Raw genomic sequence first — 137329 nt, 5'->3', positions numbered from 1 at the left:
TTAATAATGGGGCAAGTTAAGCACCTTAGGTGGGGTGGTTGGGAAGGCCTCCCCGAAAAGAGAAGACGTTAAACTTTTAATTATAGTAAACAAGAGAGAACAGGATAGTAATCCCCCATGAGCTCATCATGCAGTTTTAGCAAATCCAGCTTCATGAACTCATGGTCAACCTTATTTCATTTATATCTGCACGAGATTATCTAGAATTCCAAATATTGTTCTTTTCATCCATAAAAGTATTTCATAATGTATCGCCAAAACACACTTACAGAAATCAAGAATTATTCCTTAATACCTTCAAATATCTAATTAATGCTCAAAATTTTTATTGTTTTATAAATTTATGTTGTAGTTTGTTTGAATCAAGATCCAAGCAGGGCTTAATGTATTTGGAATTAGATAATATATCTCTACAATATCTTCTAATCTACAGGTGTGCTTTCTCTCTCTTCCTGTGGCCCTCCTCCCTCCCTTCCCACTTCTCCCCTATTTTCATTGCAGTTTGTTGTACCTGAATTGTTTGTCCTATACATTGCCCATATGATGGACTTTACTAATTGCATTCCTGTAATGTTTCATATGTGGAGCTGTTTTTTATTTTATTTTTTGTAAATTGATATTAAGATCTAGAGGTGTTATCAGATTCAGATGATTCGTGTCTCTATTGAAAACTTCAGGAGTCACATGAGGTCTGGTTGTCTCTATTACTGACAGCCTTCCCCCGACCTTGGTACTGAGGGTTGAACCCAGGAGCTGTGCCACTGAGCTATGTCCCCAGCCCCTTTTTTATTTTTTTATTTTTTGGCAGGAGGTGGGGAGGGTGGGCAGTACCAGGGATTGAACTCAGGCATACTAGACCACTGAGCCACATCCCCAGCCCTATTTTGTATTTTGTTTAGAGACAGAGTCTTACTGAGCTGCTTAGCACCTCCCCATTGCTGGCTGGCTTTGAACTCGCAATCCTTCTGTCTCAGCCTCCTGAGCCACTGGGACTATAGGCGTGCACCACCACGCCCAGCCCCTTTTATTTTTTATTTTGAGACAGAATCTTGCTAAATTTCTAAGGCTGGCCTCCAATTTATGATCTTCCTGCTTCAGCCTCCTAAATCACTAGGATTACAGGCATGTACTACCATGCCCAGCAACAGCCATTTGTTGATCATTGCTCATATTCATCTTCAGTAGGGATTACAAAATAGTGATACTCTGATTGGCTAGCCAATTCTCTAAAGAAATTTCCTTCAGCAACCATTTGGGTAACTTGAGGAAAGCCAGGGTAAAAACTTGATTCTTCATTTACCAGTTTCCAAAATAATAAGTAGTTTCCCTAGAAACCTCCAAAAATGACAACCAAGTATGTTTTTGTTTTTAAGTACTACAAACTCTTGGATTTAAACCTATTTGGTGGCCGGGTGTAGTGGTGCGTGCCTATAGTTATTCCCATCAGCTTGGGAGGCTCAGGCAGAAGGATCCCAAGTTCAAAACCAGCCTTAGGAACTTAGCGAGACCCGGTCTGCTTTTTTTTTTTTTTAATACCGGAGTAAACCCAGATGGGATTAACCACAAGCCACATTCCCAGTGGAAGGAAGGAAGGAAGGAAGGGAGAGAGGGAGGAAGGAAACTCAGTTTTTCAGGCTATTAAGATTATTATCCTCAAGGCTGAAATTGTCCAATTTCTGGCCAGTAGAATCCTCTCATAGAATTAATCTTGAATTATTAATACAATCCCAGTAGGCTTTGATAGCCTTCTTGCTTTCTTGTATAGCAAATTGTTCCAAGCTCCTCTGGTACCTTTCCTGCCCCAGTCCTTAATCAACCATTTCCCTAAATAGCTAAGGTGACTTTTAACCAGGGACCTTGTCAGGCTTTCTTTATCTACCTCCTCTCTGCCCATGAACTGTGGTTCATTCAATTTCTGATTATTTTCTGCAGTTCCAAAGCAAGTTTCAGCAGCCACCTTGATAGGAATGCAGACATCCTGGCCTCCCATTTATTATGTTGCCTCAAATAGGGACTCAGACTAATGCTTAATTCCCATATCACAAATGAGAACTGCCATAATTTTTAACATTTCTTTACTGAAAGCCAAAATGGTGGGGGGAAATTACATTACCTGCAAACTAACAACCACCATTAATTCTGGCTGCTTTTAGGACCACAGAGCTTCCCGTTATCCAGGCCTTCTCTGTGGCTAAGGCCAGCTCATCCCAACATGCCGGGACACCCTTGATCACCAATGAGCACCCTAAAGAGTTCTTTCTTAAAATTCATTCTCTTCCCTGTGTTAGAAAGTCATACTTTTGGGCTGGGGATGTGGCTCAAGCGGTAGCGCGCTCGCCTGGCATGCGTGCGGCCCGGGTTTGATCCTCAGCACCACATGCAAACAAAGATGTTGTGTCCGCCGAAAACTAAAGAATAAATATTAAAAATAAAAAAATTCTCTCTCTCTCTTTAAAAAAAAAAAGAAAGAAAGTCATACTTTTCTGTAAGCATTGGCATAAAGTTGTCCTATCTCATTTTTATTCTTACATCCACTAACTGAGACTTCTCTTTCTCTTGATTATTAGTATTGCTAGAGATTATTTTGTTATTCTTTTTGTAAAAACAAACTTTTGACTTTGTTATTGCTTTCTACTATTGTTTGGATCTTGAATGTTCAAGGGCCAATGTGTTAGAGGCTTGGTCCCCAGAGTGGTCTATTAAGTGGGGGATGGAACTGTTGAGATATGGGACCAGATGGGAGGTCATTAGGTCATTGGGTGCATTTTCTTTCTTTCTTTCTCTTTCTTTCTTTCTTTCTTTCTTTCTTTCTTTCTTTCTTTCTTTCTATTTACTTATTATTATTTTTTTTTGGTACGAGGCATTGAACTCAGGGGTACTCGAACACTGAGCCACATCCCCAGCCCTATTTTGTATTTTTAGAGACCGGGTCTCACTGGGTTGCTTAGTGCCTCATTTTTGCTTAGGCTGGCTTTGAATTTTCAATCCTCCTGTGTCAGCCTCCTGAGCCACTGACCTTTTATTTTGCTTTTGACCAAGAAGTAAACAGTTTTTTACTCCACCACACACTCCCCACCATGATGTGCTGTATCACCACGGGCTCAAAGCAATGGGGTGATGAATCATGAACTGAATCCTCTAAAACTGTGGGCCAAAATAAACCTTTTTGTGTGTGTGGTGCTGGGGGATTGAACCCAGGGCCTTGTGCATGCAAGGCAAGCACTCTACCAACTGAGCTATATCCCCAGTCTCAAAGTAAACCTTTTCTCTATAAGTTAATTCTCTTGGGTATTTTTATTATAGTAATGGAAAACTGACCAACATAATGCCAATGGTGTCTGTTTTTTTTAAATATTTATTTTTTAGTTATAGGTAGACACAATATATTTATGTGATGCTGAGGATTGAATCCAGTGGCCTCACGAATGGTAGGCGAGTGCTCTGAGCCACAATCCCAACCCTGAGTTTGTTTTCTATTGTACTAATTTTGGCTTTTATCTTCCTTCCTTCTACTTTCTTTGAATTATTCTGCTGGAATTGCCTGTTGTTGAGGCACAGACTCCGGGATTTTGAGTTTCATGTGTAGAATACTTCATTTGCCCCTCTGGATGTACTCTCCATACTTTCAACTCTGTTCTTTGTCTGTCAAAGATAAATTATTCTCTGCTCTTTTAGTCCTGTATGAACTACATCACTGGCTTCATTTGCTTCCTGGCTTCCAGTTGGGTCTGGTCCCTGAGGCTTCCAGACAGGCTATTGGAGTGAGTAAAGTCAAGGAATGTATTCCCTGGCTCCCTTCTTGAAGAGTTGTTGCAGTCATCTCTTAACTGAAGGTCTCTGTTTCTCTCACGGTATCAACTCTTTCTTTTCAGTGATGGTTAATTTTATGTGTCAACTTGGCTGGGCCATGGGGTATCTAGATATTTGTCCAACCATTATTTCAAGTGTTTCTGTGAGGGTATTTTTGAATGAAATTAACATTTCAATTGGTAAAGCAGATTGCCCAGCATAATAAAATGGGTTAGTTAATCAGTTAAAACTTGAATAAAAATATCAACCTTTCCTCACATAAGAGGGATTCTCCAGCAGACTACATGGATTACATATACCATCAATTCTTTCTGGTTTTGAGCCTGCTAGCCCATAATACTGATATGAGTTTGCCAATCTCCATAACTGTGTAAGTCGATTCCTAATAAATCCCTTTTCTCTGTGTTTATATGTATGTGTGCATATATATATTACATATTAATAATGTATAAGTTATATAAGTTTATAATATAATTAATTTAACATAATACCTAATTTGTTTATGTTATATATTATGTATTTTACATGTATGTGTACCTCCTGTTCTGTTTTGTAACTCTGACTAATACAGTAATATTTCCACTTCCTCATTCCCTTCAGGCTAGGGATTGTAATGTAATGACTGTGCTATTACTAGTCCAAGATTATTATATTATCCCTGCAGTTCTTCAATACTCTTAGTCTCTTTACTAAACCCTTTCTCTAATTTTTCTAATTTTAATGAGCCATCACTTTCCTGTCTGGTGCCTAGTTAATATACCTAGAAACCATTATAACCGATATAATTCCTTAATTTAAAATCCAAAGTTGATCACATATGTTAATTAGTTCAGTTTGCCCATTTCACAATTTATACATATTTCAAAAAATGCTGTAAAAAATACAAATTTTGCCAAATTAAGAATGATAAAAAATAGTTAATATATTTATTTTTAAAAAATATTTTTTAGTTGTCAATGGACCTTTATTTTATTTATTTATATGTGGTGCTGAGACTGGAACCTAGTGCCTCACACATGCTAGGCAAGTGCTCTACCACTGAGCCACAACCCCAGCCCCAAGTCAATACTTTTATACTTCTCTCAAATAATAGAAAAACTCTAGATCAGAAAAGTGGCAGTTAAGATCAATATATGAAATCAGTTGTACTTGCAATGAACAATCCAAAATGAAATCAAGAAAATAATTCTACTTACAATAGCATAAAAAAGAATAAATTACTTAAAAGTAAATCTAACAAACTAAGTGACAGAATTGTATATTTTGAAAAAATATTGAAATTTTAACAGGCCTAAATAAATGGAAGAATATTTCCATGTTCATAGGTTGGAATACATAATAGTGTTAAGATGACATTACCACCCAAATTGATCTACAGATTCAATGCAATCTCTTTCAAAGTTCCATCTGCCTGTTTTAGAGAAATTGAAAAGTTGATCTTAAAATTCAGATGGAAATTCAAGGGATCCCAAATAGCCAAAATAATCATGAAAAGGTACAAAACTCGAGCATTTACACTTTGTAATTTCCAAATTTACTACAAAATTACTATAATCAAGACATTGGTACTAGCATAGAGATAAACATATAAATTAATGGTCTACAATTGAGAGTTCAGAAATGAACCCTTATATTTATGGTTAATTAATTTTTTATTTTTAAAATTTTATTATTATTAATTTTTTGGTGCTGGGGATTGAACCCAGGGGAGCTTAACCACTGAACCACATCCCCATCCTGTTTTATATTTTATTTAGAGACAGGGTCTAGCTAAGTTGCTTAGAGCCTCACTAAGTTGCTGAGGCTGGCTTTGAACTCTCAATCCTCCTGCCTCAGCCTCCCAAGCTGCTGGGATTATAGGCATGTGCCACAGTGCCCAGTCTGATTTCTTTTTTTTAAGTCTCAAAATGATCCACCATTACTATTTTTAAAAAATTTTATTTATTTAATTTTTATTCCAATTTGTTATATATGACAGCAGAATGAATTACAATTCATATTACACATATAGAGCACAATTTTTCATATCGCTGGTTGTATACAAAGTATATTCACACTATTCGTGTCTTCATACATGTACTTAGGGTAATGATGTCCATCTCATTCCACCTTTGTTTCTACCCCCATGCCCCCTCCCTCCCCACCCCCACCCCTTTGCCCTATCTAGATTTTGTCTCCCATGCTCCCCCTCCCAACCCCACTCTGAATCAGCTTCCTTGTATCAGAGAAAACATTCAGCATTTGGTTTTTTGGGATTGGCTATCTTCACTTAGCATTATATTCTCCAACTCCATCCATATACCTGCAAATGCCATGATTTTATTCTCTTTAATTGCTGAGTAACATTCCAGTGTGTGTGTGTGTGTGTGTGTAACATTTTTTTTTTATCCATTCATCTTCTGAAAGGCCTCTAGGTTGGTTCCACAGTTTAGCTACTGTGAGTTGTGCTGCTATAAACATTGATGTGGCTGTGTCCCTATAGTATGCTGTTTTTAAGTCCTTTGGGTATAGACTGAGAAGTGGGATAGCATATGCAACAAAATGAAATCTCTCACCATGCACAAAACTCAACTCAAAGTGGATTAAGGACCAAGGAATCAAGACAGAGACCCTGCATCTAACAGAAGAAAGAGTAGGTCCAAATCTCCATCATGTTGGATTAAGCCCTGACTTCCTTACTAAGATTCCTATAGCACAAGAATTAAAATCAAGAATCAATAAATGGGATGAATTCAAACTGCAAAGCTTCTTCTCAGAAAAAGAAACAATCAATGAATAGAGAGCGTACATCTTGGGAGCAAATTTTTACCACTTGCACATCAGATAGAGCACTAATCTCTAGGGTATATAAAGAACCCAAAAAGCTAAACACACACACACAAAAAACCCCACAGATAATCCAATCAATAAATGGGCTAAGGAACCGAACAGACACTTCTCAGAAGATAATACAAAATCAGTCAACAAATATATGAAAAAAATGTTCAAAATCTCTAGCAATTAGAGAAATGCAAATCAAAACTACTCTAAGATTTCATCTCACCATCAATATTTTAAACAAATGTTCCTGAGACGACTGTAAATCTACTGCAAAAGAGTTCAGATCCCAAGCTCACACTTACATAAAAATGGACTCATTCTATATTAAAGACAGAGGAACTAAAACTATAAAATTCTTAAGAAAAAAACATGGAAAACAAGAATCTTTGAGACCTTTTAGGTGATGATTCTTAGATATGACACTAAAAACACAGATAAACAACAAATAGGTAAGTTGGACTTCCTCAAAATTAAACTTTTATGCTTTGTGCTTTGAAGGACACTATCAAAAGTAAACCTATAGGAGAAAATAATTGCAAATCATATATCTGTCAAAAGTCTAGTATCTAGAATATATAAAAACTTTGGAAACTAATGACAATTCAGTCAAAATTGGGCAAACAAGCTGGATAGACATTTCTCAAAAGAAAAACAGATGACAATAAGCATATGAAAGAGGCTCAGCATCATTAGTCATTAAAGACATGGTAATCAAAACCACAACAGGATGACATTTCACACAGGCAAGGAATGGTTTTAATAAAAAAGGAAGCACAAATGAATGTAAGTTGTCGAGGTCCTGCCCCAGCAGAATCCAGGGAATCCTGAAGGATGAGTGGTGTCTGTGGCGGCGGAAGGGATGAGACAAGGAGTCGTTCCATTGGAGCAATCGCCAGAGAGAGAGCTGCCCGCTGCTTTCTCTGTCTCCTTTTATTTTACCTTTTCTAATCATAATGGTACAGAATCATTAATAAAATGTGTCATCAATTTACAATTTCCAGATTTTCCTAGAATGTGACATTTCCTTATTTAACAGACGCCAAACTATGTAACCAGACTCTATATCTCCTAACCTGTCATTAACCTCTAAATTTAAAGCACACCTGTACTTAAGATCCCATCTGAAAGTCCCCTTATAATGATCTTGTAATATATTCTAAAAACATCTAAAAACGCCTACATTTATTCTCATAAAACTGGTTGAGCTGCTTTCTCAGAGAGTTTCCTTTTTCCTTAGTCAGAGTACACCAGTTCTTTACTAATCTTTAACTAAAGGGCAGGCTCTGCATGTCAATCCCCCTGCCGCTAACATTAACTATGCTTACCATAAATCCCTATGTAAAGTAAAGGAGAGTCTATTAGAAGGAAAATATATCTGTACTAACCTTTTCTCCCCTGGATGAATACCATAACCTATCCTTAATCAAATAGGCTACATATGGTGGGCTTCGTGCAATAGGCATGATAATTATCTACTTAGGCTTGAAAGACTGAAGATATGAACTTGGATTCTTAGTTGATATAATCAATTGTGGTGCCAAGAGTTCCTGTAACATTTCCCAGAATGATTGTTGATATTTTTCTGTTTTGTTCTCAATGTCCTGAGAGATAGTAAAACAGCCTTTAAGTCATGAACCACCTATTATATTTTTGGCCATCTAAAGAATTTAAAGTCTACTCATGGCCTTTTGTTAGGCTGAGTATAAAATAAAAAGTCCCAATTACATAAAAAAGGGTCTCATGGTTTTGGTTTCCCACAAGTGCAGCCTTGCCAAACACTTGTCATCCTCACTATGACTTTGTCAAGACAGTGGGAGGTGGAACGCACTCACTAGTTAGTGAGGATGCACAGAATTTGGAATCCTCAGACATTGGAGCACCTGGTTTGGATACTCAGCATGGTGGCACTACCTGTGATGCCAGGTTCTAGGGAGGCTGAAGAGGGACTGCAAGTTTAAGATCAGTCTGGGCATTAGTGAGAGACTCTGTCTTAAAATTTAAAAGGCTGGGGATAGCTGGGCGTGGTGGTGCATGCCTGTAATCCTAGCAGTTTGGGAGGCTGAGGCAGGAGGATTGAGAGTTCAAAGCCGCCTCAACAACTTATGCCCTAAGCAACTCATCAAGACCCTGTCTCTAAATAAAATATAAAAAAGGGTTGGAGATGTGGCTCAATGCTTAAGTGTCCCTGAGTTCAATTCCTGGTACCAAAAAATGGGGTGAGGGCTGTGGACATAGCACAGTGGTAGAGCACTTCTATAGCATGGGCAAGGCCCTGGGTTTAATCTCCAGTACCATGAAATAAATAAATAAATAAACAGAGCTGTGTGGGGCAGAGATATCTCAGTGATAGAGTGTTTTCCTAGCATGCCAAAGGCCCTGGGTTTGATACTCCAAACTGGAAAAATAAAATTAAAAGTTAAATGTCCAATTACTATGTGACCCAGCAACTCCACTCCCATGTATAGATTAAAGAGAAGTAAAAATATATTCCACAAAAAAACCTATATACCAATGTTCATAGCAGTATTATTCCCAGTATCCAAAAATGGAAATAATCCTAATGTCCATCAACTGACAAGTGGATAAACAAAATGTGGTATACCCATACAATGGAATATTATTCAGTCACAGAATGAAATGAAGTACGGATAAATGCTACAACATGGATATACCTTGAAAATGTATGCTAAAACCAAGAAAGCAGACTCAAAAAGCTATACAGTGTATGATTCCAGTATTATTAATTATCCAGAACAGAAACATTGAGAAGAAAGTGGTTGCCAGGGATCAAGGGGAGAGGAAATGGTAATTTATTCCTAATGGATATGGGATATTTTTGTGGGTAGGTTAAAATGTTCTGGAATTAGATAGTGATGATAGTTACACAATTTATGAGTATACTAAAAACCACTGAATTGTACTTTTTTTTTTTTTTTTTTTGGTACTGGGGCTTGAACCCAGGGGTGCTTAACCACTGAGCCTCATCCCAAGCCCATTTTTATATTTTATTTAGAGACAGGGTCTCTTTTTTTTGACACGGGACAGGGGGGTGGGGGTAACCAGGGATAGAACTCAGGGGCACTCAACCACTGAGCCACATCCCCCTAGCCCTATTTTATACTTTTATTTAGAGAGAGGATTTCATTGAGTTGCTTAGGGCCTCGCTAAGTTACTGAGGCTGGCTTTGAACTTACAATCCACCTGCCTCAGCCTCCCAAACCGCTGGGATTACAGATGTGTGCCAGCGAATTGTTCATTTTTAAAAAATATTTATTTTTAGTTTTAGGTGGGCACCGTATCTTTATTTTATTTTTATGTGGTGCTGAGGATTGAACCCAGTACCTCATGCATGCTAGGCGAGCACTCTACACTGAGCCACAACCCCAGCTTGAATTGTACATTTTAATACGGTGATTTTTACTGTATATGAATTACATCTCAATATTTAATTTATTTGTTAATTTTTGGCACAAAGGATTGAACCCAGGGTTGCTATACCACTGAGATATATATATATATATATATATCTTAATCCTTCTTTTTTTATTTTTTATTTGAAATAGGTTCTCATTATGTTGCTGAGGCTGACCTTGAACTTGGGATCCTCCTGCCTTAGCCTCCGGAGTCACTGGGATCTGACATACTTTAACATTTTAAAAAATGGAGAAAAAAGAAAAAAAAAAAACCTCTCTCTCTCTCACACACACACACACACACCATCTCTTAGGAGCAGTTGTCAGCACAGTGTGGTTTACATCTGGACTGGGAAAATAAAGTTATCAAAGGAAATATTCAATACATATATAGGTAAGCTATTCTGTTTATATATATTCTGTTTATATATTACAAATTTTATTGCTACAGTAACAGTTTAGTGCCTTAGAGTAGTGCTTTTGAGACTTTGCTTATAATCCTTTTCTTTTATATCTTTATTTATTTATTTATGTGGTGCTCACATGTGCTAGACAAGCTCTCTACCACTGAGCCTCAATTCCAGCCCTGCTTATAATATTTTAAAGGGTCAAGAAATAAATTTAATGTGTCCCACCAAATTTTTTAAAAAAATATTTTTCTTAGCTGTAGATGGATACAATACCTTTATTTTATTTATTGATTTTTATGTGGTGTTGAGGATTAAACCCAGTGCCTCATACATGCTAGGCAAGCATTCTACCACTGAGCTACAGTCCCAACCCCCCACTAACTTTTTTTTTTAAGAGAGAGAGAGAGAGAGAACTTTTTAAACTTTTTAATATATATATATATATATATATATTTTAGTTTTCGGTGGACACAACATCTTTATTTTATTTTATGTGTGCTGAGGATCGAACCCAGCGCCCTGCGCATCCATTACTGCTTGAGCCACATCCCCAGCCCCCACCCCCACTAACTTTTAAAATAATGAAATAGTATGGATTAGAAACTATTAAAGCACATTATGTGGCTCCTTGGGAAGAAGCGAGAACATTGGCATAATTCAAAGGCTAACTGTGCATGTTTTAGGAGACACAGAAGAGAGGTTGTGAAAGACACACACGCAGGCTAAAAGCTAAAAGCAGATTGTCTTATTTAGCACACTGGTACCTTATTTGGTTTTCTGGCATATGAATGTTTTTATGACCATCGTGTTATAATAGGGGAATAGAGTATTACTTAACTTTATAGCAACACAATTTGTAGTTAGTTGAATTAAAGCTTTTTTCAGTTGAGTTTTGGTCAGGAATTTGCAGGGTAGTTTTTCAGAACATGCAAAAGTGGATATGGAAATTTCAAATACGTGATTATTGTAGCATTTTGATTGAACTAATTTAGTCTGTCCTCATGTTGATTATTTTAATGCTAAAAAAAGACAAGAATGATCAAGGAAAATAGGGAAGTAAATATGTCTGAAACATAACAAAGTTTTTAAAAAATTATTAGTAGTATCTAAAAATATTGCCATTTGGAATATCTATCATGTGTTGTAAATCTTTGGAGAACAAAGAGATCCTGCTGAAATTCAGTTATATATTGGAGAAAACCCAGTAAAAGCCAGTTTCCTGAAATTGTATTTTCAGGGATTAGAGTTGACCATACTGTATTAAAGTTAGTTGGTTGTTTTTAAAGCAGGTTATAAAAGCACAAGAATGAAATTAATATTTTTCCAGCTGAAAAGCAATCTCATTTGGAAAATATTTCCAAAATTGTTTTTTGAGTAAAAATGTTGGCCTATCTAACTGATTTTTTTTTCTTTTTTTTTTTTTTTTTAACATTCTTAGAGAATTAAACTATAAACTTCTGGGAAAACTGTCCTAACATGTCAAGCCTGTCCAGTCATTCTAAGTGTCATTATCACTATGGTAACCAGGATTTCAACATATATGCCTATGGATTAGTGGTTCTCAAACGTGGTCCATGATCTGGCAAAATCAGCATCACCAGGGAACCTATGACAAATAAAACACTTGGCTCCCTGCCCCCAGACCCCCAGGCATTCTGAGTCTGATTCTGGGGGTAGAACAAGCAATCTGGTCTAATCAGTCCTACAGGTGATTCTAATACAAGGTGAAGACTGAGAACAAGGGTATTAGATGTCCTCAACATTGCTGCAACAAATTCATGAGAATTTATTAGTGAAAGCAATTTGATTAGAATGAAAGGAAAGCACTCTATCACTGGAGCTACAACTCCAGCCCAGTAGTAGCATAGTTCTTGGGCTGGGGTTGTGGCTCAGTGGCAGAGTGCTTGCCTGAATGTGTGAGGCACTGGGTTCGATCCTCAGCATCACGTTAAAATAAATAAATATAATAAAGACATTATATCCATGTATAACTAAAAATTTTTTTTTAAATAATAGTATAGTTCTTAATTTCCAAATATGGGGATTTTTTAGTTATCTTTTTCTTAACAGATTTTAGGTTAATCGCGCTGTGGTCAGAGAACTTAGTCTGTATCTCAGTTCATTTAAGTGTGTTGCCATTTGCTCTGTGGCCTAACAACTGGTCATTTTGTAAATGTTCTTTGGTGTAAAGAATGTGTAGAGAAAAATCGACAGACCCTTAGCCATGCTAGCGAAGAGAAGAAGAGAGAGAACTCAAATTACTAGCATACGGGATGAAAAAAGCAATATCACAACAGACACTTCAGATATACAGAAGATAATCAAAAATTATTTTGAATCCTTATACGCCAATAAATTAGAAGATAGTGAAGGCATCGATAAATTTCTTAAGTCATATGATCTGCCCAGATTGAGTCAGGAGGATATAGACAACCTAAACAGACCAATATCAATTGAGGAAATAGAAGAAACCATCAAAAGACTACCAACTAAGAAAAGCCCAGGACCGGATGGGTATACAGCAGAGTTTTACAAAACCTTTAAAGAGGAACTAATACCAATTCTTTTCAAGCTACTTCAGGAAATAGAAAAAGAGGGAGAACTTCCAAATTCATTCTACGAGGCCAACATCACCCTGATACCTAAACCAGACAAAGACACTTCAAAGAAAGAAAACTACAGACCAATATCTCTAATGAACCTAGATGCAAAAATCCTCAATAAAATTCTGGCCACTCGGATACAAAAACTTATCAAAAAAATTGTGCACCATGATCAAGTAGGATTCATCCCTGTGATGCAAGGCTGGTTCAGTATACGGAAATCAATAAATGTTATTCACCACATCAATAGACTTAAAAATAAGAACCATATGATCATCTCGATAGATGCGGAAAAAGCATTTGACAAAGTACAGCATCCCTTTATGTTCAAAACTCTAGAAAAACTAGGGATAACAGGAACATACCTCAATATTGTAAAAGCAATCTATGCTAAGCCTCAGGCTAGCATCATTCTGAATGGAGAAAAATTGAAGGCATTCCCTCTAAAATCTGGAACAAGACAGGGATGTCCTCTCTCACCACTTCTGTTCAACACAGTTCTCGAAACACTGGCCAGAGCAATTAGACAGACGAAAGAAATTAAAGGCATCAAAATAGGAAAAGAAGAACTTAAATTATCACTATTTGCTGATGACATGATTCTATACCTAGCAGACCCAAAAGGGTCTACAAAGAAATTATTAGAGCTAATAAATGAATTCAGCAAAGTGGCAGGATATAAAATCAACACGCATAAATCAAAGGCATTCCTGTATATCAGCGACAAATCCTCTGAAATGGAAATGAGGACAACCACTCCATTCACAATATCTTCAAAAAAAATAAAATACTTGGGAATCAACCTAACAAAAGAGGTGAAAGACTTATACAATGAAAACTACAGAACCCTAAAGAGAGAAATAGAAGAAGATCTTAGAAGATGGAAAAATATACCCTGTTCATGGATAGGCAGAACTAACATCATCTAAATGGCGGTATTACCAAAAGTTCTCTATAGGTTTAATGCAATGAGAATCAAAATCCCAACGGCATTTCTTGTAGAAATAGAGAAAGCAATCATGAAATTCATATGGAAAAATAAACGACCCAGAATAGCAAAAACAATGCTAAGCAGGAAGTGTGAATCAGGCGGTATAGCGATACCAGACTTCAAACTATACTACAGAGCAATAGTAACAAAAACAGCATGGTACTGGTACCAAAACAGGCGGGTGGACCAATGGTACAGAATAGAGGACACAGAAACCAATCCACAAAACTACAACTATCTTATATTTGATAAAGGGGCTAAAAGCATGCAATGGAGGAAGGATAGCATCTTCAACAAATGGTGCTGGGAAAACTGGAAATCCATATGCAACAAAATGAAACTGAATCCCTTTCTCTCGCCATGCACAAAAGTTAATTCAAAATGGATCAAGGAGCTTGATATCAAATCAGAGACACGCCGTCTGATAGAAGAAAAAGTTGGCTACGATCTACATACTGTGGGGTCGGGCTCCAAATTCCTCAATAGGACACCCATAGCACAAAAGTTAATAACTAGAATCAACAAATGGGACTTACTCAAACTAAAAAGTTTTTTCTCAGCAAAAGAAACAATAAGAGAGGTAAATAGAGAGCCTACATCCTGGGAACAAATCTTTACTCCTCACACTTCAGATAGAGCCCTAATATCCAGAGTATACAAAGAACTCCAAAAATTAGACAATAAGAGAACAAACAACCCAATCAACAAATGGGCCAAGGACCTGAACAGACACTTCTCAGAGGAGGACATACAATCAATCAACAAGTACATGAAAAAATGCTCACCATCTCTAGCAGTCAGAGAAATGCAAATCAAAACCACCCTAAGATACCATCTCACTCCAGTAAGATTGGCAGCCATTATGAAGTCAAACAACAACAAGTGCTGGCGAGGATGTGGGGAAAAGGGTACACTTGTACATTGCTGGTGGGACTGCAAATTGGTGCAGCCAATTTGGAAAGCAGTATGGAGATTTCTTGGAAAGCTGGGAATGGAGCCACCATTTGACCCAGCTATTCCCCTTCTCGGTCTATTCCCTAAAGACCTAAAAAGAGCATGCTACAGGGACACTGCTACATCGATGTTCCTAGCAGCACAATTCACAATAGCAAGACTGTGGAACCAGCCTAGATGCCCTTCAATAGATGAATGGATAAAAAAATGTGGCATTTATACACAATGGAGTATTACTCTGCATTAAAAAATGACAAAATCATAGAATTTGCAGGGAAATGGATGGCATTAGAGCAGATTCTGCTAAGTGAAGCTAGCCAATCCCTAAAAAACAAATGCCAAATGTCTTCTTTGATATAAGGAGAGTAACTAAGAACAGAGTAGGGTCGAAGAGCATGAGAAGAAGATTAACATTAAACAGGGATGAGAGGTGGGAGGGAAAGGGAGAGAGAAGGGAAATTGCATGGAAATGGAAGGAGACCCTCAGAGTTATACAAAAGTACATACAAGAGGAAGTGAGGGGAAAGGGAAAAATAATACAAGGGGGACAAATGAATGTCAGTAGAGGGGGCAGAGAGAGGAGGGGAGGGGAGGGGAGGGGAGGGGGGATAGTAGAGGATAGGAAAGGCAGCAGAACACAACAGACACTAGTATGGCAATATGTAAATCAGTGGATGTGTAACTGATGTGATTCTGCAATCTGTATATGGGGTAAAAATGGGAGCTCATAACCCACTTGAATCAAAGTGTGAAATATGATATATCAAGAACTATGTAATGTTTTGAACAACCAACAATAAAAAATTAAAAAAAATAAATAAATAAAATTCTGGTGAAAAAAAAAATTGGCAGTTGGGGCTGGGGATGTGGCTCAAACGGTAGTGCGCTCGCCTGGCATATGAGGGGCGCTGGGTTTGATCCTCAGCACCACATAAAAATAAAGATGTTGTTTCCACTGAAAACTAAAAATAAATATTTTTAAAAATTGGCAGTTGTTTGGGACTGGAACTTTCTTTATGGTAAGGTATTAAATTATAGATGAAATTTCTTTAATATAGTCATGTGTTACATAGCAATAGTCAATGACAGATTACATATACAAAGGTGGTTCCTTAAGTTATAAATGGAGTTGAAAATTCCTTTTGGTAGCTGTGATAATGTGTAGCACAAGTCCCATGGGTTTGTTGTAAACAAACCTACTGTGCTATCAGTTATATAAAAGTATAGCACATACAATTATGTACAGTAAATAATACTTGAATATGATAGTAAATGACTATTTATTTATTAACCCAGGGACACTTAACCATGTTGAGTGATTGAGCTATGCCATCTAGGTTTGTGTGGCACTCTGTGATCTTCACACAAGGACGAAACCACCTCACAATGAACTTCTTAGAAGGCATCATATCGTTAAGTGACATATGACCCATGGCTTGTAGTTACAGGATGATTCCAACTTTCTAATACCTCTTACATTCATTTAGGTAAGTGCATTTTTTTTTCTAGAAAAAATGCTCCATCAAAAATTTCAAGTGTATAAACATTAAATTGTTCATCATATCCTCTTATGTTTTTTTTCTCTTCCTTCTCGTCCTTCTTTTCTTTTTCTGTGGTGCTGAGAATTGAACCCAGGAGCACTTTACCACTGAGCCACATCCCCAGCTCCTTTTGCTTTTTATTTTATGACAGGAGACAGGGTCTTTCTAAATTGCCCAGGCTGGCCTTGAATTTGCAATCCTCCTGCCTCAGCCTCCTGAGTGACCAGGATTACAGGCATGTTCCACTGTGCCCAATTTATAATCTTAGTAATACTGGAGATTCTGCAATGGTGTTCCCTTTTTAAATTTCTGACCTTAATTCCTGGTTGAGATCTCTTTTATTTTACTTCATGGGGTCTGTTCTAACTTGATTGTTTTCTAGGATTGCAGAACAAAGTCAATCTGGGATTCTTTTTCTTCTATCAGCAGCTTTTTTAGAAAGCAGGAAACTAATGGTTATGTAAGATGTTAATATTAGGGGTATTGATGAAACCTTGGTCCCTGTCCCCGAGGCCAATCCAATAAATAAGACATGGTTTTGAGAAAAAGGAAAAAGAAGGTTTATTGCTTTGCTAGTAAAAGAGAAACATAGGGGACTCCTGTCATAAAAGGCTGTGATTTTGCTCATCAGCAGGAACAGGGGTGATGCAAAGGCAACATTCCAACAAGAGTGTTCTCTGTTGGAGTTGTAATTTCACTTGTTAATTTGGGAGATAATCATTTCTGAGACCTTTTGGTACCATCCCTAAAGTCTGGATTGCTTCATTTCTATGGTGGATGTGTACTCAAGGACAGATGGAGAAGAAAGGTAATTCTGTTTCCCCTGAGATTAGGAAGGAGAAGAGTTTAGTGGGGAGCAGGGAGGGAGGAAGAGAAAGAAACATGTCCATTTTAAAAATAAATTGCTGTGGCAGAGCAGCAAGGGCTATATTCAAAGCATAATGTGGACCACTGTTACCTTTCCCCACTGTCAATTTCTACATCCCCTTTCTATGGAAAAAAAAATGGGTGCTGACTTCTCCAAACTGCTTCCTGCTGAAAGTGGGCAAAGTTGGGGGAAGTAGCCCAAAGTCTTTGTTCTCTATCATGTAGGGTGTGGACAGTTAAGGGCATTCAGCATCAGCGCAGTCCAGAGGTTCACCGTGGCAGATGGCAGGTGATTGGACAAGGCATACATAGGGTAGGGATCATGCTAAGACAACAATAAAGACAGCAAAGCATTACTTTTTTTTTTGTAGTAAATAATTAGCACAAAACATTTAATATTTCAGCTAGTCTCTGAAAACCATGAGGACAGTAACTCATAATCTTAACAGTGAAAAACAGACCAAGTTCATCAATGTAGGAGGTTAGGAAGGTTTGTAGGTCTATGAAATCAGACTCAAATTAACTCAGGAAAGATTTTTCGACTCTTGTGATCATTATTATTAGGCACTCTCACACAAGAACACTTCCTTTATAGCCTCCAGCTTCACTTATTTTTGGTAGGACACAGTGTACATCTTAAGTTACATTTAAAAAAAAAAAACACCTTGTTTTTCCTTTTAAATGTCCACATAGGACTGTGCTTTTAGGCTATACTCTCCTACCAGGTATTTAGAACCAAGTTGGTCAAAACTGACCTTGTTCCTCTCTAGTCTTAAGAGTTAGCTGAGATTCCTCAGAGACATGTGTGAAGCCTCCGGCTCCTTCAGCTTTCCTCTACCAGTGATGCCCCTTTCCAGGATAGGTTGGGGTTTGGCTGACCATATGTGGCTTCTCTTGAAGACATCCGGAACATTTTTGTCTTCAATGACTCTCCTCTTGGCAGAAGTGCACTGGTTGGCTTCCTGTTCTTTAGGGTCCTCTCAATCTCCCTGATCATCAGATCAGGTGACTCACCAGAGTTTCAGGGCACAGAGAGGGGGTTCTGTTGTTCTCTGGGTCCTGGCTGACCATAAAGGGCAAGGACCAAAATGTTGGTTGCATTTTCCTTGGCCTTTTTACTTCCTTGACTTTGATTTTCAACTTTTTGGTTTTAAACATCCAGCAAACCAGTGATCCTCCTGCCTCAGCTTCCCAAAGAGCCACTGGGATTACAGGCGTGTGCCACTGCACCTGGCAGAAATTTAGTCTTAAAGGAAATATGGAGTCTGCCAGAGTTGGGATAATCTTAATAGTAAATGGCCCCTGTAAACTTTCAGGGATCAAACTCAAGGCTTTGGGAGAAAATAACAGTACCGACTTCAATAGATTATTCTGAGTTGCCTTTTGCAAAAGGTACTTAACACCATCCTGGGACAAAGTAAACACTGAAGAATGTCAAGTATTTTTATTACTATTATTACATTACTTATACTGTATAAGTTTTCTGTTCAACATATGTAACATTCAAAGGCCTTCAACTAGTAATATTTTTTTTCTTCTTTTGGAGAAAGGGTCTCACTATGTTGCCCAGGCTGGTCCCTGGAACTCCTGGACTCAGAAATCCTCCCACTTTATTTTCTCCATTTATAGATAAGCATTGAGGCTTCACAAAGTTATGTGATATTTCATGGTTACAATACTTGTGTGGGACTGGAGGTGTCGCTCAGTGGTAAAACATGTGCTTAGCATACCCAAAGCCTTGGGTTTGATCTCTGAAAGTCTTACAGGGGCCATTTACTATTAAGATCATCCCAGAAAATGTCAAAAGGACAAAGGAACTGGTTTCAAAGATGAAATTCAGGATAATAGAAGCATCAAAAAGAATAACAGAAGGGAAACGAAAACATACATCTCAAAAACTCGTATAAGAATATGCAAAGTAGCTTTATTCATAATAACTCCAAATTTAAAAATAACTGAAATATCCACAATCAGGAAAAAAAAAAAATAAAACAATCATTATAGTCATACAATGAATACTTCCCAACAGTGAACAACAGAAAAACAAACAACATGAATTAAAACATTGTGCTGAGTGAAAACAAAGGAGACATAAAAGGTTACATAAAAATAAAATGCTATATAAATGGTTCCATTTATATGGCTTTCTAGAACCATCAAAACTAATCCGTGAGAGCTGGGGTTGTAGCTCTGTGGTAGAGCACCTGCCTAGATGTGTGAGGCATTGGGTTCCATCCTCAGCATCATATAAAAATAAATAAATAAAACAAAGGTATGGTGTTCATCCACAATCAAACAAACAAACAAATCTGATCTGTGATGATAAAACTAAAATGGGAGTCTGGGGTTGTAACTCAGCAGTAGAGCGCTTGCCTGGCACATGTGAGGCACTGGGTTCAATTCTCAGCACTACATATAAATAAATAAAAATAAAGGTCCATCAACAACTGAAAAAATATTTAAAAAACAAACAAAAACTAAAACAGGGTTGGCTTGGAGGAGGCAGCAATTGATTGGGGAGAGGCATGAGGAACCTCTGGAGGGGTGAAAATGTTCTATAATCATCGAGGTATTGGTTAATTGGGTATTGGCTACACCGATATACACATATGTCAAAATTTATCAAATTATATACACTGAAGATATATGCATTTCACAGTATGTAACTTTACCCTAATAAAATTAAAGAAAAATAGAATAATGATAGTAACGGTATTGGCATCAGATTCACCATTTTAGGCCAGCAGTCTAGAGTTTCCAGAGTTCTGATTCTGAGGCAAAGCTGTTTAACTTCCTGTAAGAACATGTGCCTGCTATCAACCCCACCCCAGCTTGAACTCCTAAACTGCTAATGAGATTCCTTATGGGATTCCTCTTTCGGGCTATAAAGCTTCACAGCCTTGTTGGTATGCCTCCTGTAACTGACAATAAATCTCTTGAGTGACGTTCTGGTGTGTGGCGTGGTCCTTGGATTTGGCGTGGCTTCTATGTGTGTCCTTTCAAACGGATCATAGCACATTGCACAGAAAAGAATCCATGAGTCCATGTTAATATCCCAGATAAAAGGCGGGACGCCAGGCATGGTGGTGCTCGCCTGTAATCCCAGCTTTTTGGAAGGCTGAGACAGGAGGATTGTGGGTTCAAAGCCAGCCTCAGCAACAGCGAGGTGGTAAGCAATTCAGTGAGACCCTGTGTCTAAATAAAATACAAAATAGGGCTGGGGATGTGGCTCAGTGACCAAGTGCCCCTGAGTTCAATCAATGGTACCCCACCCCAAAAAAGGTGAGGGAAGAGCACTATCTAATAAAGAGGCAGAGATGATAGAATTAGAAAATTATAGCAACCAACATAATAAGGAAGGAATCATGAAGGCATGTTAAAAACTATGTAGAGAAGAGTTGTGGCTCAGTGGTAGAGCACTTGCCTCACGTGTGAGGCACTGGGTTCGATTCTCAGCACCACATATGAATAACATAAAGGTCTGTCAACAACAACAACAAAAAGACTCATTGGTTTTAAAAAAAAAAACTAAAAAAAAAAAAAATAGAAAGGGGTTTAGGGAACAATATATTCTCATAGCCTTGAAGGCCACAGATTATTAATTACAAAGGGGAAAGTGTACCTTTTTAATAAAGGCGCCATATTAGCCAAGAGATCAAACAGCATCATCAATAATAGAATAAATTTATATTTTTTCCTGATGTGAAGCATTGGGAAAGACACATCATCACCTATGTAGCATTCTTGTCAAAAAACTTTTAATTTGCCTATAATGCATGCCTATAATCCCAGCAGTTTGGGAGGCTGAGACAGGAGAAATTCAAAGCCAGCCTCAGCGAAAGCGAGGTGCTAAGCAACTCAGTGAGACCCTGTCTCTAAATAAAATGCAAAATAGGGCTGGGGATGTGGCTCAGTGGTTGACTTTTCCCGAGTTTAATCCCTGGTACACCCCCCCACCCCCTGCACACATAAATTAATCCTAATCATATCATGAAAAAACAAGCAGATCCAGATGTTAGGGCATGCAATACATGTGGCCTCAACTCTTTTTTTGTTTGTTTTTGGCGGGGGAGAGAGGGGTACCAGGGATTGAACTCAGGGGCACTCAGTCACTGAGTCACATCCCCAGCCCTATTTTGTATTTTATTTAGAGACAGAGTCTCACTGAGTTGCTAACCACCTCGCTGTTGCTGAGGCTGGCTTTGAACCGCAATACTCCTGTCTCAGCCTCCTGAGCCGCTGGGACTACAGGCATTTACTACTGTGCCCAGATGGACCTCTTAATTGTCAGTATCACAAAAGGCAGCAAAGATGAGGGACTCTTCTAGATTAAAGAGACAGCATTCAAATGTGATGTATGATCCTTGATTGAATCCTGGATTGGGAAAAAGTTATTCTAGGGACATTTGAGGGACAACTGCAGATATTTTAATGTACATCCCAAGATAATATATCAACATTAAAATTTCTTGGGTGTGATGATATCATGGTTATTAGGAGAATGTCCTTGTTCTTAGGAGACACACACTGAAAATATTGAGGTGAATTGTCATAGCAGCTATAATTTGCTTTCAAATGGTTTAGCAAAAAGTGACTTAGCAAGGAAAAAACCCTCTCTATATTAAAATGTATCTCTATATCTATACGTGAGATTATATGAAGACATATGTAATGTATTTCTCTATATGAGAATATATATATTAGCGAGAGAAGGATAAAACACAATTGGTGAGTCTCAGCAAAGAATATATGTGTTTACATTTTTTTTCAATATTTATGTAGATTTGAAAAAATTTCCCCAAAAAACTAAGAATAAGACAGTGTATGAATTGCGAGGCACATGGTATAGTGCTTAGTAAAGTGTGGGTGGTACCCAAGAGTATATGCTTCATGGGGAGCAGGGACTTTGCTTTTTTTACTTAGCATTGGTTCTCTTCTACCTATAATAGTGCCTGGCACTATGGTAATACTCAACAAATATTAAAACTCAAATAATTGGGCTGGGACTATACCTCAGTGGTAGAGAGCTTACCTAGCATATATGAGGCACAAGGTTTGATCATCAGCATCACATAAAAATAAATAAATAAAATAAAGGTCCATCAACAACTAAAAAAATAAAATAAAATAAAAGAATTGTGTCCATCTACAACTTTAAAAAAAATCAAATAATTAAGAAGTTGTACATTAGAAATGTAATGTGAAAAAATAGTGTCCAAAATGACACCACAGGATGATGCATAGTTACATGGGACAACTTCCTGTGACCTGAAGGTAATTGTGCAAGTTGCTTGATTAAAATGACTTCATGATTAAAAAAACATGAATCAAAAAATTGCCCAAGAAAGTCTGTCTGCCTAACTAAGTTTGGCAAGACATTTTACAAGAGGTAGTAATAGTCTATGAATAACATCATCATATTTGGTCACGCCATTTGGAATTACCATTTAAAAAAAAAAAAAAACTAGCCATTTTGGTAGCTTGTTTTTTCTAGTGCTGACCCCAATCCACCATCAATGGCCCTCTTGTGGGAGGAATAGTATGCCCTCTGGTGGTGAAAGGCCCTCAGCTGGTTTCCAGGGAAAAGGCCAACAGGAGGGAGAGAAAGTAGACAGATTTTACACAGAGGTTTCTGCAAACCTGTCTCCTCATTTCCTAGTCACATAGTGTCCTTAAGGAATCAGTTTGAGGTGATCATTTTTGACTCACGAATATGGAGCTTTGGGGACTGCCTGGGCTCTGTTGGACTAAGAAAGCTACCAATAGGAATGCAAAGTGACATTTGCAGTTGGGTAAAAGCTGAGGTTGGAAGACTTGTTCCTAACATGATGAATGCCAAGGCAAACCTGGAAGGCTGTTTGAACTGTGAAATTTGTCAAGATCCTGTCTTCTCGCTGTGACAAGGATGAGATTATAACACCGCCATATGCTTCAGGAAGAGCTCTGGGCAGAACCCAAAGGCGGTAGATTGTTGGCTGCTGCCCAGACCACTCTCCAATGCCGGCTTTGCATCCCTAGAAACATCTTTCTTTTTAAAATTAATTTCAAACATTGAAAGACATTTTTGTCTTGAATGTAAAAATGATACATGGCTTGTGCAAAAAAATTATGAAAAATATTAATAAAATAAAAACCACCCGATATCTGTCTACATTGGTGATAACCATAGCTGACACTTTTGGTGACATTTCTTTCAGGTAATTATATGTGTATTAGCAGATAAAATAGGAATGTTTAATTGTGCATCAAAGGGATCATAATTAAACCTATTCCTTTGCAATTTGCTTTATTTTGTGTAACAGATCTCTAGAACTTTTTTCTCTTGCAAAATTGAAATAATATCACTTTTGAACAATTTCCCCATCATTTTCCCCTCTACCCCTCAGAACCTGGTAACCTGGTTTCTTTGAATTTGACTATCTTGGGACCTTATATAAGTAGAATCATATAATATTTGTCTTTTTTGTGTGTGTGATTGGCTTATTTCCCTTAGCATAATACCCCAAAGATTATCATGTTGTAGCATATATCAGGTTTTCTTTTGGGGGGGGGCATTATTGGGAATTGAACCCGGAGTCACTGGACCACTGAGCCTCATCCCCAGCCCTATTTTGCATTTTATTTAGAGACAGGGTCTCACTGGGTTGCTTAGCACCTCACTTTTGCGGAGGCTGGCTTTGAACTCGCAATCCTCCTGCCTCAGCCTCCTGAGCTGCTGGGATTATAGGTGTGTGCCACCATGCCCAGCATGTCAGGTTTTCCTTCTTTTTTTAAGACTAAATATTATTCCATTGTATGTCTATTCACATTTTCCTTGTCTATTCATCTGCCAAAGGACACTTGGGTTACTTCTACCTGTTAACTATTGTGAATGATCCTGCCACAAACATGTTTTCATGTATCTTTAAGATCATGTTTTAAGGGGCTGGGGTTGTAGCTCAGTGCTAGAGCACTTGCCTTGTATGCGTGAGGTCCTGGGTTTGATCCTCAGCACCACATAAAAATAAATAAATAAAAATAAAGATATTGTGCCCATCTCCAACTAAAAAAATATTTTAAAAAGATCATGTTTTAAATTTTTTTGGATATATACTATTATGGTTGGATATGGATTTAATGTGTCCTCTAAGGTTTTACGTGTTGGAAGCTTAGTCCTCAGGTGGCAGTATTGGGAGGTAGCATGACACTTTTAAGAAATGGGGCCTACTTAGAAGTTCTTAGGTCAACTGAGGGTGCTGCCCTCAAAAAGGAGTTAGGTAGATCTCTAAGGTACATCTCATGTGAACTCTTTGGGAGTTCTTAAGAGAAGATGTATAAAAACCTGAGCCTGGCCCCATCCAGCTCTCTGGCATCCTGTTTTGAGATGTGATCTCTCCCTCTCAAGCCATTTTGCTATCCTGCCACGATGTAACACAGTCAAGAGAGTCCTCACCAGAACTGAGTCAATGTAAATACCATGTCTGTGAACCTTCAAAAATGTAGGGTAAATAACCTCTTTTATTAATAAAGTTAGCTTGCCTCAATTTTCCATTATAGCAGTGAAAAACTGACTAATACATGTGCCCAGATATAGGTTTGCAGGATCATATGGTAATAACAATTTTATTTTTTTTGAGAAAACACCATATTGTTTTTGTACCAACTCATTATAGTTTTGATTTCCATTTCTCTAATGCTTAGTGAAATTGAGCACCTTTGCATATGCTTGTTGGTTATTATGTACCTTCTTTGGAAAAATATCTATTTAAGTCCTTGCCCTTTTTTTTTTTTTTTTTAGAAAAGAAGATTTATTGCTTTGTTAGCAAAGGAGAAATACAAGGGATTCCTATCCCTAAGGCTGTGATTCTGCCCATGAGCAGGAACAGGGTGCTTTTTAAAGAGATGACTCAAAGGCTGCATTCCACATATTCTTCATCTGGAGTTGTAATTCACTTGTTAATTTGGGAGACAGTCATTTCTGAGATCTTCTGGTACCATCCTCAAAGTCTGAATTACTTCATTCCTCTGGTGGGTATGTACTCAGGGACAGATAACACTGCCTGGGATAGAGAAGAAAAGTAATCCTGTTTCCCCTGAGATTAGGGAGGGAGAGAGATTAGGGAGGAGCAGGGAGAGGAAGAGAAAGAAACATCCATTTTAAAAATAAATTGCATTGGCAGGGTACGGTGGTACATGCCTGAAATCCCTGCAGTTTGGGAGGCTGAGGCAGGAGGATGGCAATGAGGCCCTAAGCAACTCAGTGAGACCTTGTCTCTAAATAAAATACAAAGCAGGGCTGAGGATGTGGCTTGGTTTTCGAGCACCCCTAAGTTCCATCCCTGGAACCAAATAATAATAATAATAATTATTATTATTATTAAAAATAAGTTGCATTGGCATAGCAGCAAGAGCTATAGTCAAAGCATAAAGTGCACCACTGTTACATTTCCTTACTGTCAGTTTCTACATTCCATTTCTGTGGGAAAAATGGGCAAAGACATCTCCAAACTGTTTCCTGCTGAAAGGGGGAGAAATTGGGGGAAGTAACCTGCTGAGAACCATAGCCAAGTAGGAATGACACATGGCATTTTTGGTTGAAAGGTGATGCCAGCAAGCCATTGAGATGATAATGGTTATGTTAAGATGTGTATTCAATTGGATATTAGATCCCTGCTGCCCGCCTCAGCCTGCTACTTTGGAGCTCTCACAGGGATTCCTGGAGAGTCCAAAGTGTTTTAAAATAACTAAGGAACAAGCCAGACATATAATAAAACAATGTCAAAATTGTGTGACTTTTTTACTACAAATTAATCTTGGAGTCAATCCTAGAGGACTGATACCTAACCATATTTGGCAGATGGACGTCACACACTTGCCACAATTTGGAAAATTAAAATATTTGCATGTTACAGTTGATACTTCTTCTGGATTTTTGATGGGCTCCCTTCATGCCGGAGAAAAAACTAAAGATATTATAGCTCATTGCTTACAAAATTTTGCCACCGTGGGCGTTCCAAAACAGTTAAAAACAGATAATGGTCCTGGTTATACTTCTACCTCTTTTAAACAATTTTGCTCATCATTTGGCATTACTCATATAACAGGAATCCTATACATACACAGGGACAAGGCATAGTTGAAAGAGCTCATCAAACTATTAAAATGTACTTATTAAAGCAAAAAGAGGGAATTGGGAAGGGGTATATATCCCCCAAAGATAAACTTAAAATAACCCTTTTTACTCTAAACTTTTAAAATTTGGATTCATCAGGGCTTAGTACTGCAGAAAGGCATATGTGTCCAAAAAATGTACATAAGCCTAAGGTACTTTGGAAGGATATTCTAACAGGACAATGGAAAGGTCCTGACCCAGTGATTGTCTGGAGTCAGGGTTCTGTTTATGTGTTTCCACAGGGAGAACAGCAGCTGATTTGGATTCCAGAGAGACTAACCAAAGCGATTTCTACAGACCAAAAAGAAGATGATTTGACTCAAATCCATAACAGCTGATATCCAGAGCTCCAGCTTGGCTATTCTTGATCTGCAACAGTGATTCTCTCACACCTGGAGGCTAATGAATAATGAACACCATTAAAGCCTATTTCAAATGTGAAAAACCTTGAGGCTTGCTTGTGGGAATACCTTCAGACCCATTATGCAAGTTATAGGAAAAAGGATGGGATATCCAAAAAAGAGTCAAACCCAGGTGGTAACCAGGATGTCTTTTTCAATATCTATTTTATTATTGCATTTTCCCACATCATAAAGTTCTATTTTATTTTTTTAGCTCATTCAGACCTAGGTTAATGTTTTTCTGATCAGTTTTATTTTTTGACTGTGGAGTTTTTAAACATTGCAATGGAGATTTCACCTGTGTAAAGCTACAAGACCTTTACTATGGTCTTATGTGTTGTATGTTATGTGTGCACACTTGTGTTTTGTGTTGTATGTCTATATGTGCGTATGTCCATAGATCATATATGAGGAGCGCTCATGAAAAAATGGATCCAAATATTTTTATTATTCACGTGATTTAAATGGTTTAATTTAAATTGGGTAAACAGCTGTTGAGGGTTGTTTTAAATGTAAACAAATAAGGAGGTTAACAGATCTATTTGTTTACTTTCACCTTTCCTTTTTATTATATTTAATAATTCTGTTCAGGATAATGTAAATTTTTCAGAAAATTGTTTTCTTAGTACCTTTTGGAATGTTACATATTTTTTTTTAGCCATCATTGCCAGAATTCCTATCTTCATCCCAGTGCCGGTAAAGACAAAGATAAAACCAAACTACAGCTTCTTCGATAGCTATCACAGTAAACTGTATAAACTGATGCATCAATGAATAATAACTCAACAAGTAATGCTCAATCAAGGAGTCGATTTACTTTGGGAGGAAATGGACATATTGATAGATTCCTCCGCTTTGAACTGCTTACAGAACTTGCCTGGACTATGTATCACTTGTATACATTGTGAACTATCTGTTGGTGCAGTGAATTGTGGTAATGCTGGAGTATCTTTGCTGATGGTGTCACCGGTGGTACAATTTTTCAAAGGAGCAGTCAATTGGCTTAGTGTCGTGACATTTCTGTATCCTCCTCCCTTCTGCTAATGATGGTCTAAAATTTGGGGGCCAACAGAGGTGAGGCAAAGAACCTCACCCCCCCACTGGCACCAAGGCCAAATTTGGGGGCCAACAGAGGTGAGGCAAAGAACCTCACCCCCCCACTGGTGCATAGGCCTATCCACAAGTATGGCTGTATGCTGGACCGGTAGTCAGTGACGGGTAAGATCCAATTGCAGTGGTACCAACCTAAGACAGGAGGCTGACGCCTTGAGGTCAGCTCATCTGATGACAGGTAAGAGCCATATGTAGTATCGGACAGCTTAACAGGCACGGTCCCTAAGCCACATGCTTGGTGCTTAATTAAACAGAAGGGGGGAGATGCTGAGAGCCATAGCCAAGTAGGAATGACGCATGGCATTTTTGATTGAAAGGTGACATCAGCAAGCCATTGAGATGATAATGGTTATGTTAAGATGTGTATTCAATTGGATATTAGACCCCTGCTGTCCGCCTTGGCCTGCTACTTTGGAGCTCTCCCAGGAATTCTCGGAGAGTTCCCATTGGTTGGGGAAGTGCAGGAGGAGGGATTTCTGGAGGAGGGATTTCCAGTTGATGTGGTGTGTCCTGGGAGAAGGCCACGTGTGTGGCGTTCGTGGGAGTTTTGGAAATAAAGTTTGTTCCTGCTTGAGTGGCTCGTGATTTTGTGCCCAGCCAGACTGCAGTAGTAACCCAAAGTTCTTGTTCTCTATCAGGTGGGGCATGGATAGTTAAGGGCATTCAGCATCAAAGCAGTCCAGAGGTCCATGGTGGCAGTTGACAGGTGACTGGACAAGGCATACATATGGCAGGAATCATGCAAATGGCCAAAGTTGTAGTAATTTCCTGAGTTCAGTTTCCTTTTTCTCAAAGTGTACCATGATGCAGCAACCTGTACTGTTCAGGCAGAGAAAGTGGGAGTTTCTCCAAAGCAAAAAGAACTCCCCAGCAGCTGCTGGGATGGTCCTTCAGTCCCTTCTTTGCTTACAGGAACAGTTCCTCTGGTTCCATCAGAGGCAACTCTCCTGCAGCTGGCTTTCAACAAGTTCATCAGCACCAGGAATCCTCAGCCTGGAAGTGTGGTTCCTTGGAGAGCCAGGCCTTCCCAAGAAAGCTGGAGTGGGGGCTGCTCTGGGGTCCCTTCTAGGTGCCAAATTTGTTGCCAAAATTTGGTCCTTGTCCCTGAGACCAATCCAATAACAAGGACATGGGTTTGAGAAAAAGGAAAAAGAAGGTTTATTGCTTTGCCAGCAAAAGAGAAACATAGAGGACTGCTTTCCCAAAGCAGGAACAGGGGGCTTTTATAGAGGTGATTTAGAGAAAATGAGATTAGGGAGGAGAGATCAGGAAGGAAAGAAGATCAGGAAGGAGAAGGTTAGAGAAAATAAAGATCAGAGAGGAGAAGATCTGGGAGAAGGTTAGGGAAAAGAAGATCAGGAAGGAGAAAGTCAGGGAGAAGAAAGTTGCGTAAAAGAAAAAAAACATTTAAGTTTCAAAGCACAAGGGATATTGTCAAAGCATTAAGTGAACCCCTGTTACAAAACCTCTGACTTCATTCTTACTTTTTTGAGATTGCTTTGCCTATTTGGGTTCTTTGAGACCCCAAATTAGGATTGTTTTTTGTTTCTACAAAAAAAAAATGCCATTGGGATTTTCATAGGCATTTTGTTGAATCTGTAGGTTATTTTGGGTTAATGGACATTTTAACAACATTAAGTCTTCCAATCCATGAGCACAAAATGTCTTTCCATTTATTTGTATCTTCTTTAATTTCTTCTAGCAATGTTTTGTTTTGCAGTGTATAAGCCTTTTACTTCCTTGGTTATGTTTATTCCTAAGAATTTTATCCTTTTTTGAAGCTGTTGTAAATGGGCTGGTTTTCTCCAATTTGTGTGTGCTGTTTATGTATCCTGTAACTTTGCTGAAATTATGACTCAATTCAAATTGCTAAAATGCGGTGCCCCTCCCCTGACTCAGGCAATGGCAAGACCCTACTGAGGTGGATGGCGCAAGGCGTCCATCCTCTGGAGGAGTGCAGTATGTTTCTGGGAATGGGCTGATTTGTTTTTGTATTCCTTTAATAAGTATAGTTGCGATTTCTCATATGACCATTAAGTATGAAGGAAAAAACATGACTTTCCCAATTAATGCAACTACTTCTAAAGAATAGATCTGTTTGCTCTAAATGCAATGATTCAGCTGTGGAGTGTAAATTGTTAATGTCTAATGAAAAACTCCCTGTATTCCTGTCAAGGAAGTTTTTGAGAAATTAAATTAAAATCTAGAGAAGAAAAATTAATGTTAAGAAGACAGATTAGTGCTTAGTACTGGGCAACTTGTTCTTGTTCCTGTGCACAATGGTTTGTGCTCTTACTCTTGTTTGATTAAAATTAATAACAAGTCAACCACTTGCCGTAACCATGGCACCGGTTCCAGTCAGTAAGTCAAGAAAGAATAGTCAAGGTATAGGCCAATAGTTTGGGACATTTCTAACTATTATTAAAGGTTAACTAAGCAGAAACAGCTCAAAGCAAAACTCGAACTGAAAGTACAAATGCTTGCTTATGCATAAGCCAAGATACATTCTTCTATTCTAATTGTAGCTACGTAATATTTTGTTTCTTTGAATAATGATTCCTGTTTTGTAACCACAAAGTACTGTGAGCCTGCCAAAATGAAAAGTATATATGATCAGCTTCACAAGCAAAGATTGGGATCAACACCTTCACTTTGGTGTCTGTGTTGTTTCTCCACCCCTCTTTCGCCGACTCCTCACCATCCGTTCGTCTCCTGAGACCCCCTGTTGGAGCTGGTCTCCGACAGCTAAACAATTGCTTTCTAGAAATGTGTATCAATTTATGTTCTCACCACCATTATTCTACTATTGGTAAAATGAGAAGGGTTATCTTTTTCCACATTTACTGGCCGTTTTCCCTCTGTGAATTGCCTGTTCCTATCTGCCTCTTGTGTTGTTTGGCTTATCTTTTTAATTATGTAAGTGCATGCATCTGTTCATTAACCCATTGGTACCATTAATAAATACTTATCACCTACCATGTGCCAGGCACTGTTGTGGGTGCTGAGAATGGATGTAGCAAAGAACAAAACATCGAAATTATACTTTAGTCCAGGGGGATGGGTGCAGAGAGTAATCAAATATATATTTCAGGTGGAGACAGGTGCATTTTTTTTTAAAAGCGGCTAATAAGATGAAAAGTGTAAGAGATGCATTTTTTTCTCAAAAAAAATCTATCTTTACATAGATGGTCAGGGCAGATCTGTCTTCAAGCAGAGAACTGGGGATGAGAAAGCAAACCATTCAAAAAGCTACCTGGGGTTGAGAACTTCAGGCAAAAAGAACAGTAAAGTCTTCATAAAATCTGGAGATATTATATAAGATCCTCTGGATGGCCATTTTAAGGAAAAAGTTTTGCTTTCCTGCCCAAGGGCGTTTCTGAGAAAGGCTCATCACTCCCTCATACCAACCCAACCCTTAACCATCTGCATTAGGACCTGCCAGTCTCTGATTCCTGAGCCTCCCCCATGAAAGTACCAGGACTCAAGCCTGTTTTGCCTCTCTCTCCTACAGAGAGATGGCCTTTATTGTCAGTTCCAACAAATAAACTCTCATGTGTATCTCTGCCAGGTCTCCGGTCTTTCATTTCTCGCTTACCGTCTCTCGTTCCTAGCTTTCCCTTCATTAACTTTTCCCCAGAATATTATGTGCCTTCTATGGATTGTTCATGCTGTCTTGTACAGATTATCCTGTTGATAAAGTCAATTTTATTATTAATCTTTTATTCCTGGTTCTAGATTTTATACTTAAGAATTCCTTCTCTTTCATGTACGGTGGTATATGCCTATAATTCCAATGACTTGAAAGGCTGAGGCAGGAGGATTGCAGATTTGAGGCCAGCTTCAGCAATTTAGTGAAGACCTAAAGCAACTTAGGTAAACTCTGTCTCAAAATAAAAAATAAAAGGGCTGAGGTTTAATTCCTAGTACCCAAAATGAAAACAAAACAAAGAAAACCCCAAAACTTTTCTACCCCCAGATCATAATAATATTCTCCTATATTTCACTTCTGTTATTTTTACATTTTTAAAACAGATTTATTATAGTTTGAATATATCATAATATTCACTCATTTTGAGTATAAGATCCAGTGATTTTTAGTAAATTTATGGAGTTGTTCTTGAAAGGAAAGTGACCACAACACTCAGAGCGACCAAGAGATCTTTATTGCAGCAGTGAGAAACAGGAGAAAAGAGAGAGAGCAAAAGAGGGGGAGCAGAGCAAGAGCAAGAGAGAGGGGCCCTGTAGGAGGGAGTTTTATAGCCAAAATCTAATGGGGTCTCTGGATCTGCAAGCTGCCTTGTTGGTGTACAGTGACTGGATCATACAGCAGTTGCTAAGTGTGTCATCTTCTGCCTTCAGGCAGATGGGGCAGGGATTAGATGTGGGTTTCTGTTGCACCAGATGGGTGGGGTTGAGTGTTCAGCCTTGAGTGGGGTTGAGTGTTCAGCCTTGATGCAAATAGATGATAAAGGACCAAACAGAGGGGGGTTTGAGTGTGCAGGATATCCTACAGCTAACATTCCTTCAGCCCATCCTGCAGACAACTTAGTTCAGCCTGTCCCGCACCTAACAGTACTACCATCATTACAGTCCAGTTTTAGGACTACACTTTGATTTTGTTATGTTTAGCTTTTAATATGTCTAAGATTCATTCTAGCTTTTAGTATGAAGTTAGAGATCTATCATCAATCATCATCATCATCATTATCATCATGGTTATTTATTAGAGACCTAACATTATTAGTTTTTCTCTTCTCATTGATTTGAAATATTTTCTTTACCACATGCTAAACTTCCATATATGTGGATATCTTTTTCTGGTCTCCCTCTTCTAAGGATTTTCCAGGGTTTTATTTGGTCAGTAAAGATTTCAGAATTGGGGGATTTCACATAAAAGCCAGATTTTTTTTTTTTTTTTTACTTTTTTGGAAAAACCAGATGATCCAGCATTAAAATGTTGGAGGTGAGTAGAGACCACACCTTTTAAATGGGGCATGAAGATGATAACCATAGTTTCTGTTTGTCCCCGATAGTGGCCTATTCTTCAAAGTGTTCACTTAGTAGCGAGTCATATCCTAATTCATCACACTTGACACTCCTCTTTCATGAATCGCAAGATTGCCTTCTAGCAAAGAAAAAGGGGAGGAGTCAATGCCATCCTCCTACAAAAATATGTCAAAAGATTGAGTATATGGGCTCAGAGTAGAGAGAGCATGCTGATGGGGAGAAACTAGGACAGAGTTTTACCTGACAGCTGGTGTAACAATTTACTTATCTTTTCCTTTACCACTTAACTTCATAACAATCTATCCAGTTACCTTGTCCAGTTTGTTATTGTATATTTAATTATGTGTGGATTTGCTGTCATCCGCTATACCTCCAAACATCCGATATACATCCCAAACAGGGTCCTAGGCATTCTGCTTCAATCTACACTCCTGACCCCAGCGACCCATAGTTCAGCCTGCCCTGCACCTAACAGTACTACCATCATTACAATCCAGTTTACAGGCCCCTTAGGAAATACTGACTGGCTGATCTGGTCCCAACAACCAAAGATTGAAAGGACCTAACGAGGAAATTGAGGTGGCAGGTGGAGAATGCCGTGACTTGGTGAAGGACGGTGGCGAGGCTGACGCAGAGGGAAGGAGGCAGGAATTAAACTTGAGGGCTTAACTCCCGGCTCAGGATATTTTACTGGCCAGTTTACTGCAACTTCTCCAAATGGGAGAGTGCCCACGCAGGGACTTGCCTTCGACTTGAAAGAACCTCCCGGAAATGCTGATCGTATGGCCCTGAAAACTGAAGGTGCAGGAAACACCGAATCTCTCTGACACCTGCTCCGCCTCAGAGCGGGACTACACTTCCCAGCAACACATGGGGCACGCACGGACACTGCCACGCGGCTTGTGCCTCCGCCGTCAGCCCACTGGGGGCGCTGCGGAAGCCCTCCGCCGCCCCGTAGAAATCTACGCGGCCCCGGGGCCGCTTGCTTCCTGTTTGTCCGAGGAGGAGACATGGCGGCTGCGCCCGCGGCGGCTGGGGCTGGGGCCGGCCGGGGGAGACGGTCGGCAGCAACAGTGGCGGCATGGGGCGGATGGGGCGGCCGGCCGCGGCCGGGTAACATTTTGCTGCAGCTGCGGCAGGGCCAGCTGACCGGTCGGGGCCTGGTCCGGGCGGTGCAGGTACGAGGCCGGCCCGGAGGGGCGGGGCGGGGCGGACCAGGCGGGAGCTGGCTGGGGGCCGGGGAAGAGGCCTTTCCAGGCCGCTGCTGGACGGGCCGTACCCTTCCAGGCTGACCGCAGGGCCTCCCTGTGGGCTGCCTGGACGCTGTCAGCCGCGGTGGGGCCGTGGGCAGCTGCCAAGTAGAGGCCCCCGGACAGGGGCTGAGCGGGACTGGGCTGTTGTGGGCTTTGATGGCGTGTACAAGCCTTGGGCCCAGTTTCTGGATCCTCCCTTCCCTGCGCCACGTCTACACGTCTGGGGGACCCTGGCGAGTTTGCTTTATCCTCTGTGGGCCTTGAGTTTCTAACCAGTGAATTGGGCTGGGGTCCTCATTGCAGCCCTGAAAACGGTTCCCAAGCGTATCATAAATGTCATTTTCTCAGAGAGGCCTTTCCTTGACATTCCTCCTTCCCTCTTTTTAAAGTAGGTCCCCATTGTTAGTCTGTCAAAGCCCCGAATTGGTTTCATTCACATTAGTTTCTTCGCGTGTAATTACATATTTCTTTGTTGTCTGCCCTTTTCTCGTCTGTCTCCACATTAGGCTGAGCTCCAACGGGTGCAGAGACTGTTTTGCCATTGTAGAGCGTCATGGTGTTACAGCAAGGACTCAAGTCAGGCCAGGGTTCAAAGCGCTGCTCTCTTGTTTGCTTGTGCAGTTACCATCACATGCCTCAGTTTCCTCATTTGTAAGATGAAGATGAGAATTAGTAACCTGCCTTTTAAATTTGTGAAGATCAAAGGAGACAATTGTATAAAATGTTAACACATTTCTGGTGCATAGTAAGGATTCAAGGTTTATCAGTGAATGTTATACTTAAGGTCTGGCTTGTAATAGGTGCCCAATATATGTTAAATGTTTTTTGATGAGTGTGGGACACTATTTTAGCAAAAAGCAGGATGGCTAAGACCTATTCCCTCTTCATCAAGCTTCATGGTCCGGGAACTATCCTTGCAAACACACCTGTAAAACATTAGCATAATTTAAAGAAAGCTTTTGCATAAGGTTTTGAAGGATACAAGAAACTAATAGTGTGGTTTGTGGAACAAGGGTAGGAAGTGGGTGAATAGAGGAGAGAATAGGAGTGAGACTTTTCACAGTACAACTTTGTTTAAAATTTAATTTTCAACCAGTTGAATATTAGGCAAAAGACTAAAAAGAGAGTAAAATAAATGAAGGTGGTCTATGTGGAGGATTGCAGATGAAGGAGCAGTTCTGAGTGAGCCATATTTTCCTGGACATCAGACAACCATAGATGAGCAACCTTTTTTCCTCTTACATTCTTCTGTCTGCCTTAAGATCATGGAAATACTTGCTCTGTCCTATAAACCAGAATACCTTATTGGGCTGGGTATGTAGAGACAGGCAGAAAGGGGTAGGGGTAACTGTCCCTTAGTAAGCACATACGTTACCAGGTGTACAATATCTTTAATCCTTGATCTTTTGAGCTATGTGTCAGACTTATCTCTTAATACAGATGAGGAATCTGAGGCTCCAAAAGATTAGGTAATATGATTTTAAACACCTATCTGGATAATCTGTGTTCTAAAAACAATAAGGAGCCATAAAAGTTCTTTAGCATGATGAGTGAGGCAATTTAGAAAGTTAATTAGTTTCCAGTACTGAAAAGATTTTAGAATGGGAGGAAACTAGAGAATCTCACCTGATTAGAAAGCTACTGGAATATTCTCTAGCCCGATTTAGGCTGCTTATTTTGATTATTGATAGTTGTATACAGGTGTGGGAGCTATTGCAGAGGTTGAGATAGGAACTCTTGCCCAGAAGTATAGTGAAGATAAAGTGGAAACCTTCATCTTTAATATATTTTCTTTCTTAGTAACTTTCTTTGATCACAGCTCCTCCTCTCTTATTGTGCAGAATAAATTATTAACCATATTTCCATAGCACAGTGAACATATCCATTATGACGTGGTATAGTGGCAAAACAACAGGTCTTAAAAATTTTTTTAAATTTTGATAAAAATTTATATAACATGAAGTTTACCATCATAACCATTTAGTAAATGTACAATTCAATAATGTTAAGTGCTTTCACTTGTGCAGCAGATCTTCAGAACTTTTTCATCTTGTAAATTTGAAACTGTGTACCAACTGAACAACTCCCTGTTTCCCTTCCTCTTGTCCCCGGTAATCACCTTTCTACTTTCTGTGTGAGTTTGACTACTATTATGTAATGTAATAACCTCTTTTAAATGGAATCATGCAGGCTTTTTGTGATTGATTTATTTCACTTAGCATAATATCCTTAAAGTTCATCTGTATTGTAGCATGTGATGGAATTTCCCTAGAAAAAAAAATCTAGGTTTTGAAGTAAAATGTACCTGAATTGAATCCTAGTTTTGTAACTTACTAGTTAAGTGACTGAGGTTGTTATTTAATCTCTCAGAACCTTATTTCTAAAATGGTGATAACAATGTCTACCTCCTTAAGTTGTTCGGAGAATTAAGTGAAATAATATGTCTAAAATGCTTAGCTAGCATGGCACATATTAGATATTTAGTAAAAAGTTGCTCTCAGCTAGTAGTTATGAGACTGATATTCTTCATGGAGTGTGTCTTTTTTTTTTCTTGGTATCTGCAGTGCCTGAAACCATGCCAGGCACTTGATACTAAGGACTCAGGAAATTGTTTGAATTTAAATACTTTATTCTCAGTCCTGTGTGCTTCTGTTCTTATTTCTCAGCAATTCCATGACCTTAAAGGGTTCCAGAGTCAGATTGCCTAGCTTGAAACTTGGCTCTGGTTCATACTTGATTGTCTTTAGACAGGTTATCTAATATCTTTATGCCTCACTTTCTTTACTACTAAAGCAGGGATAAGAGGACCTAACCTCCTGAGGTTGTGGTGAAGGCCAAATGAATTTAAACATATAAAGCACTTAAAATAGTGACCAAAATGTATTACACACTATAAAGGTTAGCCTGTATTGTTATTAATACTCTATATTTTGATGGATCTGAAGTCTGTATTTTCATTCTTGATTTCTCCATTTAGCTCCAGATGGATAGGTGTATCCAGCCGCCTGCTTAGTATTTCCACATAGATGTCTAATTGGCAACCCAGTCAGATTTTTGAAAACCAAATTCTGCTTCTTTTTCTACCAAATGTGATCATCCACATCTCTCTAAATGAGATGTAAGGGAAGCCTGAGAGAAGACTACAGGCCACATGATTTAGAATGAACCTGTCCTACTTGAATTTTAGTTGGCAGTGTTTTCTTCCCTTTTCTGTTCTGCCATTTGTCAAGGTAATAAAATATGTGGGTATGCTTTAGTCTTTACTGAGCCCTTCTACATTCATCACATATTTGATCCTTAAAATAATTCATATTTTATAAATCCCTTGCTTAAAACATTCCAGCCACATCCCATTGTAGTTAGAATCAAATCCCAGTTCCTTACCATGTGTGTACAAGGCCCTATGTGATCACTAGGAGTTGAGGGAAAGGATAGGCTAGGTAAAACCTGTGCACAAGGGCAGTGCAGCTCACACTACAGATCCTGACCCACAATCCCTAGACACTTTTCAGTTTGGCAGTCTAGTGACAGACTAGATTATGGGATCCTCTTTCTGTTTCCTAAATGCCAATTTGCCTTTTATAATTATTGGTATATCTACCTCTGAGCTACATCTCCAACCCCATTTTTTTTTTTATGACATTTCAATAAACACTAATTGTTTTAGGCTTATTCTAAGCAGTTCTGTTTATAAAACCTAAGGGTTTAAGTCAAACTTCCCTTGCCTGTCAAGGGTAATTTGATACTGAAAAACCCTTGGATAGGATAAATTCTCACATAAAAGCTATTTCTTTGTAGTCACGAGCTCTAAAATGCACTCCTAATTATATTTAAACAACAGACGCCATTATGTATTCAGTGGTTAACATTTGTTGTCAGATTAACATAACAAGATAATTAATCTTTGTTAATAATCCTTTAAGATGTCTGTTTACTTGGACTTAACTTGGCATTTTGAGACACTAGATACACTTAGGATTAAACAAATAAGATATACATTTGTTTTTATGGAATTCATCCTTTAATTATTTGAAAAGAAAAGCAGTAAAGACAAAAATACATAATTAAAACTAAATGTCTGAAGATGTTACATTGGCTGAACCAGTTGACAGCTTAGGGTGCTTGATGTAAGAGATTATCTCTACTGTAAACTGTCAAACCACAAGTATTCTAAGAGAAAAACTCATGTGACACCTGCCAATAATTCAGCTGTGAAGATGACTGGAAGGTGACTTTTTTCATCACAGTGCTCTGCTGTTCACAAGGAAAGCAAAATCCTAATGATTATTTTAAAATGAGAGTAAATGCCTTGTAAGACAGTGTAGAGGTAGTAACAAATTCTTTGTAAAGTTGAGTATTGTGGGCTGTGATGGGATCTTTGGGTATCATGAGGCTTGTAACAAAAAACAACAGTGGCCTACCCCAGTCTGTACCTCCAAGTTTCATACTTCTGAGGCAACTACTATTCATGCTGTAACTATTTTGCAAGAAAGCCAAAAAGCTAGTATTTCTTTTTTAATATTTTTAGTCTTAGATGGACACAATACCTTTATTTAATTTATTTATATGTGGTGCTGAGGATTGAACCCAGTGCCTCACATGCTAGGCAAGCACTCTACCACTGAGCCACAACACCAGCCCAAGACCTAGTATTTCTAAACAACATGCTTTTAGAGCTATTTCTTGACATTTTAATTTGCTATTATCTATCTCTTCTTCCTATAAAAATTAGGATTTAATTTATAACACTTTATGCCATCTTATTTGTGCTGATTTTGGACATTGTGCAGATATAATTACTGTTTAACACAAAGCCATATACGTGAAACAATTGTATTGGTTTTGTTTTATATAATTTTAAATTGAAGTATACTCATAGTAAAACTTTTTTTTTTTTTTTTTTTTTTTGGTGCTGTGGATTGAACCCAGGGCTTTGCATAATTAAGCATACACTCTACCACTGAGCTACATCCCCATTCACATTCACCTGTTTTAGTATATAGTTCTCTGAGTTTTGATAAATGGATATAGTCATGTGATCACCACTACATTTATAGAAAATTCCCTTGTAGTTGTGAGCCCTTTTCCAAAACTACTCATCTGTTTTCTGTTTTTTTGCCCTTTTCCAGACTGTTGTAAAAATGGAATCATACCTTTTAAATACATATGCACATGTACCATGTGTAACCTTTTGAGAGTGACTTCTTTCACTAGTATAGATTTGCATCTGTTTAAAATTCGTTTTGTTTTCTATATACTCTTAATTTATTCCCAAATTCTAAGACTCACTTTTTTTTTTTTTTTAATTCTTCGTCCTCATCTTACTGGCAAGAGTTTGGATTGGTAATTTACTACATGTACTATACAACTGAGCTCTTGGGACTTCATCAAATTCAGAGTGCTTTATTTGCTTTTCTCATGTTATAAACTGATTCCTAAATTCTGTGCCTTTTCTTGGAGCATATTCTCTAGTAGCCTCCCAAGAAAGAGGATAAGGGAGGTAATTTTTTTAAGCTTGCATATTTGAAAATGTCTTTTATTCTGACTTTTGTGTATTTAGTTTAGCTAGGTAAAGAATTTTGGGCTAGTAGTTATTTTCTCTTAAATTTTAAATGGTATTGTTCCATTGTTTTGAAAAAATATTCTTTCAATCTATATTGTTGGTATATTCATCTATGAAGTTGGTGAAGCTGTAGTTCATTCATTTTCATTGAGATACCACAATTCTTTCTACTTTTGAGAAGTATTCAGAATCCTTCCACTTTGGGGCTATTATAATGCTGATATGAACATTATTGTTCATGTAGTTAGTACATGTATGCACAATTTGTACATGTACGTACAAATTCTACTTCTAAGTATAGTAGAATTGCTGAGTTATAGGATATGCATATGTTCAGCATAAGTGGCTATTATGAGGGTTTCCCAAGTGGTTGTACTAATTTACACTTCCACCAGTTGTGGGTGTGAGTTCCATGTTCTCAGTAACCTATGGCAATATAAGTTATAACCTGTGTGTCAGTCTTTTAAATTTTACTCTTACAGAGTGTAATAGTCTATCTTTTGTGTGTGTGTGTGTGTGTGTGTTGCTGGGGATTGAACCAGGACTTTGTGCAGGCAAGGCAAGCACTCTACCAACTGAGATATATCCCCAGCCCTCATTATGGTTTTAATTTGTATTTCCATGATGACTTAATGAAGTTGAGCACTTTTCAGCATTATTGGCCATTTGGACATCCCCTTTTGCGAATTGTTTTCAAATCTTTTGCACTTTTTTCTGTAGCATCTTTTTAAATTGATTGGAAGCCCTTTTTTTGAAGTTTTTGTTGTGTTTTATTTTGTTTTTTGCTGTGCTGGGAATTGAACCCGAGCCCTGCACTTCCTATGCAAGCACTCTACCACTAAGCTACATCCTCAGTCCTTTTTTGAAGTTCTTCAGATATTCTGGATATTAGCCCTTTGTAGTGAAGTTTTGTAGATAATTTTTCTCATTCTGTGGCTCACCTTTTTAATCTCTAATAAGATCTCTATTTGAATAGAAGTACTTCATTTTACTACAATTCATTGTGTCACTTTTACTTTGTGGTTGATGATTTTTGTATCCTGTTTAAGAATCTTTGCCTACTCTAAGGACATGAAATACTCTGTGTTTCTTCTAGAAACTTTATGGATTTCCTTTTACATTTCGGTATACATTCTGCTAAGAATTGATTTAGGGGTATGTTGTGAGGTTTTCCATATAGACATTCAGTTTGATCCATCATTGTTTATTGCAGTGTACCCCTGTCTGCTCTGTAGTGCCACCTTTGTTATCAGTCAGGTGTATGTGCATATTTCTGTTCCATGTCAGTTGTGTTCTGCTAGTCTTATTTATCCTTGTGTTGGTATTAATGTTATCTTATATTCTGTAACTTTATATATGTTGATTTTGGGTAGAGTATATGAAATAGGAATATGTTTTTCAGCTTAGTTATAGTCAAGATTGTCTTGGCTCTTCTTGACTCCCCTTTACCATTTTTATACCCATTTTAGAATGAATTAGTATATTTTTACAACTAAATTTTGATTGGGATTGCATTCAGTCTTAATGCCTTCATTCTCCCTCTTCTCTTTCTTTGTTTTGGTCTTCTTTAATTTCCGTTGATGTTTATAATTTTCTGTGTGGCAGTCCTGTTTAACTTTGCCAAGTTTATTCCTTGGCATTTGACTTTTTTTTAATGATGTTGTAGTGTTTTGAAATTGTATTTTAAAACTGTAGCTGTAATATAAATTAAGATTGTTTTATATTGATCATAATTTGATAATTTATCTTTTAGACTTGAATTATATGTGTATACAGTCATGTTGAATATTATATCTGCAATTGAAGCTTTTATTTTATCCTTTCTAATTTAGCATCTTATGTTGCTTTACTGCCTAAAACCTTCAGTACAATGAATAGAAGTGGCATGTTCTGATGTAAAAGGGGAAAAAAAAAGCCTTACTCATTTCACCATTAGGTATATTTGCAGTAAGTTTTTTGCAGACACCTATTATTTGAAATTCATTTTTTAATTAATGAGTTTTATTATGAATGGCTATTGAATTATATCAAAGTGCTTTTTCTGTATCTATCAATATGCTCATATAATTATTCTTTGTTATTAATGTGGTAAATTACATTGAATAAAACTTTCAGCTATTAAACCAACTTTTTTTGTTGTTGTTGTTGTTTTTTGTACCAGGGATTGAACTCAGAGGCACTCAGTCACTGAGTCACATCCCTAGTCCTATTTTGTATTTTATTTAGAGACAGGGTTTCACTGAGTTGCTTAGCGCCTTGTTTTTGCTGAGGCTGGCTTTGAACTTGGGATCATCCTGCCTCAGCCTTCTGAGCTTCTGGGATTACAAGCATGCCCTATCATGCCTGGCTTAAACTGACTTTTAATTTCTGATGCAGAGTTCTATCCTTTTGCTAAATTTGATTCCCTACTTTTTAAATTAGTTTTTTTTTTCCCCTTCTATATTCATGAGTGAAACTAGACTACAATTTTCCTTTGGAGGGGTTTTGGTATCAGGTTTTAATTTTATTTTCTACTTAGTTGTATGGTATCAGGTTTATAATAGTCACTGAACATGGATTTACTTGCACCCCATGAGGTTTGTTTGTTTTTTTAAGTTCTAGGTGGACACACTACTTTGATTTATTTATTTATTTTTATGAGCTACCACTGAGCTACAATCCTAGTCCCCACCCCATGAGTTTTGATATATGATATTTTCATGATCTTTCATTTCAGGATATTTTCAGATTTCCACTTAGATTTCTTCTTTGATCTATGCTTTTTTTCTTTTTAGTAGTATAGTTTTTTTAAAAATAATTTAGTTGTAGATAGACACAATACCTTTATTTTATTTATTTTTCTAGGTAGTGCTGAGGTTCAAACCCAGTGCCTCACATGTGCTAGGCAAGCACTCTATCACTGGAGCTACAACTCCAGCCCAGTAGTAGCATAGTTCTTGGGCTGGGGTTGTGGCTCAGTGGCAGAGTGCTTGCCTGAATGTGTGAGGCACTGGGTTCGATCCTCAGCATCACGTTAAAATAAATAAATATAATAAAGACATTATATCCATGTATAACTAAAAATTTTTTTTTAAATAATAGTATAGTTCTTAATTTCCAAATATGGGGATTTTTTAGTTATCTTTTTCTTAACAGATTTTAGGTTAATCGCGCTGTGGTCAGAGAACTTAGTCTGTATCTCAGTTCATTTAAGTGTGTTGCCATTTGCTCTGTGGCCTAACAACTGGTCATTTTGTAAATGTTCTTTGGTGTAAAGAATGTGTAGAGAAAAATCGACAGACCCTTAGCCATGCTAGCGAAGAGAAGAAGAGAGAGAACTCAAATTACTAGCATACGGGATGAAAAAAGCAATATCACAACAGACACTTCAGATATACAGAAGATAATCAAAAATTATTTTGAATCCTTATACGCCAATAAATTAGAAGATAGTGAAGGCATCGATAAATTTCTTAAGTCATATGATCTGCCCAGATTGAGTCAGGAGGATATAGACAACCTAAACAGACCAATATCAATTGAGGAAATAGAAGAAACCATCAAAAGACTACCAACTAAGAAAAGCCCAGGACCGGATGGGTATACAGCAGAGTTTTACAAAACCTTTAAAGAGGAACTAATACCAATTCTTTTCAAGCTACTTCAGGAAATAGAAAAAGAGGGAGAACTTCCAAATTCATTCTACGAGGCCAACATCACCCTGATACCTAAACCAGACAAAGACACTTCAAAGAAAGAAAACTACAGACCAATATCTCTAATGAACCTAGATGCAAAAATCCTCAATAAAATTCTGGCCACTCGGATACAAAAACTTATCAAAAAAATTGTGCACCATGATCAAGTAGGATTCATCCCTGTGATGCAAGGCTGGTTCAGTATACGGAAATCAATAAATGTTATTCACCACATCAATAGACTTAAAAATAAGAACCATATGATCATCTCGATAGATGCGGAAAAAGCATTTGACAAAGTACAGCATCCCTTTATGTTCAAAACTCTAGAAAAACTAGGGATAACAGGAACATACCTCAATATTGTAAAAGCAATCTATGCTAAGCCTCAGGCTAGCATCATTCTGAATGGAGAAAAATTGAAGGCATTCCCTCTAAAATCTGGAACAAGACAGGGATGTCCTCTCTCACCACTTCTGTTCAACACAGTTCTCGAAACACTGGCCAGAGCAATTAGACAGACGAAAGAAATTAAAGGCATCAAAATAGGAAAAGAAGAACTTAAATTATCACTATTTGCTGATGACATGATTCTATACCTAGCAGACCCAAAAGGGTCTACAAAGAAATTATTAGAGCTAATAAATGAATTCAGCAAAGTGGCAGGATATAAAATCAACACGCATAAATCAAAGGCATTCCTGTATATCAGCGACAAATCCTCTGAAATGGAAATGAGGACAACCACTCCATTCACAATATCTTCAAAAAAAATAAAATACTTGGGAATCAACCTAACAAAAGAGGTGAAAGACTTATACAATGAAAACTACAGAACCCTAAAGAGAGAAATAGAAGAAGATCTTAGAAGATGGAAAAATATACCCTGTTCATGGATAGGCAGAACTAACATCATCTAAATGGCGGTATTACCAAAAGTTCTCTATAGGTTTAATGCAATGAGAATCAAAATCCCAACGGCATTTCTTGTAGAAATAGAGAAAGCAATCATGAAATTCATATGGAAAAATAAACGACCCAGAATAGCAAAAACAATGCTAAGCAGGAAGTGTGAATCAGGCGGTATAGCGATACCAGACTTCAAACTATACTACAGAGCAATAGTAACAAAAACAGCATGGTACTGGTACCAAAACAGGCGGGTGGACCAATGGTACAGAATAGAGGACACAGAAACCAATCCACAAAACTACAACTATCTTATATTTGATAAAGGGGCTAAAAGCATGCAATGGAGGAAGGATAGCATCTTCAACAAATGGTGCTGGGAAAACTGGAAATCCATATGCAACAAAATGAAACTGAATCCCTTTCTCTCGCCATGCACAAAAGTTAATTCAAAATGGATCAAGGAGCTTGATATCAAATCAGAGACACGCCGTCTGATAGAAGAAAAAGTTGGCTACGATCTACATACTGTGGGGTCGGGCTCCAAATTCCTCAATAGGACACCCATAGCACAAAAGTTAATAACTAGAATCAACAAATGGGACTTACTCAAACTAAAAAGTTTTTTCTCAGCAAAAGAAACAATAAGAGAGGTAAATAGAGAGCCTACATCCTGGGAATAAATCTTTACTCCTCACACTTCAGATAGAGCCCTAATATCCAGAGTATACAAAGAACTCCAAAAATTAGACAATAAGAGAACAAACAACCCAATCAACAAATGGGCCAAGGACCTGAACAGACACTTCTCAGAGGAGGACATACAATCAATCAACAAGTACATGAAAAAATGCTCACCATCTCTAGCAGTCAGAGAAATGCAAATCAAAACCACCCTAAGATACCATCTCACTCCAGTAAGATTGGCAGCCATTATGAAGTCAAACAACAACAAGTGCTGGCGAGGATGTGGGGAAAAGGGTACACTTGTACATTGCTGGTGGGACTGCAAATTGGTGCAGCCAATTTGGAAAGCAGTATGGAGATTTCTTGGAAAGCTGGGAATGGAGCCACCATTTGACCCAGCTATTCCCCTTCTCGGTCTATTCCCTAAAGACCTAAAAAGAGCATGCTACAGGGACACTGCTACATCGATGTTCCTAGCAGCACAATTCACAATAGCAAGACTGTGGAACCAGCCTAGATGCCCTTCAATAGATGAATGGATAAAAAAATGTGGCATTTATACACAATGGAGTATTACTCTGCATTAAAAAATGACAAAATCATAGAATTTGCAGGGAAATGGATGGCATTAGAGCAGATTCTGCTAAGTGAAGCTAGCCAATCCCTAAAAAACAAATGCCAAATGTCTTCTTTGATATAAGGAGAGTAACTAAGAACAGAGTAGGGTTGAAGAGCATGAGAAGAAGATTAACATTAAACAGGGATGAGAGGTGGGAGGGAAAGGGAGAGAGAAGGGAAATTGCATGGAAATGGAAGGAGACCCTCAGAGTTATACAAAAGTACATACAAGAGGAAGTGAGGGGAAAGGGAAAAATAATACAAGGGGGACAAATGAATGTCAGTAGAGGGGGCAGAGAGAGGAGGGGAGGGGAGGGGAGGGGAGGGGAGGGGGGATAGTAGAGGATAGGAAAGGCAGCAGAACACAACAGACACTAGTATGGCAATATGTAAATCAGTGGATGTGTAACTGATGTGATTCTGCAATCTGTATATGGGGTAAAAATGGGAGCTCATAACCCACTTGAATCAAAGTGTGAAATATGATATATCAAGAACTATGTAATGTTTTGAACAGCCAACAATAAAAAATTAAAAAAAAGAAGAATGTGTAGAGAGCAAATAATAGATGCAGTGCTATAGGGATTCAATTTTATTTGTGTTTAACTATTTTATATTATTAATTTTTGGTCTACCTGTATCAGTTTTGGAAAGAGATATATAAAAATTTCCCACTGTAATTATGGTGTCGCGACCCCTTGCCCGCAAGGAAGACGCAACTCGGGAATCTTCTTTCAACAGTTTTATTCAGGCCCTTGATATTTCTTCTTCTCTCTCTCTCGGATGCCCCTCCCAGCCTTAACAAAGCATCTCAAGCCCCAATGCAAAGCTGCCGCGTGGAGCTTTCTCACAGGGTGGTGAAAAATCATGTGCCAACTTTCCCAGATAAGAAGTTGTTTGTCACAGACCACAGCGGAGCCAGCGTCATCTTGTAATGGCGACCATAATCTGCAGAAACGGCAGAAGCGGCTCACCACATTATGGATTTCCTTATTTCTCTTTTTAGCATGGTCAGTTTTTGCTTGTGTATGTTGAAACTTTTATTGTTACATTTAATGTTAGGACTATAATATCCAAATTGACTTTTTTATCCTTATGAAGTACCTACCTCTGGTAATGCTGTTTGCTTTGAGTCTCTTGCTGATTTTAATAGTTATACCACCATTATTTTGATGTGGGTTTAGATGACATGTTTTTCCCATTATTTTACTTTTAGCTTTTCTGAAAGTATTTCCCTGGTAGGCAGCATAACACATTTTATTTTTAATTGGAACATTTAGTACATTTACACTTAATGTAATAACTGACATTTTAGGATTTAAATGTATTTATGTGTTTGATTTTTTGATTTTTGAATGTCCTACATGTTTACATTTTTAAAGTTTTATTGAGACATAATTTAGGTGATCAAATTTACCCATTATAAATTTATTTGATGATTTTCAGCAAATTTATATGTATTTGATGATTTTCAGCAAATTTATACTTATGCAGCTGTCACCACAATCCAGTTTAGATTGGATTTAGAACATTACTCTTACTCTAAAAAGTTAACTTATATCCATTATTTATTTAGTTTTTATGACAGCTTTATTGAGATATGACTCACATACTGTACACATCACCCACTTAATGTGTACAAGTTAGTGATTTTCACAGTTTATACAAAATTATACAACTATTACTATAGCCAATTTTAGAACATTTCATCACTTCATAAAGAAACCCTGTACCCAGCAGCAGTTACTGCCCAAATCCTTCTTCTCTCTGGTCTTTGGCAATAACTAATCTATTTTGTGTCTCTGTGGATTTGTTTATTTTGGACATTTCATATGAATCAAACCATGTGTCATCCTTTGTGACTGGTTTCTTTCATTTAACATTATGCTCTCAAGAGTATGTATTAGTATGTCATTCCTTTTTCTTGCTGAATAACATTCCATTGTATGAACATACAGTATTTATTCATATATCAGTTGATGGGCATTTGAGGTGTTTCTATTCTTGTTAAGATTAATGCTGGGTTGGGGTTGTGGCTCGGCAGTAGAGTGCTCGCCTCGCATGTGCAAGGCCCTGGGTTTGATCCTCATCACCACATACAAATAAGTACATAAAATAAAGGTATTGTGTCAACTACAACTAAAAATAATATTTAAAAAAAGATTAATGCTGTATTTGTGTGCTTTTGTTTTGTGTTTTCTTTCTCTTAGGAGTAGAATGGATGGATCATTTGATAACCCTCTGTTTAACTTTTGAGATCTGTCAAACTGTTTTTCAAACTGTACCATTTTATATTTCCACCTGCAGCATGTGAGGGTTCCACTTTCTCCATTCTCACAAACACTTCTAATTTTCTGTCTTTTTGATTATGCTCTCCTAATAGGTATGAAGTGATATCTTATTGTGGATTTGATTGGATTTCATCTGATGACTAATGATGTTGATCTTTGTTTTATGTGCTAACCAGCCATTCATATATCTTTTTTATTTTATTTTTTTAGTTGTAGTTGGACTCAATATTTTTTATTTATTTATTTTTATGTGGTGTTGGGGATCGAACCCAGGGCCTCGCCCGTGCTAGGCGAGCGCTCTACCGCTGAGCCACAACCCCAGCCCATTCATTCATATATCTTATTTGGATAAATGTCTATTCAGAGATTTGCCTCATTTTAAAAATTAGTCACAATTTCTCTAATAGATGGTTTATTCAATGTGTCTTTTTCCTTCCTCCCTCCCTTCCCTTCCTTCCCTCCCTCCCTCCTTCTCTCCCTCTCTCCTTCTTTCCCTCTCTCCTCTCCCACTTTCCCTCTCTCCCTTCCTTCTTTGTTTCTTTCTTTTGTATCAAGGATTAAAAAATAGGGCTGGAGATGTGCCCACTGAGCCACATCTCCAGCCCTATTTTGTATTTTATTTAGAGATAGGGTTTCACTGAGTTGCTTAGTGCCTTGCTGTTGCTGAGGCTGGCTTTGAACTCAAGATCCTCCTGCCTCAGCCTCCCTCAATGTATCTTTGTATGAGTTTTGGTCGTTAGTGTCTTTCAAAGAATAATTCATTTAATTCAAGTAATAAAATTTTGAGGCATGTTCATAGTGTTCCATGGGATCAGTAATAATGGCCCTATAAACATTTCTGATATTAGTAATTTGTATCTTTTTTTTGAGAAATTTTATTTGAAAGAGGGTCTTGCTAAATTGCTGAGGCTGGCCTCAAACTTGTATTACTCCTGCCTCAGCCTCCTGAGTCACTGGGATTACAGGTGTGTGCCACATGCCCAGCTCCACAGACTTTTATTTAAATTAAGTTTTGAGACAGAGTCTTTCTTTTTTATTTTTTATTTTTGAAAAAATATGGAACATATCACGAATTTGCGGGTCGTCCTTGTACAGGGGCCATACTAATCTACTCTGTATCATTCCAATTTTAGTATATGTGCTGTGGAAGTGAGCACAAGACAGAGTCTTTTTAAGTTGTCCAGGCTGGCCTTAAATTTATGATGCTGCTTTATCCTCTGGAGTCGCTATGATTACAGGCATGTGTCACTGGGTTCCAGCTCCTGCTGCAGTCTTTTTAATTTTCTTCCTTGTGTTTACTCTTTTTTTCCCCTATTTTCTCATGGTAAAAGGTTATATTATTGATTTGTGACGTTGCTTCTATTTTTAATACCATCGTTTATAGCTGTAAATTTCTCTTAAGCACTCATTTTGCTGGATCCCCTAACTATGTTTGTTTTATTTCTTTGCCTTCCAAAGAAAGGAGAAGATATATTTTAATTGTTTTTGAGCTTGTATTGATTTGAACTTGCTTGAACTAAATGAAATTGCTGATAATGGCATTTGTCCATTTTAATAGGACTAATAGATATCAGGATAAAACCAAAATATTATTGAAGATCTATTTATCCTATACTAATAGTACTAGAAGTTTTTGATCTGATTGAGGAACAAATGCACATGAAAATAATTCATATCTGGCCCCTCACAGGTCAGTTATTCTCAACAGTGTTCATCAGTGTTCATTGCATAATGGTGTGTCCTAAGAGGGTTAGTGAAAATTTTCATAATTGATTAATGTTTCTGACATTGTAGTGTTGCTGTTCCTCATGTTGTCAAACATTTACTGAGTTCCTGCTCTGTCCCAGGCACTCTGTGGTTGAGTGAGATTGGGAGTCAGGAGGACAGGGGCAGGCATAGTTTGGTACTTGCTCTGAAGTAGTTGTGGTCTAGAGGAGAGGGATAAATGAATCTTAAGTTAGGAAACAATAGGATAAAGTATGCAATAGATAAAGCCCCAAAGGAGGGGTGCCTAATCTCTTAGAAAGGAGAGAGGAAGGCCAATCAAGAAAGATTTTTGTTTGGCTTGTGTTTTAAAGGGGAATGAACAGTTCAGATAGAAAACACCAAGAGTGTTTTAGGCAAGAGAACATGTACAGAGAGGTACAGAGAGAGAAAACACATTCACTTGGAACCTAGAGTGAGCCTTGGGAAATAGATGAGGCTGAAAAGTAGGGGTTAGTTTATGAAGGGCATTGCATCTTGAGGTAAGGAGTTGGACTTTTAGTTTGTAGGCTCTTGAGCTTTTGAAGATTTGTGTAAAGAGGCTTTTGAATTGTTTTCCTGGGTGCTATAGGGAGTCAACTGCTCTGCTGGCTAGTATTTCTTTTCTCTTCAGTAAAATGTTCCTTTTTTTTTTTTTTTTTTCAATTCACAGTTCACTGAGACTTTTTTGACGGAGAGGGACAAGCAGTCCAAATGGAGTGGAATTCCTCAATTGCTTCTTAAACTGTATGCCACCAGCCACCTCCACAGTGACTTCATTGAGTGCCAAAACATCCTCAAGGTAACTTGTAGGGGCCCAAAAGGGCTATCTTTAGGGTCTACAGGTGATACAAACTGCCTGCCATTTTAAAATAGCTTTTGTCTTAAAATTATATAAGCTGTACAGAATTTGAGAATTTCAGAAAAAATGCCGAGAAGTAAAAATCACCAGTAATCCCACCATCTGGAGATAATTACCATGAAGTTTCCTTTGTGTATTCCTGCGTGCTTTATTCATGCATATTTTATAGCACTGTTTGATTAATTTGGGAGGTTAAAACTGTTCCTGGGGATTTTGATAACACCCCCCCCCCCCGCCCCATGGTGCTTGGTATTGAACTCAGGGCCACGTGCATGGTAGAAAAGCACTCTTCCACTGAGCTACATCTCTAGCCCTGGATGACATTCTTTAAACAGAGTTTAAAAGATCCCATATTGCTGAAGGCTTATGAAAGGTGCCTTATAAGTTGTTCATAATTACCATTAACATAAAAAGATTGAAGGGACCAGGTTTGATAGCTAGAAAGGGGTGGAAAGAGTGCAAAGACATTATGCTAGGGCAGTTATTCTCAGCAGTGTTCATCGGAGTGCTGGGTTCCATCCCCAGAGTTTCTAACCCAAATGTAAATTTAGAGTACCAGATCTAGCTGCAGTTATAACCTCTGTAAATATATTTTATCATAATGAAGATGAATTATATAATGTTCTTTAGAGGTAAAGTTTTGATGTTATATCATAGAAGGTATTCCAAAAAAAAATAGTCACTAAATCTCAGCTTTACCTTTGAGATGTTTTCATGTTCTTGATCTCCCAGTCTGATTGAGATTGATAGAAATAATTTTAGCCTCTTATTTAGAAATGCTTTCCAAAAAATTTTATATTGTTTCATTTTATTTTTAAAATCTCTCAAGAGATAGGGTTGAAGTGAACTTGAAGGAGAGGAAAATTAATATCTGAGTCTCTAATGCCTGATCATCTTTCTTTTATATATATAGATGTGTGTGTATGTTTATGTATTTTTTTTTCAGTTGTTGGACCTTTATTTATTTATATGTGGTTCTGAGAATTGAACCCAGTGCCTTAGACATGCTAGGCAAGCACTTTACCACTGTGCTTCAACTCCAGCCCCCTGATCATCATTTCTTTATTCATCTAACAATTACTTATTTGAGACTTACTACACAGTAGGCTTTTATACGATTTTTTTTTCTATTAAGTTTTGTTCCATATGAATAAAGGTTTCTGTGGCTCCCAAAATTTGTTGAACCATTGCCCTATTTCTACCATATCAAATACCTGTTATGTCTTAAGACCTACAGTGAAGAAACACAAAGAGGAATCTGTTCTGGGCTTCTCTTGAAGGAGCTTTGTATTCTAGGGAAGAAATAACATAAATTTATAAATAGATAAAAAATAAAAATGCTGAATGTCATAAGTTACTTACAAATTGCTTTGGGGCTTTAGAAGAGCATCGGATTACTTTTGAATGGGAGGAATCAAGATGGACTTCCTTCAGGAGATGACTCTTGAACAGATTTGGTTATTGTTGAAGAATCAGTCACCACAAAACTTAAGCATTTATCATTTATCTCTCACAATTCTTGGTTGATTGAATGGTTCATCTGCTTCTTCTTTGGGAAGGGATACTGAGACATCTGGAATATTCAAAATGGCTGGTTGGTGTGAACAGTCAGCTGGAGATAGGCTAAAGATATCAGTTCTGGCCTTAGTTCTCCTGCTTATGACCTCAATAGGTGGCTTTGTTGAGTTTCTCATAGCAGTACCTTTAGGTTCTGCTATGGCAAAAGATGGCAAAAGCCAACTCTACCAGCCTTCTTAAGGGTTATGTCGGAAGTGGCATAGTGTCACTTCTGCTACATTACGTTAATTGAAGGAAATCACCCCAGCCCAGATTCAGTGTGGGCAAGGATTCTAAAGGAGTCTGGATACTAGGAAGTGTAATTCATTTGGAGCCACTTATCATTATGCTCGTTGGGATTCAACTTGTGACTAAAATGCAAACTGATATTTTAATGTTGGTCTGTGTTGAATTCTAAAACAGAATGTCTTTGTCCTGTTTTTTAAACTAGGAAATTTCTCCTCTTCTTTCCATGGAGGCTATGGCATTTGTTACTGAAGATAGGAAACTTACTCAAGAAACCACTTATCCAAATACTTACATTTTTGACTTGTTTGGAGGTGTTGATGTAAGTAACTGTTTTCTTATTGTTACTGTTATTTCTCCTACTTAGATGGTTTGAGAATTTAAGTATTAAAATGGAAGACAGGAAACATTTCAGAATTTATAGCAAACATTTCAGATTTTACCTTTCAGAAGCAGAGTGGCATTCTTCTATGTTGAAGCAGCATACAGTTTTTTTTTTTTTTTTTAAGAAGAATTTATTTATTTGAATTGATAATATGGCCATCTTTTTTTTAAAAAAGACACAAAGCAAAAAGTGTCTCCCACTTCCCCGTGTCTCCTTCTCAGAAGCAGTTGTTTATTGTATGTCTTTCTAGAGATATTATGAGGCAATATGTGTGTAAATACCCCTCACTCCTTAGCTTATTGTCTTCTTACATGCAGGGGCATACCATATATTTGGTACACTCTCCTGTGCCTTGTTTTTTTGATGTAATTTTCTCTAGCTTGGGGATAGTTTCATTTTAGTACACATAAATCTGCCTTATTTTAAATAGCCAAATAGTATTCCTTTGTGTAATTATACCATGATTTATTCATGCAGGTCCCAATTGATGGGCATTTAGTTTTTCTACACCTTCCCCCCACCTTTTTAAATATTTGTTATTTTACTACAAAATCAAGAACATTACCAGATCTAGAAGCCCCCTTCACCAAACTGTCTTTAAGTTTTCACTAAGCAGATGTGAGAAAAGTAATATTTCTTCATAGTTTTTTCTAGCTTTGTTGAGATATGGTTCACATGCCATATATTTCACCCTCTTTTTTTAATATTTTATTTTTTAGTTGTGGTTGGACACAACTAAAAAATTATTTTTTTATTTTTATGTGGTGCTGAGGATCAAACCCAGGGCCCTGCATGTGCTAGGCGAGCACTCTATTACTGAGCTACAACCCCAGACCTATTTCACCCTCTTTTTTTTTTTTTAAATAAATGGGAAAGATGAGTGTGGGATCAATTTCCATGTGAGAGGAGGCCAGGTGCTCAGTGCTGGTTGTATTCCATTTGAGACTTTTGGACAGTCAAGTTGAGAAGTGGGTAGGGCTGCTTGATATTACCTTCTTGAATTTCAGAGGAAAGGTCCTGATTGGCCTTATAATTTTTTTGAGAGAGAGAGAGAGAGAGAGAATTTTATTATTTATTTTTTAGTTTTCGGCAGACACAACTTCTTTATTTGTATGTGGTGCTGAGGATCGAACCAGGGCCGCATGCATGCGAGGCGAGCACGCTACCACTTGAGCCACATCTCCAGCCCCTATTTCACCCTCTTAAAGTATGCAGTTCATTGGGTTTTTAAAAAAATTTTTTGTAGTTATAGATGGACAGAACGACTTTGTTTATTTGTATATCGTTATGTGGTGCTGAGGACTGAACCTAGTGTCTTATGCATGCTAGGCAAGGGCTCTGCCTCTGAGCTACAGCCCCAGCCCAGCTTATTGGTTTTTTTAGTGTGTTCACAAATATGTGCAATCATCACTACAGTCTTAGAACATTTTAATTACCCCAAAAAAGAAACTCCATATGTAGCCAGGAATGATGGTGCATGCTTATAATCCCAGCAGCTAGGGAGGCTAGAGGATCCTCCTGAGACAGGAGGATCACGAGTTTAAAGCCAGCTTCAGCAATGGTCAAGAGCTAAGCAACTCAGACCCTGTCTCTAAATAAAATACAAAATAGGGCTGGGGATGTGGTTCAGTGGGTGAGTACCCCTGAGTTCAATCCCTAGGTCCCACCCCTGGCCCCCCGAAAAAAAAAAAGAAACTCCGAATGTATTAGTTTTTGCTTCTCTGTCTCTCTTAACACCATCTGGCCCTGCCCTGGATACTGTTAATATATTTTTTTGTCTCTGTAATCTGTGTTCTGGACATTTCATGTAGATGAAATCATGTAATGTCTAGTCTTCTGTGACTGGCTATTTTCACATAACATAGTGCTTTCAGGGTTCATCATGTTGAGGCATATGTCAACACCCATTTTCTTTTTATGGCCAAATAATATTCGATTACATGGATAAATTGTATTTAGTACATCTGTGTATCCAAAGATGGACAGTTGGGTTGTTTCTACCTTTTGACTTTTTTGTTTTGGAGTGGGGAGGTATCAGGAAATTGGACTCAGGGACACTCAACTATTGAGCCACATCCCCAGCCCTATTTTGTATTTCATTTAGAGATAGGGTCTCACTGAGTTGCTTAGCACCTCGCTTTTACTGTGGCTGACTTTGAGCTCACGATCCTCCTGCCTCAGCTTCTCAAGCCACTGGGATTATAGGTGTGTGCCACCTTTCCTGGTGCGCCTTTTGACTATTATGAATAACATTGCTACATAGATTTTTATATGGCTTGTCTGGCTTCCCTTGTCTGGCTTCAGAGTCTTTTTGCATGTTTTTTCCTGCTGTTTGATTATAAACTATGTCTATTTCCTTCTAATATTTAAAATTTTTTATTGTATAGTTTAAATTTTTATACCATTTGAATTTTATTTTGTTTAGGGGTTGAAATTTGACAGGTTTTCTTCAAGATCTCTACCTTTTCCCTTATTATTTGGAGGGAGTAAAAGGGAAGGATCATAGTGGGGTATTAAGGTTATTCTCTGTCTTGATCTGGGTGATGACTGTACAGGAATAGTGTTCTGTTTATAAAAACTGGAGCTGTACTCTTAAGATTTATACTCTTTACTGCATTGTGTTATACTTCACTTTAAAAACTTTCCTTTTTATTAAAGATACCAGTTTCCACAAAAATAAAGATTATTTTATCTTCATCCATATCTTCAACCCTTACCACCCTTTCAGTGCTGGGGATTGAATTGAGGCCCTTGTACATGCTAGGCAAGTGCTTTACACTGAGCTGCACAGCCCCAGCCCCTTTATTTAATTGCTGCTGAGCATTCCCTCTTCTCAGTAGATCCAGTCATCCTGTAGCATTTACTTACTAGCCAGCTAGAGACCCTTTACTTCTGAATTGTTCATCAAGGAATTTACTGAGTAAATACCAACATACTTACAGAAGGAAAAAGAATAATGTAAGTCTGTATCCTGGTTTGCAGTGAAAATGTGGCTTTGCATAGTAAGAGTCTGTCCTATCTTAGAACCTCATTGGATCAACAGTTCTTGACTTTGTGGGGTTTTCTTTTTCTTTCTTTTTTCTTTTTTTTTTTTTTTTTTTGTACCAGAATTGAACTCAGGGCACTGAGCCACTTCCCCAGCCCTTTTTTGTATTTTATTTAGAGACAGGATCTCACTGAGTTGCTTAGGATCACCCTAAGTTGCTGAGTCTGGCTTTGAACTTGTGATCCTCCTGCCTCAGCCTCCCGAGCCACTGGGATGATAGGCACGCCAGCGATTTTGTGGATTTTTCTTTCCTGCTGTGAGTTAGATCATCCTCAGGAATCCCAGTCTTCATAAATAGGGGTTTTGCTTTGGTCTTTTGTGTTGCACAAAACTTTCAGTTGTTGCATTTGTTCTTGCTGAACTTTCTTGCCGTCTTGCTCTTGAAGATTTTTTTTAATATATGTATTTTTAATTGTAGATGGACACAATATCTTTATTTTATCCATTTATCTATCTATTTATTTATTTATTTTCATGTGGTGCTGAGGCTTAAACCCAGTGCCTCACACATGCTAGACAAGTGCTCTACCACTGAGCCACAACCTCAGCCCCTTGAAAGTGTTTTCTAAACAGGCTCATTTCCTCCTTTGTTCCACACTAGCAAAATCCCAGAATAAGCCTCTATTGGTTGTGCTGTCCAAACCTCAGCTGAATTGGAATGACTGAGCACAATCTTAGCTGGATTACTTCTTATCAACTTGACTTAACCCTACAAATGACATTGACAATATATCTTAGAGTCTGTAAAGTCACATGACAAGTAGGTAACCAAGTGGAATGAAGTAGTCCCAAAGCAAAATCATCTGCAGAAATCAATCAAAAGACTATAGGGGCTGTGGGGAACTGTGGTGTGTGTCCCTGATACTATGTGGGAAATGACTCTTTCGTTCTCATTGTCAGTTTCCCTGTGGGGATGGGAAATCTAGATTTGTGGATAAAATCTCCCAGCTTTTTAATAGATGTAGGCCAAAATATATATATATATATATATATATATATATATATATATATATTCTATTAACCAATGTAATAAAATATAGATGTATTGTAAGTGTGCGCCAAAACTTGGCATTCAGAGACTTTTATTCATTGACCTAGTCCATCTTCCATTTGAAATAAACTTATTTTAAATATAGTAATCTGAGCAGTTGAGCATAATATGTCTTGCTGGGTGATTGTGATCTCTTTTGAAAAGCACTTATGTAGGATGCCTGGCCATCTTAAAGATCAGTACTTATTTTCTGTTGTTGCTTTCATTTCATGGTGGTCTCCTGATGACAAGTCAAAATGAGGTAGAGCTTTGTATACCCCCCAAAAAAAATTTAAATAAAAATAAAACAGAAAACAAAAAAGGTCTTATTTACATTTATATACATGGATAGTATAGCATTATTTGCTTTGTTTTGTTTTACCTTTATTTTATTTATTTTTTATGTGTGATGAGGATTGAACCCAGTGCCTCACATGTGCCCTACCACTGAACCACAACCCCAGCCTCAGTGTAGCATTATATGTAATGATTGAAAAGTATCCAGCCAGGTGTGGTGGTGAATGCCTTAATCCCAGCAACTCAAGAAGCTGAGGTAGGAGGATCACAAGTTCAAGGCCAGTCTCAGCAATTTAGTTAGGCTCTAAGCAATTTAGTGAGACTGTCTCAAAAAATAAAGAGGGCTGGAGATGTGGCTCAGTGATAAAGTGCATCTAGATTCAATCCCCAGTACTACCACTACCACTGTTACTACTACTACTACTACTACTACTACTACTATAATAATGTACATACCATAAAGTTAGCTTTTAAACCACTCTTTATTAGTTTCTAGTGTGTTCATGAAGTTGTGTGGTGATCACCTGGAACAATGTTTATTTTCTGTCTCTGTAGATTTGCCTATTATAGACAGTCACATAAATAGCGTCATATATTGTGACTTTCATGTCTGGCTTCCTTAACTTAGCATAACAGTTTTATTGAGATATAATTCACATACTATACAATTAACCCATTTAGAGTGGACCAGTAAATGTTTTTTAGTAAGTCTACAAAGTTATGCAACTATCACCACAATTTATTTTAAAACATTTTTACCACTCAAAAAAAAAAAAGAAACGGGGGCTGGGGTTGTAGCGCAGTGGTAGAGTGCTTGCCTCGTATGCGTGAGACACTGGGTTCGATCCTCAGCACCACATAAATATAAAATAAAAATATTGTGTCCACCTAAAACTAAAATAAATAAATAAATAATTTTTGGACTGAGGTTGTGGCTCAGTGGTAGAGCGCTTGCCTAGCATGTGTGAGGCACTGGGTTCGATTCTCAGTACCACATATAGATTAATAATTATATAAAGGTCCATCAACAACTAAAAAATATTAAAAAAAAAAAAAAAAACACAGCATCCTTTGTCACATCCCATTTCCTCCTAAGCCCCCCATCCTTAGGCAACCCCCAATCTACTTACTTTCTGCCTGTATAGATTTGCCTATTTTTAACATTTCATATAAATGGAATCATATAATACATGATTTTTTTGTGACTCAAGATTTATCTGTGTTACAGTATAAATCAGTACTTTGTTCCTTTTTTTTTTTTTGGTACCAGGAATTGAGCCCAGGAGCATTCAACCACTGAGCCACATTCCTACCCCTATTTTGCATTTTATTTAGAGACAAGGTCTCACTGAGTTGCTTAGCTCCTGACCGTTTCTGAGGCTGGCTTTGAACTTGCAATCCGCCTGCCTCAGCCTCCAAGCTGCTGGGATTACAGGCGTGCACCACCGCACCCGGCTTCATTTATTTTTATTGTCAAGAAATAATCCCAAAACTAAGAAATAAATATTTAAAAAAAAAAAAAATGGGCTGGGGATGTGGCTCAAGTGGTAGCGCGCTCGCCTGGCATGCGTGTGGCCTGGGTTCGATCCTCAGCACCACATACAAACAAAGATGTTGTGTCTGCCGAAAACTAAGAAATAAATATTAAAAAAAAAAAAAAAAGAAATAATCCCATAGTATGGATATACTATATTGTGTTTCATCAGTAGATGGGCATTTGGGTTGTTTCCACTTTTAGCTATTATTAATAATACTGCTTTGATTAGTAAAATTGCAGAGAACACTGGAGTACAAGTGTTTCTGTGACCATATTTTAAAATTTCCTACCTGAATTGGGTGTTTTTTTTAAATTCTCTTGGTATATATGTAGGAGTGGAGTTGCTGGGTCTTATGGAGGCTCTATTTAACTTTTGAGAACCTGCCAAACTGTTTTTTTTAAAGGTGCTGCATTAGCCATTTAAATTTCAGGATCAGTTTTGTCAATTTCTGAAAAGAAGCCAGCCAGGGTTTTGATGGGCATCACTTTGAATACGTAGGTCAATTTAAGGGAGGATATCTTTCAATTTTTAGATTATCTTTTGTTTCTTTAAAAAAATTATATTTTCATTGCACAGTCTTGCACTTGTTTAATTTATTCCTAAGTTTCTTATTCTTTTTGATAAATAGAATCTTCTTTATTTTGTTTGTTTATTTTTATGTGGTGCTGAGAGTCAAACCCAGTGTTTCACATGTACTAGGCAAGCACTCTACCACTGAGCTACGACTCCAGCCCTGGAATTTTATTATTATTATTATTATTATTATTAAACTTTTTATTTTTATTTTTATTTTAGAAAGAGAGGGGGAGAGAGAGAGAGAGAGAGAGAGAGAGAGAATTTCAATATTTATTTTTCAGTTTTTGGCGTACACAACATCTTTGTATGTGGTGCTGAGGATCGAACCCGGGTTGCACGCATGCCAGGCGAGCGCGCTACCACTTGAGCCACATCCCCAGCCCCTATTATTATTATTTTTAAAATATTTATTTTTTAGTTGTAGTTGGACACAATATCTTTATTTTATTTATTTATTTATTTTTATGTGGTGCTGGAGATCGAACCCAGGGCCTTGAACGTGCTAGGGCAACACTCTACCACTGAGCCACAATCCCAGCCCCTGGAATTTTATTATTATTTTTAAAATTTATTTTATTTTTTTATTTTTTATTGGTCCCTTTTAGTTGGAATTTTTTTTAACTTCAGTTTTGATTTAATCATTGCTATAGTTGTATAGTTGTAGAAATCATGTTATTTATATGTATAGCTTATGTATCCCAAAAGTTTACAGAACTCTTATTTATTAGCTCGCTCTCTCTCTCTCTCTCTCTCTCTATATATATATATATATATATATTTTTTTTTTTTTTTTTTTTTTTTTTTTTTAGTGGACTCTTTTTAGAATTTTCTGTCTTCTGGTTTATAGCACCTGCACATAGAGATATTTGCTTTTTCCTTTCCAATTTGAACCCCTCCCCCCCTTTAAAAAAAAACCAAAAAACAAAAAACCTTTGCCCTGGTTAGAACCTTTATATAATATAAATAGAAGTAGTGAAAGTGGACATATTTTTGTTCTTTCTGTTTTTGGTGGGAAAACACTCAGTCTTTGACCAGTAATATGAAATTAGCTGTGAACTTTTTTTTTTTTTTTTTTGTAAATGCCCTTTATTAGGTTGAGGAAATTCCCTTCTATTCCTTATTGATTATAGTTTTTTTAATCATGAAAGTGTGTTGAATATTTTTCAAATGCTTTTCTGCATCTATTGAGAGATTGTGTGGGTTTTACCCTTTCTTCTGTTGATATGGTTACTAATTTTTTTATTCCCAAAGACTGGGTGCTATATCCCTCTGGGAATTGTAGGAAACAATAAAAATACCAAGCACTGATTGAGCAGTGGAGACTTTTATTTTTGTCCAAGAATAGAAAAAATAGGAGATAAACTCACAAATCACCTTCCTACCCCTTAAGGGTCTAGGGAAGTTTATAAATCTACAGTAAAAGAAATGAGGGGGAAGGGCAGGCTAATAAAGGGGAGGAATATTTATGTATTTTATTGTAATAAAGTTGAGAGATTTTTTTGCTGTCACTCTGGCCACCTTTTTAGATCTAACCAGTTTCAACCAGCTGTACTAAAGAGCAGTGTCTGCCCTTCAGGCATCCTGTCCTCAAAGACAAGCAAGATTAGGGCAAAGTAAAAATTATACAAGGCCACTCAGGCGATAGAAGACTAGGATAGAATAACAATATGGTGTATTATATTAATTGATTTTTATATGTTGAACCAACCTTGCCATTTGGGGGATAAATCCCACTTTGTCATGGTGTATAAGCCTTTTTATATGTTGCTGAATTTGGTTTGCTAGTGTTTTTAGGATTTTTTATGTGTGTACATTTTTTTTTAAATTTCAAATTATGTAAGTTTGTGAACAATTCTAAGATATTTATTTTTTTCAATATTTATTTTTTTGTTGTAGTTGGACATAATACCTTTATTTTACTTATTTTTATGTGGTGCTGAGGATCGAACCCAGGGCCTCAAACGTGCTGGGCGAACGCTCTACCACTGAGCCACAACCCCAGTCCCATGTGTACATTTGTAAGAGATATTGGTCTGTAGTTTTATGATATCTTTGTTTGACTTTGGTATCTGGGTAATTCTGGCCCCATAGAATGAGTTGGAAAGTGTTCCTTGCTCTGCTGTGTTTTGGAAGAGTTTATGAAAAATTGATGGTAATTCTTCTTTAAATATTTTGAATAGTTTACCTGTAAAGCTGCTTGGGCTTCTGCATTTCTTGATGCATAGATGTTTATTTGTATCCTTGATCACTGATTCCTTTGCTTTACTTTTTATAGGACTATTAAGATATTCTGTTTCTTCTTGAATCAATTTTTTTTTGTAGGAATTTGTCTATTTTATCTAGATCATCTAATTTATTGGCATGTAGTTTTTCCTGTTATTTTCCATTCTCTTTTTCACCAGTTCCATTCTGATACCTATTTCCTTCTCTTTCCTTGCTTTGGGTTTAGTTTTTTCCTCTCTTCCCAGTGTCCTAAGGTAGAAGGTTGATTATTGATTTGAAGTAATTTTTTAAAGATTGTCATTAGCTATGAATTTCCCTGTAAGCATTGCTTATGTATATTATAAGTTTTGGTTTATTCATGTATCTCAGATACTTTTAAATTTCCCTTGTGATTATTTTTTTTAATCTTATTATTTAGGACAACTTTTGAATTATCCACATATTGATGAATTTCCCATATTTCTTTCTCATTTTTAATTTCATTGTGACCAGAGAACATAATTTGTACATGATTTTATTCTGAAGAATGTTCTGTGTGTACTTGAGTAGAGGTATTCTGTTGCTGCATGGAGTATTCTAAAGATGTCTTTTATTCCTAGATGATTTGTGGTGTTCAAATCTTCATTTTTTTACTGCTTTTCTGCCTAGTTGTTTATCCATTATTGAAAACAGAGTATTAAAGTATTGATTTAGTCAGCTTTTTCGCTGCTGTGATGAAAGGACCTTACCAGAACAATTTTAGAGGAAGAAAAGTTTATTTGGAGGCTCATGGTTTCAGAGGTCTCAGTCCATAGGCAGCAGATGCCATTCCTCGGGGTTCAAGGTGAGGCTGAATATGGCAGAAGAGTGTGGAGGAGGGAAGTGGTTCACATGATGATCAGGAAGTAGAGAGAGAAACTCCACTCACCAGATACAAATGTATGCCCCAAAGCCACACACCCAATGCTCCACCTCCTCCAGGTCCACCCCACCTGCCTTCAGCTGCCACTCAGTTAATCCCATCAGGTGATTAACTCACCAATTGGGTTAATGCTCATAACCCAATCATTTCTTCTCTGAACCTTCTTGCATTGTTTCATGTGTGAGCTTTTGGGGGACACCTCCCATCCAGACCATAACAAGTATCCACCTGGCTTTGTTTTGTTTTGTTGTTTGGTATTGGGAATTAAATCTAGGGTTTATTTTTTTTACCACTTACCCACACCTTCAGCCCTTTTTATTTTTTATTTTGGGACAGTGTCTTGCTAAGTTGCTTAGGGCCTCACTAAGTTACTGAGGCTGGCCTCAAACTTGCAACCCTCCTGCCTCAGCCTCCAGAGTTGCTGGGATTACAGGTGTGCACCACTAGATCCACCTGTAATATCTGAATTGTCTCTTTGTTTTAATTCTGTTAGCTTTTTCTTCTGTACTTTGGGGCTCTACTATTATGTGCGTGTATATTTATAATATTTATATCTTCTTGATGGATTAACCCTTTTATCAGTTATAAATTATTTTTCAACAGAATGGATTTTTAAATACACATTTATTTTAAATTTTAAGCAAAATTGCATGCTCTGTTAAAAGTGTGTAAAATGAAAAATATATGCATATCATCCATAGTCCCTGGTAAAAAATCAGTGCCAATAATTTATGGTATATCTTTTGAGACCTTTTTAATAAACATACACATGAGTGTTCTTTAACTAAAAGAAGAGTTATGGTAATAAAAAAGTTCCGTAGCTTTTCAAATATTAAGCAACATTGAATCCCAGAGATTACCTTAATCTAACTTACTCATTTATAAAAATGAGAAAGGTAAGGCTCAAATAGGGGCACTGGCATGCTCAAGTTTACATGGAAAATAAGTGGCTGAACTGGGACTAGAACCCAGGTTTTCTGACTCTGACAATAATGCTTCTTCCACTGAATCTCACCGTCTCCTGGCATAAGATTTTGTAGTACTGTGAGAGCTACTCAGGCCATGAGTTGTAGTAACAAAGATTGTTTTATAGTTTGTGCTTTGAATTAATTTTTAAGATTTTTTATTCCTTTTGTTGTTTTTGTTTTTAAATAGCTTCTTGTAGAAATTCTTATGAGGCCTACAATCTCTATCCGGGGACAGAAACTAAAAAGTAAGTATATTCATCAGGCCCTGTTCCTCATTTCCCAATGTGCCAGTATGATGGCATTTCCTTCGGATTGCTATTCTTTCTCTTCCTGTTAATAGTGAGAACATGCCTTATTAATTCAGCTGCAGTTGCTCTCTCCATCCCCAACTAAGCAACACTCTTCCTTCATTCCACACTGGATAGAAATATAGACCTGGCACTTTCAAAAACAAAACAGAAAGCATGAAAATCAAGGGGCTAAACTAATTGCATTTTTAAATTTTTTTGTACCAGGGATTGAATGCAGGGACACTTAACCTCTGAGCCACATCTCTGGCCCTTTTTATTTTTTTTATTTTGAGGCAGAGTCTCACTAAGTTGCTTAGGGCCTTGCCAAGTTGCTGAGCCTGGTTTTGAGTTTGCAATTTTCTTGCCTCAGCCTCCTGAGCCGCTGTAAACTTTTTAGTAGTTGTTTGATCCAACTTTATGTTTTTTTTTTTTAATTCTTATTTCATGTATATAGCTAACCGAGAGTAAGGAATAACCTGATAATATCACTTTATTTACATTTTTGAAAAAATCTATGACCTATTAGATTTTTGTTATAAAGGTCATACATGCTTTTTGTAGAAAGTTTAGTCATTACCACAGCACATATGATAAAAAGTTTTTTGGTAGTGTCTAATTTTTTAAGCTGGGTGGTGTGTATGTGGGTATTTTTCTTTTATTATTTGTGGCTTATACATGTTACAGATGTTCTTTTTAGGTATTCAGTATTTAATTTCAAAAAAGTAAGTGCATTACATTTTAAAAGCCAGAGATGACTTCAACTAACATTTGATGAATGCCCTTCTATAAGCATTCATCAAATGTTTTGTTAATTTTTTGAAGAATTTACACTTAACATAAGCCCTCATTTGTGCAGTAGTGGTTAAGAAAATTCCTATTCATCTTTAATGTCTTAGTGTTGTACACTAATTCCTTCGTGTTCTCTATCTTGACAGCAAGTAGCATCTTATAAGTACTTGGTGGTGCATTTGTTTATTTTCCTTATTTCCTCCCACTAGATTTATAGGGTACCATGAGGGCTGAAAATTTGTCTCTCCTTTTTTTTTTTTTTTTTTTTGCTACCACTATCTGTTTTAGAGTAGGTGCTAAATGAATACTTGGTTAATGCATGAATTACAACTCTTTTAAACTGGAAAGCCTAGAAATATTGAGATAGGTTGGTCTGGTGTTCCACCCTGCTCAGAAGTAACTAAATAAATAAAGCAAAAAGGCTTAAATGGGTTGAGAGGTAGTGATGAGAGATACAGAGCCCCTGCATTGTCTCAAGATCTATGTGGCAACCTATCTAGTCAAGCCAGCTTAGCAGAACTGCTCATTGGAATCGCAGGGAGAATTTATGGCAGCATAGGGGAGAATTGAGACAGTGAAAAAAAAAAAAATAGAAGCAATGGCAGACAAAACACTTTTGTTTGTGTGTTTCAGACTTAATTTTTATGACCCCAAAACCCAGAGATAATAAAACTAAGTTTACTTTTTTGTGCTACTCTCTTGTTCTGCTCACAGAGAAATACTGAGTTCATTGGAATCAGTAGTAGGTCAGAAACGAAAAGCTAATTGCCCAACATAATTAACAACAATTAAAAAATAAACAAAACACTCAGTTGGTGAATCTTTAATAAAAAGTGGTATCCTTGTTTGCTGCTAACAGAACTTCCAATGGAAATTTATTATAAGCAATTAAGATGCTTATACTTTGGATTCCAGTACTCCTTTTGAAAATGTATCTTGAGGAGAAAATTCAACCCAGGCTTAAAGAGGCTACACACATATATTAAGTTGCTTATTTATAGTCTATTTAAATAGCAAAACCCTCCTCAAAATTCTGGCTTTTTCTAAACAAGACACGAAGGGAAAATGGCTTCATTGAGTGATGGCACCACAGAAAATGAAATGCAAAGAATGTGGTGCAGTAATAAAATGACTGCTATATCAAACCAGAAAGCAATATACAAATTGGTTTTTAGGTTCTGATGGGCACTGTGAAAATCTTTGATAGATAGATTTTTGACAGACTGGAAGGAGATATACTAAAAGAAAAGTAATCATCTTGGAGAGAATTATTACAGTTCTTATATTCAAAAAGCATAATAATGTTATACTGTCCTTTAAGCAAGAAAAATAACCAATTATTGTGCCTTCCCTTTCAGTAAGTGATGAAATGTCCAAGGACTGCCTGAGCATCCTGTATAATACCTGTGTCTGTGTAAGTACCCCTGCCAATGGGGCACCATTTATCTCCCTACCACATCTTCAGTGGTTAACAAGGGAACGTGTGAATGGAGGTGCAGACACAGGAACTGTCTTCAGACATTTGAGAGAATTGGATTTATTTTATGTGCGCCTCAGTACCAGGATCAACAAATAGAAATATTGGGGAGGCAGAATTTTGAAGTAGTTCTTTTAGCTCTGAGTGAAATCACTCACACTAGTCAACAGTTTCTGTTGCAAATAATGTTTGTTCTCTAAATTTGGGGCTTAGACTTGACAGGCCAACTGAGGCCACTGCTCCTGCTTTTCTCTCATTCTCAGCTTTAGAGTGGCTTTCCATAGTGTTGTCTGAGGGTCAGAGGCTTTTTGATGCATGGCAGGAGAGTTTGCAGCTGTTCTCCACAGTTAATACACGATGTCCTAGATTTATTGGGGTACCAGTTTTCCAACGTGGGATTGCTTTCCAGCACCTGGAAGGAAGGCCATGCTCTTTATATTTTATGGTCACAACCTATTTACAATCCTGCTTTTTCTTCCCTTTCCCTGTGACAGACGGAAGGAGTTACAAAGCGTTTGGCAGAAAAGAATGATTTTGTGATCTTCCTGTTTACACTGATGACAAGTAAGAAGACATTCTTACAAACAGCAACCCTCATTGAAGATATTTTGGGTGTTAAAAAGGTGAGCTATGTCCTCTAGCAGGTGACTAAACAGATGGGGGAGCATATATCAGATTATCAGATTCTCAAACCTGAATGTGGCAGAGTTCCTTCAAAAGAAATTATTTCATATTCATAGTGTTAAATTACTTTTGATGTTACTTAGGTATATTCAACTATAAAACTAGGTTATGCTGCTTATATCAGTGAGCCTTTTATGACTGTGAAACCTATATATAAATTGGAATCACACTAAGTAAGAAACTCAAAACTTCAAATTGACTTTGTGAATTTAGTGTGATGGCCAGTGTTTCTTTGCTAAGATAAAATTGCTCCTCAATAATTATCATGGTACATGTTCTTTTCAGCATATTTATACAGTTATACGCTGTGTGGTAACTCTACTTTAGAACCAGTTCTATGTATTTGAATCTGCTGTGAAACCTTTATTCATTAGAGTGTGTTTCCCGTGGTGATAATGTTTGGCCTTTGCTTATTAAGTCCACCTCAGTTTTTTTTAGATGCCTTCAATGATTGAGGTTGGTTAATTGCTGCCAACATAAGACACAAAAATGTAAGCACTGAAATCCTGTGTTTTGGTTATAAGGTGGACATTCAGATTATCCATAGTTTGTTTGTTTTGTGTTTTTATAATCAGCATCTGAGTGCAGTGGATCCTACCTCTCATCTTAGCTACTTGGAAGGCTGAGGCAGAAGAATCACAAGTTCTAGGCTATCCTGGACAACTTAGTGAGACCCTAATTCTAAATAAAATACAAAGGTTTGGGGATGTAGCCCAGTGTTAGATTGTTTTTGAATTCAATCCTCAGTACCATAAAAAAATTAAAAATTAATTAAATTTAAAAATTGTGATCCAGATAAAGACAGTAAATTTAAAATTTCTCATCAAGAAGTCACAGGATACCCCCCACCCCACCCCTAAGGCCTTGTTAGAGACTCACTGTTAGAATTTTGGTGTAGTCCTTGTTAGGACTCAGGAGCTTACTTCCCCAGTCCTTATCTGTTCTGAGCCTCTGTAGAGGTTTCTGTTTGGTAGATTTCTGCCCCTTAATTGCTGAGCGGGCTCCTTAAGGTTGCTATTGCAGGGAGTAGGGTACTCATGTGCATCATGGTTATCCAAGCTCTCATTTCTGTCTTTCTGCTATGCTTTTCTGAGGACTTGCTTGTCATTTCCCAGGCAGAAGTAGCACAAGTGACCCATTGTCTCTAGGAACACATTGGAGATGTTTGCAGGCCCGAAACAGGCCCTTTGTGCCCTTTGATAAAAAGGCTTTGTTATTTTCCCAGTTATTGTGTTCTCTAGCTAGTGTGTGAGAGGGGCCTTCATGGCAGAAACTCCAGACTCTTTGGCAATCTCAGCTTAGGAGGCAGTGATGGCTCCTTCATGACTTTTCCCACCTCATCCCTTATGCCCTCTTATTCATTTCTGTGCTGCCAAAAATGATGATGGATTCTATTATACTTGATGGGTATCTTGGCAAGTTTGCAAGGGGGATAGGCACCAAAAGAAAAGTGGGAAACTCAAAACCACAGACGGGAAGATATAATTGCAATTCATGCAATAAATAAAGGATTGGTATTCAGAATTTATCAAGAATTCTTACAAATCAGCCTGAAAAAGACAAGTAGCCTAGTTGAAAAATAAACAATGATATGAACAAATATCTCACAGAAGAGGAACAAGTAGGCCATAAATGAGAGAGACAATGATTAACTTCATTGATAAACATGGAAATGCAAATCCTATACTATAATGAGGGACAGAGAGAGGAAATGTTGGTGAAAATGTATATCCGTGGAAACTCTTATCTGCTGCTAATTTTTTTTTTACATTAGAAGAATTTATTTATATTTTTTGTTTTGTTTTATATTTGAACATGCACCTAAAGAAGCTCTATTCAGAGGGCTAAAGCATTAGTATTTTGCTCTGGGTTACTTGTAACCTGTGCCTGAACATACTGTGGGAAAGCTTAGTCTCAGAACAGTGATTCCTAGAGATGAGAGTTCTAGATTGAACTTAGAAGAGTTATGAAATTAGTGGGTTTACCAACTAAATAGAAAAGATCAAAGTGTGCCATGCAAGGGTATTGTCTGAAGATTTTTTTTCATATTTATGTATTCCCACATGTGTATTTATTAGAATGTGATGGAAAATATAATCTTATTCCTGGTTATTGTCAAAAGAGTTGGGAAACTACTGCCCTAGAAAAACTTATGTTACTTATGTGCATCAAGTAATATATGAGAACATTTGTAGCATCATTATTTCAAAACAGAACCTAAAAGAAAGTCAGTGATCCATGTCTCTTTATACAATGGAATATTATAAAGTATTATAAGTGAATGAACAGTTGCTATAGGCAACAATATAACTGAGTAATGGAAATGATTGATAGAAGCAAGTGGTAGAAGACTATAAATAATATTTGATTTTTATAAAGCTCAAAAATAAAAACAAGGGGTTGAGGTTGTGCCTCAGTGGTAAAGTGCTTGCCTAGCACATGTGAGGCACTGGGCTTGATCCTCAGCACCACAAAAATAAATGAATAAATGAACAAATAAATAAATAAATAAAGGTGTTGTGTCCATCTACAACTAAAAAATATTTAAAAAAATAAAACTAGATTCTATGTATAATAAAACATCTGACATAAGCAGAGAGATATAACAGGAAAGGCATATAGAGTATGCCTTTTTTTAATTTCAGAATATATTGTCTGTGTCAAATATTAAATAAAAATTGTAAAAAGAAGTAGGGTTTGGAACTGATATAACAGTGTTAGAGGAACTAAAGAGCTGAAAGCCATGGTTTCCAATAAGACTAGCTAACATTTGTGTGTAATGACTGGAGAAAGGAGACAAAGGTGGAATCTGCTGCTTTCGGTGCTCCCTCCACAGCAGATTCCTCTCCTCTTCTATCTCCAGAAATAGAGGGCAGTGGGATTCATGAAAACATTCAGTAATCATTAGCTTTTTAGTGCGTGTTTACTGATTTCCTTCACTGCTGTGTCTTATGCATTAGAGCTCTAGGAAGAGGTAAAATATGCCCTTCCCTCAAGGTAGTGTCACAATTATTTGGGAAATAGATGCAGAAACAAATAATTACAAGTCTGTGTTATGTGCAGTGCTAGAGAAATTCCTGATCTAGTGGAAGTTTAGTAAATCAATAGGATGAAGGATAGTAGGTATTGCCTGAGGAATGCAAGACCCATTTAAAACAAGGAAAGCTCACATAGTATAAACATTTGAACATTTTTTTTTTTTTTTTTTGTCAGTACTAGGGGTTGAATGCAGTGACACTACCACTGAGCAGCCCTTTAAAAATTTTTTTTGTTGTTGTGAGAAAGGATCTGAACTAAATTGCCCAGACTGGCTTTGCACTTGTGATCCTCCTGCCTCAGCCACCCAAGTAGTTGGGATTTAGCCTGGCAGGTTTTTTTTAAACATTTACAGTTTAAGAAAGAAAAAAAGAAAAATAATTTAACTAAATATGAAGCATTTAAAGTCCAGAGAGCATTGCACAGGGTCTGTGGCAAGGGCTACCCCTAAGCGAATCGCCTTAGGGCACAAGTAGCAATGTATGAGGATGTGCAAGGGAGCAAGAAGATTACATTTTGAGGTAGGAAACAGAGACTGGTTGAGACCTTTTATAACAACCCTTTCCCAAGAACTACCAAAGAGTTCCAGGAGAAATACCTTTTGAAGGCACACTCCCAGTGTCATGAGGACCTCCTAATAGTCCCCACTTCTTAAAAGGTTCTACCACCTTCTAATAGGACCATCCTGGAGATTAAGTTCTCAGTATATAAACCTTTGGTGAGGCACAAATCATAATCAAACTGCAGCAACTATGGCTGGGGTTGAGGCTCAGTGGTAGAGTACTTGCCTAACACATGTGAAGCACTGGGTTCTATTCTCAGCACCACATAAAAATAAATAAAATAAAGGTATTTTGTCCATCTACAACTAAAAACAAAAGCAAAACTGCAGCAGCTAGAGGTAGTAGGCTATCTATTAAAACTTATAAGTAAACATTAGTCTTGTAACTTTGAAAATATTTCTATTAAAGTCAAGAAAAAAAATGAGAATAACTGCTTTTTTGTGCTCTATGTAAATGGATATATATACATGTACACAAAGAATACCTGTAGGAATGTTCATTGTAACATCGTATCATAGTGAAAAGTTGTATGTACCTAAATATATAAAAAGGAGAACATTTAAATTGTGGAATAAAGTGAAGAAAAATAGTTGAATCAAAGCTATTTGGATCAGTGTAGATAAACTCAGTGTTGAATCAAAAGTAAGGTATAGTATTATAATCACACTGTGCATGGAGGTCAGTAGCATATAGTTTAATGAAAATATTTATAAGACTAAAAGTGTGGGGCTGGGATTGTGGCTCAGTGGTAGAGCGCTTGCCTAGCACATGCGAGGCCCTGAGTTCGATTCTCAGCACCACATAAAAATAAATAAAGAGAGAAAGATATTGTATCCAACTACAACTAAAAAATAAATATTAAAAAAAAAAAAGAAGAAAAGTGTGCTCTGGGAATAACAAACACAAAGTTCAAAGCAATTGTTACTGGGGCTACAGATATAGCTTAGTGGTAGAGCACTTGCCTAGCATGTGTGAGGCCCTGGGTTCAATCCCTAGTTTAAAAAAAAGAAAGAAAAAAAATAATTTGAAATGTCATTTCTTAAAAAGAAAAAAAATCTAAGCCAGGTATTGTGGCTCAGGTACAATACCTAAGGAAGGCTAAGGAAGGAGAATCACAAGTTTGAGATCAGCCTTGGCAACCTAGTGAGACCCTGTCTCAAAAATAAAAATAAATAAAAGGGGCTGTGGATATAGCTCAGTGGTGGAATGCTTGCTTAGCATGCATGAGGCCCTGGGTACAATCCCTAGTTTAAAAAAAAAAAAAAAGTTTATAGCAAAAGTAGTGGTTTATGATTTATATAATATGAGTGGCAGGACTGGTTTGTTTTTGTTTGTTTGTTTGTTTTTTGTTTTTAAATAAGCAAAAATGCTTCACAAGAGCAGAAGTGGAGAATAGGAACTGTGGTACTCAAAAGGATAAATTTAACCCTTGGACTAATCCTAGGAGGATGGTTTGTCTCATTTTATAGATACCAAGGAAAGATGAGAGATACATAATTTACTTAACTTGCACAACTGCAAATTGTAGAGCTGGAATTTGACTGAGTGGTCACATTATTGAGTCCCATTTTGGAGGGAATGCACAGGGGCACATAACAATAATCTGGCACTGAGCATGGGAATTGTTTTATTTGTATCTTCTATAGGAAATGATCCGACTAGATGAAGTTCCCAACCTGAGTTCATTAGTATCCAATTTTGATCAGCAACAGCTTGCTAATTTCTGCCGGATTCTGGCTGTCACCATTTCAGAGATGGATACAGGGAATGATGACAAGCACACACTTCTTGCCAAAAATGCTCAGCACAAGAAGAGTTTGAGCTTGGGGCCTTCTGCAGCTGAAATCAACCAAGGTAAAGTCTCCAACTTCTCAGAATTTTGAAATTGTAGCTTTGAGACCTTACCTAACTCATCTAGCTCTTTTAGTATCTCTAGAGATTGATGTGTGAGGGCTGTGATAATCCACTTAAAGTATGGAAATTTACACTTGTCTGTGTTTACCTCAAAAAAACCCCACTGTTTATCAAAATTACAAATATTTATACCTTTTGACCTACTAAGCCTCATCTAAACCTTTATCTTATAGATGTATTCAAAGTTATTCATCACAGTGTTGTAATAACAAAAGTCTTGCCCATTGCCGTGTCACTGGCCTGTAATTCCATCAGCTCAGGAGGCTGAGGCAGGAGGATCATGAGTTAAAAGCCAGCCTCAGCAATTTAGCGAGACCCTGTCTCTAAATAAAATATAAAAAAGGGCTGGGAATGTGGCTCAGTGGTTAGTGCCCCTGGGTTCAATCCCCAGTACCAAAACAATTAAAAATCTAGAAACAACCCAAATGTTCATCAGTAAGAGACTACTTGATTTATGTAATATTTATATAATAGAAAATTGTATAGCTTTAAAAAAGTGAAGATCTCTATGTACTAGCATAGAAAAATCTCTAAGATGTATTAATGATAAGGAAAATGCTTAACAGTATGTATAATATAATACTTTTGTATTAGGCAGGGAGGAAGACTAAGGCTACATATTTATTTGCTTACATATGATATACATAAAGAAACTAAAAGGATGCATAAGAAACCTGAAGTGGTTCCCTGCTAGGAAGTGGCTGATAATGGTGGACAGTAACAGCATTGGCAATGGGACTTAGTATATACTTACATATGTTTGATTTAGAACTATGTGGGTATGCTAATTATTATTATTATTATTTTTAAATTTTTTAAAGAGAGAGAGAGAGAATTTTTAATATTTATTTATTTATTTTTAATTTTTCGGCGGACACAACATCTTTGTTTGTATGTGGTGCTGAGGATCGAACCCGGGCCGCACGCATGCCAGACGAGCGCACTACCGCTTGAGCCACATCCCCAGCCCTATTATTATTTTTTTTTACAAACCACTATTCTAACCAATATACCCCACAAATTTCTTTTTAGTAGCAAAATAACTCTATTCTATTGATAATGTATTATTCTGGTCTAAGAAGGTTTTGGGGAAACTGGGTATACATCTGGCTGTAAAATATAGATGATATATTTTTTAACTGTCTTTACAGTTCCTTTGAAAGCATTATGTTAAATGAAATAAGTCAACTCATAAAGTCAAGGGTTGTATGTTTTCTCTCATGTGGAAGCTAAAGAGAAAAATAAAAAATATGTGTTGGGGAGGGGGTATCTCATAAAAATAGTGGAGACCAGTATAATAGATGAAGGGAACCAGAGGGGAGGGAAGAGGAGAGAGAAAGAGGAGATACTGTCATATTGTGTACCTGTATAAATATGTACCAACAAATTCCACTATTTTGCATAATTATAATGTACTAATTGTTTTAAATATTTTTTTAGTTGTTCATGGACCTTTATTTTATTCATTTATTTAAATGTGGTGCTGAGAATAGAACCCATTGCCTCACACATGTGAGGCAAGTGCTCTACCGCTGAGCCACAACCCCAGCCCTAATGTACTAATTTTTTTTAAATATTAATATTTATTTTTTAGTTGTAGTTGGACATAATACCATTATTGTTTATGTGGTGCTGAACTCAGGACCTTGAATGTGCTAGGCGAGCACTCTACTGCTGAGCCACAATTCCAGACCCCTAATGTACTAATTTTTTTAAAAACTTAGCTCTTGACTGTTAGCAGATACAAATTCAGACATCAAATTGTTGATAAACATATCACTTCATAGCATACCCTAATGTTAACATCCCCCCCCCCAAAAAAAAGCAAAGGTACAATAATAAAAATGCACCAGAAAACTCTGACCATCCCAAGGTAGCCCTGTGATACTTTGAATACAATACTTTGTTTCTGCATTCCAGGGCTAGCTTTGCAGAGTTGGTAAGTACTAAACAGAAGCCTTCCTTTATAATATTGAATGTGCCCTCTGTTAACTCTGTTAAGGCCCAGATTGTCATAACTGTGCTTTGTGGATTATTAAGGAATAAATTTTACATGTTTCAGTTATGTCATGTAAAAAACATGAGTGTGTGGACTCAGCAGACCCCAGATTAGTGTTTCCCTGCAGGTTTGCTTTGCCTTCTGTATCTATACAGATGAGGCTCCCTTGGTCTGTTAAGTATTTCTTTCTTTTCTTTCTTTCATATAACTTTTGGAGAATTCTCATCTTAATAAGTTGTGAAATAATACTTTTAAAAATGTAAATTTTATTATGACTGAATTATACCTTAAAACTCATATAAACACACTTACATAGACATTGCTCCTGCTCTCTGGCAAACACTGAGGTAACTGCTTTACCTAGAAGTGATGAGAAAGACCTCAGTGTTGTATAACTTTTAAACTGAACTTCAGTTTTAAATAAACTTCAGTATTAAATACTTTTAAATGCAGGATAGGTATATTAGCTGTGGCTACCATAATGAGATATTATAGATTGAGGGGCTTAAATAAGTTAATTTTCTCCTAGTTCTGGAAACTAGAAGTCCTAGATCAAGTGCTGTCAAGATTGGTTTCTGGCGAGGCTTTTTTTCTATGGAGGTGGCTTGCAGATGACCACCTTCTCATTATATCCTCTCATCTTCTTGTGGCTACAGGAGAAAGAAAAATTAATATCTATCTATCTCTTTCTCTCTATCTCTCTTTCTCTCTCTCTCTCTCCCCCCCGGGCAGATCACATTTGAAGGGGTGTATTTAGTATGCAAGAATGGGAAAATTTGGTGTTCTGAACAAAGAAACTTATAGTTATTATATTGGAGCAAAGAGATATAAGAAAAATCCAGTGAGGTACAGATTTTCATATACAACCCAAACTCTTTTTTGTTTATTTTGGGTTTTTTTTTTTTTTAATCCAAACAGTACAAAAGGAACAGCAGATGTACAGTATAAAATTTGTCTTCTTCCTATGTAGTTTATGACGAGTCTCCTTCCAGAGATCTCTATATGAGCCAATCATGGGGTTGAGGAGGGAGGGAAAGAGATTGACTCTTTTTTGAGAGGGATGCGGGAGACCAGGGATTGAACTTAGGGGCACTTGGCCACCGAGCCACATGCGCAGCCCTATTTTGTATTTTATTTAGAGACAAGGTCTCACTGAGTTGTTTGCTGAGGCTGGCTTTGAACTTGCTACCGTCCTGTCACAGCCTCCCAAGCCACTGAGATTACATACGTGTGCCACTGCGCCCAGCGACTCTTGTTTGTACATATGGTAGTATAAAATGTGCACCATTCTCTCTGTTTTGATTTTATCTTGCAAAACACTCCATATGTATAAAATTATGTGATTCCTTCTTTTATATATTTGCCTATATATATTTAGTTGTAGTGGACACAATACCTTCATTTCATTTATTTATTTTTATGTGGTTATGAGAATCAAACTCAGTGCCTCACACATGCTAGGCAAGTGCTCTACCACTGAGCCACAACCTCAGCCCCTAATATTTTTTTGTTATGGGAAACTTCACATAGATAAAAAGTAGAGAAATACTGTAATGATCCCCATTTACCCATTTCCCTAACTTCAATACTTATCAACTGATGGCCTGTCTTATCTTCAGTCCCATCACTACTTTGTGGGGTTTTTGGTTTTGGTGCTGGTATTGAACTCAGGGCCTCATGTTCTACCACTGAGCTACACACCCAGCCCTTTTGGATTAATGTGAAACAAATCCCCGGCATCATGTAATTTCACTTGCATGTATTTCAGTGTTTCTATAAGACAGTGTTTTGTTTTTAGACATGGTCATGCTGTGTTGCCCAGGCTGGTCTAGTTTATTAATTTTTGGTTATGTGATACATTTACATGGTTCATAAAAATCTACAATATAGATTGAAAGACAGGTGTTCACTTTAAAGTTTCTCATTAACTCTTATTCCCAATGACCTCTAATTCCCTCTGTTCAGTTTGATGGACTTTTGGGCTATTTCCTGAGGCTATTTCTTATGGCATCTATTGCTGTTAATTTCTTTTCTCTCCTTCCTGGGAGATTTAATGCATATATAAATAAATATTTAAAGGGGCTGAGTTATAGCTCAGTGGTAGAGTGCTTGCCTAGCATGGGCAAGGCATTGGGTTTGATCCTCACCACCACATTAAAAAAATAAAGTTATTAAAAATATGAAAATAAATATAGACATTAGCCTCATTTTCAAGAAATTAAATGATGGTACCAGGATTTGAACCCAATATTCCTGCCATTAAAGTTTATTGTTCTCCTATACTGATCAGAATTTCTATCTTATGTGAGTGAAATGGAATTGGTAGAAACAAAGGAGATGAAATTATTGTTTCTTTCTTTATCCTTAAAAAGAATGCATGTTTCTTAGTTGGTTGGGGTTTTAATCCTGTTGTGATTACTACTAGAAGTATGAGATGTGATCTTTGAGATCTTGAGGAAAACAATAATGTTAGGGGGAAAAAAGGTCTTTACTCGGGAGTAGCAGTTATTAAGAAGTTTTAAATGAGTGGTGTGTGCTTACAATTGTCACATTAGTTTTAAATTTTAAGTCTGAGATTTTTAAATGAATGTTCTTGAACCTTAGAAAACAAGATTGGATATAAACTGGTCACTAATATCAAAACATCTTGTATGTAAATATTCCATGTGATGCAAATCTATTATCTTTGTGGAAATTCATCACTGTGTTGTCTGTACTCTTTTATTCCTTTTTATTCTATTTAATAGTATGCAAGCTGGTTGTCCTTTGTCTATCTCTATCCCACTAAATAAAACAATTCTTCAATTTCCTATAAAAAAAGAAAAGAATGCTTGTCTTCTTTCTTCCTACTGGTAAATGTTTGTTATAGGAAAGTCAGAAATTACATATATGTAGCTGTGTGTATGTGTGTGTTGGCGGGGGGGGGGCGTAATGGAGATTGAATCTGCAGCCTCATAAATGCTAAAGCAAGTGCTTTAGACCACTGAACTACATCTCCAGCTCAAGAGAACTAATTTTTAAAATTTGTTCTTTTTTATTTTTTTAAATATATATATATATATATATATTTTTTTTTTTTTTAATTGTAGTTGGTCACAATACCTTTATCTTAATTAATTATTTTTTCGTGGTGCTGAGGATCGAACCCAGGGCCTCGCACATGCTAGGCGAATGCTCTACTGCTGAGCCACAACTCCAGCCCCCAAATTTGTTCTTTTTAGATGTGTATGACAGTAGAGTATATTTTGACATTTATACATGGACCACCAATATAAATTTTTTTAAATATTTGTTTTAGATGTTGATGGATCTTTTTTATAATTCTTTTTTTTAATTTTAAATTTATTTGTTTATTCCAATTTGTTATAAATGACAGCAGAATGCATTTCAATTCATAGTACACATATAGAGCACAAGTTTTCATGTCTCTGATTGTATACAGAGTCACACCATTCGTGTCTTCATACATGTACTTAGGGTAATGATGTTCATCTCATTCCACTATCTTTCCTACCCCCATGCCACCTCACTTCCCCTCCCTCCCCTTTGCCCTATCTAAAGTTCCTCTGTTCCTCCCATGCCTTCCCCACCATCCCCATTATGGATCAGCATCCACTCCACATACCAGAAAACATTCAACATTTGGTTTTTTAGGATTGGCTTACTTCGCTTAGCATAATATTCTGTACCTTCATCCATTTACTTACAAATGCCATGATTTTAGACAGATATTTATTTATATGAGGTGCTGCGAATTGAACCCAGTGCCTGACACATGCTAGACAAGTGCTCTGCCACTAGCCACAACCCAAGCCCAAGACACGTAGTTTTTTTTTTTTAATTAATGTCTCTTTTTCTTTTTCTTTTTTTAATTTTTTAAAATTTTTAATTTTATTTATAGGTGGACACAATCTCTTTAGTTTACATTATGTGGTGCTGAGGATCGAACCCAGTGCCTCACCCATGCTAGGCGAGCACTCTGCCTCTGAGCCTCGACAACCCCAGCCCTGACAAGTAGTTTTTAAAGGAGCATTTATATGCTCTACTCAGGAACAGCTGCAGTATATACCTTGTACATGCTTTTCTTTTTTATATGTATATTTTAAAGAAACAGATGTTTAAATTTTTGAAGAAAATGAGCTTAAATCAGTATTTTTATTTACTTTTTTCTCCAACAAATAAATTTAGAAAGTTTTTTGAGTCACTATGTAAAGATTTGTGTCCTCATTTTCAAAGTCTTATTGAATTCCAACATGTGGATTTATCATTATATTTAATCATTCTGCTGTTGCTGAACATTTAGTTATCTTAACCTTTATACTATTATAAAAACCACATCAATGAATACCTTTTTTAAAAAATTAACTTTGTTTTAATTAGTTATAGATAGTAGAGTCTACTTTGATATATATAATGGAGTATAATTTCTCATTCTTTCTCATTCTTCTGGTTATATATGATGTAGAATCCTACTGGTCAAATAGTTATATATGTACATAGGGTAATAATGTCTGATTCATTCTACTATCCTTCCTACCCCCATATCCCCTCTCAATGAATATCTTTATATAGATATTTTTGTATATATTACTGGATATTTTCTTCTGACAAATTCTAAGATATAGGCCTGTTGGCTCAAAGAAACACAAATTTAAGGCATAAAGGTTATTCCAGTGTATATTTGCACCAATAGACAAAAGAAAGCCACCGTGCACCTGCTAAAAATTGAACTTGTTTCTTAAATTTTATTGCTATTTTACCTTGGCTTGGTGTTTCATCTTAAAAGAGCAGCTCTGACTAACTGCAATCACAATAAGAATCATTAGTATTATGAAAATTGTTGAGTGCTTTAGAGCCCATTTTGCCAGTGTTTGTTTTGAAAATTTCTTCATTCTCTCCCTGTCAGCGGCCCTTCTCAGCATCCCTGGCTTTGTCGAGCGGCTCTGCAAACTAGCAACTAGAAAGGTGTCAGAATCAACAGGTACAGCCAGCTTCCTTCAGGAGTTGGAGGAGTGGTACACATGGCTAGACAATGCTTTGGTGCTGGATGCCCTGATGCGAGTGGCCAATGAGGAGTCTGAGCACAATCAAGGTACTTTGAGTGGGTCCCCTATGTGGTGAGCTATTTTTCATGGGGGGGGGGGTGTTGCTGGAGCATTCTTAACCACCTTTCCAAGAAGGATTTGAGATTTGCTAAAAGTACAATTCTCCTTAAGGTGTCCTAGACCATGACTATTAAGACTCTTGATAGCTGGTTACAGCAGCCTTATTGAACTCCTCAGAGTAACTCTGCAAGGAGAAGGGCCTTCTTGCAGAACCTGAGGTGGCTATGTTTAGGGATTAATGGAGGCCAATAACCAGAGCATTCTTAGGAACTCAAGGAATCATTCTTGTCTGATGTTCATCCTACATGTTTCTTCGTCTTCTTTTTTTGCTCTGCCCTGCCTTTTTCTGGTTCCCTTGGTGGGACTAGGTAGCCTAATGTGGGTATATAGACTCCTAGTCTAAGCCCCATCTTCCTGGTAAAGGACTCTGGCCTATCTTGTGTCAGATGCTTATATCTGAAGCATTTGACTCTGGTCAACAGGATGGAATCAGAGTGTAGGAAGAATCCTTGAGGATTCTTAACTTCCAAACAAGGAATATGGTACCTTCCTGGGATGCAGGCTGCCAACTTTTCATATCCCCTCCAACTCCCAAATTGAAGAAGCTGAGTTCTTTGGGAGTATGGTTTAACCCAGCTCTTAGTAAACTCATAGTGTGGAAGCTCTACCCATGTTCTTCAGGCCAAGAATACTATGGTTTCAGTTGCTCTTGCCCCAGCTCACTTATTTCCAAAGATTTCCCATCAGGAGAGATGGAAGTGGAGAGAGCTAGAGGCCAAGAGGTTTTGCCTAAGGGAAGAGGCACTTGGTAAGAACAGAAACTCAGGAGATTTCTACCTAAGGGTAATAATTTCAAAAACTATGGAGATTTTAGTACTAAGCAAATGAAAGGAGGTTGGTTGTTCTTAATTAAGAGCAACAAACTAAACAATAAACCAGCTAGTTCACCATAAAAGCAAGAGAAGAGATCTCTAAGAACTCTCCTAAGGTCAGAACTAATTTCATCCTCAGAAACTATCCCTGCTTGGGGCTGGGGTTGTAGCTCAGTGGTGGAGTACTTGCCTCGCACTTGTGAAGCATTGGGTTCGATCCTCAGCACCATATAAAAATAAATAAAATAAAGGTCTTGTATCCCTCTACAACTAAAAAAATTCTTAGGAACAAAACAAACCTATCCCTGTCTTTAATTCAACCAAATCAGACTTCGGAGCAATTTATGCCCCTGGGCATTATCAAAAATAGTATTCAGCCAGCACTTTGTGGAGCCTAACTTCTGGGTGTGATACCAGAATAGGCAGAAAGCTTAACAGAGATTGGAGAAAGAGCCAGTCAGAGAGAACCATCCTAGGGAGACTGTATGCATGCCCTGTCTGAAGTATAACAGTAAAGTCTTCACTAGTCTATTGGAGAAATGGACTTTACTGAAATAGTCTGGCCCTAAAGGGGAACCATCTCCAGAGTGCGGGGCGCCAATTGCCAGGTTTCTCTTCGAGACTAAAAGGCTCAGGGGTTACTCCAGTTAAACTGGGCTAACTGGGCTGCGCAAAAATAACCACACAAGAGACACAAATACCTTTTTCTTTGGGGTCACTGTGATGGCTCCTCTGACCTTACGGGTCCACAGGAAGAGAGAGAGAGAGAGAGCACACATGGGCTGACCCCTTTTATTGAGGAGAAGCTTTTCAAATGAGGTAAGGGGTCAGGTTTCAGGGGGCTGACATCTAGATAGGCCACACCCAAGGGCACAGTAAGAGAAGAGGACACACACAAGGCACTTCCATGGAACATTCTATCCTAAGCAGGGCAAGGGGTTATATTACAAAGGAACAGGTAAGCGTAGCTCCACCCATGGGGCTGTAGCAAGACATGCCCGGGCACGAAGACAGTCACTCGAACTCTAGAATAGCAGGGCAGTCTAGCAGCATGGGTGCCTGACACCACATCACCCAGCAGAGGAGTTAACTCAGTCACGTGCGAGGTTGATCTCCCACACTACAATATATTACCTATATGTTAGTTTTTTATAAAAATTATGATAATACAAAGAAACAGGAAAATGTAACCCATATACAACCAAAAGTAAGCAATGGAGATTGCCTATGAAGGCCCAGGTAAGAGATTTAATAGGGACTACAAAGCAGCCATTAGAAATATGATCTAAGAGGCTGGGGTTGTGGCTCAGCGATAGTGTGCTCGCCTCGCACATGCGAGACCCTGGGTTCAATCCTCAGCACCACATAAAAATAAAAAAATAAATAAACAAGTGAAATAAAGGTGTTGTGTCCAACTACAACTAAAAAAAAAGAAAAAGAAATATGATCTAAGGGCTATGGCTATGGCTCAGTGGTGGAGCGCTTGCTTAGCATGTGTGAGGCACTCGGTTTGATCCTTAGTACCACGTAAATAAATAAATAAATTAAATAAAGGTATTGTGTTCATCTACAATTAAAAATAATTAGAATTGTAATGCAAAAAAATAATAAGAGAGCTCATGTGTAATGGCATAATTTGGCGTGAACATACTTTATATACAGTTACAAAAAATTATGCTGTGAATGGATATTATTATTGAAATACATTCCACTATTGTCATGTATGTAAGAAATAAAAAAATCAATTATATTTCTGTATACTAGTTATGAACATTGACATCGATATTAAAAATATAATACTAAAAAAAGAGAATTAAAAAGAAAAAAAAAGAAATATGGTCTAAAAAGTAAAGGAAACTCTTTGTAGAAGTAAAAAAAAGTGCCTGGCATGGTGGCACATATCTGTAATCCCAGTGGCTTGGGAGGCTGAGGCAGGAAGATCACAAGTTCAAAGCCAGCCTTAGCAACTGAGCTGGATCTTAAGCAACTCAGAGAGACCCTGTCTCTAAATAAAATTTAAGAAGAGCTGGGGATGTGGGTCAGTGGTTAAGCACCCCTGGGTTCACTCCCCAGTACCAAAAAAAAAAAAAAAAAGCTTTGATGATGATGTTTCATTAATTAGATAACAATAGAATGGAAATATAAAAAGAAAGTCACATGGACATACTCAAGTAAAATAACTGAGTGAAAAATTTATTAGAAGAACTCAGCAGTAGATTTGAACTGGCAAAAGAGAATCAAAAAACTTGAGGGGCTGGGGCTGTAGCTCAGTGGTAGAGTGCTTGCCTTGCAATTGTGAGGCACTGGATTTGATCTTCAGCACCACATAAAAATAATAAAGATATTGTGTTCATCTACAACTAAAAATAATTAAACAAAAACTTGGGCTGGGTTTGTGGCTCAGTGGTAGAGCGCTTGCTGCACATATGTGAAGCACTGGCTTTGATTCTCAGCACTGCATATAAATAAGTGAACAAAATAAAGGTCCATCAACAACTTAAAAAAAAACTTGAAAAATAGATTAAGATCCAGTATTCTGAATAACAGTGAATAAACAATTAAGAGGGGCTGGGGTTGTAGTTCAGTGGTAGAGCACTTGCCTAGCATGTGTGAGGCACTGGGTTTGATTCTTAGCACCGTGTATAAATAAATGAATAAAATAAAGAAATGTCCATCAACATCTAAAAAAATATTTTTTTTAAAAATTAAGAAATATGAACAGAGCCTCAGAATAATGTGAGATGGTGTTAAGTGCACCAAGATATGCATAGGAGAAGTAGCAGAAGGAACAGGAAAATAAATTTCAAAAAGTAAAAACAACCCAAATTTAATGAAAAACACTAATGTGCACATCCACGAAGCTTAAAGAAGTTCAAGTAGAATAAACTCAGTAAAGTCTACACCCAGACACATAATAAAAATGGTTAAAGACAAAGAAAATCTTGAAAGTTGCAAGAGAAAAATGGTTTGTTGTGCCCAAGAGTATTCAATAGGATTTAATAACTGACTCTTCATTAGGAATAGTGGATATCAGACATAGTGAAACCCAAAGTGCTTGCTGAAGGAGAAAAACTGTCAATCAAGAATTGTCTTTCTTGCAAAACTGTCCTTCAAAAATGAATAGACATTCCTATGTGATGGTCATCATTATACAAAGTACATGTATGAAGACTTGAATTGGGTGTTAACATACCTTATATACAAACAGAGATATGAAAAATTGTGGTATATATGTGTATTAAGAATGAAAAAAAAGTTCATCTATAATGGCATAACTTGACGTGAACATACTTTATATACAGAGATACGAAAAATTGTGCTCTATGTGTAATAAGGATTGTAATGCATTCCACTGTTGTCGTGTATTTAAAAAAAATAAAATCAATTTAAAAAATTAAAGAAAAAAATGAATAGACATTCCTAGATAAACAAAAACAGAGACTCCTTATTATCAGACAAATATGTGGAAATTAAGTAATACCATCTTATGAGAAATACCAAAGGAACTTCTTTATGTTGAAAGCAGGTGACTTCAGACAGTTCTTCAAATGCACACACACATGCATGTGCACACATACACACAAAGAGCTCCAGTAAAGGTAATTTTATTATTTAAATGACAGTATAAATTTGTATTTCGTTTCTTAGCTAATTTAAAAAGCAGTTATATAAAATTATGTTTATAATTATATTTGACAACTGTACAAAGAAAGTGAATGGGATGAAAGTTGTATTGGAGAAAGAATGCTAGATGATAACTTGACTCTAGGGGAATTGGTGAAAGGAATCAAAATGGTTAATAATAAGGTTAATGTAAATTCTGCATATATTTATATAGTTTTCTTTTCTCAGTTTCTTTAACAGACATAAAATTATATAAAACAGTTACAACAATGTATAACAACTATTGTTGGGTTTTTGACATGTGTAGACATAATATGCAAAACAATTAGCACAAAAAGTTGGGAAGAGACTAAAGCTGTATAGGAGCTCTGGAATTTAATATAATTCTGAAAAAGAAGTCTGTTAATATAAATATGGTAAGCCCTAGAGCTAATTGCTAAGATAGTAGCTTAAAACATATAATGGGTAAATCATTAAAGGAATTATATTATACTGAAGAATATTCACTTAATCCAAATAGAGCACTAAAGGAGAAAGAGAAGCTGGGTGTGGTGGCACATGCCTGTAAATCTCAGCTACTCAGGATGCTGAGGTAGGAGGTTCACAAGTTCAAAGCCAGCCTGGCAAACTAGGGAGACTTTGTCTCAGAATTTAAAAGTGGGGGTGGGGCTGGTGATGTAGCTCAGTGAGAGAGTGCTTTCCTAGAATGCCCAAGGACCTAGGTTCAAACTCCTCTCTCCCACTCCACAGTGCTAAGAAAAGAGAAAGAGTGCAAAAGAAAAAGAAGAACAAGAAACTCACACAATATATAGAAAGGAAAAAGTGAAATGCAGAAATGTGAAAGGATTGATTGAAATGACAAATTTTAATATTGGATTAAACTAAAAATATCCAATTATATCAAGTGTACAGGAGAGACACTTGATTAAAAGATAAAAATAGATTTAAAGTAAAAGATTGAAAAGACGTTCATGTGTATGAGCATACATAAGAAAATTGGAGTGGCTATACTAAAAGAGACTTTAAAACAAAACCTGTTGTCAGAGGCAAAGGGAGACATTTTGTAAAAAATAAAAAGGTGACTCCATTAAGAAGATATAACAGTTATAAACGTGTGTGTCTAATAACAGCCAAAATATATATTAAGCAAAAACAGATTTAAAGGAAGAAATAGACAATTAAACTATAATAATTGGAGACCTTAATATACCACTTTTAGTAATTGCCAAACAATCAATAGGGAAATGGAAGACTTGAGCAACATTATAAACCATCTAGAACTAACAGGTATAGGAAACCGCACCTAACAACCGCAGAATACACATTCTTCTTAAGTACACATGGAACATTTTTCAGGATAGACCATATATGCTGCTATTTCTTAAAAAGTCTTATCAATTTTAAAAGGATTAAAATTGTGTGAGATGTGTCTTCTAATCACAGTGGGATAAATTTATTTATTTGTTTGTTTATTTATTTATTTTTGGCAGCCTGGGGATTTAACCAGGGACACTGTACCACTGAGCTATATCCCAGCCCCCATACCCTCCTTTTTCAGTACTGGGGATTGAAGTCAGGGACACTCAACCACTGAGCCACATTTTGTATTTTATTTAGAGACAGGTCTCACTGAGTTGCTTAGCACCTTACTATTGCTGAGGCTGGTTGTGAACTCTCGATCCTCTTATCTCAGCCTCCCCAGTTGCTGGGATTACAGGCATGCACTTTTTATTTTTTATTTTGAGACAGAATCTCACTTAGTTGTCGAGGCTGACCTTGAACTTGGGTTCCTCCTTCTTTAACCTCCTGAGTTGCTGAGATTATAGGCATATGCTGCTGTACCCAGTTTATAGTGGGGTAAATTTAGAAATTAATGGCAAGAAGAAAAATTTAGGAAATACACAAATATGTGGAAATTAAGCAGAATATTTTTAAGTAATCAGTAAGTTAAATGAAGGGAATTAGAAAATATTTTGAGACAAATGAAAATGAAGACACAGTATACCAAACTTCAGGATACAGCTGAAGCATTGTTAAAGGAAAATTTATACGGTAAATGGCTACATTTATTAAAAATCTCAATGACCTAAACTTCTACCTTAAGTTTTTGAAAAATGAGTAAGCCAGTCCCAAAGCAGGCAGGTGAAAAGAAATGGTAGGATTAGAATGGAAAATGGTGAAATAGAGAATAAGAAAATCAACAGAGAAATACAGAAAACTGGGCTGGAACTATAGCTCAGTGGCAAAGTGCTTGCCTAGCATGTGTGAGGCACTGGGTTCTATCCTTAGTACCATATAAAAATAAATAAAATAGAAGCATTCTGTCCATCTACAACTAAAAAAAAAAAAAATTAAATCCAGAAAACTAAAGTTGGTTGTTTGAAATGTTCAACAAAACTGACATACTTTTAGCTACACTGACAAAAATAGAGAAGGTTTAAATTACTAAAATCAGGAATGAAAGTTATATTTCTGTAAACATTGCAAGTAAATTTAGATAACCTAAATGAAATGGACAAATTACAAGAAATACAAACTGTATAACTGACTCAAGAAAAATAGAAAATTCAAATAAACATATAAAGAAGTAAAGAGATTGAATTGGCAATGCAAAAAACAACAAAAGGGCCACGTGGCTTCTGCCAAATGAGCAGGTATCACATGATGAATTCTATCAATAACAACAGTATTACAGACTCTTCCACAAAACAAAAGAGGAGGGAGCATTTCTCAGTTTGTTGTTTATGGTTGTTATCCTGACACCAAAACCAGACAAAGACATCAAAAGAAAATTGCAGACCAATATCTTACAGATACAGATGCAAAAATCCTCAAAAAATAAAAGATACTAGCAAACCCAATACGGTAACATTCATGAAAGATTTTACACCATGACCAAATGAATTTTTTCAAGATTGGTTCAACATATGAAAATCAATTCATGGAATACACCATATAGTAGCATAAAGAATAAAAACTACTTGGTCATTTAAATAGATGCACAAAGAGTATTTGCATAATCCAACACATCTTCATGATTTAAAAATAAAACAAAAACAAACCACAACAAACTCAGAAGGGAACTTCCTTAACGTGTAAAAGGCATCTACAAAAAAAAAAAAAAACCATAGCTAATATTCTCTCTCATGGCAGAAGACTGAACATTATTTTCCCCTGCAAGATCATGGACATGATCTTGGACACTTTTTTTCAAATTATACTGGAGGTTCTGGTCAGGGCAGCTGGGGACTAAAAAAAGAAATTAAAGGCCCCCAAATTGGAAGAATGGAGACTCTCTGTTTACAGATGACATGATCTTGTTTGTGGAAAAAACTTAAGGTATTTATTTTTTTAAAAAAGTTTTTACTAAACTAGTAAGTTCAGTGTTCCAGGATGCAAGATTAATTAAAAAAGCAGTTTCACTTAGAATAGCATCAAGAAGAACAAAACATTTCAGAATAAGTTTAACAAAGAAGTACAAAACTATACTCTAAAAATTTCAAAATAACATTGAAAGAAATTAAAGAAGACCTAATAAATGAGAAGACATTTCATTTGCTTGGCCCTGCCCAGTACACTCCAGGGCTGCTGCCTTTACCCCCAGTGCTGCCAACAGCTGGCCTAGGAAACAATACTGTCCTTCAGTGTTGTGCAGGCCTCAGGGACGTGCCATGTCTCTCTGAGCCCCACATCTGCAAAGCACCCCCTTCAGTGGCTGGGGCCTTGTGATGGGCATCTGTAACCAGTCCCACCTGAGGTCTGACCATCACAGGCCCTTCTCTGGAGGCTGATATCCTCCACGAGAGATGACAGAGTTGGTGCAGGGCCAATTCTGGTGATGGAGCACTTGTTTTGCACCATTGGAAACTCCATCTAGCAGTAGCCAGACTGGCCAGTGGCTGCTGCTGTGTGTGCCTTGTTAAGCTGAAGCTTCAAAGGCCTCAGGAACTTTTTCATTACTCACAGAAACCAGTTATACCCTGGTGATGGTACAGAAGGGCTGTTTTCTTATCCTGATCTGAATGACTACCAGAAGAAAGGCATAAGGTAGAGCAATTGGACCTCTGACTCTCCTTGTGTTATCAGATCTCAGACCTCAATAACCCCTTTTAGCCCAAGAACAAAGCTTGCTTGAACAAATGATTTTGAATTGTGAATGAAAAATCTTGCTCTTTCTGTAATGAGAAAGAATTAAAGATAAACAGTAGTGAGGCAGAGGTGCTCAGAGTCCAAGAGGAATTGGAAACTGTGGATACCATCCAGCCAGACATGGAGCTGGGACAACTTAGACCAGTCTAGACAGCTTATCTCCTTTGGTGAGGCCCTAAAACATTTCCAGATTCTAGACCTGTCCTCCTTCAAGAAGAGAATTCAGCCAACTATTGAAAGGATTGGGCTTGTCGCCTCTAGCTCCATCTCTTCAGGTCTCCAAGGCTCTACTTGGGGCCTTTGGAAAAAAGGGACTTGGTCCTGACCATTGCTCAGTGTGCCTGTCAGGACTACCACAGGGCGGATGCTGCATGGGTGGTCAGAACAGAGTACTGTGCCCCCTCAGCTAAGACCAGACCAGGGCTCTTTACCCTGGTGGCAGGCAAGAGTGGGAGCTGAAAGGAGGGTGTCTTGAGTATCTAGTCCTCCCCCAAGGGACAGGCTAGCAGAGAGTATGGGTGACCTGAACAGCCATGACCCAGTGCATCACATCCACCAGACCATCTACAAGAAGCAAACAGGCTCCAAGCTCGACTGTGCCCTCCACAAAGACTACCGTGAGGACCTGGGCTTTCAGGGAGCAAATCCAGCTACAGACCTTAGAGGGGCAGGCTTCCTTGTCTTTCTTCATCTGCTATAGCTGGTGATGGGTGCAAAGACCTTGCTGATGGCCCAGATTTCCCCCCATCTTGTCACCATTTCCAAAAGTACTCTTTCAGTTTGTTGTCCATGAATGTCACCCACATCACCATCCAGACATTGAGAGAAGAGTTTCTCTCCAGGGAGTATAATCAGCAGCAAAAGGTCATTGCCATGGTGAATAGCTTCTACGCTGCCACTTTCCTCTATCTCAGACTCAGGCTTTGTCCTTAATGACTTGGAAGCATTGGCCAAGAAGAATCCACAATGGCTGCTCAAGACCCTGGAGATCTACCTGGCCTAGGTGTCAAAGGGATAGGCCTCCTTGTTGACGCAGAAGTGTTCTGGGTCATAAGCCCTTTGCTTCACGGATCTCACCTTCACAGGTGTGAGTTACCTGCAGGACTGATCTGAGCAGCCCCAGAGACTGACTGATAGGAAGATTCCTGGGCTGGGCCACCAGGCTTCAGAGGGCATGGGACAAACCACATCTGGAGCCCCCTGGCTGAGCCAAGCACCTTTCTGAGGTGAGATGGCAAGCTTCTGGGCTTGGTTGCAGAAAGCCAAGCACCCTCACCACTCAGAGTGACTAAACCTGACCCTTATAGACCTCTAGAACAAGGAAAGTCTTATTTGTTCCCAGCTGGGCTTCAGTTCCCAGGTTTGGATTACAGGAATCAGTGGCAGTGAGTGGAGCATGAGGCGCAATAGCCCCAACTGGATGTGCCACACCTCCCCACAGGAGAGGAGATTACCAAATAGAAGCAGCTAGAATTCTGACTCTCTAGCTAGCCTCTGGTTAGAATCTAAAGAAAGACAGCAGTGACTGCAGCCAGCAGGAGGCAGCATAACCCAGAGAAAGCGCACTAACAGGCTTGTCAGGGCCTGTCTCTCCTCCCTATCCCTTCCCTCCCCTCCCCTCCTCTCCAGTTTGTGATCTAAACATGAACATTGGGCTTGTGTCTCCTGGCTGCTCCCTCCTAACCATTCATGAGCTAGGGCTTCCTCCAGGGAAGGCTACATACTTCCCCAGGATAGTATTCTGGCCTGAGTGAGGAAGAAGGAAGTGTCTCACATTCCAGCACTTTTAGAATAAAGGAGTTGCTCTAGGGGGTCCTAGTGGGGGGAGTGAAAAGACAAACCCACAGAATGAGGGAGGGAGAACATTTTTGCAAACCATGTATTGAATAAGGTACTTGAATCTGGAATGTTTAAAGAACACCTTTAGTTCAATAATCAGACAATACATTTCAAAATATAGACAAAGGATCCAAAAAGACATTTCTTCAAAGAAGATACACAGATGGCCATTAAGCCATGAAAAGTTGTTCAGTATCATGAGCCATCAGGGAAATGCAAATCAGTACTATAATGAGATACCTCTTTATACCCCCTAAGATGGTTATCATTGAAAAGACAGATAATAAGTCTTGAGAAGGATATAGAGGTATTGAAATGCATAATTCAGTTTATTTTTCTTTCCTTTTCTTTTTTTGTGGGGGAGGGTACTGGAGATTGAACTCAGGGGCACTTGACAACTGAGCCATATCACCAGCCCTATTTTTTTAAGTTGTTGATGGACCTTAATTTTATTCATTTATTTATATGTGGTGCTGAGAATCAAACCCAGTGCCTCACACAGCTAGGCAAGTAGCACTGAGTTGGTTAACTCCTTGCTTTTTGCTGAGGCTGGTGCAATCCTCCTGTCTCAACCTCCCGAGCTGCTTGGATTATAGGTGTGTACCACCGCACTTGCCCTTTTTTGTTTTTCTTTTGTTTTTTGAGATGGTGTCTCTAACTATTATACAGGCTGGCCTTGAACTTGAAATCCTCCTGCCTCAGCCTCATGACTAGCTGGGATTACAGGCAAGCACCACTGTACCCAGCCTTATTTGCTTTTGATGGCCTATAAGGTAGTGCAGACAATTTGGAAAATAGTCTGGCAGTTCCTCAAAAGTTAACATACAGTCACCATATGTCCCAGAAATTCTACTCCTAGCTATATACTGAAGAGAAACAAAGAGATGTTTATACAAAAACATTTTCATGAATGTTCATTATAGCATATTCATAATAGCTAAAATATGGAAACAGCCTAAATTTCTACCAACTGATGAGTAGATAAACAAGATGTGAGTTTTTTCATGTAGAATACTATTCATCCAATTGTTTTTAAAAAAGGAATACTGATACATGCTTAAACATGAATAAGCGTTGTAAACATTGTGCCAAGTGAAAGAAGCAGTGATGAAAGACATATTATGCGAATTCATTTATATGAACTATCCTATATAGGCAATTCCGTAGAGTCAGAAATTGAGTGGTTGTTTAGAGCTTGGGGTTTAGTAGGAAGTATAGAGAGTGACTGTTAATAAGTACAAGTTTTCTTTTTAGGGTATTGAAAATGTTCTAAAATGATTGTGGTGATGACTGCACAACTATGAATATCCTAAAAGTCAGTGAATTGTGATTGAGTTAATGAGTGAAGTGTATGGTATGTGAATCATAGCTTAAAGCCGTTTTTAAAAACTGGTGAGTTAATATGGCCCAGAAAGTGGAGTGCATTGCAGACATATGGAAAATGATCACTACTTTCATAAGCCTTACGGAGCTGAAGAGATTTGGAGGGAAGGACACGCCTCTTGAACTAGTTTTCTGTTCTTCATCCTTGGAAGTGACCTTGTTGCTACGCTCTAGCTATTGCTTTGGAGATGTTCTTGCAAATATTTCTCCCCACAGAGTTGGTCAGATTATACAAGCCCAGCACCAAAAGTTGGCTGTGTCTTGGGGCACAATCTGAGCTGGCCATGTCTCTCTCTCTCCAGAGACACTCATTTCTGAGGGTGCCTGTGTGCCCCACATTGCACCTGCACCTTCCATAGCCATCCTCTCTTGCATGCCTCCCTAAAGTCCCCCATGCAGGTAGTGTGAATCCTGGGGCTTTCTAGCAAGTGTGCAGCAGAGACAGATTCTGCAGGCTGGTTCCCCAGAGTCTCCACATATCACTGGACCCATATATGGTCTGGGAACTGACCAAGGAGTCCCAACACGGACTTAGTCATTCTGGTTTTTCTCCCAAAGTACAGGAAAATGTATGTGAAAAAAATAGAATTTTCTTAATTAGTTTATCTCCAGAAAATTTTTCCTTAGTCTTTACCTACTGCCATTTTAATAGCTATTAAGAACATAAAGATTGAAAAGAAAACATGGTAATAAGTTATAATTAGATATGAGAAAGAAGTTCTGGTGTGCTGTTGCCCAGTAGGGTAACCATAGATAACAATTATGTGCTATAAAATTGTGCTATATCTCAAAAAGCTAAAGAAAAATGATTTTGGATGTTTTACCATAAAGAAATGATAAATATTTGAAAAGATAAATGTTTTTAAAGATTTAAGCATTACAAAGTATATACATAGTCAGCACATCATATGGTACCCCATTAATATGTACAATTTTTATGTATTGTGCTTGTATATGCAGAATTCAGCACATTATAAATGGTTGTTGGTGAACCAGTCTTTGATGCCTTTCAGATATCAAGGGTCACATACATAAATTAAGTTTATAAGAGAGAAAAGAAAACATTAGCATTACTACATGCTTATAAGTTGCTGGCCACTATTCTGAGTACCTCCAAAATATTAGTTTCTTCTGTCTTTGCAACATTATTAGGAGGTATGTACTATTGTCATTATCACTCTTTTACAGATGAATGAGGATGGTTACTGAAGCACATAAAGGTCAACTAAGGCTACCCAGCTAGTGAATGAGTTTCCAGCTCAGCAGTCTGACTTCAGCATCTGTGTTCTTACCCACTGTGCCATGCTGCCTCCCAAGTCATGCTTCATTTGGCAGCTTGTCCTCTTCCAGGGTTATGATTTTTATATTGATGATATAATGTCACTGGGAAAAATTGTTCTGGGTCTGTAGGGTGGAATAAATCAGGCTCTTATGTTATGACACCCTGCAGAAATCACAGTGTCTCCTGGGTCGGCCTTCTCTGAATGGGTTTGATAACCACTTCTCTGTATGCATGGTTCTTCTGGCCTTTGCAAAAGGCCTCTAGAGAAATAGGTCCAGTAGGAGCTTGAAGAAACCTTAGCAGTTACTGTTTCACCCTTTCACCTTAAAGATGAGGAAACTGAAAGGAAATGATTCTCCTAAAGTCACCCAGCCTCTCCTGACTATGACCATTGCCTTCCTAAAAGGGATCTATCTAATGGTGACTGAGGCTTCCTAAGAATCCATTGCTGGGCTTTTCTTGTGTTCCTCATGGTAACCCTCTTTGTCCACTGTAGTAGTACAGAGCAATCAAAGGCCTAGTGAGTAGGTGATTTGCACAGAGTCACATAGCCAGCAAATTTCATTTCCAGAGCCTTCCATTTTCATTATTTTGCTGTCCTTCTTCCCAAGGGTAAATACCTTTTTGGAGTGGACGAGACGTTTTGTCAGCTGGTTAGTAGAGTAAATGTGTTGGGTTACCTAAAGCTCAGAGTACAATGCCTTACAGGTATCAAGTGTCCCAAACATACTGCTTATCTGCTGCTTTAGTAATGATGAGATTCTGTACAATGAAAATCTGCTGGTAGATGATGTTCATCTATGTCTGTGCTATCAGTTGTAAAACCCAGTCTGCTTTAGAAAATTGAGCCTTAGAAAACTTTAGATGGGTTTTTGAAAACTGGGAGAGATCTTCAAAAAGGTTCCCTTGGGCTTTCAGCAGTGTGCCTTGTGGTATCTAGGGAAAAACAAGTAATTAGTTACTTGAAGGGTTCTACACAACTTGCTATCAGACATCTGTCTGTCTGTCTGCTTTCTGCTTGGTGGCAGGGGAAGGAGTACCAGTAGGGAGGGTAGAATGTGGCACTGCATTGACGACATCAGAATGTTTTCACTTTGTTGGTGAAACAGACTAGAACTACAGAGTTGGTTTTTCTAGGTTTCTTGCTCACCTAGCTTCTGGGGATTGAAGGAGTTTGGGGGGCTTTCAAAGTCTGGTGCGGGCCTGGGCCCAGTCTAAAGGCTTTTACCTCCAGTCTGTTCAGAGCATGTTGGAGGACAGAAGTGTTTCCTCAGGAGCCATGACTCACCTTCTCCCTGGGGCTGTGTCAGCCTCCACTGTGTTCCCTCCTCCAGGCACTTCTGAGGAGAATGGGCTACCTCACACTTCAGCCAGGACCCAGCTGCCCCAGTCGATGAAGATTATGCATGAGATCATGTACAAACTGGAAGTGCTCTATGTCCTCTGCGTGCTGCTGATGGGGCGTCAGCGAAACCAGGTGGGCACCTCCCTAGCATCCCAGAATAGGAGGAGCCAGGGGCAGATGCTGCCTGGCTTGTGGTATGCTGGGTGTCATCAGCCTTCGTTTAGAATGGCACTCACTCTAGCCCAGCAAAGCATATGGGTTGTTTTCCTTCTCATAAGGAAACCAGGATCATTCTAGAGCTTGGAGTCTTTCCAGGTACCTTGCTGTAGACAGCATTTCTAGACAGCATTGCACCCAGATCAGAAATGGGCATCTTACCTTAATAATGAGGAGAATAAAGTATAAATAAATAAAACCCTGTAGGGCTGGGGTGGTGGCTCAGTGGTAGAGTGCTTGCCTAGCATATTGGAGGCACTGGGTTTGAACCTCAGCACCACATAAAAATAAATAAATGAATAAAATAAAGTTTAAAAATTTGTTTTTTTTTTTGTTTGTTTGTTTGTTTTGTTTTTTAAAAAAAAGACTGGCCCTGTAGATGTGCAGGAAGAGTTGCTGATCTGATGCAGGGTCAGGGTAGTGAGGCAGAGCTTAGAGCTGTGTTCACTTATGAAACTTGGGCAAGTACAGGAGATTCCAGACATGCTAGGGTTTCCTGATCCTTGAAGCAGAAGAAAGGAACAAGTTTCTGTAACCTGAAGTGGCAGAAAGAGGGCTCCGCAAGTTTCAAAATCGATGAGAACTAGACCTTTTCTACTAACTGTGCCATTCTTCTAGAGAGAAAACCAGGCATACGGACGGGGAGGAGAAACTTCTTGGGTTAAGAGGTTAGGCATTCAATAGACCTCATGCATCTTTCTCTGAGTCAAACGCTGGATTGTCACATTATCTCTGGATGACAGAAATGCAGTTAACCTCATTTTACAAATGAAGAACAATTTCACATAGTGTGCCCATGGAAAATACTCACTTAAAAAATAACATTTGAAACAGCAGTGTCCTGAGGCAAGTGAGAGCCTGCATGTTGACCTGAGACAGCCGACTAACTAGAGGAGCTGTGCCCCTGAGGTGGGAGTGGGCCTTGTAGGTTGGTGGAACAGAAAAGAGGCCAGGGTGGATGACTGAGACAGGCAGTGAGAGAGGAGAGCTGAGGGACCATGGGCCAACTTGCATTGGGATGTCATAGGCCATTTAAAAAAGACTTTGGTTTTTACTGTGAGTAAAGTTGTCCCTCTGACTGCTTTGTGAAAGCCTGGGAGTCAGCAAGAATGGGAGTGAGGAGATCCCTTAGGAACCTTTGTAATTGAGCAAAGAGTTGGTAGCCAGGAGCAGCACAGGTTGGAGTGTGCTGGTGGGAAGGGGATATATTAAGGATATGTTTTGAAGATGGAACAGATAGGATTTGCTGATGATTTGGATGCAGACATAAAAGAAGGGAAGAGTTAAGGATGACCCAAGGTTCTGGGAATAGATTTGCCATTTCTTTTTTTTTTTTTTTTTTTTTTTAATATTTATTTATTTATTTATTTTAGTTTTCGGCGGACACAACATCTTTGTTTGTATGTGGTGCTGAGGATCGAACCCGGGCCGCATGCATGCCAGGCGAGTGCGCTACCGCTTGAGCCACATCCCCAGCCCATAGATTTGCCATTTCTTGAGGTGGTTAAAGCAGGCTTAGGGAAGATGAGTTTGGTTTTGAACAGGGTAGAATTAGGCAGTGGTTGGAACTGGCATTTGGATTACCAGTAGCTGGAACTGGGGAGACTGTCGGGCTGGAGGAGTTACTTTGGGAGTCCTCAGCATACAATTAGGTAAAACCAGGACACTAGATGAGATCCCACATTTTCTTCCACAGCCTTGGTGTTTCTTCCTTCAGTATGGAATGTGTTATAAGAAATAATAGGGTGATGGCTTCCATGTATTGAATGCTTTTACTTTTTTGAGGCACTTTGACAGTTATTCAGTGTCTGTTTTCAGGTACTTGGTAATTGATACAGCAGGTGATTACCCACTCTCCCAGAGCTCAGTGCTTGAGATACCAAGGTACTCAGTGTCCAGGCCCTGGGAGAGCCAGAATTGTAAATGTCACTGCCCTGCCTCTTGTCTCTGTCCCCCCAGCATAGCAGCACTCTCTTCCCTAAGCCTTCCTGTCACCAAGTTGCTAAGAGTCATTGTGGTCTTCAGGTGAACTACATGATAATAGCACTGCTTCCTTGGGGAGGGAATGTCAATGGCCTGGGAGTTCTGCCCCACTGCGTACCTGTGTGCCAGGCACTATAACATGGATTCATGGATCCTGCCTAAAATGGGTACTCCCAGGAACGATTTCCTTGGCTGGGCCTCACAGAAGGCTTCCTGCTAAAATGGCCTTGTTGATGTACAATTGAGTCAAGTTCTCTGACTAGTCTTGAGCCAGTTGAAAACACAAGATTGGAAGGACTCCTCAAATTCCGTAAGTTTTATCCTGGTACTAATGAAAATAATCAAGATAGCAGTCAGTTTTTTTCTATCCCACAAGCTTTATCCACAGTTACCTCATTGAGCCCTTCAGTAGCTCCTTTATCCCCTGTTTTCCATCAAGGGATCAGGGTCAAAGAAGAGTGTTGCCCAGAGCCATCCTGTAAGCCTAGAGCTAGCAAAGCCCAGCTCCTGAGCCTGGGCTCTCACCGCCCCTACCCATCTCTGTAGGTGGAGTGGCACTCTATCCTGCCCACTTGCCTGCTTTTCTACCATTCCAGTGTGGAGTCAAATAAGGGGCTGGACTTAGGAGTGGGAAAGATGCATTGACCAGTAAAATTTGCCTCACAGTTGAAAAAGCTAGTATTTTCAAGTGAAAAGAGAAGTGTCACAATAGAAACCTCAAACCTACCAGTGGCCTGGATTTTTAGGAGACGAGGTGAAGTCCAGGTCTACCTCAGAAGGCCCATCTCTTCTCAGCTTTGTGATTCATACCCCTACCACCCCCCCACCCCCCCTACCCTTTTTTTAAAAATATTTTTTAATTGTAAATTGAAATTTATTTATTTATTTGTTTGTTTGTTTTATGTGGTGCTGAGGGTTGAACCCAGTGCCTCACTCATGCTAGGCAAATGCTGTACCACTGAGCTACAGCCCCAGCCCCATTTTTTGTGTCAGGGTCTTACTACATTGCCCAGACTGGCCTTAAACTCTCTGGGATTCAAGTGACCCTCCTGCTTCAGCTTCCCAAGTCGCTAGAATTTTAGGCTCATGTTACCCACTCAAACACCTTATCTTGAGCCTGGATTTCTAGTCTGGACAGTGTGGCATTCAGACCCTGACTTTCAGGGCCAGTATATTGTCAACATTTTTTTTAAAGTTGACTTGAATAGGACTTAGGGTTCTTTGTAGTAAAACAGGAATAGATATTTGACTTGGTGACCACCATAGGTGTCAGCCCCACTTCCCTACCCCGTTAAGCAAGGCAAAGTAGATCAGGCTGGGTTTTATGGAGGCCTGAGCAGCAAAGCAGATATCGTTTCACACTGACTGATAATCTGACAGATTCTGGGCTGCCCGTGCATCTCACACTGGCCAGAAGGTTTGACTTCTATGTCTGCAGACATCCATGAGAGTGGAGTCACAGACAGTAATTTGTTGGGTTTGGTCTCCCAGATGATCCCAGAGATGCCAATGGTGGGATGGAAAGAGGTAGACCTCAGGATGAGACCCTGAGTTAGGTGATGTGTCCTCTGTCAAGCTTGCATGAGCTGGCCTCTCTGGGCTTCCCTTCCCTGCAGAGCAGTGGTGCCAGAACATTGAGCTATGCTCCTGGCCTCACATGCAGTCTCCATCTTTATCTGTATGACATCCCCAAGAAGGAGTAACAACAGCTTTGTTTCATGTTATGTAAAGATATTTAATAAGCAAATAATCCTCAGAGTTGACATATATTAGTATGAATGGAGGCTGTGTTCCCTCTACTTCTCAGTTTTCTGGGTCTTCCATAACACAGGTAACTTAACCAGTTGTTAGTAAATCCTTCTAGAGATATGTATGTTTATAAAAGTAAATAATTTTTTACACAATCAATAATACAGCATGTCAGCATGTGCACACTTTATTTTTTTGGTACTGGGGATTGAATCCAGGGATACTTTACCTCTGAGCTTCATCCTGGCCCTTTTTATTTTTTAATTTGCAACAAGGTCTCACTAAATTGCTTAGACCATTACTGAGTTGCTGAGGCTGGCCTCAAATTTATGATCCTCCTGTCTCAGCCTCCCAGGTCTGTAATCTCAGTGACCTGGGAGGCTGAGACAGGCCACTGGCTTGCCTGGCCACTTGCTTTCTTAATGTTATATATTAGCCATTGTTCAACTCACTACATGTAAAATGCCTTGATTTTTTTTTTTTTTGCTGATGCCTTGTATCTCATTGTGGATGTATGACTATTAATCCCTGTTGATAAAAGTGTTTGTTTTTTTGGTATTATAAATAAGGCTTTCTTCGATAATATAAATAAGTCATTTATTATTTATAAGTTTCTGCCTGAGAATGAAAAAGTGGAATTGCTGGTCAAGGGGAATATGATTACAATTTTTAGAGATATTGAGAGATCATCTCCCTATGCAGGTAATACCATTTCTCACCCACAGAATATAAATGTATCTGGTGCTTAATCACTAAAATCATGCCAAAGTCAGATAAAATTTTGTCTCCTTTGCCCATGTGAAAAATCAGTTGGGATTTGAATTTCTAGTTTCAAGTGAGGTTAGCCTTTTTCATAGAAAAGAACCTTTTCTATTCTCCTTTTTACATCTTTATCCACTTTTTTCTGTGGGATTGGTCTTTTTTCCCCCCCTCCCTCACTGGTGGTAGGGATTGAACTCAGGGCCTCATGCATGCTTAGACAAGGGCTTTACAGATTGGTCTTTTTGTCTGAGATTTATAGGACTTCTCATAGAGGAAATTTGCTCTGCCTGTGACATGAGTTACCAGTGTATGTTCTCCAGTTGTCATGTTTAACTTGTGACTTTTGCTTATTGTAAGTTTTATGATACAGAATGTTAAAACTTTTTTGTGGTTGAAATCAATAGTCTCCTTCCTTGGCTTCCAGGTTTAGTTAATCCTTTAGACCCACCCTTGGGTCACTTTTTTATAAGTCTTCACAGATTTTTCTAGGGTTAGGAGAATTTCTTTTTGCATCTTGCCCCAGTTGAAATGTATCCCATTGTAAAGTATGAGGCATATTTTCATTTTTTTTCTTTTTTGATCCTAGGGGTGGAACCCAGGAATGCTTCAGCACTGAGCTATATCCCCAGCCCTTTTTATATTTATTTTGAGACCGGGTTTTGATAAGTTGCTGAGCCTGTCCTCAAATTTACTATCCTCTTGTCTCAGCCTCCCAAGTGGCTTGGATTTAAAGTATGTGCCACCATGCCTGGCCACATTGTCATCTTAATGCTATGACAAGGATACCGACATTTAAGGGACTTTCTTAAGGTTCCGGAGTTTACACATGGTGGAGCTAAGAGTAAACACAGGACTGTCTGAATCCAAAACTCACACTTTTTTTTAATATTTATTTTTTAGCCGTAGTAGGACATGATACCTTCATTTTATTTATTTATATGTGGTGCTGAGGATCGAACCCAGGACCTCACACATGCTAGGCGAGTGTTCTACCGTTGAGCCACAACCCCAGCCCAAAACTCACACTCTTAAGATAGGACCTTCCACATAATGTTACTTACAGGATTACCATGAGCAGTACTGAGCAAAGTTAAAAACTGTGTGTGGCCAGGTGATCAGGATGGGGCATGTGTAGATGATTTCTTTAAATCTCAACCCTCCGCCCTGACTGCTTTCTTAGTCCTAGAGATTATTATTGTGTGTGCTGAGTATGAGGTTTTGGCAAGTCTTGGAAGCACATTTGTCTTACTGTTTTCCCTTCCCATTCCATGCAGGTTCACAGAATGATTGCAGAATTCAAGCTGATCCCTGGACTCAATAATTTGTTTGACAAACTGATTTGGAGGAAACATTCAGCATCTGCCCTTGTCCTCCATGGTCACAACCAGAACTGTGACTGTAGCCCGGTGAGCAGGGAACCCTGGAAACACAGTGGGACTTTACTTCTAGAAACAGTTGTTTCAAGACCTGCCACTGACCCTTTGAGACTAGGGAAGGAACTGAAAGTCCTATTTTATGATCCCATAATTGGAAGCCAATTATTCCATCCTCCATAATTGGTTTGCCTTCGGGCACCAGGTACCACCAACGCCTTACCTCAGGAAACAGCTTTGGGGCGCTCTAGTTTTCTGAGGCCAAGGACTCACCCTTCTGCCTTAAGGTTCCGGAGTTTACACATGGTGGAGCTAAGAGTAAACATAGGACTGTCTGAATCCAAAACTCACACTTTTTTTTTTTTATATTTATTTTTTAGTTGTAGTTGGACACAATACCTTTATTTTATTTATTTATGTCTCTCAGTGTCTGAGACAGAACACTGAACTGGGAGTCAGGAAGCCTTTGTGCCACTCAGCTTATTGGGAGAGCTTGAATGAGTCACTAACTCTCTGTTTTCTTACCAAAGGAGAATCATACTCCCATACCTGCTGACCTCTGGTCTGAGGCCCATCTGACAGCATGGGGGGAGGGAAGGTGCTCTGGAACTGTGAAATGTTGTGCAGCCTTTAAGGCCCAGTGCCAAGAACCCCCTAACCTCTTCATTCTGGGACTTTTCTCTGTGCAACTCCCTTTACCATTTCTCTCTTTGGCCTTGTCAGATTTGCCTTTCAGTCCATCCATTGAGTGTTTAAACTTCTTGTGAATATGTTTTGCATTTATTTTGTCTCTTTTTCAAAAACTGCTTGGTCTTTGTTCGTGTAAATATTGTCTGTCTTGTGGTTTTCTTGCATGTTTTCCCTTTATTATTTGTAACTTACCTTCTTAGTCTCTTTTAATTGCTCATGAAGTAATGATGCTTATATTTGGGACTCCAGACCCTCAGGGTGGAGCTTTGCTTGATGTTTGTGGAGAGGCCGCCTTGAGTGGGGCTTGCTTTCCCTGGTACCTGTGTAGCGTTAGCCCTGGAAGTATTTCTATAGGGCTCCTTTGCTTTCTTCTGCCAGGTACTTTCGGGGTGCATCTGTCCTACGGCCAGATTTCACATTTGATTCTTGGCAGTGTTAGTATGAGCCCAGGTTTCCACTTCTCCTGGGAGTCTCTAACCTTCAGCTGCACCTAGGTAGAGAACCAAACTCTTGCCAGCTCTCTGGCCCATAGATCCAAGCCTGAGGCTCTGTCTGATCACTTCAGGGCCTTAGAAACTGAGCTCTGGTGTGAGTAGGCCCCCATCTCTGCACATAGCCCTCAGCTTCCCAAGCATCAGCACCAGGGCGTTCTGCTTGGCCTCAAGCCTGTCTTCATGTCCCATTCCTACAGTTTTCCCTTTCTAGCTTATGAACTTAACCTCACATTTAAAAGTATTTTGGTGATTTTTAAAAAATATGTGAGATGTTTTTAGCTGGAAGGGTCCATATTAGTTAAATTTGTCATTGGTTAGATGTAGAGATCTGATTAGATGATTTTCTAATGAAGAAAAGTTCTCATTGTGGATGAGGACAGAAGCTCAGAGCAGAGTGGCATGCCCAGAGTCTCACCAGAGTGTTTTGCTTTGTTTTTAATAAGGGGTCTTTATATTTTTGTCTACACTAGTCTCAAACTCTTGGGTTCAAGTGATCTTCCTCCTAACCTCATCCTCCACATTTTTTTAATTGGTGCATTATAGTTGTACATACTGATGGAATTTGTTGTTACTTATTTATACATTCACACAATATACAATATAATAATACAATTTGGCCAATATCACTCCCAGCACATCCTCCTCAAGTGATCCTTCTGCATTAGCCTCCCAAGTATCTAGGACCACTGGCATGGTCCACAGTGACTGATATTGCCCTGTCTTATTTTAAAACAATATGACTGTGGTTTAAACATCTATTTTAGGACATAACCTTGAAGATCCAGTTTTTGAGGCTTCTCCAGAGTTTCAGCGACCACCATGAGTAAGTACACACACCATGAGTAAGTACATATATGTGTCCTTGCACAGAGAATCGTCAGCTGTCTCCCAAAGGCTTCTCTCTCTCTTTCTCCTATGGTGACCAATGGACGACTCTCTGCTCAGGAGGAGGACATGGGAGATGGTGGGAGCCCACTGTTACCTCCATATTACCAAGTGCACATCTTTGACCCTGCAGTATGAGTTGCTGTTTGTCTCACCAGGTGCAGAGTTTTCCTTCAGCCACTCTAGAGACAGAAATTACTGACCCCTTTCTACCCTTGGAAACAACACATCTTTCCACTGATGTGTTCTCTTGAAAACTCAGGCAAAGCTGGCAGATTGGACACAAGGGGATTTTTCACCTTGTACTTTCCCCATTTTTCTTTCTTTTTTTTTTTTTTTTAAGATTTTTTTTCTTTCTTTCTTTCTTTTTATATGGTGCTGAAGATCAAACCCAGGGCTTTTATGTAAAAGGTCCTGGTATTTTGTTTGTTTGCATGCGCTAGGCAAGCTTCTACCATTGAACTACTGCCCAGACCCCCATTTTTCTTGATATATATTCTGCCCTCTCATTTTCTATTTTTCAACCTTTGATGGGAAATGTACAGGAAAATTATTTTCTGCTACAAGGAAAACAGTGAAAAGGAGGAAGGAATAGCAGTTAACTCTTGACCTTAGTTAGTTAGCATTAGGATGGCGAACTTGGTGAACTAGAATGACAGGCTGCCATTCAGCCCCAGCAGCTGTGCATATACAGAGAACACCGTTGCTGCCTTTGGGTTTTTCCCTCAAGGAAAGCCAAAGGTTAAGATTTATGTGAAAACTGAGCACAGTTGTGCAAATCTGTTATCCCGTGACTTGGGAGCCTGAGGGAGGAGGTTCACAAGTTTGAGTCCAGCCTCAACCACTTAGCAAGACCCTGTCTCAAGATAAAAAGTAAAAAGAGGGGCCAGAGGTGTAGCTCAGTGGTAGGGTTCTTGCCTACCATGTGTGACTCTCTGGGTTCGATCTCTAGCACCATCAAAATAAATAAATAATTTTAAAAATAAATAGTAAAAAGGGATGGGGATGTATTTCAGTGGTAGAATGCCCCTGAAGTCAATCCCTGGGACAAAAAACAAACAAACAAAGATTTATGTAAAAGGCCCTGGTATTTTGTTTGTTTGTTTCCAAGCTAGGGATCAAATTCTCATTTTTAAATTTTGGTTTAAATTCTTTTAGAACATTGTATAAGTAACATTTGCCAAAGGACAAATGTGACCCACGGGCCTTTACTTTACAACTTCCCTCTCATCATGTGTGAGCATCCCCTGGGAGAGCTGCTTTGACTGAAGGCACTGATGGGTTACAAAAGTGTATGGTTTGGGTTTAGTTTGGTTTGAGGAAAGTGAGTTCCTAGTTTTCATCAGACTCTTAAATCAGCACTTGTGTGCAGGGATCAGTGTGATGAATGAAAACAGCCATGGCACCTGTCATGAAGAATATAGGTTGGGAAGGGGTTGGACATTAATCAGAGAACATCACTAGTGAATGGATGTATGGTGACCAATGGACATTTTATTTGGGAGGGAAGGAGCATGAGTCTGGAGGGGATTGTTGGCAGGAAGGAGTCCTGTCTGGCCAGCCAGTGCTTGGGAATTCTTCCCTGCAGAAATAACTTGTCAGCTGAGGCCTGCAAGGTCAATAGTAAATGGCATGAAGACAGAGCACAGGAGGGTGCATGGTTGGGCCAGGTGCCCTCCCCATGCAGAAGCCCCTGCTGGAGGAAGTGTGGCATGGCTAGGAAAATCAGGGTAACCAGATAGAGGAGGCTCTGCATACATGCAATCATGGAGGTGGTCAGTGACTAGGCTGCACAGGGCCTGTGGGGCACATTCATGGCCCTGGATACTATGTGTGTTAAAGCAGTGGGAAGACAGGGAGTGTTAAATCAGCGCTAGGGTCAGAGTCTTTTCTGAAGGCTTCTGTGGGAGCTGTGTGAAAACTTGATTCCTGCAGGACTGATTAGGAAGCTAGCACTGTGTACTGGCCTTGGGTGAGGACAGGCTGGATGAGAAGGAGAGGGAGGTGTGTGACCACTGGCCAGGCCTTTTCTTGATTGGCCTCTGGGAATGCTGCAGCAGGTATAACTGCTAGGTGCAGTGGTCTCGAGAAATCAAATAGAAAGGTTCAGTGGGCAACAGGAAAGCCAAGAGCTCCTAAGGGAAGGGGCCTCAATAGTGTTGTGGCAGACAGGTGGGGCTGAAATGCCCTCCTTCAGAATGCCACTCAGGGGTGAAGGTCCCGTATGGGAGGCACCTGGTGGGTTCTCAGCTTCCCTCTCCCTACAGGAAGTGGGCAAGAGGCTTTCTGCACTGGCACAGTGCTGATGGGCAGCCCCAGCTTCTATCCTTCACCCCTGAAACCCTTTTGTTTAAGGAATAAATACCTGCTACTCAACAACCAGGAGCTGAATGAACTCAGTGCTATCTCCCTCAAGGCCAACATCCCCGAAGTGGAAGCCGTCCTCAACACCGACAGGTGAGTGTAGGCGACTACGGCTTTAGCCACATTCCTCCGGCTGGCTGCCAGTGTGCCTCGGCTCACAGGTGTGCCCACTCACCCTGTCTTGTTCAGCGAGATACGGCAAGAACTCATGAATTGTAAAATCCACATGGAAATGTTCCAAGAGTTACTTTGTGCCTGGCACTTCCTCAGGCTTCCTGCATTTTCTGTATCTTCACATCAGCCCTAGAAGAGAGTGCCCTCATCACCTCCTCTTTACAAATGTGGGACAAAGGCTCTAAGAAGTCACCTGCCAAAGGGCATCTGTGTTCTGCCCTCCTCTTATCACATGCATGTGTGCACTCAAGCTGATGTGGACCTTTCCTGCCTAATGGCAGCTGGCCAAGCAGGGCAAACAGAAGCCCCCCTCCAGCCCCTGCAAGAGTTAACTCCTTTTTTTTTTTTTAGGAGAGAGAGAGAGAATTTTAATATTTATTTTTTAGTTTTCGGCGGACACAACATCTTTATTTGTATGTGGTGCTGACGATCGAACCTGGGCCACACGCATGCCAGGCGAGCGCGCTACCGCTTGAGCCACATCCTCAGCCCCAAGAGTTACATCCTTTTATACTTTGTTTGCCTGTCTTTGGGAGCTGGGTAATAAGAGTCATAGGAGCCAGAATAGGGTGGACCTTTTTTAGTAGATGGAGCCATGACTTCCCAGTCTTGTAGTGAAGGGATCGAAGGGCAGAACTCATTCAGGTCAAGTTGGACTTGGGGCCCTACCCTGATGTCTATAGGGATAAATTTATTTGAAGAGGGAGTTGAAGGGTCCAGACCCTTGCCAACTTGGCCATCTTTTCCCCCGACAATGACTGGAGTCATTTCCTCACCTACCACCTTTCCTTCATATATCAGAAGCCAAGCCTGAAGGCATGGGTACTTATCCACAGCCCAGATAGAACTGAACCTGGGGCAGAGAGGACCTAGGCCCCACCCTGTTGGCATGGACTTTGCTCTATCTGGCAGGTTCTGTCATGGCCTCAGACCCACTTGTGATGTAAAAGACCCTGCCTCTAGCAGTTCTTAGCCCCATCTGGCTCTGGATGTGCCTCAGGCTTCTCACCAGCAGGTCTTGGAAGGGCAAGCTGGCCTGAGGTGCAGTGGAAATGCCCTTGGCTGTTGAGCTGATTATCACAGGAGTCTCTGAGGCCTCCAGACCCAGGTAGAGCAGGAGAGCACCCTGCAAACTTGGAAACATCCCTTTTTTTTTTTTTACCCCACTCATCTAAACCAGTGGAGTGACCCAGCCCCAAGGACCTTGTTAACCTCTCACATCTGCCACCACTGCTATTTTATTTCAGGAGTCTGGTGTGTGATGGGAAGAGGGGCTTGTTAACTCGTCTGCTGCAGGTCATGAAGAAGGAGCCAGCCGAGTCTTCTTTCAGGTGAGCCTGAGGATAGGTACCTGTCACTCCTAAGGGGCCCAAGAGACAAGTGTTTCCCAAATGGTTAGAAACACCACCTTTAGTCCCCAGTATCCACGTTTAAAATGTGATCACTGTTGGGGGGAAGGTGGCTTGACTGTCATCTGGCCTTATGTGACTCAGCAGGTCAGTACTGCCCTCCTGCAGGGCCTGGAAAGAACTGACTGAGCATTTATTTGCCAAGCACCTCTTCTGTGCTGATGCTGGAAAGAGGGAAAGAAATAGGACACAGACCCTGCTAATGTGGCATTCCCTGGGGTTGTGGGGAACAGGCATGAAAAGAAACTCATTTCCATGCAACATGGAAAGGAATGGAGCCAGGAGCTGTGGGAGCAAAAAAAAAAAAGCCCTTCCCCTGCTGGGTGCTGGCAAGGGTGGGCACAGACATGCCTGCTCAGAATTCCCAGACCCCTCCCAGAGGAGTCTTGAAAGATGTATGCAGGAGGAATTCTAGTAGGTCTGGGTGTGAAACTGTCAGTAGGCTCCACCACAAGGGGGACCCTGTCACCCAATCTTCCTTATCCAGACTTCCTATCTTGAATCCCAGCTGAGCCCTCTGGGCCACTTGGTTAACATCTGCCATCTGTCCTCTAGACCAGGCTCAGTGGCCTGTCTGCACATACTCTTGTGCTTTCCACACCCATTCTTGGCCCCTAGTTCTGATGTCCTCCCATTCTGAAAGGGCAGAGCCTAGAGTGTTTTCACATGGGACTTGCTGGAACAGCTGACTCTTTGTTCCTTGATACTACTTTCTCTGTGATACAACTTCTTCCAGACAGACCCATATAGAAGACTGTTTCTCATTGAGCTGTCAACTCTATGAGAATAAGGATTCCCTTGGTCACTGCTGTATCCCCAGAGCCTAGGGTGAGGCTCTGGTAGATATTTCAGTAAATGTCTGTTAAATAAATAAGAAGTCAGTAAACATCTCCCAAACCCTGGGAGAACTGAACTGGGGCCAGGAGAGGGCAGCCTTAGCTACCTGGATCTGGGTCAACATTTGGGTCGCAGGTTTTGGCAAGCACGAGCTGTGGAGAGTTTCCTCCGAGGGACCACCTCCTATGCAGACCAGATGTTCCTGCTGAAGCGAGGCCTTCTGGAGGTATGGCCTGGAGGAGCCAGGGTGCTGGGTGGCCCCCAGCCCCACATATTGCTCTTCTGTCCTGAGCCCTAAACAGTTCATCAGGGCAGACCAAATCTCAGCATTTTAAAATGCCAGTGTAGATCGCCCCACTGTTTGCCCTGGGTTTCTGTTGGTGGGTTCCCCATGGGTGCTTCAGTGTTGATGCCAGTACTTGGGGTGTGACTGTGCAGGAGGGTAAGAGTCTAGAGTTATCAGCAAAGCCTTTTGACCCTGAGGATATTTTGATTTTGGCTAAAAGTTAATTTTTCTTCATTGAGTTAATGGCCAGTTATAATTGGTCTTTAAAAATTGATATGGACAAGAAACTATGAATTATAAAATCCATATGGAAAAGAAGTTGTATTGACCCAAATCATAACTTCAAGAAAATATTAAGTTTGTCATAGAAAACTTTATCAAAGAGTTAGCTTTATGTTTTTGATAAAAATTCATTGATTTTGGTATAAATTTTAAATAGTTTCATTTATAAACACAAAGATAATCCATGGAGTCAAAACATGCTCTGTGCCCTTAAACTCTGGCCTCAGTGTTAGGGCAATGGCCAGTGTTAGATCTGGAGACAACTCTGCTGCCCAGGAGCTGGAGAGCTCTGGCTATGTTGGTGACTACAGGGCAGGTCAGAGGCTTTAGCTGTGAGCAAGCAAGTGCCACATGCCCAACTAGCCCCCTCCTGGTGAGGTGTGTCAGCCTGGTCCTGTCCTTGGAACCACCAGCATCCTCAGAGAGAATCTACACAGGGCCATACATCCTGTAGAACTGCCATGCCAGTCCCCAGCGGGAGACTAGTGTGGGGCAGCCCTATCCACACCTTCACTGTGTCCCCTCCTCACCCCAGCACATCCTGTACTGCATTGTGGACAGTGAGTGCAAATCGAGGGATGTGCTCCAGAGCTACTTTGACCTCCTGGGGGAGCTGATGAAGTTCAATGTAGATGCATTCAAGAGATTCAATAAATACATCAACACTGATGCAAAGGTGAGACTCCTCTGTTCTATGGAGTTGGCTGTGTTACCCCAAGTTATCTTGGATCCCTGATCCACCAGTCTCCAGGTGTGGGTTTTTAGGTGGAGAGTGTTGGGATTCAATGGGAGTCTTCAGCAAATGTTCACTAGTACTTACTGTGTCGCAGACCTTGGAACACAGGGATAAAATCCACTGCTGCTTTGGGGTTGGGGGGTGAGAATGGGTCACAGGTTTTGGCAAGCACAAGCTGTGGAGAATTTCCTCCAAGGGACCACCTCCTATGCAGACCAGATGTTCCTGCTAAAGCGAGGCCTTCTGGAGGTATGGCCTGGAGGAGCCAGGGTGCTGGGTGGCCCCCAGACATGGTGTGAGGTGTGGGTGCTACAGTGGGAGGCCCAGCACAGAGTACTGGGCCTGGAGTGTTAGGCTCTCTGGAGCGTGACAAACCCAGCTGAGACTAGTTGAAGTAGAATTGAGAGGAGCCAGCACCCTCAGTGCAGAATCACTGGGAAGTGTCCCAGAATCTTAGCAGCAGGTGGGGAGAGCAAGTCACTCAGGTTGCCTGTCTAAAAAGCAGCAGAGCTGGGAGAGAGGGTTGCTGATGTCTGTGGTGGTGACTGCTCACCCTGGGCCACAACCAGCTTGGCCAGCAACCACTGCCTCTCCTGAGTGCCATCTCCGCTCTAGTTCCAGGTGTTCCTGAAGCAGATCAACAGTTCCCTGGTAGACTCCAACATGTTAGTACGCTGTGTCACTCTGTCACTGGACCGATTTGAAAACCAGGTGGACATGAAAGGTGAGGAAAAGCCAGGGTTCCAAAGCAAATGGGTGCAGTGTGACTGCACTGGGGCTAGTCACCTGGCCTCCAGCCAGGTGATGGGATGATTGAAGCAGTTGCCCCAGACATAAAGTGCTTGACTGATTGGCTCAGCTGCTTTGACTTTTCACTGTTGGGTGTTTCATTTGATGAGCATGTACAACACTTTGATACGGGAGAAAAGCCATTATTGCCAGCAAAATGTAAAAAAAAAAAAAAAAAAACCCACCTTTATCTTCTGGGATGGGGTGAGTGGGACCCCTTTTCATTGTCTCCCTGATTGTGTGTGTGGAGTGGTGGGGTGAGATGTAGCTGGGGTGGGTCTCACCTAGAATTGTGTGCACCATGCACATGTTTATGATTATGTGCATACATGTGCTTTTCCTAGGAGAGTTTGTGGTGTCCAGCAGATTCTGAGAAATTTGTGAGCATATCCTCCAAAAAAAAGACAGTTGTCCCTTGTCATAGTCACTATCATTGATAGCAAGAAGCTTCCTGGTGCTGGGGGTAGTGGTGCACACCTGTAATCTCAGCTACGTAGGATACTGAGGCAAAGGATCACAAATTCAAGGCCAGCCTGCGCAACTTAGCAAAACCCTGTCTCAAAATAAAAAGGGATAGGGGTGTAGCTCAGTGGTCGAGCACTTGCCTAATAAATAAGAGGTCCTAGGTTCAACCCTCAGTATCACCCAAAAAACAAAACAGCATCCTGGTCATTTGGTAATTTAGCCATTTGCCTCCTATTTCTGCCCCTGAAGGATCTGTTTTAGGGGAATGGCTACATGGACTTTGGTACAGTCAACCATTGTACCCCTCACCCCATAGTGTGGGTTGCTATTTGCTCAGTGCTCATGTGTACTGTGACCTTGACAGTGGTCAGGGACATGTGAGAGCTATATGGGAAGCCAGTCAAGTTAGGAGCTTTGAAATGATCTCAACTTTCCTTCACTGGTTTTCTTTTTTCTTTTTTCTTTTTTTTTTTTTTTAAGTAGACCATGGTTCTACTTTCCTGTGGATGCACACTGTCTTGTGGAGAGGTGCCACAGGCTGGGGAGCAGGGCTACTTCTGAGCGTCGTTCTGAAGGACCAGATGGGGTTCTGAGAACACAGGCTTAGTTTAGCCAGGTGGTGGAACAGCTGCTCCAGCAGCTTTTCTTGTAGCTATTCTGGTGAGAGGCTACTGGTTGCAGTGCCAGAACCCAACAGGAGCTCAAGCAGAGGCATAGGTGGCCTGGCCACTGGACCTGAGCCTGCTGCTACACCTGTGCCTCCCTCCACAGTGGCTGAGGTCCTGTCCGAGTGCCGCCTGCTTGCCTATATATCCCAGGTGCCCACCCAGATGTCCTTTCTCTTCCGCCTCATCAACATCATCCACGTGCAGACGCTGACCCAGGTGAGAGGCCCCACAGATGGGCAATCAGAGAAGGAGACTAGAACCCATTTCCCTCTTCCTGGAGTGCAGCATATTTGCTTCTCCCACCCTCACTCTAGAAGTGCATCTCTTCCCAGGGCTTTGCCCAGTGCCCCAGTTTACAAAAAGGGCCTGAGATCAGTTGACTTGCAGGGCACAGTCAAGACTGGCACAATGTTCTGTTGACTCCCATTCCAGTGCTCTTCCCCAGCATCCCACATCTACACCCCTCTAGCTATGCCAGCTGTGGAATTGGACCAGATTGCCCTCAACTCCCTCAGTGTAATGTGGCTTTCCCTTCTCCAAGCTTCACACCTGTTTTCCAAAATGTGGGCTATACAAGTACCTGTCAGAGGCGGTTCTTTTGTTCTGTCATCTAACAAATGCAGGGAAGCTGGGCACACAGTCTAAGTGTGTAATGTAGGTTCTAAAGTGAGACATTTGCACCTAGTATGCAGACCCATCCCTGCCAGGTGATTAAAGTTTCCAGAAGAGGTGATGTTCAAGCTGAGATCTAGATGAGCATAGATGTTGCTGCCATAAGGGTGGGCATGGGGAATAGGAACATGCTTGGGAAGGGGCGGCTCTCCAAGGGGGAGACCCATGGCTCTGCAGGTTCACCAGAGGGCGCTGGGACTGCTGGCATGCACCCAGCTCAGCTGCCTTTGGCTTTGCAGGAGAACGTCAGCTGCCTCAACACCAGCCTGGTGATCCTGATGCTGGCCCGGCGGAAAGAGCGGCTGCCCTTATACCTACGGTTGTTGCAACGCATGGAGCACAGCAAGAAGTATCCCGGCTTCCTGCTGAACAACTTCCACAACCTGCTGCGCTTTTGGCAGCAGCATTACCTGCACAAGGACAAGGATAGCACCTGCCTGGAAAATGTGAGTGTTCCACCTCCGAGTGTGTGGGTGGTGGGCATGCAGACCCAGGGCCTGTGAGGGGCATCCAGGGCACAGTTCCTGGCCAGGATGTGGGGCAGGCTTTTTGTCCCCTTACCAAGGCCCTCCCTGTGGGGTGCTGGAGTTGGCCTGTGTCCTACAGGAGCTCCCCACAACCCCTCTCTTTTTGCCCAGAGTTCCTGCATCAGCTTCTCATACTGGAAGGAGACAGTGTCTATCCTGTTGAACCCAGACCGTCAGTCACCTTCTGCCCTTGTCAGCTACATTGAAGAGCCCTACATGGACATAGACAGGGACTTCACTGAGGAGTGACCTTTGGCCAGGCCTCAGGAGGCTGCTGGGCCAGGGTCAGTATGGGTGAGGGTGGCTATGTGTGCCACACACCCTGCCTGTTCCTTGACCCTCCCCTGCCTCCCTGCCGCTCTCTGCCTGCCCCAGGTCTTTAGGCACAGGCTCAGTGGGAGGAAGCATCCTGGAAGCCCTGGGCCTCTGGGTCTGAGGGCCTCAGTCATTGGGGAGCCTCAGTTCCCTCACAGTTCACAGATGAGGACAGGGGCGCCATGCCCACCCTTCCCTCATAACCCTGGGACTCTTGGCCTGCCCAGAGGAAGGAAACTTACAAAAAGAGCTCTGAGCTCCTGCCGGGTCTCTCGGCTGCTAGTCCTGGGTTAGGGAGGAGATGGGGTTCCCCCGTGTATGAGCCAAGCCTCCCCTGGTCCTCAGGCAGAGGCTCCTGGACAGGGTTGGGGGTACCAGAGAATGCTGCCTTCCCTCAGGCCTACCCATCTGTCCTTCCCTCGTCTTCCTTCAACTCCTCTGGTTCTGTTTGCTCATTGACCGCTGTGTCCATCCCAGGGGGTTCCTCCAGAAGTTGGGGGGCCTTTTCTCTCTATCCCTTGGGGCACAGGGTGGCTGTGCCTGCCCTGCCCTGCCCCAGAGCAGCATCTCCTGCCTGAGCCCAGACACAGGAGCTTGGCTGGGAACTCACCCTTGGCCCCTCCTGTGTTGCCAATTTATTAACAGCAAATAAACCAAGTAAATGGAGACTATTAAAGAACTTTATTTTAAATGACTGATGTGGACCTGACTTTGTCCATGGGACTGTGTTCGCTTCCACTGAACCCGAGAAATGAGAACAACAGCTATTGCTGCAGACGTGGCCTTTATTTAGGGTAATCCAGGGCTTGGGGAGGTTGGAGTGACAGCCAAAGGGGGTGAAGAAACCACGGGACAATAGATATCCTTCTTCATAGCCCATGGGCTCGAGACTCAGGCTCTCACTCCTTGTGCTAAGAGGTGAGGGAGGATGAGTGAGCTGCACCACCTGCTAACCCAACCCATGCACCCCACATGGAAGGCGGTGCCCCTTGAGGCCCTCACCTTGGGGCCCAGGGCATCCCTGGTCCGCGCCCGCAGCTTATTGGCCTGGGTCTCTGCCATGTCAGCCCGCTCCTCCGCATCATCCAACTCGTGCTGGGCCTTGCGATACTTAGCCAGGTTGGTGCTAGCCTGCTGCTCCTGGGGGTATACACAGGGCCTTGGTTCTCCTTTGATAGTAACAAATGGTCATTCTGGTCCCCACCCCATCCCCAGAAGGAACGGGCTTCTCCTATTCTTCTACTCTATCTACCACCAGCCTCCCCCAGCACCAGGACCCACATCAGGAAAAAAGACAGAGAGACTACATCAGGAGGTGCCAGAGTGCCAAACTGCCCAAGAGAGGCAGCCCCCAAGCCTAGCCAGGGGAAAGCACACAAGGCTAGCGACAGCTTGGTCTAGTCCCTTCTGGAACTTTCAGGAAATTCTCTTCCTGCAGGGGGCAGGGTGGTCATTAAGCTCAGAGAATGGGAAAGCCTGCTGATGCCTCACCTGACCACAGGCCCTGGGGCATAGTTGAAATTGGGTTACCCTCAGCATCTGACAAGACCCCGGTGTGCTTACCGCCTCCTCAAACTGGCGCTTGTAGCTCTTGACTTTGCTCTGCAGCTTGTCTACCAGGTCCTGCATGCGAGCCAGGTTCTTCCTGTCCTCCTCGGCCTGGGCAGGCAAAGGAGACTCGGTTTGCCTCAATTGGGCCAGCTCCAGGGCCCCCCCACAGGATGGACCCCTTCACCCACCTGGTATACAAGTTCCTTGACCCGGCGCTCATGTTTGCGCACACCCTTGAGGGCCTCAGCATGCTTCTTCTGCTCTGCATCAAGCTCGGCCTCCAGCTCCCGCACCTGCAGAGACAGCCAGTGGGTGGACCTGCAGGCAGTTCTCAGCTGCCTGCCCACCCACCCTACTGGGGAAGGACAGTGGGGCTGCACACACCTTGGCCTCCAGCTTCTGCACCTGCTTCTTCCCACCCCTAAGGGCGGCCTGTTCCGCCTCCTCAAGGCGTGCCTGCAGCTCCCGCACCGTCTGTTCCAGAGTCTTCTTCATCCGTTCCAGGTGTGCACTTGTGTCCTGCTCCTTCTTCAGCTCCTCAGCCATCATGGCCGCCTATGAGGGAGGAGGTGGCATGGTCAGGAAGTGACCAGCCCAGGGAAGATCCTTTGGCCTCTGCTCCCCCCTGCCCCAACACAGCCCTGGCCCAGTCTCACATCAGTAATGGCCTTTTTGGCCTTCTCCTCAGCCTCCCGCCGCTCCTGGGCAGCCTCCTCTACCTCCCCGCTCAGCTGGGCCAAGTCCACCTCTAGCTTCTTTTTCTGGTTCAGAAGCCCCGTGTTCTAAGGGGAAGCAGAGTCTCAGCTGGCCAGCAGGCCTCTGACCCCTCCTCAGTCCCTGTGGACATCCTTGTCCAGACCCCACCTGTGAATGGAGGAGGTTGAGGCGCTCAGTGGCCTCCAATAGTTCCTGCTCTGCCAGCCTCCGGCTGCGCTCGCCCTGTTCCAGGGCAGCCCGCAGCTCCTCCAGCTCTGCAGCCAACAATGCTGTGCGGCGCTCCAGGGCCTGCGCCTGCTCACGGAGCTCAGCAGCCAGCCGCTGCTCCTCATCACGCCCTGCTTGTTCCTCCTTGAGTTGGGCCTGCAGCAGTCGCGTGGCTGCCTGTGCCTCCATGGCCTGGCGGGTGACATGGCCCAGCTGCAGCTCCAGGTCATTGAGGTCACCCTCCATCTTCTTCTTGAGCCGTAGCGCCTCATTCCGGGCCCGCGTCTCTGCATCCAGGGAGGCCTGCAGGGACTCCACTGCACGCTGATGGTTGCGCCTGTGGGAGGGCAGGCAGAAGGGCAGGCTCGGCTCATGGAGAGGCAGGTGCGGAGCATGCTCTCACAAATGCCTAAGGATTGCTGGAGATATGAACCCGGTTGGATAACAGTTGTCCCTCCCAGTAGTAAAACCCCTTGTGGCTGCCTGTTGTCCAACAAAGCAGGCTCACAGACAGAAGTGAGGCCCTGAGACAGACTGACTGGATTCTGGCTCTACCCCACTGTGTGATCTTGGGACAGTCTTCAGCCTCATGGAGATTTAACCTCTGGAGTGGCGAGAACAACCCCAACCTGAGAAAGCCATGATGCAGAGACAGACTAGATGCCTGTGCCATATGCTGCCACGGGCATAGCAACACTGCTTTCTACCATTGCTCTGCTCTCAGGAGGCTGGGAGGAGGGGTACCAGACCTCAGGTTAGTGCACTCCTCATCCTTTTCTGCCAGCTTTCTGTCCACTTCTGCCTTGACCTGGGACAGCTCCAGCTGGATCCGCAGTGTCTTAGTCTCCTCCAGTTCCAAGGCCCCCTGGGAATGCAGAGTAGGCAGTACGGGGTTGGGGCCAGGAGTGAGTGTTCAGGAAGCAGGGAGACATAGGTCAGCATCCACCCACCCCTGTAGCCAGTCCTGACCTCAGCCTCCTCCAGTGCTGCCTGCAGCTCACTCTTCTCCCCTTCCAATGCCTTCTTGGCTTTTTCTAGTTCCTGGATGCTCTTCCCGTTGAGGCTGACCTGGTCTGTGAGGTCACTGATCTCCTCTGCAGAATGGAGAGGGTGCTGAGGAGCACCCCTGGGCTCGCACCCCAACCCAGGTCACTTTCTACGCTCCTAATTTCCAGCGTAACCCTAAGATGCTTCCAACTCCACGTCCTACCCTGTAGGTTCTTGTTCTCCCTCTTGAGTGTCTCCAGAGCCTCAAGGGCCTCCTCATGGCTATGGCGTAGCCGAAAGAGCTCTGTGCCTAGGCCACGGGCCTCCCTCTGTGCCGCCTCCAGCTCCCGCTGCATCTCCTCCTCCTGTCGCCGCCGCTCCTCCAGGGCCCTCTCCAAGTGCCGCTGCTTCTTGTCCAGTGCAGCAGCTGCTGAGGTTGCCCGCTCCAGCTCCAGGGTCACATCCTCTGACTCGGTCTGCAGTCGCAGCTTGGCCTTCTCCAGTGATGAACACTTGGCATTTGCAGCCTCTACCCCCTCTTCTGCCTCCTGTAGCCGCAGGGCCAGCTTCTTTCTGGACCATGGACCAGACAGGGTGTGGACTATGGAGGTGGGGAGGCCAGCAGAAGAAGGGCCCTAGTATCTCCCCTTACCCCCTGCTGGCCCCAAGGCACAGGCATAAATGTGGTGATGGCCTAGCCACCAGATGCTCACTTGGCCTCTTCCAGCTCCTCAGTCCTCTGGATGGCATCTGCCTCATACTTGCTCCTCCACTGGGCCACCTCAGCGTTGGCCTTGGATAGCAGCCGCTGCATCTCAGCCTGGGCCTCAGCCTCCTCCTCATGCTGTTCCCGTAGGAGGTCACAGTCATGTCGCAAAGCCTGCACAGCATGGGCCAGCGCACTCTTGGCCTGCAGGGACATCGGGGGCCTCAGCATCAGTCTATGCTGATGGCCTCAGCATCCACCTGCCCACTCCACGATCACTGGTGCCAGTTCACCTTGCTCTCTTCCTCTAGCTGCCTCCGCAGTTCCTCCAGGCTCTGGGCAGCTGAGGCCTTCCCACGGCTCAGCTGGCTGATCAGAGACTCCTTCTCCTCCAGCAGGCGGCCCAGCTCCCCTACAGACAAAGGGGCAAGCAGGCAGGTCAGGTGGTACCTAGGTCCCACCCAGTGTGGCCCAGCTGAACCCTGACCTCACCATTCTCAGTCTGCAATCGCCCACGCTGGGTGTTCACATCTACCAGTTGCCGCTGCAGCTCCTCCACCTTGATCTTAGCCTCACTTAGCTGATCCTCATAGGCCCTGCACAGTTTCTCTGCACTGGCCTGGAAGTCAGAGTCAGGGGACAAGATGAGTTTGTGCACCTGAGGGCAGGATCTAGAGCTTCCAGTCACAGACTGGGACCTGGCATCAGGAACTAGAAAGCTAGATACGGGCCCAGGATTCAAGGGGAGATCAGAGATTCACCGTCAGGGTCAGGGGTTCTGTTGCTAGGCTCATAGCTTAACTAAGGTCTTGGAGTGAGAGGGCTGGATCAATCTCAGTGCAAATGGGTCAGGTGGACGTTAGGGTACTAGATCTGGTGTCAACCAAGGACAGTCACCAGAGGTCAAAAGTTCACAAGTCAAAGTTGGGTGCTGGGTTCAGAACAGGAGAATCATGACCAGTGTCAGTTCAGAGTTCAGGAATCAAAGGCTGAGGTCACAGCAACTATTGGGTCAAGGGTCTGAGGTCAGAATTGGAAGCTGGGTCAAAATGTTCTGGTGCCATCAGAATAGGGATGAGGAACCAGGGTTTGACATCAGGTCTGGTAGGGAAAGGTGGGATGCCATGTTAGTGGGTCCAGGGTCAGGTTCAGGGTGAAGGCTGCTGTGGGGTCAGTATTGGCATGGGGTGGCCAGGGGTCAGAAGGTGGAGTGAGCTGCTGGAATCAGACCTGGTTTAGAGTCAGGATGGGCCAGGGGTCCCAGGTCAGAGTGAGGAAGAAGGTTCATACCTTGCCTCGGGCCAGAGTCTCCACGCTGGCACCCAGATCGTCCACCTCCATGCGCAGCTCGCTCTTCTCCTTTTCCAGCTTTTGCCGTATCCGCTGCAAGCTGTCCACCTGTTCTCCCAGCTCAGCTGCGCCATCTGCCTGCTTGCGCCGCAGGGCTGCCACTGTGGCCTCGTGCCTCAGTGCCGCTTCCTCCAGTTCCCGCCGGAGCCGGCCCAGCTCAGCCTCGCGCTTGCGGCAGCCCTCACGCTGCCCGGCGGAGGCACCACCAGCTTCCTCGAGTCGCTCACTCAGCTCTTCCAGCTCCCGAGCCGCTTCTGCCCGCTGCTTTTCCACCCGGGCCCTGGCTGCACGTTCAGCCTCCAGCTCTTCCTCCAGCTCCTCCGCCCGTGCCTAGGTCAGTAGGTAGGTGGCAACATCAGCTTGGTGGGCCTCTGACCTGGGCCTGGCCTAGCTGCCCACCCTCCCCCATGCACCTGCAGCTCCTTGATCTTCTTCTGCAGCTGGGTGCCCAGGAGCTGCTCGTCTTCCACCCGCAGGTTCAGCTGACTCAGCTCTGAGTCCTTCCTGGGATCAGGAGGTGGGATAAGCCCGCTCAGGCCCTGTCATCCACCTGAATGGGCCCCCCCAACCTCCAAGCAACCTCCTCCCCTGAAGCTCTAAGGGCCTCATTCCTGTGCACCTACTGCCCTCATCCCTGAACCAGGAAGGGCAGGCCACTACCTCTGCCCTAGTGACCCATTTCTCAACCCCACCCCCCACACTCACTGAACCCCCACAGTAACAGGACTGAGAGAATCCAGAAGGGAAGAACCTGGTCACACCCCACACCTACTTCTTGAGCTTCTCCTCCAGCTGCTGCTTGTCCTGCGTAGTATCTGTCACCGCCTCCTGTGTCAGCTTCAGGTCGCCCTCGAGCTTGCGCTTGGCCCGCTCAGTGTCCATGCGCAGCTTCTTCTCCTGCTCCAAGGAGCACTCCAGCTGTGGAGCAGGCAGGGCTCAGCCTCAAGCTAGCCAGTACTTGCCCACCCACCCCACGGCCCCTCCGCAGCCCTAACTCACATCCTCCACCTGCTGCTCCAGCCGCAGCTTGGCCTTGGCCAGGGCACTGACACGGTCCTCCTCAGCCTGTAGGTCGCCCAGGGCCTGCTGGTGGGCCTCCTGCAATGCCTTCTTCTCCTTGGTCAGCCGGGCCACTGATTCATCCAATGTGGCCATCTCCTCTGTCAGGTTCTTCACCTGTGCCAGGGCCAGGGTCACCAAGGGGACATCCCTCACCATACTCTGGTCTCAGCAGCCACCACCCACCAACTGCCCCTTCCAGCTGAGGGGTCAGACAAGTCACTTCACTGTGAGCCTTCCTCAGGCTGAGTGGAGAAATTAATGGGCGAAGATCACTGAGCCCTGAGCACAGTGCACAGCCCAGAGTAAGAGACTGGGCCATGTCAGCTGACTGTGGTGTCCACAGGTATTTGAGCTGTTCCTGATCCTATCCTGGTCTAGTTGTAAGCACCTGTGAGAACCTGAACGCGCACCCTCCACCCCCAGCCTCACTTTCTCCACTGTATAATGAAGTCAGTACCCCAAGGCTGTGAGCCACCATTGTGCACATAAGTGATAGAAGCCACGTCAGGGGTGTGACTGGGGGTATGGGCTCCTGCTATCCAGGTCTCATGGTCCTGGCTGGATGAAAATCACTAGCACTTGCAGAGTACCTAGTGTGTGAAGCCCTGTGGAGTATGTTTGATGAAGGCCATTGACAAGCTGAACCCTCGGCTACCCTAAATGAGGTAAGTTCTGTTAACCATCTGACCAATGAGGAAACGAGGCCCACAGAGGCAGTTACCTGCCCCCAGGTTACACAATAGAGGACCAACAGAGTCAGGAGGGGATCTGAGGCTGCCTGGTCCCCACTGGTCCCCAGGCTGAGGCCCTTCCCCACAGCTGACCCTGCCCACACCTTGTTCTCAGTGGCTTGCTTTTCTTTCTCAGCCTTGGCCAGAGTCAGCTCCAGGTCATCAATGTCCTTCTTGAGCTCTGTACATTCATCCTCCAGCTTGCGCCGGCGAGCCGCCAGGTCGGCGTTCACCTCCTCCTCATCCTCCAGTCGCTCATTCAGCTCCTTCACCTTTGCCTCAAGCTGCACCTTGGACTTGATCAGCAGGTGGCAGCGCTCCTCAGCATCTGCCAGGTTCTCCTGCTCCTAGAGGGGACACAGAGTAAAGCCAAGCTGACGCAGGGCCAGCTGAGGCAGGACCAGCCAGGCCATTTGTTTGTCCATGAGGTTTGACATCCACACTCAGCTGGGCCCTGAAAACCAATGCCTTGACCTGCTCTTGGTCCTAGTGAGGAGAGGGGCAGAAGTGGCACCATGAAGAAAGTAACATTCCACAGGCTGGGGCAACCCATGGAGTGAGGCCTAAGAAGCACTCTAGGAGGAAAGCCCATTGCCCACACCCACAAGCTGGGCTAAGGCCTCGAGAGGTGGGCTGGGAAGTGTCAGGCATGTGGAGCCCTGCATGGCCGCACAGGGCTCCTGGAGACTGTCCTTGAAGGGGCTCTGTGTTCTCTCCCTGTTTCCTCGCTGCCTGGCTGCATAACTATCTCCGGCACTACTGATGACCACGGGGCTCTCCAGTGCTAGCCTGGGGCTGGCAGCAGCAATACTCAAACTCTGTGCTGAAGGAAGGACAATTTGTGCTATGCGCCTGGAGAGTTTCCAGACCCTTGGTCCCTACCCTCTGGTTAAGGCCCTGTCGCTACCACCTAGGTGCCTATGGCCAGATAAGGGAGCAAGGTTCCATTTCAGGGGCAGCAAGGAAGGGAAAGCTGGGGAGACCACTCCTCTGCAGCTTCAGGGGTGAGGGCTTTAGGACACAGGGACAGACAAGGCCTGCCGATGGGGGGGCCTTATTACATGGCACCTTCAGAGTAGGGAGAAAGACCCAGGTTAAGACCTGAGCAGCCAGAGCATTCCAGGGCCACCCTGGATTTGGATTTTGGGGGGTGTTTCTTCAGGGGATCCTGGGATTCTCAAAGTGCCAAGAGACACCAAGTCAATAAAGGGACTCCCTCATCCTCTCCCCACCCCACCACCACTCACTGCCTGTAGCTGCAAGGCCAGGTCATTCTTCTCCTGGGTGACACTGACATGAGTCTCTTCCAGCTCCTGGCGCTTAGCCTCAGCAGCAGCGAGTGCCCCTCGAAGCCCCCGCAGCTCTGCTCGCAGGGCCGCCAACTCCTCCTCAGCCTGTGCTGAGCGCAAGAGTGGCTTCATCTTGAAGAAGAGCTTCATCCATGACCAATTCTTGACAGCGTTGAAGGCTCGGATGTTCCACTGGATGGTGAACAGGGCATCTCTGGGGAGAGGCAGCCCCTGTGAAGCAGGCCCAGTACTGCCCACTTCAAGGTGTGACTGAAGTTGTTGGAGCATCCCACTAAGAATGTGTTACCACATCTAGTCTTCCTAATGGCCCTGTGGAGTGGGTCCTTACACCTCTGCGTTAGGGGCAAAGACGAAGGGGCAGCCCAAGGCCCCTCAGGCCTGCCTCCAGGAGGTGCTCATGAGCCCCACATGTCTAGAGCAGCCTCTGCAAGAGTTCAAAGGCAGCAGAGGGGCTCAGCCACCAGGCTGTAGGGTCTGCCGCCTGGGTGTACTGCCCAGCACTCACTGGCTCTTTACTGGATCTGCCTCTTTTGCTGAGGGGGTAGAGGTAATCACAGCACCTACCTCTTAAGACTGCCTCAAACTTTAGTCAAGAAAATACAAATAAGGTATCTGTCCTGAGGCCTGGAAAACACTGAAAGCCATTCTGACTTCTCCAAGCCCTGACTCCAGTGGTATGCAGTGGAGTGGCAGGTGCTCTCAAATCTGGAGGCATGGAAATGGAGGCTGAGGGTTGGGGGCACAGAACAGATCCTCACCCCAACAAGCCATCGGAAGGGTAACTTGACCACAAGCCAGCATGACAGGGCTGTAGAGCCTGGTGGTTTTGTGAACCAAAGGACAGTGATCACACCCACCATCCTGTCCTCATCCCTTGTCTCATACCCACCTGCCTCCCAGCATGCGCTGGTACTCAAGTCTCATGAGGCGGCCCCGGCTCCGTGCCTGTAGCAATGTCAGCACCTTGGCCAGGCGCTGATCACGGAGCTCCTCTAGGACACCTAGAAGCCCAGCCTTGAAGAACACCTGGAGGTGGAGGGGACAGCCAGGTGTGACTCCTGCCCAGTGTGACCCCCACACCCAGGGTCAACCCTAATTCCAGTGTGCCTGGACCTTGGTGTGGCCAAACTGGTACTGGGCGTGTTCAATGTCCAGTGAGCCCAGCAGCTTCTCTGTGGCCTTCCTGCTGTCCATGAAGGTGTCATCTGGGATGGCACTGGGATTTAGGATGCGGTACCTAGGAAAGCAGGGGAAGGCTGGTGAGGAGAGGATGGGACACAGGCCACTGAGAATGGGGAAGCCATAGACAGAGAAGGAAACTGGGTAGCAGGGAACCATTCCTGGCCTTTCAGGAGTGGAAGCAGAAGTTCCAGAGAGGCACACTGAACAAGGCTGCAGGGAAAGTAGTGCCACATTGGGGAGCTGGGCACGTTCTGTTTGAAACCCTCAAGGTGTGTTTAAATGCCCTCAGGAAGTTCTTTAAGAGGATGTAGTTTTGACAAAAGACATCTGCTACCTTTATAATTATTCTAAAGCCAAAAAATTAAAAGGTGACATCCTGTACCACATCACAAAACTGAAAAAATTCTTCTCAAAATGAGTAAGGGGCTAGGCATGGTGGTGTATACCTGTAACCCAAGTGATTCAAGAGCCTGAGGCAGGAAGATTGTAAGTTCGAGGCCAGCTTCAGCAACTCAGTCAGGCTCTATGCAACTTAACAAGATCATAACAAAATAAAAAATAAACAGGGCTGCGAGCCGGGCGTGGTGTGTATGCCTGTAATCCCAGCAGCTTGGGAGGCTGAGACAGGAGGATTGCAAGTTCAAAGCCAGCCTCAGCAATGGCAAGGAGCTAAACAACTCAGTGAGACCCTGTCTCTAAATAAAATACAAAATAGGGCTGGGGATGTGGCTCAGTGGTTGAATGGCCCTGGGTTCAATCCCTGGTACCAAAAAAATTTTAAAAAGCAAGGATTCCCAGCACAACCATTTCTTAAATGGACACCTATACACATGCATAGAGGGCCATGTGGGCTGTAGCCCTTCACTCGGTGGACTCACTAAATAAAGCACGCGGTTCACTAAACCATGGGATGTTATATAGCCCAAAACAAAAAATGATGCAGACTTATGCTGCTGATAAGGAACAATCTTCAAGACTGGCAGCTACATGAAAAACAAACTGTGAGAGCTCCTGCGCCAGCACGGACAGTGTTTGATGAGATATCCTTTACAAATGACTATGTGGATGCCCACAGTTACTTCTAGAAGGGGAAAGAACTCTAGATACTTGTAGTCTAACAAAATCAAATCTATGGAGGGAAGATGGAAGGGAGCTGATGGCAGTGACTGAATGCTCACTGCATCAACCATCATGAAGTCCAGCTCTCCTGAGCTCCAGAAGAATAAAGCAAACTTCCTCCTTGACTTCTCTTCTGCTGCATACATTTCCAACTTGACATGCTCAAAGCAGAGTTCAAACCATTACCCTGTCACTCCCCCCAATCAAAATGCTCCGCCTTTCATCTTGCGTCAACTTCCCAATTGCTCAGGCCCCAAACCTGGGAGGCACCATACTCTTTCCTTTTTCTTCCTTACTCTGTATCCTAGTCATTGTCAAGGCCTGTTGGCTCCATCTCCCATATTTACCCCAAGTCAACTCACTTCTCTTCCCAAGCCCCTCCCAGGTCTGAGCCACCACAGGGAGGCCTGCCCAGCCTCTCACTGTCCCCGGCCTCCTCTTCAGGGACTGGAACAATCGTTTATCCCTTAGGCTCTATGTAAGCCTTTCCTACAGCATCCACCTGGAGCTGAGATCAGGGGAGGACAGCAAGGGTGGACTGGAGAAGGAGCCAGGCAGGGCCAGGGGCCACCCACCGCTGCCTGAAGTCAGCATAGAGCAGCCTGTTGGGGAATCCTTGGCGGCAGATGCGGATCCCCTCCAGGACCCCATTGCAGCGTAGCTGGTGCAGCACCAAGAAGGCATCCATGACCCCTGGACGTGGTAGGGAAAAGGGAAAGGTCAGAGGTCTCGGGATCTACTTCAGGTATCACAGAGAATAGTATAGGCCCAAGGTTTGAGGCCTATAAGACCCTGCAAGGTGAGGGGGGAAGACTGGCTTCCCTTCTCCAGTGTCCCCCACATACCCAAGCCAGCCCTGGGGATACTACCTGGGGTCTTGTTCTCGTTGGGGACAATGCAGCGAACAAAGTGGGGCTGTGTGGCCCGCAGGTTGGTCATCAATTTGTTGAGGTTCTCCTGGGAGTGGGGAGAGTGGGGAGAAGGTACAGAAGGCAGAGAACCAGAATTGGATGCCACAGTGCATTGGGGCTGGAGAGGACTGGGCAGGGGTCCTAAATGTAGGTACTGGGAATGCAGTTCAGTAGTAGAGCGTCTGCCTAGCATGCATGAGGCCCTGGGTTCGATCCCCAGCATGCCAAAAAACACATCAGAGGTACCTAAATGTGCCTGCACCTTTGTTCTTTCACTCCTGCTCTATATGGCTTGGTCCTCTCCCATCATCACAACCAAAGCCTCCACCCCGCAGATCCCCATCCCTCACAGAGGCCCGTGGCTCCCTCCCCTTTCCCCCAGCCCTGCCCAGGCAGCTTGGGGACAGGTAGCAGCACAGACTTGCTGTGATGTTCACGTGGAGACGAGTTAAACATCACTGCAAGTCTTAACAGCCACCCGCCCAGGGCGCAGGGGACATGGCGGGGAGCAGAGGATGGGCTGGAGGCTGGTGAGGGTGAGGGTTTGCACAGGGCCCACTCTGGGCCTCACCTTGTGCAGCTGGGACACCGTCTGGAACGATGCTGCCTTCTTGCGCTTCTCTTTCACCCCAGACTTAGGGGGCTCAGCTATTGAGAGACATGGGACCCAGTCAGACACTCCAGAGAATGCCACTCTGTGGGCCCCTGTGGGAATGGCAAGCTTGTCCCTCAGTACTCACTGGAGCAAGAGCCTGCATAGTTCTCATAGAGGGTGGCCAAGAGCCTGTTCTGTGACTTTTGAAATATGGGGACCACAGTCTCATTCAAGGGATCCTTGTTTTTCTCCAGCCAGCCCACAATGCTGTAAGGCACCTAGCAGAGGCAAGACGGGTGCTGAGCCAAGGCGAGGGAACCCTGAGGAGGGCATGGCCGAGGGCTGCGATTCCAACATGTACCTACCACACCTGCATAGTGGACCACCTCAAAGTGGGCCTGGTACTTGCGCTTCTTGTCAGGCCGAGGCTGCTGGAAATTGGGTGATTTCCCTGCATGGTTGTCATAGAGCTTGGCCCGGAAGCTGGCATCAGAGGCCTTGGGGAACATGCACTCCTCCTCCAGGATGGACAGGATGCCCAGCGGCTGGGGACAGGGAACAAACTTGAAGCTCCAGACCATCCTGGCTGAGCTGGACCCTTGTTCCCCAGACCACCTCCCTCTGGGAAGGCATTTCAGCCCCAACCCATTTCAGATCCCACCTCAACCCCGCAGATCCCCATCCCTCACAGAGACCAGACCCACTACTGGGAGCCCCACCTCCTAAGAGAGAAAAACAAAGTGTGAGTGTTGGCTTCTAACCCACTTATGCACAATTCACAACAACTGAATTTTGTTTGCTCATGATGTATGTAAACCCAAACTGGCATCTCACCTCCTCAACATCCATGACTCACACATTCTCATATGCAAATACATAATAAAAACCAGAGGCCACCAAGTTCACGTGGCTTCCTCACTATCTGTGGGGACTTTATGCCTCACTAAACTTCACTTAAACTGAAATTTAATTAACCTATTAAATGGGAAAATGATTATCTTTAGTGCCGATATAACAACAAAAGAAATCAATCACCAAAATGCCCAGCAGTTGGGGATTAAATGAGAATCATGTGCTCCAGGACCTATTCTGTGCAACAATATTCAAAATACATGTTCAGAGGAAAAGTAAGATATGAACCGAGTTTGTATCCATAAAGAAAGTAAATACTCAGGACAAAGGATTTGGAGGAAATTAACTCAAGGGCCAAGACAGGCTGTATTAAGTTGGAGGGAAACATTTTTAACTTTTTATTTATTTTGGTTTTTAAAAAATATTTTTAGTTGTAGATGGACACAATACCTTTATTTTGTTTATTTAATTTTTTTATATGGTGGTGAAGATCAAACCCAGCGCCTCACATGTGTGAGGCGAGTATTCTACCACTAAGCTACAGCCCTAGCTCTTACCCCTTTATTTCTAATATTTATTTCCAAATTTAATTTTACTCCATTCGATACATTGGGGAAATATATAATGTTTCACAATTAAGTAAACATGGAAATACTCTGTCCTGCGCAGGGCAATTCTGAGGACTCCGTGAAATTTTGGCTGCAAAATTATGTGCACCCATGGTGGGTGTCATTGCCAACAGACTTTCATACTCATGTTGCTCACACAAACCAACACGGATTCACATCCAATGCAGCACATCGACGCAAACTTTCCCACTCATACCTAAGTACACAGTCACAATCACACATGCATATGCTTACTTCAATGCAAAACCACTCACGCACACTTACACAGGCTTTCTCACAAACAAGCACACACTCCCCTCCTCACAGTGGCCTTGCCTGGGGCCCCACCTTCTCAATGAGGTCAATGCAGGGCTGCAGGTCAAGGCCAAAGTCAATGAAGACCCAGTCGATGCCCTCACGCTTGTACTCCTCCTGCTCCAGCACAAACATGTGCTGGTTGAAGAACTGCTGCAGTTTCTCATTGGTGAAGTTGATGCACAGCTGCTCAAAGCTGTTAAACTATGAGAGGGAGGCGGCCTCAGCAGAGGGGATACAGAGGAACATACACAAGCTCGCCCTGCCCCCTCCCACCGCAGTGCCTCGCCTCAGAGAGAACAAAGCCAGGGGTGTGGGCCTATTCTCACCTCAAAGATCTCAAAGCCAGCAATGTCCAGGACCCCAATGAAGAACTGCCGGGGCAGCTTTGTGTCCAGTGTCTGGTTGATCCGAGACACCAGCCACCGAAACAGCCGGTCGTAAGTGGCCTTGGCCAAAGCCCCCACAGCAAACACCACCTGGAGGGAAGAAGGCTGGGCTGGGACCCGGTAAGGAGGGGATCCTGCCCAGCTGTCTCCAGGTGGGCCTCCACTCACCTGCTCCACACTCTGCCCCTTGGTCACATACTCATTCCCTACACGCACCCGGGGGTGCAGAAGGCCCTTGAGGAGGTCCCCACTGCTGACGCCCATCAGGTAAGCAGCCTTATCAGCACCTGGGAAGGCACAAGCATTGGATAAGAAAGGAGGACGACAACAATGTGGGCACTTGGCTCTACTGCCTCAACCTGGGGTTAAGAGAAGGGTGGAAAGGGTTAAGTTCAGGGCCAGCACAGGGTCAGCCTCAGGAGGGTAAAGGTCTGGAGTTGAGTCAGGAGCACATAAGACTAAGGTCAAAGGTTGTGAACAAGAGTGAGGGCTAAAGATCACACAGGTCATGATAATGGGGTCAATGTGAAGGCCAGGTCAGACCAGGGTCAGGGCCCCCTCACTCTCAGTGCCATCAGCCTCAGCTTGCTCCTCTCGCTGCTTCTGCTTGAACTTCATGTTGCCAAAGTGCAGGAGGGCACCCACGATCTTGTAGCAGGCACACTTCTCATCCACACTGAAGCCCAGGATGTCCATGGCATGCTAAGGGTATAGGGAACACAGAGGGTTCAGAGAAGTCGGGGCCCCTCCAGGGTCCCCAGGCACTGCCTGCTTAGAGTGCTCCCTGATCCCTACCCAGCCCACACATTCATGAGGCCCCACAGCACAGGCACTCTGCTCAGCTCCCCTGCCCAACAGCCCATACGTCTGTGGCGATGAGTTCCTCTCCATCGTCCATATTATCCACGGTGATGACACCCTGGCTGCAGAAATGGTAGTCGTAGGGGTTCATAGACAGAAGCAGCATATCTGTGGGCACAGGGAGCAAAGGGCAGATCAGGCTACATCCACCAGGCTGCTCTCCCTCCCCCATCCCAGCATGACAGACCTTAGGGGGTCCAGCCAGCAGCAGTCTAGGGCCCTCCCAGGATTGGCCTAGAGCCTGTTTCTGATCCCCAACCCCATACCTTCTTTTTATTTGTTCAGTTTTTTGTTTGTTTGTTTGTTTGAGTACTAGAGATTTAACCTAGGGCCTTGTGCTTGTTAGGCCAAGAGCTCTACCATGGGGCTACACCCCAGTCCCTTTTATTAGTTTTGTGTGTGTGTGTGTGTTTTAATTTGGGGGGATTCTCTTTATTTATGCTTCACTGAGGAATGAACCCCAGTCCCTCATGGCCATCCCTCTGGCCCAAATTCCTAGTGCCAGGACACAGGGAAGGCCAGATTCTGCCCTCAAGGAGCTTATAAAGGAGGGAATTTATGAATGGTCACTGGGTCCACTGTGGCATAGATCAGGGGACTTTAATCTCAGGAGGGACTTCAGTTTCTCACAACACTGCCAGGCTGCTGCCGGCACAGGAAAGAGAGAACTCAGTAATAACCAGAAGGCCCAGAAAGGAGTGAGGGACAGAACAGGCGCTGAGTACCCAGGAGGGAACAGCCATCCCAGGGGCTGGCCTTCTGAGGCCCAGGAAGGGCCAGGGAGTCCCTTTGGGTTATGACTCCTCCCCTCCATCCCTGGCCCTCACCCTGCAGCTCTGGCTTCTTCCCAGAGAGGATCTGGTAGTAGATGTGGTAGCCACGCTCACCAGGCAGTTGGAAGATCACTCGAGATTTCTCTAGGAGATCTGAAGAAAGGGGCACTGACCTTCCATCTCCTATACCTCCCCAGAGCAGTCACTCCGAGGGGACAAGGGATAGGGAGGAAGTGACAGTGAGGCACAAGGGGTGTGTAGGGTTGCTGTGTCCACACACAGGTCTGCATGTGTTGGGAGGGTCTCTCTCCGTCAGCGCCTGTGTCACTCTGTGAGATGTGTGTCTATTTGCACCTGTGTATCTCTGGCCAGATGATGAATGTGTATTCTCATGAGTGGGTGTGTGCCCGTGTGTGTCTGTGTGGAGATTTCTATTTGCGGTGGTTAGCCTGGGTGTGCTATCTATCAGATTTGACATGCATCCAAAGGTGGGAGGCAGTCAGCACAAGGACTCTCCTGTGCAAACCATTCGTGTGGCCCAGGCATGGTGTCTGGGTAACTGGACTGTGTCAGAATGAACAACCACCCAGAGAGGTGTTAGGAGCATCCAAGCAGGTTTTCTGGAAGGGTGGGAGACATGTCGACATGAGGCTAAGGCAGGAGGAGCAGAGGGCAGGTACCCTGTCAGGGGCCATGGACAAGGCAGGATGCAGGCAGAGGCCAAATCACAGCGGCCTTACTGGCTAAATAAGGATTGGGGTCTCCATCTTCAGATAACAAGATTTGGGGAAGGTTTTGAAGCAGGAACAGGTTAGGATCAGAGAGACTGCGGCTGGAAGACCAAGCAGAGGAGTGAGGCTGGGAGCCCCTAGGGAAGCTGGTGTGACATTATGGTGAAAGCAGGATGGCCTGAAATGGGCAGTGGTCTGATGGTGGAGCCCAGAGGACTTGAGAGGGATGCTAAGACTGAGTGGAAAGGCTCAAGCCAGCTCTGTCCCTCCCCACCCCACCCCTCCTCTCACCCGGACTCACAGCTGTCAATATCCGCAGAAGCCAGCTTCCCAGAGGGACCAAAGTGAATGCGGATGAACTTGCCCTGCAGGCAGAGGGGCTGCCCTGAGCCAAGGGGCTCAGCCGGTGTTGCCCAACCCACTGAAGCTCCCACCACAGGGATCCTCCTGGCTGCTGATCTCCCTCCACCCCCAGCCACCCATCACCCACTCCCACCGCAGCCACTCACAAAGCGGGAAGAGTTGTCATTCCTCAGGGTCTTGGCATTGCCAAAGGACTCCATGGCAGGGTTAGCCTCAATGATTTGATCCTCAAGGGTGCCCTAGTGTGGGGCAGGGGTGAGGGATCTGTCAGTCCTGGGCCTGCTGACTGGGAAGGCAGGGCAGCCCACGGACCCTCTGGTTGGGAAGGACCTCAGGACCTCATCATTGTTAACCCCTCACAGTGGCCCCCATACTTACCCCAGTTTTTGTTGCCAGAAATTGCTGGAGTGTGGGGAGAAGGAATATAATATTAGAGGATGTGAGGTCTCACCATGTGTTGGGGGAAGGAAGAGTTAGGAGGACAGTGAATGTTAGTCACCAAATATTCACAACAGTGAATGCAGCTCCCCCGCCCCATAGCTTGGCTCCCTGGGCTATTAGGAGCGATGTTAGAAAGGCTAAGTGGGCACAGTCCTAGCTAGCAGCTTCAGGCAGGGGCTGCATTAGGGTCTCCTCCTCACAGCCCATTCCCTCCCCTGTCCAGTATTCCCTCATTTTCCACGCCTATGCAGTGCTGCCCGTCCCAAGCCCTAGGGGCTCCTGACTAAAATCTACTCCGCTTCAGAGCCCAGCCAAAGTGCCCCCTCCTGCAGGAAGGCCTCCCTGATGCTCTGTGGTGGGGAGAGACCACTTTCCTGCTCTGAACCTTCTTACCCTAACCTCCCTCTGATGGCTCTTCTATACACTTCTTTGTACTGTGATTAGGTGTGTTTTTATTATATGTTCTACATCTATTATTATTCAAAATGGCCCTACCAGGCACATATTATTAGCCCTAATTTGCAAATGAGAAACCTAAGACCCAGAACTGGGAGCTGATCTGCCCAAGTGGGATGGCAGAGTGGGCCAAACCAGTATCCTGCCTCCCTCAATGCCTACAGTTACTGTGTTTCTCACCCAGAGGAACTTAAGGAACTGAGCCATGCTCCCCTCCCCTCCTAGCTCATCCTTCTCTCCCCTACTCTGGATGTCACAAGCCTAGGAAGCAAAAGAGAAGAAGGAAGGGATAAATTCTAGAGAGAGCAGATATGCCAAAAGGGACTTTGGGGGTTATTCATTCACTTATTCGCCTCCAGGGAGCCCAAGACTTTAAAATGGCCCCAAGGGTCGGTCGTGGTGGGGCACACCTGTAATCCCAGTGGCTTGGGAGGCTGAGGCAGGAGGATAGTGAGTTCAAAGCCAGCCTCAGCAAAAGGGAGGCCCTAGGCAACAACCCTGTCTCTAAATAGAATACTAAATAGGGCTGGGGATGTGGCTCAGTGGTTGAGTGCCCTTGAGTTCATTCCCCTGTACCCACTCAAAAAAATGCCCCCAAAGACACTGGTGGGAAGGAGGCAGAAGGAAATGGCAGGTCCCCCCTCTCCACACCTTCCATCTAGTATCTGTATGCAGGGCTCCCTCCAGGGCGGTTTAGCCAAATAAGAAGGAGAAGGGAGAGGGCTGGTACAGTTCCCACGTCCTGTGGGCGGCCTTTCTTCCATCTCCCTTGTCTGTCCATTTATCCTGGACTCCTTTCTGCCAGGTGCTCCCTGCCCCCAACGCAGTTAGTCCTTACCAGCTCTGGCCTTTCCCTGCCACTTTCCTACTGCTGGACCTACCTACCCAACTTTCTGTAGATCTCCCCAAAGGCCTTTTGGGGGTTTGGAAAACAGGGTGGGAAGGGATGGAAGAATACCAAAAAGTCAACAGCAAAAAACAAAACAACAAAAACAACAACGGCCACAACCAAAAAACAAAACAAAGGTCAAAAACCAAGAAAATAAAATGGGGGAAAAAAGAAAAGGAGGGAATAAAAAGTGGAAAAGAAGAAAAAAAGAAAAATGCCCCAGAATAAAGCAAGGCTCAACAGGACCGGGAGTGGAGGCTGTGCAGGAGGCCTTGGGCTTCCGGAAGGAAAAGGCAGCCCATTGTGGGGTTGATGCGTGGGGGTGAGGGGAGAGCCTCGGACTCTGAACAGCTGGCCCCTGAGCTAGAAGTAGAAGACAAGACCGAAAGGAAAAAAAAGAAAAAAAAAAAAAGACCCACCTCCTTTGTTTAAGAAATTTCCAAAGATCTTAGAGTACCACAGGTCACAAAATCATTGAGAACACCCAGTACCTTCTGCTCTGGCCACTGAACGTCTGTGTCAAGCCTGTTCCCTCTGGCAGCAGGTAACTGTTTGGGGTGTGGGAACAATGACTTCATAGGAAAAACACCTATTTGATAAGCCCTTTCAAAATATGAATGTCACAATGAAAGAGAAAAATCGCACCAAAAAGTTTAGAAACAGTATCATAGCACAGCTCGTCCGTGTTACAGGAGGGAACGTTGTGACAGGTGGGTATGAGGCCAACATAGCGTCACAGGTGGCCACAGTTTTTCAGGTTAAGCCTTGCTCAGGCCAGAGACTCCCACCAAGGTGAGAGGCTCAGGCAGGGCCGGGAACTCTGGGGAGTCAAAATTTAAAAAAGAAAAAAAAAAAAAAACAAGAAAGAAAGAGGGAGGAAAAAAAAGAAGAAGAAGAAGAAGAAGGGGAAGAAAGAAAAGAAAAAAAAAAGCGAGAAGCAGTGGGAATCTGTGCCCAAGCGGGCGAGTCTTACGGCCTTCTTGCCTGGCCCGTCTCCCAGGGCTGCGACGATGGCAAAGTACTGAATGACCCGCTTGGTGTTAACCGTCTTACCGGCCCCCGACTCTCCGCTTGGACAACACAAACATGAGTCACCAATGCCCATCTGGCCTAGTACCCCCAGCCCCAATGCCCTATCCTATGATACCCTTCTCTCCTTCCCCCATCACTCAACACCCAACTCAGTACCCCCAAATCCAAACCCTCAGGGAAAGATCAACCCTCCCTGTGCTTAAGCAAGCCAGCAGCCCATTCCTGTGAGGACAGGAATGAGGATGCCTCAGTCCACTGAGCACTAACTTAGCTCCAGGTGCTAGGCCAAGTACTTGACCTCCACTGGCTCAGTTAAGCCTTAGAAAAGAAACCCTGTAGACAGGCACCATTATCATTTTATGCATAAGGAAATGGGCCCCAGAAGTTCTGGACTGTCTCTGCTGTGTGCCACGCACATGTATCGACTCACTGACTCCTTATTATTCTACATGGAAGGTAGGATTGTTCTATTTTTATTGGTGAGGCTCAGAGGCCCAGGGCACAGAGCAGGAAATGGAAACATGAGAACCTGAATCCAGGTCTATCTGGTTTCAAGGCCTCTGCTCTTAACTACCAGGCTGCAAGTTTTTGCATGTGTGTGTGCATGTGTACACACAGACACTGTCCGTATTGGCTTGGCTGGACATGAACCCTATATGTAGGAAATCTACCACCTTCCTTTACCTTCAAAGGAAGAAGGATCAGATACAAGGAAATGATGAGGATGAGGAAGGGGAAAGGAAATCCCTCTTTCTCCCCCTTTTCTCTTGAAAATTAGAACCCCCAAAGGATCAAGGTGGGAGATTCTGGGCCTAGGGAGAGGCAGTACTGGAGCTGGGCATCCAGAAAGGCTCAGGTCTGATTTAGCTTCAGCTGGCACACTGGCTCCAGGTGGCAAAAGCCCTGCCCTTAAGCACCCTGGATTCAAAGCTGGGAAATAATTTTGGTTCTGTCCCCTTCCTGAGTACTTCCCACCCCACCCCCGCAGCCCCACACTCACGTGATCAGCATGGACTGGTTCTCCCTGTCTGGAAGAAAGGGGAGGGTAAGAAAAGTCAGCCAAGGAGGAACACCTGGCGTGTTGGGGCGGTGGGGGGCGGCAGCCCCCAACAACCCAGGACAAAACCAAGGACAGGTCTAATCTGGAGAGGCGCATGGCTGCGCTAGCCTCCTGCGGCATCAGAGGAGGGCAGTGCAAGAGGAGGGAAGGGCGTCCTCTACAGAGGCCTCCCTGGGGCTGGGCTAGAGGACTTGAGCGGAGGAGAGGAGTGGAGGCAGCTCTTACTGCGCAGCATGTCGTTGTAGGCATTATCTGCCACTGCGTATATATGAGGCGGGGCCTCTGAGCGGCGCTTTCCCTTGTAAGCGGCCACAACTGAAGCCGTGTAGACAGGGAGCCATTTGTAGGGGTTGATGGTGACACAGAAGAGGCCCGAGTACGTCTGAGGAGACAGTTTATAGGTAGGGTTTTGTTTTAGGGGTACAAATTCACATTCCCAGGCACCAGTCCCCAAAACACCATGACCCCTGCAATATCCAAGGAGCCACTTGAGGTGCCAGGCCACATCCTCTTGGCTGCGGACCCTACTCCCATCCTCAGGTCTGCCCCCAGCTGGTGACTCCGCCTCCACAGGGCACAGCTGAACCTCCTGCCTCGTCTCAGCGGTTATAGCTGCACCCCTGTGGTCCACGCCCTGGATTTGCCTCCACAGCACTAGGACTCCACCCCGCCCTACCTGCGGCCGCCTTTCCTTTTGCCTAGGCTGTTCCCCAAGCCCAACCTCTGCCACTACAGTTTGGCCCCTACAGCCCCAGAGCCATCCTTCCAGCCCACCTCTAGCCACAAGCATTGGCAGCCCCACCCCAGCCCACGGCTCACGTAAATCATCCAACGAGCATAACGCTGGCGCAGGTTGTGCAGCACCGAGGCCTCATTGAGGTGTGTCATCATGGCCATGTCCTCAAGTAAGTCGAATCGGGGCGGGTTCATAGGCTGCAACTCGGTTTCCCGTACTGTCAACACCTGCCAAGAAGGTGTGTCACAGCAGGCAAACCCACTGACCCTACCTCTTAACATTCCCAGACCCCAAAGTATGGATCCCAAGGGTCAGGAGCTTTGTCCCCAAGAATAGAGGGACTAATCTCAGGAAAAGGTAAGCTGAACCTTCTGGTCTTTGGTCTCCACGTTGACTCTGCCCCCGGTAGCCTCTGACTTGACCTCGGCCTCCACATAGGCATCCTGTTCATCTGGCACCCAGACCCGCTTCTTTCCTAGGTGCCAGAAAGATCATTGGGCCTTAGAGAGCTGCTTGAGCACCTCCAAGGGTTCAGGTGGGGTTCCCAAGCCTGTTCATAGAGTTGTACCCCTCCCAGAAGCTACTCCACCAGATCTCCAATGATGCCCTGATGGGATGTAACAGTCTGGGAAGCACATGTGCTTCAGCCCTATTTGCCCTACAACCTGGGGAAATCCCTCGTTCTCTCTAGGCCCATTCCCTCAAATGTAAAATGTCATGAGGCTTTCCTAAGGTCCTATATAAAGCAGCCCCTCAAAATCAGGCACATAACTTCCAGGGGGTTCCTGCCTTCCCCATTTCATTTATGACTCAGGTCTAACTGTCCTGTACTTTGCTGACACCTCTTTCCAGCTGGTCTCAGAGCTTTGGGTAGCACAGATTTTGTGGTAGTTAAACACATGGACTAGGGTTGCAGACTGAAGTTTCCCTTCCCTTCTACTTCTAGCCAAGAGACTCCTTCAGGACCTTCTACTTAACTTGAAGGTCCCAACACAACATAATGCAGACTCATTTGTTTAAAAAAAAAAAAAGAAAGAAAAAGAAAAAAAGCTTATTTAACAATTCAAGGTAGCAATAGCAGAATGCTAAATCAAGCAGCAGACCCTTCTAAGCTCCGTCCCCTGTGCAACCACAGAGATTACACACCCTTAAAGGCCCTGTCCCCCCCTTCCCCATTGTAGAGAAGATGCATACAAAGTCATCTGCTCTGGACCTGGCTCACAATAAGCACTCGATACCCATTGCCTATTGTTATTATTGTCCTATGAGCAATCCAAGTCATAAATAGTAGTCTTTATTTCTGTCTCTAACAAACAGTGACTTTGGCTCTGTGGAAAGCACTAAAAATAAGACCAGCATAGGTTTTGTAGACATGTTGGGAACATCAGCACACATGCTACTGGTCTCATCTCAGAGGCCTCAAGTTCCAGCCTGAGTCTTCACAAACTACAGCTCCAGGAGGCAGGTGGTATTATCCCATTTTATAGAGAGACAAATTGAGGCTTGCTGATAGACACACAGTGATGTACACATGATCCCTAGGATTTTAGCCTCTAAGACCCAGAATCTGAGGGCCAGGTCCAGAGCTAAGGCTGTCAGCCAGAGTGCCACTTCAGCCCCAACTGGAATGCCACTCCTCTCCATTCCTGATCTGAGTTCAGAAAGGCTTCTCTGAGGCTGTATCTATCCACCCTGCCCCCCAGCCTTCACTCACCATCCCACGGGACAGTGTGCACCTTCATCAGCTCCTGGTAGCCCTGGCGGAGGTAGCGGGCAGACTCTCCAAGTTCACTCACATCCATCATGGCAGTAAGACGTGGAGAAAAAAGGCCTGGAAATCTGGGGAGTTCAAGGCGGTCCTAGGCAGTAGGCATTGGAATATGGCAGTGACGAGGAAACTGAAGGACCAAGGGCCCCACACTGGGCAGGATCCTCCAACCCAGAAGGCCTGATACTAGGTGACTCCATGGGTGAGCCCCCAAAACACACACACACACACACACACATACACGCACGCACACATTCACACCCTCTCAAATACCACAGCATCCTCTCCTACAGATATGGAAGATCTTTATCCACCCATGGGAAATCTTGCCTGCCAACCATCTGGCTCCAACCCCAGCCCTGGTCACCCACCTCAGCACCACAGTGAGGGCAGGGAGTTGTGCTACCCCTTTTATTGCTGCCGTCAAGGTCATTGGAGGAGAGCTATGTCAGCAATCTCCACGTGTCACAGCCCCCCCAGCCTGGCCACAGGACACAAAAGGCAAATTCCCTTTTATCTCTACCAGCATGGCCCCTGGGCTATTTTTACCTCCCATTGTCAGGGGATCACAAAGGCAGAGAGAGACACTCCACTCAGAGACAGGGAGGCTGGGATTCAGAGACTGACAGGGGCAGAGACAAGGCAGTGGGGAGCTCAGAGATGGAAACTGAGTTACAGAAAATCTGATACACCCACAGAAAGACCCTCACCCTCAGAAACAGAGAACAAACAGACTCAGAGAGGGGAACCACAGAACGCCCTCTGAGGCCATCTACTTTCATTCTCCTTACACATCCAGGGATGCAGAATCCCAGAGAAAGAACACTGGCCAAGCCTCACAAATCAGCAGAGACAGATGCAGTAGAGAAACCGAGAGTGAGACATCCCTCTCCAGGACCTGGACACTGTCTCTTGTTGCCCTGCTTCTGTTTCCATCTCTCTGAGGGGACCTAGGGGAAAACATATAGGAAGAAAACCAGCCCTGGGGCCACAGAGTAAAGGAATGATTGAGCTGAAGAGGAAGCAAACCCAAGAAATTCAGATCAATTAGGAACCCCTTCATATTCCGACAGTCAAGATTCAAAGAAGTCAGGCCCACACTTACAATTCCAGTGACTTGAGAGGCAGAGGTAGTAGGATCTTAAGTTCAAGGCCAGCTTTAGAAACTAGGCAAGATCCTGTTTCAAAAAATAAAAAGGGCTGTAGATGCCAGGTGTGGTGCACATGCTTGTGATCCCAGTGACTTAGGAGACTGAGGCAGGAGGATTGCAAGTTCAAGATCAGCCTTTGCAACTTAGCAAGCCCTAAGCAACTTAACAAGATCCTTTCTCAAAATAAAAAATAAAAAGGGACTGGGTGTGACTCAGTAGTTGAGTGCCCCTGGGTTCCATCCCCAGTACTGCAAAAAAAAGAAAAAGAAAAAAAAAAAAAAAGAAAAAGATTCATAGGTATAACTGCCATTCTAACTGGCATGAGATGTAATCTTAGTTTGATTTGCATTTCTTTAATTACTAGAAATGTTGAATATTTGTTGATTGAATGTATATCTTCTTCTGAGAAGTGTCTGTTTAGCTGCTTAGCCTATTTATTGATTGGGTTGTTTCTGTTTGTTTGGTGTTAAGTTTTTTGAGTTCTTTATATATCCTGGAGATTAGTGCTCTATATGACATGCATGTAGCAAAAATTTGCTCCCCAAATGTAGGCTCTCTCTTCACCTTATTGTTTCTTTCGCTGAGAAGAAGCTTTTTAGTTTGAGTCCATCCCATTTATTAATTCTTTTTTTTAATAGTTTTATTTTATTTATTTTTTTATATGGTGCTGAGGATCAAACCCAGGGCCTCAAATGTGCTAGGTGAGCACTCTACTGCTGAGCCACAACCCCAGCCCACCGATTATTAATTCTTGATTAAAAAAAAAAAATTAGCTGTTGATGGACCTTTATTTTATTCATTTATTTATATGTGGTGCTGAGAATCAAACCCAGTGCCTCACACATGCAAGGCAAGTGCTCTACCACTGAGCTACAACTCCAGGCCTAATTCTTTTTTTTTTCTTTTTCATATTTATTTTTTAGTTTTCGGCAGACACAACATCTTTGTTTGTTATGTGGTACTGAGGATCAAACCAGGGCCACATGCATGCCAGGTGA

The 137329-nt window shown here is 41.7% G+C and overlaps 2 protein-coding genes, 1 non-coding gene and 1 pseudogene across 8 annotated transcripts; 2 read left to right on the top strand and 2 right to left on the bottom strand.

The window, feature by feature from the left end:
- The first annotated feature begins 34075 nt into the window (after positions 1 to 34075).
- On the top strand, positions 34076 to 112169 carry Trpc4ap (transient receptor potential cation channel subfamily C member 4 associated protein). Of its 2 annotated transcripts, none has more exons than XM_046432992.2 (19): positions 34076 to 34259; positions 50496 to 50624; positions 52693 to 52809; positions 63639 to 63696; positions 65889 to 65944; positions 66502 to 66630; positions 71937 to 72144; positions 79110 to 79295; positions 93792 to 93934; positions 99787 to 99918; positions 101834 to 101892; positions 104310 to 104411; positions 105740 to 105823; positions 106874 to 106964; positions 107842 to 107982; positions 108658 to 108766; positions 110068 to 110180; positions 110876 to 111082; positions 111275 to 112169. In XM_046432992.2, the coding sequence occupies exons 1-19, from the start codon at positions 34092 to 34094 to the stop codon at positions 111410 to 111412; spliced, it is 2370 nt and encodes a 789-aa protein (XP_046288948.1). In that variant the 5' UTR covers positions 34076 to 34091; the 3' UTR covers positions 111413 to 112169. The 2 variants fall into 2 exon arrangements, with proteins under 2 accessions (XP_046288948.1, XP_046288947.1); XM_046432991.2 differs by having other exon boundaries at positions 34077 to 34259; positions 93768 to 93934.
- LOC124085979 (U6 spliceosomal RNA) lies at positions 49130 to 49236 on the bottom strand. Its single transcript, XR_006849656.1, has one exon. It is a non-coding gene; the product is annotated as a U6 spliceosomal RNA (small nuclear RNA).
- LOC131423795 (ELMO domain-containing protein 3-like) lies at positions 79305 to 93760 on the top strand (annotated as a pseudogene).
- Positions 112137 to 135640, bottom strand: Myh7b (myosin heavy chain 7B). 5 transcript variants are annotated; one of them, XM_046432985.2, is made up of 41 exons: positions 135127 to 135545; positions 133781 to 133887; positions 133496 to 133639; positions 132902 to 133058; positions 132617 to 132644; positions 131558 to 131654; positions 129177 to 129200; positions 128945 to 129037; positions 128737 to 128800; positions 127759 to 127857; positions 126936 to 127039; positions 126634 to 126772; positions 126239 to 126357; positions 126011 to 126160; positions 125715 to 125885; positions 124272 to 124451; positions 124052 to 124184; positions 123883 to 123959; positions 123270 to 123357; positions 122976 to 123093; positions 121213 to 121336; positions 120989 to 121125; positions 120037 to 120292; positions 118894 to 119136; positions 117996 to 118172; positions 117769 to 117914; positions 117410 to 117500; positions 116937 to 117326; positions 116139 to 116265; positions 115940 to 116058; positions 115654 to 115850; positions 115164 to 115513; positions 114923 to 115047; positions 114703 to 114818; positions 113894 to 114290; positions 113686 to 113811; positions 113414 to 113584; positions 113218 to 113322; positions 113042 to 113137; positions 112481 to 112618; positions 112137 to 112389 (listed from the first exon to the last, which is right to left on the bottom strand). In XM_046432985.2, the coding sequence occupies exons 1-41, from the start codon at positions 135215 to 135217 to the stop codon at positions 112378 to 112380; spliced, it is 5826 nt and encodes a 1941-aa protein (XP_046288941.1). In that variant the 5' UTR covers positions 135218 to 135545; the 3' UTR covers positions 112137 to 112377. The 5 variants fall into 5 exon arrangements, with proteins under 5 accessions (XP_046288941.1, XP_058431632.1, XP_046288943.1 ...); XM_058575649.1 differs by lacking the exons at positions 131558 to 131654; positions 132902 to 133058 and adding an exon at positions 135552 to 135640 and having other exon boundaries at positions 132617 to 132640; positions 135127 to 135271; XM_046432987.2 differs by lacking the exons at positions 129177 to 129200; positions 131558 to 131654; positions 132902 to 133058 and having other exon boundaries at positions 132617 to 132640.
- Positions 135641 to 137329: the final 1689 nt, after the last annotated feature.

Source organism: Marmota monax, unplaced genomic scaffold (assembly GCF_021218885.2).
Source record: "Marmota monax isolate L192 unplaced genomic scaffold, Marmota_monax_Labrador192_F-V1.1 WCK01_AAM20220418_F8-fsc00014, whole genome shotgun sequence".
Taxonomy (NCBI): Eukaryota; Metazoa; Chordata; class Mammalia; order Rodentia; family Sciuridae; genus Marmota; species Marmota monax.
The sequence above is the reverse complement of the archived record's forward strand: the minus strand, read 5'-3'. Positions and strand labels throughout refer to the sequence as shown.

Coding starts and splice junctions, on each gene's coding strand:
- Trpc4ap (XM_046432991.2), top strand. CDS start 34,092: ATGGCGGCTGCGCCCGCGGCGGCTGGGGCTGGGGCCGGCCGGGGGAGA. Junction 50,625..52,692: donor AGTGCCAAAACATCCTCAAG/GTAACTTGTAGG, acceptor TTTTTAAACTAG/GAAATTTCTCCTCTTCTTTC. Junction 72,145..79,109: donor TGCAGCTGAAATCAACCAAG/GTAAAGTCTCCA, acceptor TCTCCCTGTCAG/CGGCCCTTCTCAGCATCCCT.
- Myh7b (XM_046432985.2), bottom strand. CDS start 135,217: ATGATGGATGTGAGTGAACTTGGAGAGTCTGCCCGCTACCTCCGCCAG. Junction 129,038..129,176: donor TTCTGGCAACAAAAACTGGG/GTAAGTATGGGG, acceptor GCCCCACACTAG/GGCACCCTTGAGGATCAAAT. Junction 128,801..128,944: donor ATGACAACTCTTCCCGCTTT/GTGAGTGGCTGC, acceptor CTCTGCCTGCAG/GGCAAGTTCATCCGCATTCA.